This window comes from Aythya marila, assembly GCF_965140915.1.
Source record: "Aythya marila genome assembly, chromosome: 15".
Classification (NCBI taxonomy): Eukaryota; Metazoa; Chordata; class Aves; order Anseriformes; family Anatidae; genus Aythya; species Aythya marila.
Window position 1 is genome coordinate 15,054,169 of NC_139056.1, and position 121,896 is coordinate 15,176,064.

At 50.5% G+C, this 121,896-nt stretch overlaps 5 protein-coding genes across 11 annotated transcripts; 3 read left to right on the forward strand and 2 right to left on the reverse strand.

Annotated features, from left to right (window-relative positions):
• Positions 1-5,007: 5,007 nt before the first annotated feature.
• PRPSAP2 (phosphoribosyl pyrophosphate synthetase associated protein 2) lies at positions 5,008-20,085 on the forward strand. Of its 3 annotated transcripts, none has more exons than XM_082772858.1 (12): positions 5,008-5,282; positions 7,749-7,868; positions 8,440-8,590; positions 9,408-9,460; positions 9,578-9,644; positions 10,631-10,803; positions 11,735-11,850; positions 15,062-15,117; positions 17,353-17,501; positions 18,203-18,273; positions 18,698-18,844; positions 19,358-20,085. In XM_082772858.1, the coding sequence occupies exons 3-12, from the start codon at positions 8,472-8,474 to the stop codon at positions 19,514-19,516; spliced, it is 1,110 nt and encodes a 369-aa protein (XP_082628984.1). In that variant the 5' UTR covers positions 5,008-5,282; positions 7,749-7,868; positions 8,440-8,471; the 3' UTR covers positions 19,517-20,085. The 3 variants fall into 3 exon arrangements, with proteins under 3 accessions (XP_082628984.1, XP_082628986.1, XP_082628985.1); XM_082772859.1 differs by lacking the exon at positions 5,008-5,282 and adding an exon at positions 5,673-6,557; XM_082772860.1 differs by lacking the exon at positions 7,749-7,868.
• Positions 20,086-22,710: 2,625 nt separating this feature from the next.
• On the forward strand, positions 22,711-58,010 carry SLC5A10 (solute carrier family 5 member 10; the record flags this gene model as incomplete). 2 transcript variants are annotated; one of them, XM_082772257.1, is made up of 15 exons in its annotated part: positions 22,711-22,821; positions 23,263-23,334; positions 23,986-24,090; positions 24,622-24,681; positions 24,787-24,891; positions 29,364-29,469; positions 30,915-30,995; positions 33,732-33,937; positions 35,730-35,865; positions 53,427-53,534; positions 53,742-53,892; positions 56,867-57,035; positions 57,269-57,484; positions 57,631-57,712; positions 57,828-58,008. In XM_082772257.1, 15 exons carry the CDS (start codon positions 22,711-22,713, stop codon positions 57,950-57,952), a joined length of 1,833 nt encoding a protein of 610 aa, XP_082628383.1. In that variant the 3' UTR covers positions 57,953-58,008. The 2 variants fall into 2 exon arrangements, with proteins under 2 accessions (XP_082628383.1, XP_082628384.1); XM_082772258.1 differs by lacking the exon at positions 57,269-57,484 and having other exon boundaries at positions 57,828-58,010.
• FAM83G (family with sequence similarity 83 member G) lies at positions 33,944-49,856 on the reverse strand. Its single transcript, XM_082772256.1, has 5 exons — positions 49,111-49,856; positions 43,381-43,548; positions 39,525-39,649; positions 37,345-38,773; positions 33,944-34,415 (listed from the first exon to the last, which is right to left on the reverse strand). Exons 1-5 carry the CDS (start codon positions 49,603-49,605, stop codon positions 33,996-33,998), a joined length of 2,637 nt encoding a protein of 878 aa, XP_082628382.1. The 5' UTR covers positions 49,606-49,856; the 3' UTR covers positions 33,944-33,995.
• Positions 58,011-58,133: 123 nt separating the features above from the next.
• Positions 58,134-63,297, reverse strand: GRAP (GRB2 related adaptor protein). The gene is made up of 5 exons (XM_082772928.1): positions 63,023-63,297; positions 61,908-62,005; positions 60,678-60,800; positions 59,527-59,695; positions 58,134-59,041 (listed from the first exon to the last, which is right to left on the reverse strand). Exons 1-5 carry the CDS (start codon positions 63,098-63,100, stop codon positions 58,856-58,858), a joined length of 654 nt encoding a protein of 217 aa, XP_082629054.1. The 5' UTR covers positions 63,101-63,297; the 3' UTR covers positions 58,134-58,855.
• Positions 63,298-76,812: 13,515 nt separating this feature from the next.
• EPN2 (epsin 2) lies at positions 76,813-119,772 on the forward strand. Of its 4 annotated transcripts, none has more exons than XM_082772601.1 (9): positions 76,813-76,940; positions 95,307-96,081; positions 105,851-105,975; positions 107,495-107,587; positions 107,852-108,008; positions 111,107-111,280; positions 112,837-112,929; positions 113,820-114,035; positions 115,604-119,772. In XM_082772601.1, exons 2-9 carry the CDS (start codon positions 95,487-95,489, stop codon positions 115,939-115,941), a joined length of 1,791 nt encoding a protein of 596 aa, XP_082628727.1. In that variant the 5' UTR covers positions 76,813-76,940; positions 95,307-95,486; the 3' UTR covers positions 115,942-119,772. The 4 variants fall into 4 exon arrangements, with proteins under 4 accessions (XP_082628727.1, XP_082628728.1, XP_082628729.1 ...); XM_082772602.1 differs by having other exon boundaries at positions 105,851-105,963; XM_082772603.1 differs by lacking the exon at positions 112,837-112,929.
• Positions 119,773-121,896: the final 2,124 nt, after the last annotated feature.

The following is a 121,896-nucleotide window of genomic DNA, read 5'->3' on the forward strand; positions in this document are numbered from 1 at the left end:
GGTTGGGATGCCCAGGACTGGCTCCAAGATAAATCTGCCCCGTATCGAATTCCCTCGTGTTCAGTCTCATTATCACAGTGATAGTCATGGTAGTCCCTCATTCCTAACTAGAAGGCAGGCTGCCCATTCTCTCTGCTATTCGTGTTTGGCTTGTGTGTGTCTAGAAAAGCTTGAATGAAAAGAAATAAAAAAGAGGGAGAGAGAAATTTCCAAAGGCATGTAAAAAATCCCAAGAGGTTGAATATTTGGGCAGCTGTGCCGCCCTCTGACGCAGCTTTGCTCTCAAGGCTCTTTCAGATGCGATGGGATGGGTGGCGCTGGGCTCCAGGAACAGCCTGAACCCCGTGGTGTTTGCAGTTATTGGGAAAGGTGCAAATTGGCTGCCCTGCTGGCACGGGGCTGATTGGCCCTGCGGAGGGGCCGATCCGTGGGTGAGCAGACAGCCCTGCGTGTATAAAGAGGGCTGGGATGCACAGAGCCACTCGGGGCCGTGCACGGGGAGAGCAGAAAATAAGCGAGTTTTGGCAGTCAGGGTGTTTGGGGTGAATTAGCAGAGCAGGGTGAGCAGTCTGGTGAGGTCTTTAGTGCTTTGGAGTTGAGTGTGGTGGATACGGTACAGCCGAAACATCTTGGTGAAGAGCTGGGAAGGACTTGGCGGGTGATTTTTGGCTAGAGGCTTTGTCATGGTGAGCCCACGGGCAGAAAAACAAAGCCCGTGCCTTCTGAGTGCAGAAGATGCTCTGGACAGAGCTGTGGCCCAGAGCTATCCTCCAAGGAAGGGAGCAGGGGAAGGTGATACCTCGCTACCCAGTGCAGATGGAAGAATAACTAAATGGAAAGAGGGAGGGAAGAGTAGGAGCTGAGACAGCCTCGAAAACACCAGCAGCATGATGGTGGGTGTAGCAAATGGGAGGGTGATTGCAGCAGGTGAGGAAGGTCTCATTAAGGAGGACTTAATGAGATTTAGGAGGACTTAATGAGATGGTAAAAGCCTGTGTGAAAGCTGCTAGTTCCCTTGCATTTCCTCTGGTGAACCCTTCCTGGTGAGTAAAATTTTTAAGTGTCCCATTGTTGAGTTTGGGGAATGGACTTGTTAGATAAGGCTAAGCAAAAGACAGTGCTGGGAGGTCTGAGAGCAGAACCTCTTCCAGAGCTTGGTGAAGTTAGGCAGGAAAGAATACGACAAGTAAGAGGATTGATATTGTTAAAAAGCTTTTCTGTGAAGGAGAGGCATTGGTAATAGTGTTAGTAAATCACATGGGCTGAGCCTTTGCAGGGTCTCTCCATCTTTTCTTGGTGTAGCGGCTGGGTGAGGATCCCACCCTGTGCAGGAGTTAACCTGTTACTGCTGGCCCAGGGTCAGCACCAAGATGGGAAGGGAACAGGGTGTCTCTGCTGGTTGCACTTTGGTCCTTCCCTGCACATCTCCTGGTTTCTGCTTAGCTGCACGGGGCAGAGTTGGACACCAAACCTTTCTTCACTCTGTGCATCTGTGTATGTAAGGCACAGGATCTCTTCTTCTGTTCTGAATTCGGCTTTAATGAGCAAGCCTGCTGTACGCTGACCCATGACTAATTTGAACCCTTCCTTTATCTTCACTAACATGATGCGTGCTCGCTCCCTCCCTGTAGAGGAGCTGTAGCGTAGCGCAGTAATAGTGAATGGCAAGTCACACCAGGACCCAGTGGGCAGGACAGAGAGCAATGGGATGTTTGGCACTGTGTAGCCGGTCAATTTTCCTAAAATGACATTGCTTCATTGTTCAGCTCAATGGCTTTTGTCTAATGGAGAATCGAAGGGCAAACCACATCTGTAAGCAGGAGGCGATCGGGTGTTACGCGGGCTTTGCAGGACAGGCACAGCAAAGAGAAAATGCGAATGAAGCGAAGGATGCTGCTGCTGTTCTGTTTCAGGGCAGCGTTTGTTCAAATTCTTGCCTTTTCATCCAGCCTGAGACGTTTTTCTGTGCAGTGACCTGTTAAACACTGGCTATTCCAACAAGCCTCTCGCTCCTTTGTTTGAAGGCTGATAGGAGATAACCCTGTGCCCATGCTGAAGGCTGATGCAGCAGATCTCTGTTAATCATTTCAGACTGACCCGGAACTCAGAGCACTGCTAGAAACAGGAAAACAAACTAAACTCAGTGGCTTTTTTTTTCAGACAAAGCTTCATGACTCAGGAGGAATGTGACTGTAACAGAAAGAGCTGGTGCCTATTTCCTGCAGACAGACAAGCCACAGTTAGGCAGTAATGCTTGATAAAACAAAAAGAATGCTGTCTACCTACATAGCCCTTCACATAGACAAGATGTGTACTCTGCTCTGGGGCCTTTTTTAAGGCTCTTTGGTTCCCAGAAGCGGGGAATACTATTTTCCAGATCACTATCAAGTGTGGGGAAAAAATCATAAAATTACTCTTCCTTCCCTTGATTCAGAAATGTGTTTATAGCTGCTCCGAGTTCTGCCTCACTAGCTGGGCAATGTCCAAGCTGGCATCTTCTGGAAACCAGACACAGTCATTCCCGAGGCAGGGATGGGAGGTGGTGGCCTCCAGGCTGTGCTTGGTGCCCATGCGCTGCAGAACATCCCAGCAGGCTCACACGTAGGGCAGAGGATGTCTTCAGGATGCTTTGTAGGACTAACTGCTGGGAGAGACAAAACATGTTCACAGGGCCGTGTTAGGATCAAATCAAAATGTTTCTCCAGCATGCCAAGCTTAATAATTCTTACCATCACATAGATTGGCAGAGGAGTATAATATCCAATTTTATTTAAAACAAACAAACACCACTCACACAAACAAAAAACACCACTACAACCTGGCAGAGCAGTGATGGATGAAGCTTAGGAGACTGGATGATAGTAGCATTTGTCTTTTCTCAGGTGATGCATGCAGGCTGTCATCCAGCCAAGCACGAAAGGAGCAGCGCCCTTCACCTTGGCTGGACTAGGCGTGGATTTAGTTATTTATTTATTTATGAACATTTCTTCCTGCCAGAGTTGCATCTGGATTTAGAACAGCAAATCTCTCTGAGCCTCTATATTCACACCCTGCATTTTTTCAGAATTCCTTAGATGATTGCTAATTGGATCATTGTAAACGAAATAAAATCCAGGTGCTCATTTTGGAGGAACTATTTGTAAACTCTTGGATAGCATATTGTAAAATTAACAAATCCCTCTCCGTTGGGACTTGAGATTTAAATTTACATTCCTCTGATCAGGAAAAAAAAAAAAAAAAAAGAAACAGGAAAGAAATTGATTTGCTCTAAGAAAACAAAGGCATCAGAAGACAATCTTTTCAGTTCCTGGTTCTGTGGTTTGCTTAGGCAATGCCAGGAATTTGGGGCAGCATGAATCAAGTAGTCAGCAAATTCTGGGTGTCCCCAGGGTATTGAAAAATGCTTTTGGGGTAGGCTGCTAATTACATTATGGGTCATTGCTTCAATATGTGTTGTTTCTAGCTGTTCTGCCTTAAACTGCTCTGCCATGCCAGCCTGTAGTGAAATCCTGCGATGAAGACTGATGTTAAGAGAAATCTCTGCTGCTGTGAAGAGGCTAACAAAAAGCTCAAAGACTCCTTTTCCCCCAAACAAAATAAAACAAAGCAAAGATCTTTGAAATACAAAGATCAGTGAACCTAAATTGACAGTGGGAACACCAGCATGTAATCAGAAAAATGCAGACTGGAAATGGTGGGGAGGGTGAGGCCCATTTCCTTATGCTTAGCAGCGTGAGTCAAAGAGATGCTCCAGAAACACAGAATGACTGCAGCATTGTGTCTCTGAGGGCACAAACAAGCTTACGGTCTCCCTGCTCACATATTTCAGACAGATGTCTTTGCTTCTTGAGAGTGCTACGAGCGGAGAGCTCTGCACCTGGCAGCTGCTCCAGGTTAAATTGCTCTCCTGCCCGGCTTTGACTGCTGGAAGTGGAAAAAGAGACAACTGATGAAGTGTTAGAATGCAAGAAGCAAATGCTGTGAGCAATGGGGAAGCACTGGTGTGTGAATACTTAACGTGGAAAATACAGCTCATAATGGCAGAAACTGTTTTGAAATATTAAACCAAAAGTTGTTGGTTTTTCAGGTGCATCTGGTGAGAAGTCCTGGCAGCTGTGCCTTCCCTTCCTCTTTCATGGTATGTAAGTATCTGTCCAGGTGTTCCAGGCCTTGCTCAAATGCACCCTGTATGTTGCAGTCCAGGAATAAATAAATATAATTCAGTTATGAGAGACGCTGTGATGAGAAATACCTGATCTGTACCTTTACTCTAAATGCTAAAATTCTGATCCCTATGTAATAAAGTGCTGTTGATCTTGGGCACACTGAAAAGCACAACTTAAAACAGCTTCTAGCCACAGAGCTAGGGGAAAAAGGGTCAGAAAAGGAAAAAGCTTTGGTGCTTGAGTATTTACTTGGAGGGGAGGGAGGAAGAAGGGACAGATGGATAACCCTGGCAAGAGCCTTATCCTGAATTTATGCAGGATGACGCTAAAGTTTGTCCAAGGAGTGAAAGTACACACAGCTTTTGTCATGGATGCTGTCCTGTGATAAACCTGGGCTTTTAAAGAGTGACTTAACCCATCCTCTTGCTGCAAATGAGATAAAATGCACATTCATTCAATTTAACCCAAGTGTTATGGGGGGCGGGGGGGGGGGGGGAACATGGGACTCCAGACAAATTGTGCATGCTTTGGACAGTATTTATAAAGGAATTAAGGGACCACTTTTTGCTATTGTTTTTGACTTTACAGAACATCTTTATTGTCTGCAAGCACTGTTGGATAAGATAGCAAAGGCTGGGGATGGCAAAGCCCCTCCGTTGTGCTGGCCGAGCCCACAGCAGCGCATCCAGCCACCCCATGGGAGCAAAACCACGGACATCTGCCTCCTTACATCTTTCCGAGGGGACTCTCGCAACCCAGAGGGGGCCGCCGCCCACCTCGGGTGGCATTTAAAAGGAGAAAAAACGATTTAAAAAAAAAAAAAAGCAGCTTTATTAACGGGAACCCCCACACACTCCCCATCACCATCGCGGGGCCAAGATGGCGGCGGCGGGGAGCTCCCCTCAGCCTTAGGCGGGAAAGGCGGCGGGGGATGGGGGGCGGGGGGGGTGAGGGCGTCGCCTCGCGCCCGCCCCTCGCGCTCCCCCCCCGTGAGGCGCCGCCGCCATCTTGCGAGCGGCGCAACCGGAGGGGCCGAGCTCCGCCGCTGCCTCCGCCTCTCCCCGACCCCTCCGGCCGGGGCCGCTTCACCCGGGGCCGGGGGGCCGGAGCCGGCAGGTAAGGCATTAACCGAAGGGGCTCCTGGAGCTCCATCAGTCTCGCTTCAAGCGGCTGCGTGAGGGCAGGGTGCCCCCTTTCACAGCGCCCCCCCCCCAACCTCCCTTCCCTCACACAGGGTCCGCCGCCTGAGGAAGGGGCTGCGAGGGCCTCGCCTCAGGGGGCTCTGAGGGAGCGAGTCTCTTTTTTTTGCGCTTTTTTCCCCCTTTTTCCCCTTTTTTTCCTCTCTTTTCTCCTCCACAGGGCAGCCGGGGGCTCCTCGCTCCCTCAGGTGAAAGGGGGAGCAGCCCCCAGGCCCCCTGAGGGAGGGGAGGGGGATCCTGAGGTGCAGGGGGGCTGGGGGTGTGCAGCCCCCCACCAGGAGCAGCTGGGGGACACAGGGAGGTGTGGGGCTGAAGGGGCGACCCTCTTGCCATATAGTCCCGGGGGACACAGCCCTGGTTTTGGGGTATATTGCATCCCCTCGTGGGGAGTGGGGTGTGTGGGGGGGTCCGGTCTCCCCCCCCACAGCCCTTGGGGATCCCAGGAGTGGTGCTGTGGTGGTCCCAGGCAGTTTATCTTTGCCTCAGCGGCTGTTGGTGTGCTCATGCTGTGGAGGTGAAGCAGGTGGGAATAAAGCTCGTGGACATCCAGTCCTGTAACTGTGCCCATCCTCACGTGTTTGTGTAGCTGTGTGCAGCCCGAAAGAGAAGGTAGGAGTTTGTGGGCAGTGCCTGCATTGGATGCATGCATTCTCTTCCAGTCCATGTTGGCTTGGAAGACCTGCCCACCTCAAGCCAGAGAGGTTTGTGGTCCCACGTCCGTTTGTGGATTCATGTCTTTACACCCCTAATAAAGTTTTTGTGAGCGTGCTGTCATCCCAATACCCTTCTAAAGTTTGATACATCAGCGTTACTCTGCAAACAGGACTTCTCCCTGCCTCACACACAGTGTAGCCCACTTGTTGCTGCTGAAGTACATCCGCAAGCGAAGTCCTTGGCCTGTGGTTATAAGAAAAAACATCTTTGGTGTTGCTTGTGAATGTCAGCATCGTATTGTGGGGTAAAATACATCCTGAGTGATGAACAGGAAAAAACTTGTCTTTCAGCACATTTCTTAATTCCCCTCATTTTCTTAATCCATGCAGCAAAGAGGTAACAACTGGAAAGAAATCGTCATTAAAAACCACCATGTAAATATTTCCAGTACTATCTGAAAGCCATCTTTATGTTGCTCCCATCTGATCATACAAGAAGGGTACTTCAGGGGATGTTCCAAAACCTAAAAGCATTTCTAGTACGTGCCCAGTACGTGGTTTTAAGATGTCTTTAACGCCATTAGGGATGTTTGGCAGGCCACCTGGGAGCTGTGGAGATTAAGTGTGTAGTGGAACGAAGGAAGAAACATGAGCTAGGAAATGGAATTTGATTTTTATTTTCCCTTAAATTGTGGGGAGCCTGGTTTGGGATGGGTGTAGGTAAGCTTTAGACTGGATGTCTGTAACCACTGCCTTTTAGGAGTTGGGTGTTGGTTTTATTTATTTATTTTTTCACAAATGTCTGAAAGTACAGGCAGAAATGAATTATTATTTTTTTTTAATGGTATAGGATATGGGATTGTGGTATTCCAGGGTAAGGGTGTGTGTGTGTATATATATATATATATGTATATACACATACATACATACGTAAGATAAGGATGTACCAGGAAGCCAGGTATAGGGATCCTACTGGGTTTAATGGAGTCAACAACTGGGCATTCAAATTCCATTGCTGAGGTTGTCCCTGTTCGTGCTCTTTCTGCATGTTTGGGAAGTTTTGGCAAAGGGCAGGTTTTCGTTCACAGCAGCTGAGCATAGCGCGGCCTCTTTGTGAAGGGGTTGGCGTTAGGAAGTTCCTGACTTGACCCTGGATCCCGACAGAGGATGAATTGGGTACACTGCTGGGACTGGGCCAAGCCAAGCAAGTGTATGGCAGGTTGCAGAGGTGGGCTGGGGTAGTTTTATAACAGAGCTAGCCAGCTGTTCCCCTAAGCATGAAAATTAAATGCTGTTTGGGAGCACTTGGTAGTCAATAAGCCTTCAGTTTTTTTTGAACAGCTACAGGTGACTTGAAGAATTTAGGTTTCTCCATAGGGAGATGTTTGCCAGGGAAGTTATTGATTTATCTGAGCTCCCATTCATTTTGTTTTGAATTACACAGCTCCTATTTGATATTTTCAGCCCCCTACTTAATGCTAAAATGCTACACAAATGAGCTATTTATACATAAGTGAGGTGCTGCAGCCTTGGACTTTTTTGGCTGCTGGTAAGCATGATTGTTTCTTTTATTTGAACAAAACGTTATGTGAGAATAGGGCATGAAAATACGGTGTTTCAAAAAAGAATAACAAGTGTGAAGATGGAATCCCATCAAGTAGTGGTGTTTGCTTTTATTTTGGGGGAAAATGTATAGATTTCCTCTTGATGTTTTTCTCCTGTTTTCACAGGAGAAATACTAGTATCAAAGAATGACAACAGCTGCTTCATCAAGTGGATGCCTTGTGCAAGAGAGCATTATTTACAGCTACCAGCTTTACTGAGCTCTTCCTTACATTTCATCCTTATTTGTAAGTTTATAATTTATTGAAAAGAGGTGGAAAGATGCACAGCTATGGAAATAGACGCCTCTAGTCAATTTAGCAGAGAGTTAGGACCTAAGGGCTCTCTTGGCTCAGTTCTACCTCTGACTGGCTTTGTGATTTTGAAAGTCAGCATTGCTCAGTTCTAGAAAGGGTACTGGAAAAGAGAATCTATGCTGCTAGATGATAGCCTGAGGAAAGCATTTAATAAGCAAATAAATAAATAACCAACTGTTAAGATATTGTCAAGGAGAGATCCTTTGGCTTCAGCCTCTACTGAAGCGTTTTGCTGGTGGGTGTGTGAAGCTTGGGGACAGGAGAAGGAAGGCAAGAGAGGCACAAGTCTGTTCTTTGTGCCCCACTGCTGGGTGTGCTGAGCTAGCTTGTAAACAGTGTAACTTGAGGGCCACAAACCTCTATAAGGATATCTGTGTGGTGCTATTAAAATGTTGGTAAATTGTAAGAACGATGGAGAGTACAGGATTATGAGAAACCCTTCACTGTCTAAACAGATAAAATTTATCCGTTTTTGATTTTTAAAGCTTTTGCTCTCTTCCAGTCTTCTAGGAGTGGGAAGACAACTTAGGTTTGATGTTTTGTGTGCCATCAACTGAAATTGGGGCCAACATGAATATAACGAAGGGAGGACTGGTGCTGTTTTCAGCTAATTCCAATTCATCATGCATGGAACTATCGAAGAGGATTGCGGAGTAAGTAAAACCTGCCTCCAGGCCAGCTTGGGATCTTGGTGCCATTGTAAGGGGACTTCTTTTAGAGAAGACCGATTTCTCTGTTTTGTGGTAGTTACACGGGAAAGCTATCACAGCTGGGATGAACATCTGGTGTACGGTATTGCACAGCCTATTTCAACAGGTCGATAACAAAGAAAGTAACTTGTGATTAAGTTGTTCAGTGACAGGTTGTGGTTGTCTGCAGTATGTTGTGAATGCAGGAAAATGAATGTTTGGGTAGTGTTAAATACTCGGGGCATGAGTTTTCAGCATGTTCGCAATCTCCTTGTAACAGAGTTTTCATAGGGGCAAAGCTAGATCTGTCCTCACTATTTGTTTTAGATGGGGACATTTATTAGCTTTAAATACATGAATAGCTTCAGAACATATAGAAAGGCATCATGCCTCCGAAGAACTTGGGCATATGTACCTATCGTATTCCTTCCTACTTTTTTTTTTTTAGTGGTGATGGGCTGTGCTAATATTGAAATGGAATAAACACAGCAGACACTCAGATTTCCTATTCACTCCAGACTGACATTTGTCTATGGAAAAGGATGCTTTAAAAGTGGACTCTTAAGCATTGTGAATGTCCGTTGTCATCTGTCTATATAGATACAGAGAGAGTGCAACTGGTTTTAGTGTTTGGGGTTTCTTTTCCTGTTTTTCTCCTCATATATGGCATTTTCAGTAACTGTCACAACTGCTTTAATGGTTTTGCACTTTAATGGGCTTTGCATTCATTTAGCCCTTCATTTTCACTTACTGACTTCTGGTTTTAATTTTTCTCCTGCAGGCGATTAGGGGTTGAGATGGGGAAGGTTCAGGTTTATCAAGAGCCAAACAGAGGTGAGCATTTCATGGGCAGAACTGGAAACTTACCTACCTACGATCTGCCTTTATCACTGCCCCTTTCTTGATTCCGTTGCATCTTGCTCCTCACATCTCACCTACTTCTCTTAACAGAAACACGAGTGCAGATCCAGGAGTCTGTGAGAGGGAAGGATGTGTTCATCATCCAGACAGTTTCAAAGTGAGTAGTTGTTGAGAGACACTGTACAAGCGTTTTGATGTGGACCATCCATAGGAATGCTTCTGTTCTAACTTTTCTTTGCATATTATGTATGTGACACAGTATAATAAGCTTAGATTAATTATAGAGGCTTCTCTTTGTGTGCTTTTTTTTTTTGTTTTGATACATGCACAAAGAAGACTTCAATGTAAGCCAACTTCTATTTTCATTTTCAATGAAAATGTCAATGAAACTTTCCCCATGGTTTCTGTGTTCTTTCGCTAAGTGCATTCTTTTGCTCATGACATTCTCTTTAAATTCCTCCCTTTTCAGCTACCATGGCTCCAGCACCATCACAAAGCTCTGAATGTAGGAGGAGCATTTCCTAGGCAATGTGTCGTGTGACTCAGAAAACAGTTTTGTTGTTTTTGTGAAAAGAACTTTAAAAATACAGACTTTTTTTTTTGATTTCTAATCGCACCAAAGATAGTAGGTCCTTTAGTTGATGACTGGTTCTCATCTATAGATACCCTCTGTCTTCTCATTTAGATCAGAAAATAGATGACAGTTAGTAAATATTTAGCCTGCTGTTGGCTTGAACAAAATAGAACTATGTTGTAAATCTGATTTTTTTTTTTTTAAGGGTTATCGATACTGAAAAATACATCTATTTTGCTTTGTGAGCAATAGAAATAGATGTTGGAGATAAAAAATATGGTGTAGTTTGTCACAGCAACATGCTGTATTACCAAAAGCCTGAAAATGGAGTATGCTGAAAAGTGCTGAATTGACCAAAAAAAAAAAAAGTGAAAATAATAATGAAATGTAATTCTAGTAAAGAATTAAAATGCTGGGTACAGGACGCTTACATCCTTAGGTGTGCAGCTGGATTTACAATGAAGATCTCTCACACTCTAATACAGTGAAGTAATGGATGTAGATGTTGTATTGAATTCAGCTGCAGGATTTTTATGCCTGAATACAGAACTAGACGCTTCTCATTCCAGGGATGTGAATACTACGATCATGGAACTCCTGATCATGGTGTACGCTTGTAAAACATCCTGTGCCAAAAGCATTATTGGAGTGATTCCTTACTTCCCATACAGCAAGCAGTGCAAGATGAGAAAAAGGGGCTCCATTGTCTCTAAATTACTGGCTTCAATGATGTGCAAGGCTGGTAAGAATGCAGGTTGTTGTGGAATAATCAAGGAAATGGGGGGTCCCACGGGCAGCGCTCAGATCCAAAGAGGTCTGTGCACAAGGTGGGACTTTGTTGAAAAACTTTGCAGTTATTTTTAGTAAGTTTGAAGTACGCATAGAATATAACTAGAGATGTTTCTAGATGGTGAGTTCATTTAAAAACAAATACATCTCGCAACATCCATTTTACATCGCATCCTACTGTACTGGCAAGATGAGTCTGCTGCTTTGGGCTGTGCTATCCCTCCCTCATAATGCTGTTCTTGGCCTTTCTTACATTTTTGAGCAGTTGTACTTTGTCATTTCTAGTCTGTCTGTCTTAGCTGTTGAATATTTTGTTTGTCCTTTACATTTGAGTTGAGGTGGGAGAATGAGTTTGTGCATTTTCAGCCATTAAGACACTTTATTTCCTGCTTCTTTCCTTTTGCTTTCTTTCCCTGGCAAGAATTGGCAGTTAAAATGAACACTGTGATCGGGTTCTTATTGTGAGAGAAGAAATGTGGCAGTGATTAGAATTTGGGTCCCTTTCTGAGGAGTTCAGAACTCCAGTGTTTACTGTGTCCCACTATGTGGTAGAGGACCATTTATCTTGTTCATGGTTCCACGTTGTCAGGTGTAAACGGAGAAGGAGCATACCTGCCTCAGTGTGGCACTACTGCTTCAGTTATGGGGATTGTTCTCAGGTGCTTGTTGAAGACACAGTAGCGATTGGGAAGCAGGGATAACCCTTGTGTATTTAAAAGAGACATAGTTACTAGGCTTACTGAAAGCATGTAGCATAATGTTTTTGTTTTAATGTAGCTTAGAGAGTTTGTTCTGAACAAACTTGTTAAACTTACTAGAGAAATAAAGTGTATCTGTTATTGCTCACTTTTCCTGACCTGCTTCTTCATGCGTCTTTTTTTAAGGACTAACTCATCTCATTACCATGGATTTACATCAGAAGGAGATACAGGGCTTCTTCAATATTCCAGTTGATAACTTGAGAGCATCTCCATTTTTACTACAGTACATCCAGGAAGAGGTGAGGAAGGCCTACTTTACGCTGTTTTAATTATTTTTTGCAACGTCTCAAGGCTTGTGAAATTCCTGTGAAAAGATTAACAATTCAAACAGAATTTTAAAGGGGGGAGGGTCATGTTGGGGCAGGAAGTGGTGTGTTGGTTCTTTTCCTTCCCAGAGAGGCCTGATTTTGCTTTTCATGAAGAACTGGCATTTTATTTTCCATGTAAGGATGCTGTTCTGTCATCTTATACATATCCTGCTAAGTAATACATGTATATAAAAGAGCATTTTTCTATTCTGAGTATTCTCTTCCTTTTCTGTTTCCAATTTCCTTGCTATTTACAGGATGGAATGCTGGTGTAGGTGTAATTTATATAGCATTATGAAAATATTTTGCAGGCTAACTCGTAAACGATGAGAGCCTATCCATCCTAATCTGAAAATAAGAACAGATGACTTCTGTTGTGGGGAAATCTCCACCTGCTGTTTGTTCAAGCATGTCTTGACTTGAGGGAGCTTAACTTCTGATGTTCTGTGCAGCCATTTCTCCATCTTTGAAATGGATATTACTTTTATAAAGTGCTTTGAGAAGTGCTACTGATAGATTCATGTGGACAAATTGTGCAGTTGGTAATTGTAGGTGTAAGACGTGGATTATGTCTGCCTAATCATCATTTGGAAGAAAGCAAATCTTTTCCTCCTGCTGAGAAGAAAATGTATAGTTTGCTCTTACTTTTTGAACTCAAGCATTTTTGTTGTAAAGAGAGAGAAGTGCCTTAGTTTGAAAAAAGAAGGAAAAAAAAGTATTTTTTATGATACTTCTAAAAGTTTGTTGGGGAATCAGTTACCATTTGAATGTGTCATTACAATTTGTTTGGTAATTTGTCTGTCTGAGAAAGAGGGAAGATGATAGAACAAAATTCCTGGCTCTGGCTTTGCCACAGTCATTCATCTTGTGCACCAAGACAGAAGTATTGCATATTGTAATCAATATATAAGTTAAAAAAAAAAAAAAAAAAAAAGTGGAAAGCCAGATATGTAGACTGAAGACAAGTTGTGCTGTTGTATGTTACTTGAACCTGTGGACTATGGTAGGTAACAAGGCCACGTTCCCAGTTTAGTCTTTAAGCACATCTTGATACCCAAAGTCTTAACGTTTTAGGAAGATTTGCTGCAGCTTTGAGTCTGGCTCACCTGGTGCTTTCTAACAAATGAACATTCACAGAGCCCTGCTGAAGTTTGTGTAGAGAGGACTTAAAAGATCCTTTCAGCTTTTAATTTCTTGATTCCTCTGCTTGTTCATGAGATGACTTGCTAAAACAGAGGTTGACTGAACCTACCTGATCACACAGGATATGTGCTAGCAAGTACTTCACTAGCCAAGTGATGTGTAGTATCCCTTTTGTGAAAGATTCATTCCGTGCTGCTCCGGAAGAATTTAGTATTCATCTCAAGCTCCCGGTGACAGCAGCTTGCTGCAAATCTTGCACTGTCAATACTAAAGGATGAAAAATGTTTCAAGGGGGAGTTGTGATGGGATATGTTGAATAGCATGAAATAGAGTCAAGCTTGATAAGAACGGAGGTCACTTACAAAGCACTTAGCTGAAAGTTGAGAGGATGAGGCCGTACAGTCGTTCCCTGTCAGAAAATTATGTGTAGGTGTGAAGGGAGTTATTTGATTTTCTGGGATGAAGTCAGTCCAATCAGTGAAACTCATTTGTGTACGGATAATTTGGTGGTTTTCCTTTGTATGCCTAGCAAATATTTATAATTAGTGTCTTCTGTCTTCCTTATGTGTACACGTTAAGCTCAGAGTGACTCGTTAATCTCGGAGTGACATAGCTCTTTGTTACTAGGAGCTGTTGATGTCTTGCTGTCTCTCGGATGACATTTCTGGCTTTCTGACTTCATTTCGAACAAATTTGATAATTTGGCAGGGGAAAAATGAGGCAATGATGTCTGAACAAGATCAAAGCCTTTATTATGTCAAATGACAGGCCCTGCCTTGTCCATACCTTCCATCATGCTAATCTTCATAGCCTGTTGTTTAACTAAGCATTTGTAAAGGACAGAACATGCTGAATTCCCAGTATTGTAGGTGGAGTTGGTAGCACTGCGGATTATTAATGCTGCCTGACTCGTCCTCTGAAAAGCTCTCATTTTCAATTGGTTCGGCCCCTGCCAAAATTCAGAAGTTAAATCAGCATGGGAAAAAATTCTTTCAGATAGAATGCTTTTGGAAACGCTCAGCAAGTATGGTGTGCGTTTGAGGATGAGGCTGTGGAATAACTTATCTTGCTTGTAGTTTTAAAAACGAGTATTTCTGTGTTTTGGAGCTGCTATTTAATGTCTGGCAGCAAGATTGTGAGCTCCGTGTCAGGGTCCTGTCCCTCCAAATTTATCAGGTGACAGCTCTAACAGATCTAACAGCCAAGAGGCTTCAGGCCTGCAATAGTGGGGTTCCCTGGGACTGGATGTGCTCTGCAGGACTTGTGAGTGGCTGTGCATCATTGTTATGACAACTGCTGCAAGACCAGACAGGTTCTGTGTGTGCTGCACTCTGGCACAGATTGTCCCAGGGCAGTGCAGTGAGGGAAAGTGCTGAGTTTGCAAGGAAGGGGCTGCAGTGAGATACCAAAGTGAGCCCAGGCTGCTGGTGGAAGGTCTGGAAGTGCCAGCAGTGGAGTGACAGCTCATGGCTCCTGTATGGGTGCAGTGAATGTAGAATTTTTATTCCTTTTAATAGTCCCTGTAAGGAGTCATATGATGTGGAGAGGCTGGTCTTCTTTTTTGGTTTACTTTGAAAAACAACCCTGAAATGAGGAAATGGATTAAATGCTGTGTTTTCAAGTGATTCAAGACTGTTGTGTGCATGCACCAGACAACTTAAGTCGAACAGGAAGCTTTAGTTTTGATGGTTTCCTGTTTTTTAACATTTGCCTGCGTAGTCCATACGTTCTTCTAAGGTGGTTACTTTTGTGTGATCTGTATATAACGTGGTGTTTGGGAGAGGTACAACTTTAAGCTAAAATCTGAATTTGCTTAATATCTGTATTTCCTGAGATGTGAACTCTCAATATGTACCATGGATTCTTGAGATTGCTTTCTTACGTTAGGTAAAACATTAAATGCTTAAAATTCTTTTGGCAAAATGAAGTTTTGATTCTTACTGAGTTGAAATTTGTCTGAAGATACGAAGTAGACATTGCTATCTGTTATTTGCTACAGATACCAGACTACAGGAATGCCGTAATTGTGGCCAAATCACCTGCGTCTGCAAAGAGGTGGGTACGATCTGCTCTCTTGTGTTAGAGCAGGAAATCTCTATCCTCATTTTGTTCTTAGGGTCGAGTGAAGGACAAATATTTAACAGTTAAAAGATGCAGCCTGCAACCCCCTGCCACCTACACTTTCAGATGTGCAGTTTTTACATCATCACAAAATCGTAATAAATCTAAACAGAGGTTAAAAAAAACAAGCTGATGTGGTAAATCAGTGCAGTGCTTCTGATAAAGAAGCTATTTAATTACATGATGTAATACTCATGTACATTTACGTTATGAATTTCCTACCGTGAACGAAGAAAAATCACTAGAAGTGGTACACCACTAATCCAAAGTAATTGCTTAGCAAACAGCTCAGAACGTGGTTGATCAGATCCTAAGTGTGGCTGACTTACAGCCTAGCGTGGTGGAACAGGATTTGATGGTTGAGACTGCTTTCCTTGTGAAGTTCTTGTTGGCCAAACAATTGTTCTTAATTCCTGTAGCTTTTTGGTTCGCTTTACCTAATCTCTAGAATTATACCGCTCCGAGAAGGTGGTAAAGAGTTGGATGATGATTTAAGAGAGAATTTATTTGCTGTGGTGACAAACTAATAAATTGCTGAGACATTACCTAGTCTTTGATGCCAAGGAGTCATGATATTCTTTGTAAAAGCAAACAACCATTGTTTTATATAGTAAATCCAAAATGCTTTACTTTGTAGAAGTACAGTGAGGGGAACAAATTGCCATCTTTGTTTCGCAATGGTGGTACTTAAGTGATTTTTTTTCTCTTTTGGCCAATTACGTTACGTTTTCTTGTCTTTGTTTCCTTTATTTGGTGTCAGTATTGTCTCTTGGGTGTAGGCAGGCGTTTGCTGAAGCATTTTCATGCTTGTCAAGTAACTGTGTATGCCAGCAAATGACCTCACTTGAGTTGCACATGTATAGGAAAGGAGACTTTTGCAGGAGAGCATCCCAGAGCTGTGTTTGTACAGCTTCTTCACGTGTGCATGTGAGCATTTCAGAGTAGTCTGAGGGAGGTGCATTGTGTTTGGACAAGGGTGGCGGAACACCTCGGCCTAATTAAGGACAAGCTTCACAGACGAATGTCTGCTTGTGAAGGAGAACTTACTCCTGAAGGAGCTTCTGAGCTTATTGGAAAATGAATAAATCATTTTACTGTTGTTTTGAACTTTATTCAATGTAATATTGCATATTTAAATCATTATTGTAGTTTCACTGATACGATTACGCCTTCGAAGTCATAACTCTTAAATATGCATGGAATCATAATTTATCTGTATTTAACTTCTTGAAAAAAATAACTGTATGACAACCACAGGGCAGAAGATTCTCCAATTTTAATTAACTGAGCATCACAATGAGCAAATAACTCGGTGGAGTTGTTTGGATAGTGAAGCCAGGCTTAAGGTTAAAGGAAGTGATTCAGGCCACAGGTCCTAGATACTAAAGTTAGAACAAAGTGACGTGCTGGTCTCACTTTGACCACGAGGAGAGCAGGTCGCTGGTGCAGGCTAGATGCTGAGCTCCGGGGTATGCAAGGTAAGGTAGGGCGAATGTCACTGCTGCATTTTACTTGCTGCTTGCCATGTCCGGGTTACAAGTTCTGTCTGAATTTCCCATTTTCCTGACTCTGCTTTCCACACTCATCCAGCTAACCTTAAACTTAATTACCTAAATTCCTAACTTCAGTCAAATAAATGCTGCATGGCGAAGGAACTTTTTGTAAGTTTGTAGAAATCCGAGCTGTTTAAATTTCAAGAGTAGCTTGTCAGGCAAAATGATTTTGATTTCTTTTCTGTAGGATATCCAAGGTTACGTGTGAGAAGGTCTGGGATATTGTCTTACTTAGTCCACGTCTTGCTAAAAATAAATAGATGAATATTTGTTTTCTGTTTTCATTTGAATATTTTTTCCTATTTAATTAAATATAGGCAACCCAGACATCTAGGCTATTCTTGGTGACTGTTAGATGAGACCAGCTAAAGCATGGGATCTCAAGAATGCTGAAAGCCAGGAAATGTTTTTTGACTGCTGGGCAAAACAGAAAGGAATAATCAGATTTGTGTGACTTTGCGGCATTTGCCCTGATGCTTGCAAGGCCAGTGTGGATGCTTTCAAGGTTATTTCGACTCTCACAGGGCTGGTGAAAACAAGATGCTGTGGGATAGGTGATTTCTTCTAGGTATTTTCTTATGATTTTAGGATCATTTTTTTAACCCTTTCTCTACAGGGCACAGTCATTTGCTGAGCGCTTACGGTTGGGAATTGCTGTCATTCACGGGGAAGCTCAAGATGCTGAGTCTGACATGGTGGACGGCCGACACTCACCACCTACAGCCAAAAACGTAGCTGCTATTCATCCCAGTTTAGAGATACCCAGTAAGTAAGTTTGTGTGTGAGAGTATTCACCTATTGCTTTTTGTGCTTTTGGGAGAGGGGGACAGTGATGGCACCATCAAAGAGGAGCAATTCTTTATAAGAACATGAGGAAGGGGAACGGTTACTATTTGATGCTTTTTGTCCGTAGTTTTAGTGCTGGGATGGTCGTGAGATCTGTGCCCTGCGTGGGAGGAGCTGTGCCACCACAGTCAGTCAGAAGAGCCTGTGGCAGAGAGGCCACACTTTTGCCAGTTGGCTTTAATGTTTGAGTTTTGTTCTGGGACGCAGAGCTAATAAGCTGAGCTGAGCTGGCTTTGTGTGGAGCCGGATCAATGTCATAAGCCTTGACAAGGAATCCTTGCTGATCGTGGGTGTGACCTGTAGCTGTGCCAGCAAAACTTCATCGCATGAAAACCTAGCTTGGGTTTCAGTAGGCTGATTGAACTGGTTGTGCCTGCATGCCGCTCTCTGCATGTAGTTAATACTTCTTCACTAAGCTTAAAAAAAAAGTATTAAAATCTTGGTGCTTTTCCCAGCAACACTGTAATAGTTGGAACAGTTGTCACCTCACTTCTTGCTAAAACAGTGGTGACCCATGCAAAGGTGACATTTCCACACTTGAAGTAAATTGTATAAACCTTCTTTTTTCTTTTTTTTTTTCTACCTCTGTGAAAAAAAATAAAAAAATTGCCATTGATCAGTGCTGATTCCCAAGGAAAAACCACCCATCACAGTTGTTGGAGATGTAGGAGGAAGAATAGCTATCATCGTGGTAAGTAAGATTCCATAGCTTCTGATAAATGATACTGAATATGCTGAAGTTACAGAAATCAAGTATATTTTTGCTTTATCAGCAAATGAACTTTGATGGTGGGCTTTTGATACTGCATTTTTTATCTCATGAGGCAGTAGCCTGCACATTTACTGAAGCTGATTGTGTGAACTACGGAGTGATGTTCCAGTAGGTTTGGACACTCTGTTTTTCCACTCTAATGCTTGCCATCGAGCTCAGGTGTCTGAAGAACAACATGAGCGAAAATGCCCATTTTGCACTAGATGTAAACTGTTAACATTTGAAAAAGATTAAATGTCATTTTGGGTGCACTGCGTTCATTATCAGTAGGTAGTTTAAGACTACACGTTGGTCTGAGAGCGTGTTGAATCTTCACTGACTCAAGAATGTCTTGTTTTGACAGGATGACATTATAGATGACGTCGACAGCTTTCTTGCTGCAGCAGAGACCCTCAAGGAGAGGGGGGCTTACAAGATCTTCGTAATGGCCACGCATGGCCTGCTCTCGTCAGATGCTCCCAGGCTGATAGAGGAATCTGCAATCGACGAAGTAAGCATGAATTCTGAGTGGCTAATCAGATGGTCTAGTTGGTTGGTTTATTTTTTATAAGAGCAATTTTCTCCCGATAATTCTTAAAATATACTGGCATTAAGAACTTAGGTGGGATGTTGCTTGGTTTTGGCTTTCTTACCGTTGAATTGTACACTAGAATATCCCTAAACTACAGCAGTGGAAAACCAGGGAGAGCAGAGAGACGACAGACTGCTGGTATAAGCAGACTTTTCCCTTCAGTGTGGGGGATATTTTTGTACCTTCCTCTGACCTTAGGTGTCAGAATGAAAGGAGGGAAGGATATTGCCATTAGTATCCATGGATACGCAGTATAGCAATGCATAGCTCTTCCGAAGATTTGGATCCTGACAGTAATGTAAAATCTTGTTCTGTTATCAGCAAGGGTGGCTTCCTGGGGTCTGGAGGACAGACATTCCCTTTCGCAGTTCTGATATGGGAGGTGGAAAGCGTGAAGCTGTTAAGACTTTCTAAATTTTTTTCTTTCTGTAGGTGGTTGTTACAAACACGATTCCCCACGAAATACAGAAACTCCAGTGCCCTAAAATCAAGACTGTGGATATCAGCATGATCCTCTCAGAAGCCATTCGCAGGATCCATAACGGGGAGTCCATGTCGTACCTTTTCAGAAATATAGGACTGGATGATTAATGCTTTTTAGTCTAAAGAAACACCCGGGCCAAACTGGAAGCGAACAGATAAAGAGCTGTGAAGCATCATGCTTATCTGAATATTTCTATTGAGCCACTTTTTGTTTCCTCTCGGTTTAAGTATCAAGGTAGAACAGTTTTTAAGAGCAATTTTTTCTTTGCAGTTTTTTTTTTGGGGAGGGACGGGGAGGGAAGGGATAACATTTTACAAAAAAACTGTTCTAGTTGCTTTTAGGTTAGTTGCACTATATACATAGTGGGGGGAAGAAAAAAACAAAAAACAAACACAAAACACTTGAGGCAAGAATTTGGCTTCTAAATTAAGCATTCCTTTTCCAAAGCTGCTTGCTACAAGTGCTTTAAAAGATAATAAAATGAAGTGACTGTATAATATTTGCATTTTAAAAGCCAAAAAGGTTGTACTGTTGTATGCAGTTAAGTGATTTTGTAGGAGTGCTTTTATAGAAAAGCATATGAAATATGCACCTGTATTTATTTTCTGCGACAAAGAATAAAGATTTGTTTTGTGTGAGCTTTCTAAAAATGTTTATACAATAGTCACTTGTCTTCTGAAGTGTCCCCCCTTAAAAATGATTTGCAGATCCTGTGGTATTGAAAGAAATCAGGAGGTGAATTGATTCTTTTATGCTAATGTGCTACTTGGGAGTGTAAACAGGATTCGGGCTTCTCGGCAGCGAGGAAGATAACATCTGTTTTGCTTGTTGCTGTGCTGTAACACCTGCAGACAAGGAGAGGCTGCTTTTCCTTAATACCCTAATACCCTAATGCTCATCGTCGCATTTCAACCCGTCTTTCTGCCGAGCAGTCTTGTAAAATGCAAAATACACGCAACCTTTCAGCAGCCACCCGGTTTCTGGGGACTGTCACGAAGGTGTCGATAAGATTTGTTGTAATTTGTCAGGTTCAGTGCACCTGCAGCGTGCTGCTTCGCTTCAGGCTATGTGCAAGGAAATTAAACCTGTGGCTGGGTGGCAGGGGACAGCAGGGACTTGGGAGAATTTGGGAGTTGTTGGTTTTTTTTTTTGGAGGGGGACAATTATGGAATTGGGAGGGTATCATGCAGGGGGGAAGTGAAGGCTGGTTTTAATGGCCTGTGATTTCTGCTTGTGGAATTACTTGTTTACCTGAAGGATGGGGCTTCTTGGGATGGTTTGGGGATTTGGTTGGCAGGGAGAGGCAGTGGCTGCTCTGTAAGGATGAAATATCCGGAGGTTCCAGCTGATAAAACCAGCTCATCACAGGTAAATGGGTTTTCAGAGGTTTGTACTTGGGACCAAATTCGTGGGATGCGTGTTTAAAAAACAAACAAAACCAGCCACAGTGTGGAATTTAACCTGTTCAGGGGTGTTCTCCCAGGCTTCTCTGGGTGCCTGCTTGGGATGGCCTGCTCTGAGCTTCTCAGAGGCTGAACGTCCTGGCTTGTGGTGGGTTAGTGAGCGTTTTTGGGGGTTGGTGTCTGCTGGCACAGCACCTGGGCTGTGACTGAAAATCCTCTGCGCATTAATCAAAGATCTATGGACTTTTCTTGGTACATTCAGCAAGTGAGATGAAAATTTTATTCAAGCAACTGCTCGCCTCTGTCCAGATAACGCTATTTTCATTCTTTGAGCTTATTTTTCATCACAGCATTGTTTAATTTTTTACATTCTATCTCCGAAATGTCAAGATGCAAGGCTGTGCCTGGTTATACTTTACTTACAGTAGGTTACTGAACAGTTCCATGCTGTTAGGAGGTGCACCAGGCTGACACATTAACACTTGTGTGTACTTTGAAAGTGTTAATGCAGGCTGAATTTCAGCAGAGCAGTGAGGGAGAACTTTAATCCTTCCCACAAGGGTGCAAACCCACAGGTGGGGCCATCGGTGATGGTTTCAGAGAGGAGAAATCCCTCGATCCATCTCAGTGGTGTGCACGTTGACTGGTGTGTGCTTTCTGAATGAATCCTTGTGACATGTAGTTGGAGAGCTGGCGAGTGAGCCAAGCATCCAGTGCAGAAAACAGTCCGGTTGCTGAACACAGGAAAACTTTAAAGTATTATTTCATGCTTGTTTCAAGCTGAATTTTGGAGACTGGCTTCATCCCCACAAGCGTTTCTGCTGGTCAGCCTTGGCTGGCTTGCTCAGGCTCCACAACTCTGTGCTCGATCACCGATTTAGCACGTCACCCCCCCACCTTGGGCTAATTCAGCGCAGTAAAATTGTATTGATTAGGATTAAAGACTTTGAAACTGTCGTGGTCATAAGACGGGATCGCTGGACCTTTGGCTTTCCTAGCGGGGTGGCTGGAAGGGAGCGAAGCGCGTGTGACTTCACTCGTGTTTTTCTGGACTCTTGCAGTACAGCGTGGTCCTGCAGGGTTACCCAATCTGTGTGCTTTTCTCAGAGGCAAAAATGCCGGATCACCAGAAATGCGAGCTATTTTAGAGGTGTTTCACTGGGATCCTTCAAGGGAACATGAAAAAAACCTGCTTTTTGTACACTAATTGACTAGTCAGGAGATAATGCAAATTCTTTCCGGATCGGTAGCATCTGCAAGAAAAACATCGGGGTTTGGTTTGCAGCTTATAAAGGGCAATATTAACAAACGTTTACACTAAGGTAATTTGTAAAGCTGCAAACAACTTCTATTAAACTCAAAAAAAAATAATCTAAAATGTACAACACCTGTCCTAAAATTGATCCTAAAGCTTCCTTTACTAACGAGGCACAGGTTGTGCAGTCCCCGTGTGCCTGCTGGAACTTTTGATCAAGTCTTAACCACGAAAAGAGGAGCAGCTGCTAAGACTTGAAATTCCTACAGGTTTCATGACAATAATTGGCTAGAGGGGAAAGAAGCTGCGATAGTTTCTTGTCCAGCAATGTCTCGACACCAAGCGCTGCTGCAAAAGGGCTGCTGAAAGCCCTCAGAAACCGCACCAGAGAAGTGCAATAAATGCCCACTGTAGGAACAGCCTGCGGCTTCCTTAAGATATATGCAAAAACGGGAAAAAAGGGGAAAGAACTGAGGATCCCACACTGAGTGATGGCCCTCAAACATCTTTGGAAGTGTTGGAAGCGAAGCTCCCAGTGTCACTTGGATTAATGATAAATTCCCCCAAGCAGCTAACGAGTTACTGATTCAGTGATCGCCTTGGGGGAGGCTTTGCCAGGGATGAAGGAGGCAGCAGAGGAGGGATGGAGGGCAATTCCACCGCCGGATCCTTCGCCCCCTCGCAGCAGTTCAGCGTTGCTGATCTCGTCGTCATAGTGGTTTATTTTTCCTTAAACATTGCGGTGGGGATATGGGTAAGAGCGTTCTTGTTCGCTTTCTCCTGTAACCGTTTGGAAGTACCAATGTTCTTTTTCAAACCGTTTTTGAGGGCTGGCTTTTCTGCCTGGCATCTTTTTTGAAAGCCTCTTGTTACTTTCCAGCTGTAGTTTGCATTTGTTGTGTCTTTCGCCTCTTGTGCCGCGTTTGCTCGTGGCCAAGGCTGGGCCCCACAAAGCTTCCCCGTCTGGGGATGGAGGCAGGACGGGCACATCCTCTCGGGGGTGCCTCCTTTGCTCTTCGTGGCTCCAGGTATTTGGGGTGCAGCTGCCACTCGGTGTAATTAGCCTTGAGCTGCCGAGCTCCCATTAATTATCCAGTCTCCCGTCTCTCGGCTTCTCGTCTGGCAGACTTGGTTCTTGGTTTCTTGGTGTCTGGGTGCGCAGGGGAAGGGCTGTGCTGATCTCTTCTCCTCGCAGTCTTCGTGCAGGGTGAACAGGAACACCGTCAGTGGCTATTTCCTTGCTGGCCGGGACATGGCATGGTGGCCAGTAAGTAGAGCCCCCTGAGTCTTGTCCTGGGCACCGGGGATGTCCGGCACCGTTCCCCTTCCCACCAAATTCCCCCTTCATCACTCCTTGCTCCGCTGCCTGCCCCCACATCCCCAGCCCATGCACCTCCTCCTGCCAGGCTCTGTGTCCCTTGCTGAGCAGGATTCGTGCCTCCTGATCCCCATTTCCCTTCTGATTACACGAGGGGTTCAGGAGCCCACCCAGCTCGTTTTATTCTCCTTGGAGGCCACCCCGAGCCTGGGGAGGGCTTGCTGGGGTCTCAACCCTATCGCCGCCGCCTCTGGTGGCTCCAAGGGAGCCGTGGCCGCCTCAACTCCCCCATTTCTTTGTTTCCTGCTCTTATTTTAGCATCTCCTTGACAAACAGGTTGTAGGTCTTCCTGCATCGCTGGCTGGCAGCTTGCACAGGGCCACCTCCGGGCAGGGCACGGTGCCACCGCCATGCACGTGGCTGCTCCTCGTCCTCCCAAAACCGAGCGATTCCACCCCAAACCCAACCGGGGCTGCCGAGGGGAGCTGGGCACGAGGGAGGGCTGGTGGCAGGGACCTCCTTGTGGGTTTGCTGAGGGATTTTCCTGCCTGCTGTGCCCGTGTCCCCGTGGCTGCAGGGGAATCCTGCTCTCGCCCGCAGATCGGAGCCTCTCTGTTCGCCAGCAGCGAGGGCTCGGGGCTCTTCATCGGGCTGGCCGGGACCGGTGCTGCCGGGGGAATCGCTGTCACCGGCTTTGAGTGGAACGTAAGAAACGCGTTGTGGTACCCAAAACATGAATTTCTCGAGCCACAAAGCAGCACAGCCGATGTCACAGCAGCTTCGTGCCAAGACTGAAGGCCTGGGAGGAGTTGCGTAGGGGCTACGAGCACAATGCTGCTAATTTGGCTTCTCCGCATCATGCCCAGTGCATGCACACTGAATTTGGGGTCACCTCAAGTCCTTGTGCACAGGGGGAAGGCTGTTTCGGGGCAGAGCCTCCCCCTCCAGCCCCTGCCTGCCCCCCGATGAGGGGAATGCCCAAATGGGTCACCAATTCCCTGCTGTCCCATGTGCCACTTCCAAAGCCCTTGGTTCCCGCAGCAAAAGCGCGGCATTTGGGTTGCCTGGTGCTCGGGGAGCTAGCAGGGTGCTCGTGTTTGGGATGCTGCAGGCTCTGCCGTGGCCTTATATACCTGCTGTTTGAGGCCGTTTGGAGACAGAAAGGTGCCTCGGAGGGGAGCTGAGGCTGTTTCAGGTGTGTGCCTCCTGCCTGTGCCGCTGCTTCCTTCCCGACAGGCGACGTACGCCCTGCTGGCGCTGGCCTGGGTCTTCGTTCCCATCTACATCTCAGCTGGGGTACGTGGGACTGCGGTGCCACCGCCGTCCTCCCCAAAATCCGCCCTGGTGACGCTGCCCTGCGCCCATCAGGACAGGGCAGCCAGCGCTCCCTCCCCTCCGCAGATCGTCACGATGCCCGAGTACCTCCAGCGGAGGTTTGGAGGCGAGAGGATCCGCGTGTACCTCTCGGGCCTGTCGCTCCTGCTCTCCATCTTCACCAAAATCTCCGTAAGTCGTCCCCGCGATGAATTTCCACCCAGCAAAGAGTTTGGGGTTTGGAGCTGCTGCAGGAGGGGGGACCCTGAAGGATCTGTGGCTGGCTCTTGGGATCCCCAAAATTCGGGATTTCAGGCAGCAAGGAGCCTTTGTGCACCAACTGGATGGCCCGAGCATGTGTGGAAAGTGCCTGAGTCCCAGGGCTTGTTCCAGGAAAATACTCCCAGGAGTATTTTCACCCCATTTTGGCCTCATTCATGGTTCCCCATGTGCAGCCCCAGCTCCTCTCCTCCCTCTGCTATCCCCTTGGGAAGCAGGGGAATTTTCCACAAGGAAAGGGCAAAGCACCAGTGGCACCGGGCTTGCAGCAAGTGGGACAGAGCAGGGCACAGAGCCCTGGGGCTGGAGGTGCTCTGAGAGCAAATGACTCCCAAACAATCCCGATCCCGAGGAAAAAACTGCTGGAGGGAGCAACCCTGCACCGCCCCGAGCGGGCGAATCCAACCCTGGGGTGTCTGCAGGGGGACGGCTGTAAAAGGTGCTTTTTGCATGGGGTGGCTACAAAAACAAATAATAATAGTAATAAAAATTAAAAAAAAAGTCACCGTGCTCTTTGCATGGGGATGGTCGCAGGAAAAAAAAAAAAAAAAAAAAAAAAAAAAAAAGGTTATTTTTGCATGGGGATGGTTGCAGGAAAAAAAAAAAAAAAAAACGCTTTTTTGCATGGGGAAAGGTCGCAGAAAAAACTGCGCTTTTTGCATAGGTGTGGTTGCAAATGAAAACTAAACCAGCGCTGCTTTTGCATGGGGCTGGCTGCGGGAAGGAGGGCCGGGAGGGAGCGTGGCTCCCCACGCAGCGGCGCTCCCTGCCCGCAGCTCGGGGCTGCGCCCCGCCGTGCTGCCATTTCCCTTCATTTATTGCAACTTGTTTTATGCTCCACGCCTGTGGTGCGAGGGGCTGCACCCGCTGTGGCACTGCGTGGCCTGATGTCCCTGGCTTTTGGGGACCCGTGCGTCCCTCCCGAGAGCTGGGCAGCTCGGTATTGATTTTTAACAGGTGGGTTGCGGGGCTGGGAGCAGCCCTTGCTCTGTTCCTGCTGCTGCAGGGCTTTGAGCGTGGCCGCAGCCTGCGGAAGCGGTGCTGGTGACTCTGTCGGTGCGGCTGCCACCTGTATTTCCCCCTCCCCCCCAAAAAAAAATAAAAAAAAAATCTGGAGCTGGAGCTGCCCAGGTTTGGCTGCTGCTCCCCATGTGCGATGGGTGGCAGCTCCCGGAGCATCAGCCGGGTTTGGCAATGGCACGTTGATTATTCCCTGGTCATCCTGGTGCCCAGGAACGTGTTGTCACTTATTCATCCCCTGTGCTGCCCAGGAGAGGTCCGGTCCCTGCTCCTGTGGGCACAGGGAGGAGCTCGAGGGAGATGCTGCAGCACCTGCGTGAGGCTTGCCGGGCACTGGGAGCCAAGCGAATCCCTGCTGGTGCCTACAGGGAGAGGTTGGAGGCTGGGGTGGGTTTCCTGGTGTTTTTTTTTTTTTTGCCCTTGCTGCTCTGAATTTAAAGAAAGAAATCTAATTTGAGGGCTGCTCATCTTCTAGTCTCTCCGGGTGACCACAGCCAACCCTTCTTACCCAGGCATTGTGCTGCCACCAGCTCGTCCCATATGGGTACCAGCAGGGACAGGCATCCTACAGGTTCCTTCCTAGCCAGGAAACTACTGGGGATCTCATGGTGTGGCCCCTTTCCTAACACCAGGAGAACCTGCAGGTGAACTCTGCGTGGTGCCTGTGCTGCTGGCAACCTCTGCCTCCCTCCCGGCCTTTGTGCACGGAGCCAGGCTGGCGCTGCCGAGCGGCTCTGCCCCTGCCCTTTCTCAGCCTTTTCTGCGCCTTCTTTGGGCTGTTGGGTTTTCTGTCACCTCTGAGTCACGCAGGATCCAACAGAAGAGGAATCGGCCTTGTACGGGGATTATCGTGGCTTCCAGCTCGGCTCAGGGTGAATCTGCCCAAACACGGGGCGCTTCCAGCAGCGCGCGGGGCGTTGGCACCATGCGTGGCCAAACCAGCCCCAAATCCTCTCCCCAGGGAGCCTGGAAGGAAGATGCGAGACTCAGGGCAATGGGTCAGCGTGGCCACTTGGCTGGGGCTTCCTCTTGTCCCCTCTGGGGCCACCCTTCCCTGCGGGTGCTGGGTTTACTCACGGATCTCCTCTCCCCCTTCTTCTGGGCATCGCTGCTGCTCTGGTGGCTCTTCCATGGGCAGGGGATGCATCCATCTCTCCTCTGCGGGCATTTTACATTTGCTGGTCCCCAACCCTCAACATTTCATGGCAGGGCAGCCCAAAACCTTGCTGAAAGATCACATCCCCCATGGCTAGGAGCATGCAAGGATTTGACCGGGCAGCTCAAAACCCTGCAGAGATATCGTGTCCCCCCTAGCTAGGAACACGTGAGGATTTGCACAAATGTCCCAGCTTTGGCAGAGAGCCCCTGGAGACTTTTCTGGAGCCTGGGCAACTCGTTCTGCCCGGGTTCTGGCTTTGCCAGCTGTTAAAGCCAAGCTCCTTGGGAAGGCATCGATGGCCTTGGGTAAGAACGAATTCCCAAGTGAGGTCAGCGGTGGAGGCAGGGATCTCGCTGGATTACGAGGCCTGACTTCAAAGGCTTCTGCTCCCCTTTTACAGTTGAAAGGACTTGTTTTATGAATAGGTCATGCCTGGATTTAATTAGCTTGTTTTTGTATTCGGGGTGTCTTATTAACAACTCAGTCACATGCGCTTTTATTTTTCTCCCACCGTAGCAGAATTACGAGGAAGGGAGGTGGAGACACCTCCTGCTTCCTCATAGCGAAGGATTAGACTCATTTGCAGACGACTGCAAAAATGCTTAAGCGTTGAGAAAGCCCGGAGAAGGGGGTTATGAAATGCCTTTTCCCGGGCTGAGGCTCTGGGGAAGGAGCAGGCAGGCAGGGGATGGCGAGCTCCACGGGGCACCGAGGGTGCTGGCCTAGCACGGTGCTGGGGAGGCTCAAAAATTTTGGGATTCTCTCTTCTTGTTGTGCTGAGGGATGGCTGAGGGCATTCTCCTGGGGTTTTTGGGCCTCGTAGCTTCAGCATGGTGCTGACTTGGCTTGGTTGTTGCCTCGTAGGGCTGCTCGGTGGTGCCAGGCTGCGCTTGGGGGGTGTTTGCGGTGGCAAGGCAGCTATCGACGGGGAGCTGCTCTGTGGTTGCTGCTGAGCTGGTTCCTCTCCAGCAGGACCTTTATGGGGTGAATTGTCTTTTGGGAATGGTGAGGGCTCCCCCGAAGACGTGGCCAAGCTCGAGTGCAGCTGGGGCACGCAGCATCTCCCTTGGGATGTCTGTGCTGGTGTCAGGACCAGTCCCTGAACTGGGATCCTCAGGCTCAAGTGCTTTTCTGGCTGGCTCAGTTTGGGATTTATTCGACATTAAGCCTGCCCGCGTGGGCTCACCTGCTAGGGAAAAGGCTCTCATACCATGCTGAAGCTGGACATGTGCTACCTACTGACCTTCGTGTCCCTGTGCCCAGCTTTGGGAGCGTTTGGGAGAGGGCAGAGCTGGGGCAGGAGCTGCCGTGCGGGATGCACCACCAGGCCTGCACAGCACTCATCCTGCACGGCTGCTCCCGCGTGATGGGGCAGGAAAGCCTTGCTGCTCGGGGTGGTTTTTGGGACGTACGTGAAGACGGACGTCAGATCAGGGCTGAAGTGTTGGCTGCGGGGAGCAGGCACAGCTCCGGGCGAGGGTGTGGAGCTGCTGCAGTGTGCACTTAGCTCATCCTGCCTCTTCCTGCCCCATTTCCTCCTCCGAATGAGGTTTTTCTGACAATATCCCAGCCCAGTGCTGGAGACTGATGGGTCTTGGCCATGGATTGAGGTGTGGTGGTGGCTCGGGGTCCTCCTGTCCCACAGCAGTGATGGGGGAAATGATGTGGGCGCAGGAGCTGCTGTGGTGGTTTTTTGGGCACTACAGTTTGTCCTTTTTGGCCAAGCAGAAGCCCAGAGCCTCCTCTCGGGGCTTTGCAAGGGGAGCTGCAATGGGGAAGGCAAGCACAGGAGCACGTTCCTCGTGGCAGCACCCGTTGACGTGTTGGAGGATCCTTTTGCACTGGTCCATACTGGGGTGCAGGACCCCTGGGCTCTGGTCCTGGTCACTTGGGACCAAAATCAGCTTCTGCCATTGCCTGTGCCTCGGTTTCCCCAACTGAAAAACCAGGAGGCAAGGCTCAGGCAGTGCTGGGGTTCCTGCTCTCAGTTTTGGGGTTCCTGCTCTCCATGCTGGGGCTGCCCACGTGTGCACCCAAGGGCTGGTGGCAGCACCAATGCCCCGAGACGTTGCCGGTCCTTGTGTCCCTCTGTCCTCACCCAGCTGGGCCCAGTTGCAGACTGGGCTGCCTCCTGGTGCCCCCAGGAGGGAGCTGGCCGTGCGTGGCCGCGAGGATGCTGCCTGTTACAGCCTCTGTCCCCGCACAGACCGACCTGTACTCGGGGGCCCTGTTCGTGCACGTCTGCCTGGGCTGGAACCTCTACCTCTCCACCGTCCTGATGCTGCTGGTCACGGGGCTCTACACCATCGCAGGTAGGCTGCTCGGCCTCTGCTGCCCTCAGTCCATCATCTTTGGTTTTATTCTTATTTTTTTTCTGTAGTTCTTTGGGATTTATACAGCTTTAAGCTCAGACCATGGGGTTCCCATCCCCAGTCCTACCCAGCTGGTGTTTGTGCATCCCTCCTGAGCGTCAGCTCGGGCAGTGACTCAACGCGGGAGCTCTCCTTTGTCATTACAGCTTTTCTTTTGCAATAACTCGCTCCTCCTCCGTCTCATAGCTAAGTGCTTTCTTGTGTGTGCACCTATTTGTAATCAGTGCCTCTCCTATTACAGGGCCATTACTGCAGCATCTCAGATCTGCGAGCCCTTTACCTAACTCACTTCCTTCCCACCTGCCCTGCCTGCAGTGCAACTTGCTGCCCGAAATTCCTGCCTCCCCGTGGGGATCAGGATCATTTGGTACCTCTCCTCTGTGATCTAGGGTGATGACAGCTTGGAGATGGAGAAGGATACTGTGAATTTTCCTGGCTTGCAGTCCCACTCCTGGGCTGCGGGACCGTTTATCCTCGCCAGGAGATTATTTCATTCTTTATTGCAGCCGGGACGTTCCCTTCCCTGGTAGCTCCCGAGGAGACGCCTGGCGAGAAATTCTCCCTCGCTATCTCGTCCCAGCCATCAGAACGGGAAACAGCATAATAATTAGATCCGAAACGCGCTGCATTTTGCAAGACCTCGGTTTGAAGCAAATCCCACGTTGCCTTTTTCCTGCCCACGAGGCTCGTTGTGCAGCACGGCGCTCCGGTGTGAGCCCAGGCACAGGGTGTGCTCGCTGCCTCACCCCGCTCCCGAGCACATCCCCGAGGATCCCAGGCACGGCTGGGGCAGGGCAGAGCCCGGAGCTGCCTGGATGTGAATGAATCAGGGATTTGGGTTGAAACGGGTTCAGATTATGACCCATTTTCTGCAGGCCCGCTACTTCTTGGTGCCTTTTTTTTGGCCTGGTGATCGCTTGCTTTCTGGCTGGGTGAATGAGCCCCGGGTTTGCAGTGGGAACTGATGGGGAGCCTGGGATGGGAAGGGAGAAATACCATGGGCTGGGTGGAGAAGGGGACCCCAAAAAACATTACGTGCTGGAAAAATTAAATTAAAGGATTGGGGGAAAGAGCTGAGGGGCATGCCATGGAGGCAGCATTAAGGAGAAGTGGGATGAGTGATGGAGGGGTGTCCTGAGTGTGCCCTGCTGCCCTAACACCCAAAGGATGGGGGGGCTGGGGCTGTCCTGTGTCCTCCCAGCTGTGTGGGGACGTGGAGCCGTGTCCCCTGGCCGCCCTCCCCTGCTCCCCAGGGGCCACAGCCCCATCACTGCGGTGCTGGAGGGGCCAAGGCAGATCCAGGTGTGTGTGGGTGCCTTTATTGGGGCTGCACGGCTGAGCCGAGCCCAAGGGGTGCTGACAGAGCTGTGCCTTGCTCCTTGCAGGGGGGCTGGCGGCCGTCATCTACACCGACACGCTGCAGACCCTCATCATGGTCCTCGGAGCCATCGTGCTGGCCGTGAGAGGTAAGAGCTGGCTGGGTTAGGTCCCAGCTCGGTGTTTGAAGAGGACGATCCCCAGAGGTGCTCCTGAGATGGTTCTGACCCAGAGGAGTCTGTCCGGGCTGTGAAATGTCACCGTGGTGGGGACAGCAGCAGGGCACTGCCGCCAGCACGGCCACAGCTGCTGGCAGGGCGCTGTTCACGTACAAAAACCAAGTGAAAGGACAGTTATTTGGAGGCTTCTGCTTTCCCAAAGGGGAGGAAAGCGAGGGAAGGTTCTCCCCTTCCCAGAGAAGCACCGATAACAGCAACCACCCCAGCAGGAGCGGGGGCCCGTGCCAGGCAGGGGAGCTGCCCAAACAGCTCGGCACCGCGGCCGCAGCCCACGTCAGATGAGGTGCTTGGATGTTGCTGATCGTTGTCTGAAGCTCTCTAATTGCCCGGGAGCTTCTCCGAGGCTTTTGTCTTGTGCTCTTGGCTGGCTGCGAGGCGGCAGAGCGGGAGGAGGAGGGCAGGCAGGCAGGCATGGCCTGGAAAATGCCCCGCGGCCGCCGCACGGCTGAGCTGTTTCGAGATGCGCCAACCTGCTCGGCACGGCGAGGTGTGTGCGCAGGGGGGGTGGTGTTTGGGAGAGTCACTGATCCGGGGGATCAAACAGGCAGGCTGCTGGCCACGCAGCTCCTTCCTTGGTGTCGGGAGAGCCCACTCGAAGGTGGTCGGTCCATCAGGGATGCCAATAAAGGATGCTCTCCGTGATTTTGCCCTGTTTGAATCTTTAGGTCGTGACAACTGTGCCAGAGCTGCTGCTGCTCGCCTGTTAGCCTGTGACAGCTCTGGGTTGCTGCTGCCCAGGCTCACGTTTCCCCAGGGAGGACAGCACGGGGTGTGTGGATGCTCCTGGGTGTGCTTCACAGAACGTGTGGGCACGGACAGAGGGGGTCACAGACCACTGAGGGCCTGGGGACAGATGTGGCTGTCCTGGTGGTGGCTCTGCTCAGCTCCAGCACCATCCCGCAGCCCTCACCGTGTCCGCTTGGCACTGACCACAGGGCCCCTTCTCCTGGTGGAGCACACGGGCAGGATCCCTGCGTCTGCAGGCTGCCTTCTCGCTGCCCCGGCTTCCTCGCCCTGCTCCTTCCGTGTGAGCAGGCGTAGGTGTTGCGACTTGCCTCCTGACACCTTTTGGAAAGGGAGCAGGTCCGCACCCCCGGGCGCGAATCTCTGCTTTCAGCACTCAGCCTCTGCCTCTGGAGAGGCCTTTGTTGGTGCCCAACGCCCATGCAAAGCTTGGGAGTAGCCGGTGCCTGGATAAACCACGCGCTGGAGAGGCGCCAGGTCTGCTTGCACAAGAGCAGAAGCGGTTTGCAAATGCTCCCTCCTTGTGAGATACCGGGAGGGGTGGCTTGCAAAGGGGGCTGGGGGGTGTGATGCCCCTTTCCAAGCACCCCAAAAGTCTTGGGTCATGGGGAAGGGGTCAGGGCTGCGGGTCGGTGCTGGAAGCAAGAGTTCTGCAGGGGGTGCTGCCCTCGGACAGGGGAGCGGGGAGGGAATATTGGAAATGGGGAATTGCTGGGCACTGCCTGTGGCTGGGAGGGGTGTGGGGATGCTGGACCTGGGGGGAACCACCCAGGGATGCTCTGGGCCTTGCTTGGAGCCTGAGCTGTGTCTCCGAGTGGTAAAGCAAAGGGATTCCTCCTCCCAGCACCCAAACCAAGTCTGAGCGCAGAGCCTTGCTCTCCACAAGCAGCCCCCAGTTGGTGCTGGGACCTTCTGCAGCCCTTAGTGAAGCCCCTTCCTCGCCCCCCAGCCTGGCTCCTCACCAGAGGGAGCTGTACAATGCCCCCTCCATGAGCCCCACATGGTTCTGGGGTCCCCTCTCCTCTCCCAAGCATGAGCAGCCACCGTGGGTGCAGGGTGCCAGCGCGCCCACCCACTCGCTCGCCCCCTCCAGGGTGCTGCGTGGGTGGCAGGGGGAGCAAGGTGGGTGCCTCCCAACCCTCCCTCCTCCAAAAAGCGATGCTGCTGGCTCCCAAATCCTACTTCTGGCAGAGGGGGGTGAAGCAGGGCTCATCCTGTGCCCCCCAGAGTGGGGAGATGGTGGTGGGGGGAGCACGGAGAGCCCAGGGCAGGAGGAGCGCCAAGGCAGCTGCGCAGGGCTCGGGGGTGAGCTTGCTGGGGCTTGCTCCTGGCACGTAATCCTGAGCAGTGCTCAGGCTAAAGATCCTGTTTCCTAGGAAGAACGCAGTGAAAAGGGACTTTTCTGTTCTGTTGGACTTCAAGCTGAAGGCTTAAGGGTGGAGGGAGGAGCTGGGGAGTGCTCAGAGGGGAAGAAAGTGCTTGGCCAGACGCTTGTGCCAAGGCACCTTGAGCCGCAGCGAGTCAAAGCAAAGGCTAGCTAATTTTCAATTTTAATAGTCCTAGGTGAGTTTCCTGTGCTTCGGGACCGGGGTGCTTTAATAACAGGTTGCTTTTACAGTACGAAGTCAAAAGAGGTGGGTCCCTTGAGGAGCCTTTGTCCCGGGATGTGGGTCACCCTCGCGAGGGAGGGCAGCCCGCCGCGGGACCTGCTGTGCAAAATGGTAGAAGAGTCTCTTAAATAACTAGAATAAAATACGATTGCGAGCCTTCCCTCGGTGGGAAGGGGGCCAGGAGGGGCAGCAGTTCTCAACAACGAGTCCTCGAGCGTGTTTTGTCAGCTCAGCTCGGAGGCGAGCGGGTTTTGCCGGGCTCTAACCAGCCTCCCCCGATGATGCCTTCCAGCTTTTAATGAGATCGGAGGCTACCCCAACCTGGAAGAGGCCTACTTAAGAGCCGTGCCGTCCAAGATTGTGCCCAACACGACCTGCCACCTGCCCCGAGCGGATGCCATGCACCTCTTCCGAGACCCAGTCTCTGGAGATCTGCCGTGGACTGGGATGACGTTCGGGCTGTCTATCATGGCCGCGTGGTACTGGTGCACCGACCAGGTAAATGTAAACGCTATTCCCCCGCCCCGAGTCGCAGCGCGTCCACCCGTGGCTTCACCTACTGCTCCTTCTGGCTGGTGGGCTCGGGGGGCTTCTTTTTGGAGTCACTGGGAGCACCCGGCGCTGCCACGACCTTGTTCTTGAGGTGCTTGGACTGGGAGAGCTTGGAGAGCGGGATGCCGAGGGGCGTCCTCATCTCCTCGGCTGCCTTCTGGATTTCTGGCAGGGAGGTCAGGGGCTTGCCGGCCACCCTGGGCTTGCTGGGCGAGAGGTGGCTGGGCCGTGCCGGCTTGCTGGGGCTGAAGGCTTTGCTCTGCCAGTAGGGCTGGCTGCCCGCAATGGTCTTTTTGGGCTCGGCTCCGTCCCCTCTGTACTTGCCGGCCCCCAGGGGTTTCTCGCACGGTGGGGAGCAGGAGACCTCCTTGCCTTGCTCTCTGCCCGCAGGGTTCCTGGGTAGGTAGCGGTAGATGTGCGTCCCCTGTTTGTTAAAGGGCAGAAAAAGAGAAAAAAAAATGACCTGTGGTTGCTGTAAGGACACCGGTCCCCTGGATGGACACCCCTTTACGCTTGGGTGCCATGAAATTGGTCCTCATGGATGAGTCCCTTGGCTGCTGGCTGCCCAAGACCCGTGCCCAAATCCTCCTGAGGCTGGTGACAGCTCATTACTCCTGTGGTGTCCCACTGTCTGGGGAAGGTCTCCCCCCACGATTTAAGGTTTTGAGTGCCCAGTACATGGTAGGGCTAGGAGGTTCCTGCGCCCTGGTGGCGAGGCAGCATTTTAAGGACAGCTGCACTGCCCTGCTCGGACACCCTGGGGCTGTCCCCAACCACAGCAATGCCCCCAAGACCTGGGTCTCCATTCCCAGCAGAACCCGTGTTCATCACCAAAGTGCTGCCTTCATGCCCAGCAGCCCCCAAAACCCAGACCGAGGCGGCCACCGAGGTGAGAGGGAAATTTGGGGGGGCTGGGAGAGAGGGAGGTGGGCGAGGAGGCGAGGGTGCACAGCGTTGGGTGACCCTGGGCTGGGAGAGAGGCTCAGAAGGGCTCCCAGCACCGTTCATCCCAGTGCTGGTCTCAGCACACGGCTGTGGTCACCAGATCCTTGTCTCTGGGCATGTTGGTGCTGCAGTCCGGGGGTGGACCAGCGCCCTGTGCAGATGTACCGGGGCAAAATCCCATCCAGCAGGAGCCGATGGCCAGGCTGGAGCCGCAGAGCCGGCCGTGCAGGATGCCTTGTGCCCCCGTGGTGCTGCTGGCATCACCCCGGTGGTTGGGGTGGGCACCCCGGCGACCTCTGCACCCGCGCTGTGGTCGTTTTGGCCAGGAGGGTTGCACCGAAGCAGTTAGTGCTGGGTTGGAAGGGGTTTGTTACGTTAGACTGGTTAAAATCAATGCTTAGAACAAAGTGGGGTCCTCGTGTGGGCTGAGATGTTCGCAGGTGGGTAGGTTACAGGTGATCCAGCTCCTCTCCCTCCTCAAGCACCATGTGCCCAACGTGGTGCAAGTGTCTCCTGCAGCTCCTGGCATTCTCTGGCTCTCAGAGGCATTAAATGATGCCTTCACCAGCTCCCCAACCCGGTGCTGGTTCCTCCTGACTGCACAGGAGCAGCCAAATCCTGCTGGGTGCTGAGTTCATCCCTGGGGAGAGCCCGAGCCCTCTTATTATCAGCATTTCTATGGAGCTGAGCTGGGAGGAGAGCAGACGGGCACTTTTTTGGGGAGGCATTGGAGGGGTTTGGCAGGGAGGGGGACGCTTGGTGGGGGTTCAGCCGTGCCCCTGCCTCCCCGCAGGTCATCGTCCAGCGGTCGCTCTCTGCCAAGAGCCTGAGCCACGCCAAGGCTGGCTCCATCCTGGCCAGCTACCTGAAGATGCTGCCCCTGTTCATCATCATCATGCCGGGGATGATCAGCAGGGTCCTGTACCCAGGTAAGGACCCGGAGCTGCAGGAGCCGAGCAAACGTGTGCGTGAGGGATGGGAGCGGGGCGCTGGGGATTTTCTGGGGGTCTCTGGTGTGCCAGACCCAGGGGGCTGGAGAGGGGCATGGCGGGATGTGAGTGTGCCCGGTGCTGTGCTTGGGGTCACCGTGCACCAGCCTGTGCCACTCTCCTCAGCATCCAGGTGTGTATTTGGGCGCTGAAATGCTCCAGGGATAACCTGGTGCTGCCTTTTCAACGGGATGAAAAATGTGTTCATCCTGAGTGAGCCTGGTAGTGTCTGCATCGTGCTATAGGACAGCGCTTGAGAGCTGAATATGAGAAATATGGACCCAAAATAAGAAGCTTTGGTGGGGTTGATGGTGGGAGATACCTAACGCTGTCCAAAATGGGAGCAAAAAGAGCAATTTGCAGTGTGTTGTATGGTTTTACTCCAAGCTCTAGGGGAGGCCAGGAGCTGGAGAAGGATGATTTCAGGTGGAGAGCTGCAGAATTTTCTAGGAAAGCTCTTGTTGGGACCCATCTGTGGACCTTCTTGTGTTGTTGCTGTTCTGACCTCACCTCAGATTAGAGGTTTCTACAGCGTTAACCCAGGACTATTTGGGTTTTTGTCATTACACACGGGATAAACTACCCTCTGCACGCTTCCATCAGCTGAGCACTCGCTCTCCCAGCCATTACAAGACCTCAATTACCTTCCATAAGGAGCCCAGGACAAATTCCTGCAGGAGCCGTGCAGCGAGGGCTCAGCTCCGCGGGGAGGTCAGGCGCTGAAGCAAAGCCCTGCTCTGAGCCCAGGCTGGGGCAGGGAGTGGCGGGCGGACTCTGGACTAATTCGGTTAATTCCCCGTAAACACAGATTAGCTGGGACCTGGTGGCTCAGCTGGGGCCACACGGGTGGCATCAGTGCCTTGGGTGACACTTGCTGTGGGGGCTGTCCCTGTGCTCCCCCTGCCCGCCCGGCGGACACCGCGTGCCCAGCAGCTCAGGGAGCAGCTGGTGGCATTGCTCCGTGCTCAGATCACTCAGATGGCCCCTGCTGCACTGCTCCGCCTAATTACATGTCCGAGCGCCGTGCTTTGATGCTAATCACCTGTGCGAGGAGCCAGAAAACAAGACGGAGAGGGACACGCCTGCACGCACAGCCTGTCCCTGGTTGGGCACGGTGCCGCCGCTAGTGGGTGATAGGATGGGGCCGTGTGGCTCAGGGCACAGCCTGTGCCATGGGATTTCTTTTTAATCCCCAAAATCCTCCTCTCTGCACTCCTGGATACCCAGGGGGCTGTGGCATGGCCACCATCTCCCCGGCCACCAGCACCTCTTGGGTGGTGGTAAAAGGGGACGATGCTCCCCTGCACGGGGAGCGTGACCTCCGCACGCGGGATCTGGCACCAAAACCAGCCTCCCCCTGGACGAAGCAGCCTCTGGGATGGGGACACACAGCGAGAAGGTTGTGGCAGAGCATCCTACCTGTGCAGAGCTGGTCGGATAGGAGCTGTTGCCGTCCAGGATGGCGCGGGGCAGCACACACCTGATCTCCACCGCGTTGCTCCTCCGCTTGGCCGCGTCCTCCGCGCGGACGTGCTTCAGGGACGGGAGGCTCCCCAGCGGGCTGAGGAAGGTGCCCCGGCTGATGTGGGGGTCGCTGAGCTTCCTCTGCACGGGCAGGAACTCCCCGTTGTGGGTGACGTCCGAGTTGGTTCGCCGGAGGGGCCCGTAGCGGTCCCTCACCTCGAAGTACTCGTCGGAGATGGAGGAGGCGTTGGAGCGGCGGTAGCTGTGATCAGCAGAGCTGCTGGAGTAGCTCTCCTGGTCGCTCAGGGTTATGTACTCCTCCTCCTCCTCCTCTTCCTCTTCCCCCAGCCCATTGTGGGCACAGGGCGGCCCTCTGTCCTCTTGCCCCGCTGCCGGAGGGGGACGGCAGCTCTCTGGTGAGGCCCCGTTGGGGTTCTCCTTCGGTTCCTGCCTTGAAACCATGGGGTCGGCTGGTGGTGGCTGTGTGTCCCCATCGGGGACAGCACTGCTGTCACAGGGCACGATGGTTTTGGTCACCAGGTTTCCAGCAGGGATGGTCCTCGGCTTCGGAACTGGGGGCTTGGCTTCTTCGGGTGTCTCCTCGGGTGGCTTCAAGCGGTGGCTGAGCGGCGGAGCGGCCGATGTCCCCCCTTGATTCATCACCCAGCTGCTGCCTTCAATGGGGCTGGGCACCACAGGAGCTTCTGCAGGGACCTGCGGGGTCTGCCTGGGGCAGGGGGACACCGGGGGTGGCTCTTGGTCTGAGTTCCTCTTGGCCTCCAGCTCCCTGAACTTCAGCATCTGCCGGTGCTGCGCGCTGGCCTGGGAGACGTCACAGACTTTGATGCGGTTCATCTGCGAGAGCTTCACGTTCTTTATCTTGGGGTCGATGATGTTGATGTAACCCAAGACCTCGCTCCCGGGCTCGGGGTCGGGCTCCACCCAGGTGGGCAGGTAGTCGAACATGTTGGCTTTCTCCAGATTCAGGAGGCCGGGGTGGATGAGCAGGGAGAGGTCAGCCGCTTCGCCGTGCCGGTCTCCTGCCTGGCCCTCGGGCAGGGCTTTGCCCTTGTTGTCCGTCTTCTGGTTTTTGTCCTGGTTCTCGGAGGAAGTCTTGCTGATCTGGTCCGCGCTCTTGGCCTTCACCAAGGCGTATTTGGGGTTTATCAGCTTCTTCACCACGGCGTTGGCCGGGGTCACCGGCACGACGGAGGGCAGCGTTACGGGCTCGGGTTCGGGCTCCTGGCCCATGGAGATGGACTTGAGGCTCACGCCCTTGGACATGAGGTACAGCTCCTGGAACTGCTTGTCGAACGCCTCCACCACTTGGCCCGAGAGCACCGTGATGACGTTTCGGTCCGTCCGCGCTGCCGACCAGGTGAAGCTGGAAAGGAAAATGTTGGAAACTCTGAGCGCTCGCTGGTAAATAACACGGCTCTTCCCTGGGGGAGTTAACAGGGCGAGGAAGGACATGGTCTTGCTATAAAAATTAATATTGATGAGGTTGAAAAGAAGCTCCCATCCCAGATGGGAATGAAAGCCTGGAGTCTTGAGCTCACTGGGACTTGAAATGAAAATAGAAGGTAATTGGTGTGGGTCAGTTGCCTTCTTGCTTTAGGGTTGGCCACTTTTCCTTTTTCAAATTAGGTTAGTCAAGAAAAGGGATTTGTGTTTTTGTTTTGTTCTGGCCAGAAAGCAGCAAATGCCTCATTTTCACGTTTATGAAATTTGTCCCATAGAGCTGAAAACCGACCTATTTCTACCAAAACAAGATTTTGTTCAGACAAACTGTAAAAACGCTTCAGGTTGTAAATATTTAACAGGAAAATCTGAGGTCAGTGCGAGTGCTGGTGCTGGCTGTGGCTTGGAATTTGTCCCTCCCCATGCTCGGTGCCACGTGTTACCATCACTGTGTCTGCTGGCAGCAGCACTCGGTGCACCCACCGACCCCACGGGGTGCCCAAGTCCTGGCCACGGGCTGGTGGGGACCCTCGGGTCCTGCTCCAGCGCCGAGTGCCCTTGGTTAGGTGGGGGAACAAGCCTGGGACAGGGACTGGGGGTTGGACCACGCAGGTCCCTCTTGGTGCTCTGGCAATGCCTCTGCAGGGTGGGCAGGAGGAGACGCCGCCGGTTACCTGTAGGATCCGCACATGGCCCGGTCTCCATCCACGAACATGAACTTCTGGGCCAAAGCCCCCTTGAACTTGGTGGCCGAGCGCGTGAAGAACTCCGTCCCCCCCGTGCTGCGGACCCGCAGGTTCTGCAAAGCAAAAGGCAGGGCCGTGAGTGGGGCCGGGAGGTGGTGGGGTAAGACCAGAAGGGGTGTCCCCATGCTCGCTCCGGCCCCACACCGAGCCGACTTTCAGAGCAGCATTCGGCCCCCGCTTCCATTTCACAACCCCGCCGAGCAGTGGGAAATGCTCTTCACGGTCTGCTCACAGACCTCAGTGATGGAGAGATAAAATAACTTGCCCAGGGCCACGCGCTGAACCAGAGACCCGGCGTCAAGAATTTCCTGCTTTCCCCGTGCGCCCGACCGTGTTTTCTACCTCTTGAACCCAGCTCTGCCCACGACTGCGGGTAAGCAGCGTGTGATAATGCTGCCGAGCACTTTCCATCTGCCATCTATGCAAATGCCACCGTGGAAGAGGTGATTCCTGCCCTCCTCCCCCCCTGGGGCTTGCAGGTGTTTGCAGGGGATGGTGCCGGCCCTGGCACGGTGCACGTGGACCCGATGGCAGTGGGATCGCTGTCCTCTGCCTGGGGATTCCCCTTGGGTCTGCTCTGTGCCTAAATCCAAGCATCTCGCCCTGGTTTTTAGGGGTGAGTGGGAAAAAACAGTGGGGCAGCATCTTTATACCATTGGGAAAGGAAATGTAGGGACTTGCACCCACAGGGACCCCACGCAGGCAGCCGAGAGCTGGGTGTCCCCAGCTCTGCAAGCACCGTGCTGCTCTCCCATCCCTCTGCTGCCTCAGTGATTTTCCTTCAACACCGAGGGACAAGAAAACTTTTGCAGCTGAGCAGACAGCGTCATTCACAGCGAACAGCAGAGCGGGCTCCCTTGGGTGTGGAGAAAACATTTTTTTTAGGAAAGCGCCCTCATTCCTCCCGTTCTGCTGGGATGTTGCTAAGGCTGTTGCTAAAGGCACTGTGTCAGCATTAGGTCATGCCCTTAGATCTTCTGTTTTTTTAAAGACTAAAAACAAAAAAAGCAATGAAAGTATTTCTTCCCTCCCCCCCCCAAAAAAAATTCCTCCCCACCTGGAGCCTTCCTCAGCTGCTTCCCCGGGCTCTCCTCTCTCCTTTCTCCCAGCAGAAGGGACAGTGATTGGAAGCTGTTTGCAGCGTGGTGCAAAAGCTAAGGAGTTCCTGACCAGGTTTCAGGGAAATTGTGCATGCTGAGTGGCAAAGTTTGTTTTTTTTTGGTGATTTGATTTTTATTTTTGTTGTTGTTTTTGTTGTTGAGCTTTGGCATTTTTACCTGGTGGCTGGCAGCTGGTGCCCTTCGGATTGCTGTGCCCAGGGGATTCCCATGGCTTTTGTGGGGATGGGGATGGGGGGGACACGCCGAGGCAATGCCCATTCCTGCTCGTGGGGCTGCTGATAGCACTGCAGCGGTGACGCTGCACCCAAACAAGTGCTCGCTGGGACCTCTGCCCACCGCCAGCATCCCCGCGGCGCCGACCTCTCCCTCTCTCGCTCTCCGCCAAATCTGCGCACCAAGGCATGAAGCAGCCTGGGTTTTTCTTGGGTAACACCCAGGGGAACAAAGCTCCCTGGCAGCAGGGTGCCGGCTGCCTTCGCCTTCCCCTCGCCGCAGTTGGGTAAGATCTGTTTATTTAATCTCTTCCCCCCAAAAAAAGGGGGGGGAACAAGCGTGCGCCCGGCTGCCGAGCCGGAGAGGTGCTGCGCGGCGGGGCTGAATCACACCCCAAACACCTGCCCTTGCTCAACGAAGCGGTTGCCTTGCCCAAGCTGGCTCGCTAATTGCAAAGCGCAGAAGGCACCGAGATAACGACGTTCATCTCGTTAGCATCTCCTGGCTTACGCAGCAGCTCCCAGCCACTGCCCTAGTTTCCTCACAGCCTCCTTGCCCTGCCGAACGCCGTTCCAGCAAGCTGGCTGCAACGAGCGGTGTGTGGCGAGTCACAACTTTGAGACATTTGCCGAGCTCTGCAGATGTTCTCCTGCTTTTCCAGTCCTGCCAGCAGGCTGCGAATGCATGAACAGCCCGGCGTGCGTCAGCGCTGGCTTTTCTGGTCTGGGAGCGGAGGCAGGCTGGAGGAGACCGGCCTCTCCGGGGAGCCTGGACGTGGGTAAAAGCCCAGGGAAGCTCAGCTGTGGCTGCGTTAATTGTCCCGAGCAGCAATTAAGTGGAGCCACCAGGCCTGTTGGATGGGGACGGTGCGAGGCTGGGCCAGCCTGTGAGTGCCACCGCCGTGTCCCCTCCCTTGGGCACGGGTCCCCAAGCTCACGCAGCATCACGGCCCCGCTCCAGCCTAGCTCACGCTGGCATTACGTGGCTCCTGCATGTTCCTGCTCAGCCCGCTGTTTGCCTTCACCGTGGGGAAAATTTGGAGAGAGCTTGCCCAGGCAGGGGCCTCCCCGTGAGCCATTTGGCACCCTGATCCGTGCAGCCGGCTGACGTCAGGCGAGGAAGCACAACCTCCGTGCCCAGCTGCGGGCACGGCGCCCAGTGCCCGCGGGTGTTTGCCAGCCCCAAAGTGAAACTGTGGGGTGCTGCGGTGGGTGCCTGGGCACCCGGGGATGGGGACAACTGGGCCAGGCGTCCCCTCAGCACTGAAGGAACCGCTTCTCTGCCCCTTTCTCTGCCTCTGCTTTGGCAGAGCACGGTGCTGGGTTGTTTTCTTTACAGCACAGAGCATGCGTGCCATGCCGCGAGTTTTCCTGCAAGCTCTTGCAAGGTGCTACCCGTGATCTGGGTTAAAACGTAATCCCAATCTTGTCACATCTTGTGCACAGCATCACTGTCTTCTTGCTCTGCTCATTGAGCCCCAGCACGGTGTGTACAGGGGGAGTCTGTGCAAAGCTAAACCTCGTGCCTGAGCCATCGGTTCAGCTGTGCTTCATGTTGTGGCCCCATCCTGCTGCTGGGGCAGGAATTTGGGGCACTTGGGGCCAGGGGATGAGCCCTGCGCTTCCAGACGTTCCCTGCGCCGCTCCATCTTCCAAATTTCCCAACAGGACTCGTGCACAGGAGCAAAGTCAGGCGCTGGTGCCTCTGGGGCTGGGCGACCGCGGCGTGCGCGGTGCCGCTGCCAGCCGGGGCCGGCGTCGTGCCGCCCGCTGAGAGCATCCCGGGCAGGCGCCGGGGCGCGGGTGGCGTGGGCGCCTCCCTGCTCCGCTCCCGGCCCCGCGCTGGGGCGGAGGCCCCGGGAAAGGGGAAAGTCTCGTTTTTTAATTCCAGCCTCCGACTTGCGGGAAGGCCCGAAAGCGAGAGAACCAGCTGGTGGTTGCTCCTGCTGGTCCTGTCCCCAGGGCAGGAGCAGGATGGGGCTGGCGACGGCACGGATCCAGCCCTGGCGCGGCATCCTGCCTCTTGCTGGGTGATTTGGCAGCAGGAGCTGAGCTCGCGGGCTCGTCCCTGTGCTTTGCAACACCCTGTGTCTACCCTGCATGAGCAGGGCACCACGGGCACCCTGGGGATGTGCAGCCGTGGTGGTGGGACATGGATGGAAATCCACGTACTCATCTCTCCACCATTCCCCCCCATGCTGTTGTTGTTGGATTTGGGCATCGGCTATGGGATAAATGGACTTAGCTCGTCTGGCACTGCCTTGGAGCTGCAGCATGGGTCAAGAAGAGCTCTTTGGGAGCTCTTGGAGGGCTTTCAGCAGGAATCGCACAAATTCACCCCTTGCTTTTCAGCCCCACAAGCTGCAGCTGGAGGCGGGTTTGTCCCAGTCTCCTGCACATCACCCCGGAGCCCAGAGGTGGAGAGGCTCCTGAGACAAAGGCCCCCCTTACCTTCAAGTGTCCCGCGTGCATCTGCGCTCGCTCGCACATCTGCAGGAAGTGTTTGACGTTGGTCTCATCCAAAATGATGTAGACGCCGACCTTCCTCTTGAAACCCGCGTCCAGGAGGTCCTTGAAGATGTCTACGTCGGTGAACATGTCCATGACCACTGCGATGACCTGCAGAGAAGAGAAGAGAGATGAGTCCAGGCTGCACATCCAACCCCTCTATGAGAGCCAAAGCACCTCCCTCACTCCCTGGGAGCCTGGGATTAAGTCCTAATGTCTTTGGCACCGAAGCCAGGAGGTGCTACATCCCCATGCAGCCAGAGCTGTTTCTGCCCCAAAGCTGCTCCCACGGCAGTGGGGTTTTCCCCATGGGCTGTAAGGAGCTGAGCAGCGGCCAGCCCAGGATTGAAGAGCAAAAGGCCCAAATCCCATCCCTCTGCTGGCACCAAACACCTCTGGTAACAGCATGTAGTGTGAAGTGTTTGTGAGAATACATCAGGGGTAAGGGGTAAAGGTAATGTTCCTATTGACAAGGCTTTAACAAGCACCAGAGGCTTCAGCCCTATTTGCTGATAGAGAAGTTTCCCAGAGGTGAAAGCCCTGATGCAGCGAGCCTGTCTGTCTGTCTGTCTGTCCGAGGGCATGGTACATGGGGCAAGGTCCTGTGCGCTCCAGGGTGCCTGCTGTCTCTGGGGATCTGATATGTGCTTGTATGGAGAGAAAAGGGACAAAACCAGCTGAAAGTGGCTCTGAGACTGGTAGGAAGTATCCAGACACCCCTGGGGTACATTCAGGAGCTGAAGCAGCTTGTGGTACCCTTAGGACTGGCCTGTTTGCGCGCTGATGAGGTTGCTCAAAAGTCGCTGGCTGTGCGCAGCTCCCAGCTGCTGTTTCAGATCCTTGCTGTTGATTTTTGGGAGTGTGCTCTGGCCATTCCAGCCCCCCCCAAACCTCCCGGGCTGTGCAAAGGCAGAGCTGGGATGACAGCACCCGTCCAAGCCAGCAGCTTGGTTCAGCACAAGCAACGTCACCGTCCCCTGAAAGCCGGAGCTGCCTTTGTACCCTGGGCGTCTGCTGCCGTGGCCAGGGCGAGTCCCACACGTGATGTGGAGATGCATCAGTGGGACGCGCTGCGCTTCTTCTGGGAATGCCTCTGCGGGCACCAAAGTCCGCTCCACGCCCACGGGTCCTTTCTTCTTGACAATGGCATCGGATGTGACAGCACGGGGCGGCGCAGGGCAGGGTGGTGATGGCCCTGCAGCCGCGTGTGCCTCCTCCTGCTCGGAGTGGCTGTGACCATATGGGACACCCCCAGGAGGTGCCCTGTGTTGGGGCAGCCGGGGTTTGCTCCTGGAGGGCTCTGGTGGCACGGGAACAGGTACCCCGTGGGGTGACACGAGGGGACCCCGAGACGCTGCTTGCTCAGGAGGGAAGGGAGCGGGTGCTTGCGCACTCAGGCACGTCCAGTCTGGGCTTCTCAAAGCGCCGAGCTGCCTTTTAATTAGTTGTGTGCCACAGGAGGCGGAGAGCTCTAATTAGGAGGAGAATTGTGCGTTGTGACACTGCTGGCTCTTCCTTTCCTCTGCAGCAGGGCGAGCAGTGAGGCCGTGCACCCCGTCCCCAGTCTGGGCCACCAGCGGTGCCACCCTGGCCACCTCGGTTCCCTCTGCTGTGCTCAGGTGTTTTGGGAGGTGCCAGAGGGGACCTGGTGGCTCTGCCAGTCCTCACCCTGCTGTTAACTTCCCATTTTTAGCTGAATTCCCATTTATCCTCCCCAAGCACTTGACAGCTTTTGCCATGGAAGGACGCGTCCTCGTTCCTCAGCGCACCCGGAGTTCTGCACATCCTCTCTGTCCCAGTGGGGGAACTGAGGCAGAAGGCCAGGTGTCTCACCGATGTCATGAGCAGCTTTGATGGCACTCAGGCCCTGGCTCTCCTCATTGCCCCCAGCACCCCAGAGGAGCTGCTGAGCCCTGGGTGCAGGCACCCAACCCCACACATCGTGTCCCTGCCTGGGTGCTTTGGATGGGCCGGTTTGGGGGCAGATGCCGTGCTCCTGCCACTGACACCAGCACTCTTTGGCCATGTCGCTGTGCGCCTCGTTTTCTCCAGGAGAACTTGGGTCTGGCCCTTATTTTGGAGGAAAGTGCCATCTTCCTTTTGTGGTTGATGCCCTGCGGGCAGGACGGTGCTGTGCAGGGTGCGGTGATGTCCCCACATCCCATCGCTGCTCCTGCTGGGGATGGTGAGCAGGGACACCTGCCCTGGGCAGGCTCTTGGTGCGTGCCCACACGTTCAGCACAATTCCTCCTGCTGGGCTGGCGCGTCCCATCAGCGCTCGGTGCCTCTGCTGCCCTCAGCTGTGTCTTGCCTGCAGGACACGCTTGGCCTGGCTTTGTCACCAGGATGCCAGGCCAGCGTGCCAAGGCACTGCCTGGGCGCAAAATGGGCCAGCAGGACATGGCCAGCCCTGGCCACGCTCTCCGTGCTGTGACCATCCAGGGACCCCAAGGGTGAAATCTGCTCCTGGGCTGCCCGTGCTTGTTCCTTGCTTGGAATCGGCTGGGTCGGGGCCAAGCCCAGGCGCAGGATGTAACCTGCAGAGAACAGAGGTCTGCGTGCTCTGGAGCAGCACCATCCCGTGCCGTTCCCTTCGATCCCTGCATCCAGCTGCCCTCCTGTGCTCGCAGCCTGCCAGCCCTCATCCCGTGCCCTCTCCTGGTGCAGAGCCTGGTACCAATGCTGGGTACCAGGAGAAGGCGGCTGCGGGAAGCCCCGGCAGTGGAACAGCAGCACCTCTTCCCAAAGCCCTTACTGCATCATCCCAGGAAGATTTCCCATCCCTTTGCCATTCATCCAGACGAAGAAGAGGAGACAGGCCCCGGATCCATGGTTGGATGCTCTCCTTCCTGGGCTCCCAGAGCTGCCAAGATCTGCTGCTGGTACCCCGAGCACCGCATCGCCTGGGACGCAGGGAGGTGATGTTGGGTCCTTCTGAGCTGCTTTGATGAGCGCACAAACTGCAGGATCATGTTTTATAGAGGAAATTGCAGCTCTTTATTAAGTCACTCTGAATCATCAGATAATAACTTTTGGGGTGCCCCACGTGGGCATTTAATAAATTAGGCAGGCACCAACGCACAATTAGAGGAAGCGCGTTGGGAAGAGGGAGAGGTGGGACAAGTAACATTAATAATTGCTCTCCCCTGTCGACCCTTTCATCCAGGAATGGCAGAAGGTTTTGTAAACAGTAATTAATAGGGCCTCCCAACCTTCGCTGGAAGTTGCTGAGGGTAATTAAATCACCACAATCCCAACCGGGAACCTCCGGAGCGGAGAGGTCAGGCTCGCCGGTGTCTCCGGCGGTGTTTAGCCGAGGATGGTGTTTTCAGCCTGGTCTGGTTTCTGGTCAGAGCGAGCCAAAATCTAGCGAAGAAGAGGAGAGGAGGCAGACCTTTCTCCCCAGCAGTCCCGTGAGCTGTGCAGCCACCGGAGCCTTGTATTGAGGGCACTGGCCGTGCCGGGGCAGACCCAGGGGAGCTCTCCATCGGGGTGCTTGGTGCTGTGCTGCATCCCTGCCCACAGACCCGAGGATTTGCTGTGAGAGCGCGGCCGTGGCAGCAGGATCCTGCCTCTCTGCTCACCCTTTTCTTCCCACAGTGAGGAGGAGATCATTTGCATCCCCTGCTCCAGCTCGCCTGGATTTGCCTCTTTGCAGAATAAAGCCAAGGCTCTGAACTCGGCGGCGCTTGGCTTTGTTCCTGCACACAAATGGGCTCGTCCTCCCCATCAAAGCGGCCTTGCATCCCGGCTCCCTCAGCTGGGCTCTGAGCTGCCAGGAGGCTGCCCGGTGCCAGCGATGCTTGCGTGGGCTCTGGACTTTCCTTGGCTCTCCTGGCACCTTCTGCCTCTCTGCTGTGCGAGCGCAGCCTGCGTGGTGGCCAAACATCTCCACCAGCGGCCGGCACCAAGGGACCTCCTCGGGGAGGTGATACCCGACCCAAGAGGTGTGTGGCCAACCTCTGTGACAACTGCCAGGGTGGCAGCTGGACCCTCCCTGTGCCTGCTCCTGGCTTCCTCAGCCGAACCCTCTCACCTCCATGGCCCGCCAGCCTCAGCTGAAGTCTCGGGGTGCCCAGGAGTGCCTAAGCCAGTGGTCACCAGGGCTCAGCACCAAACCCGCAGGTTCAGCCACCCCATCCGTGGCTAGGAGGCTCAGAGGAGCCCCATCTGCCAAACCCCAGAGCTCCTGCTCTGCTCGGACCCTGCAGACAGCAGGCTCGAAGCTTGTGCTCATCCCTGCATCTCCTGGGGGGCTGTAGGCAAGGTGAGGACTTGCTCAAGCCTCTGAAGTTCAACCCATTTGTGGCAGGGCTATCTCTTGTGTTTCTTGGCTTTCCAGGCTCCTCTTTATCTGCTGTACCACATTTTCTGTCCTGGAGGATTCCTCCCCTGTCTGTGACCCCACATCTCCCCCCTGCCTACCCGGGCAGCCAGCACTGCTGAGGGAGCAGCCACCAGCTCCTGCGTGCCACCGCCGGTGTCCCCAGCTCCCATCCCACCGGGAGACAGAGCCTGGCGCCGTGGGGACGGTGCCAAGAGCAGCCACGGCCACGTCCCTGCAGCCTGGAGATGCTCCCAGGGGAGGTGGGGACGGTGCCGGGGGCAGAGCCTGACTCAGCCGTGCAGGAGGAGGGAGGCAGGCGTGACTCAGGAGGTGCTGCTGGCGTGGGGGAAGCAGTGAGCAAGCAAAACCGGGCAGGAGCTGGCAAAGCTGGGGCAGAGGCAGCTGGAAAGACCCGGAGATGAGACATTGTTTGTGATGGGGGAGGTCTCTTCCTCCTCCATCCTACACGCACGAGGCTTGACGAGGCTTCAGCCCTGCCCTTCCCATACAGACGGGATGCAGCTCACCGCAAAGTCCTTCCAGTGGGGAAAATGTCACCCAGCTGGGACCGGGTCATTGGGGGGCACCAGGATCCTCTGCCCAGCACTGCTGGCCTTCAAGGCACGCCACCACCTTCTTCTCTTGTCCTCCTGCCCGTGCCACCAGCCTGACCCCATTGCTCATCCACCCCAAATCTCTGCTCCTTGGTTTGCTGCCACGGGCAGGACAGGTCTCAACCAAAAGCCCACCCCGAAAAGGGGCTTTGCTTCCCTTCAGCATCTCCCGGGGCTTGTCCTGCACGCCAGCTTTTCTCCTAAAGCCCAGATGAGGCCACCATGGAGCAACGTGGCACTCGCCAGCCAGCCTCGACCCTCGCATACGTGCTGCTGTGAGACCGGTGCCTGTCGCTGCTTTGCCCCAGGGCTGAGCTCAGCTCCTCCAGATCCTGCGTGTTGCTGCGTGTGTTGGCACCGTGCTCTGGGAATAAGGATCGTGGGGTGGCCAGGACCGTGGGCTCGGAGCTGGGAACCACCTCAACCCTTTTTACCGCCCTGCGGTTCTCCCTGTGGGGACCCTGGGACGAGCAAAGCTGCCGCAGTGGCTATAGAAAGAATTATTTTGCTCCTGGGGTGCATCAGACCAGACCAACAGCATCGTCTTCAGCGAAACCTAATCCCTAAATATCAGTTATTCTGACCGAACGTGGAAAAAAAACCACAAAGACTGACCCCGATGCCTCGGCTTGGGCAGAGGACGGGACCGCCTGGCTGAGCAGGACCTGGGGATCCGGGCTCAAGCAGGACAGCCCGGGGCAGATCCCAACCCGGTCCCCGGGCGCACCTCACCTTCTGAGCCTGGCAGATCATCTTGCGCACCACCTCCTTGATGTGCGCCTGCCCCTCGATGGGCGGCTGCATGTAGACGGTGGCGCGGGTCACCCCGCGGTAGGCGATGGTCTCGGGCCAGCCGAGGTCCAGCTGGGGGATGGAGCGGTCGGACCTCTGCGGCCAGTACTCCAGGGACGGGGCCACCCCCTGCTCGTCCCCTTGGCTGTCGCCGTCGCCCTCGCTCTCCCCGGTGCTGCTGCCGTGGCGCGGGATGTACTCGGAGCCGGGGTCGTAGGTCTCGAGGGTGTCCAGGATCTTCTTGAGCTCCAGCTCGGAGAGGAAGTCCCTGATGTTCTCCTTCTTCAGGACCTCGTAGAAAGCGTCGGGGCCGCGGGAGGCCAGCGCCTCCAGGGCCAGGCGCTGCTCCTCGCTGTAGAAGAACTCAGGCTTGGACTCGCTGGACCTCCAGTTGACATGGCTGTCGTCCAGGCACTGCACCTGGGAGAAAGCCATGGTGCCCCGACACGCCGCTTCCTTCTCCGGAGGGAGCTCGGTCCGTTGGGCAAGTGCCGGGTGTCGGCAATAAAGAAGGAATTAATTACTCCCCAGTCTTTGCATAAGCGACTCTCTCTGCTTCGCCCTCCCCGCTTCAGCTCGCAGCCCTGGGGACGCTGCTCCCTTCTCGGCCGGCTCCTGCCCCGCTGAGGCTCTGTTCTCTCAGGGATTTGGGTTCTGGTTTGCTGCTGGGTCTGGGGGGAGCGGGATGAAGCCGGGGGGCACCGCGGTCCCCACCTGGGTGGATCTGTGCCCTGCGCACACGCGGCTCCGCAGCCTCGCCTACCTCCGGCTCCACGCGCCTCTCATCCTCCGAGAGAGCCAAAAAAAAAAAAAAGGAAAACAAAACAAACAAACAAACAAAACGGCCTCACAGGGGTCACCAGAAGGCTGGGATTCTTGGCCTGGCTTCTCTCTTTGGCTATCGGTGCTGGAGAAGTGGGTCGGTGGTGGGCTTGGTGGCAGCCGGCGTCTCCGCCAGCCTCCCGTGCATCTCCCCGGCCGGCAGCGGGGCTGTTCCGGCTCCTGCCCGCGCGCGGTGCCGGGTGGACGGCGGGACAGGTAAGAGCAAGAAGTGAAAAGAGGAAAAGCAAAGGAGTGATTCATCGCTCCGCCCTGCCCCACCTGCAGTCACATGCTGCTTCACACATTCCCAGCCTTGTTCGGGCATTAACTCTTTCGGATGGTGCTGTGCTCGCCTCTCCGCTCCATGCTGGGGTCCCCGAGTGGTTGTGGGGGGTCTGCTGGGGGGTGTCCCCAAAAATCAGCAGCTCTGCCCTGTGATAACCCCGTGCGTGTGTTGGAAGGGTGCTGCTTTCCAGCAAAGTGTCCCTGCCCTGTGTTTAACCCCTCCTGCCTCAGGCACGGCAGCCCCCAGAGCAGGGAGCAGCTCAGAGCCGCGGGGAAACCTCCTCAGCTCGGGGCAGGGTGTGCAGCAGGGACACGGTCACACACCAGACCTTGCTGCGGCAGCCAGCGACAAGAGCCATGAGGCAGATGATGAAACCACCCCTGCATTCGTCAGCCGCTGAGCACAAACCAGGAACGTGGAGCTTCTGACTCGGAAACCCGGGCAAAGATGAATTTCAGGAATCGGGGTCAGAGCCTCGCGCCGATGCGAGAAAGGAAAAACGCCACGGGCTGCGTCTCGCTCCGCCGCTTCGGTGCAGTTGATCTGGATTCGCAGCCGTGTAAATGAGAGCCCCGCTTGAGTCAGCATCCTAAGGCAAAGCCTCCTGCTCGCCCGTCACAGGGCTCCCCTCTGGAGCCCAGCGTCACCCCGGCTGCCCCGACCCCACGGCACCGCTGCCCCGATGCTGTGCCTGGCACGGAGCCTGGGGAGGGCCTGGAAAGGTGAAAGGGAAACACGCAGAAAGGGGGAAAATTCCAGCGTGGCTTCCTCAGAAATAGATCGTGGCAAGCTGTTCGTCTTCAGGCTGTAATAATGGACCTGGGGGAAATGGGGGATTTTGTCCCCTTACATGGGAAATGGGCAAAATCAGCCTTGTGCCTGTGGTAAGAAGCCACATGCTGGGTTTGTGGCTTGTTTGGGAAGGGGGAGTGGTGGCACAGGGCATTGATCCGGGGCGACACCATGGCCCTGTGTCAGGACAGGACATGAGGAGAAGGGAAACGTGGGTCCCACTGGGTTCTGGCTCAGGAGGCATCAGGAGGGAGCTGGGGGTTTATGGAGAGCCTCTGGATGCCGTGGGGAATTCCCTCTGGTGGGATGTGGGCTGGGGAACGAGGCGTGCAGGGTGCTGGGGACAAACCCGAGCCTTTTTTCCCATTCTGCCCATTCCTTGCTTCCTCTCCTGCTGTCCTGGGAGGGCACTTTCACCCCTAAACCCTTCTCGTTGCTGGGGTGCCCGGGCGGAGACACGCGATGGAGATGCTTGGACCGGGGCTGGGAGCGTGCTGGGGACGGACCCAGCTCCTCCACCCCGTCTGCCCCGTGCCTCATTGTATGGCAGCCATTGTGCAGGGAGATTTGCGGTCTCTTTAGCGGGGTGTGTGCGCGATTATGATTTATTGCACGGCAGAATTAATGCACGAGGGGAACGGCGTCGCATCGGTGCCGCGCCGTGATGGCTCATACGGTGCTGGCCGCGGGTTTGGGACCGCGGAGCCCCACGGCCTGGAGCTTCACCAGATCCAGCTCCTGCTTGGGGACACGATGTAGGGGGACAGCGGGAGCTCACAGGGGGGTGGGTAACAGCCTGAACTGGTGGCAGAGCTGCTTACGGGTGGGCGTCCCACAGCACATGGCCTGGCTGAGCTGCAGGGCCAAGGGACTGGCACCGCGGTGTGACGCCGTGGCTGCGCTTTCTCTCCTCTTTCCCTTAAAATCCCCTGCGGGCCACCCTTAATGACTGCGTCGCGCTGAGCTCAGCGCTAGCCGGGCTCGTTATTTTGGTGTTTTCCTGCATATCCTGATTTACCCTGGTGTGGGTAAGGAGCCTTCAGCTCCTTTTGAACCCCCTGCAGGGACAGGGCGCTGCGGCCGAACAGGTCGGTCCCCATCCTCACCCTGTCCCTGCTCCCCTGGCCGGGCAGCGCCTTCCCCGTGCCCCAGCTCCCCCAGCCTGGCTCTGCCCCGCAGCTGGCACCGTGCTCCTCCCAGCTGCAGAGGGAAGCGTTAATTACAAGCTCCTAATTAATTTCCCATCTCTAGCAGAGGGCCTCATGATGCAGCAGGGTGCGACGCTGGGCTCTGCCAGGCTGGGCTCCGCTGCCCGCGCTGTTGGGGCTCACCGAGGGGTTTTTGGCAGCAGCACCCAGCCCCGGCGGGTGTCTGCTCGGGGCTGCAGCACCCAGACGCTGCTTTGCCTTCGGGAGCAGCTTCCACCCGCAGCTCTGGCGGCATTTGCATGGAGCCGGGCGCAAGGTGGTGTTTTGGCGAGGGGGGAAACCGAGGCACGGAGCGGTGACGGCAGCTTTACTCACAGCTGCTGGATGACAGGGGCCCGGCGCTGATCTAAGCCCCGGGAAAGGTGGAAAACCAGCTTGCAGCCTGCTCCTGCTCTGCCGGGGTGAGTCCGTGCCCTGCTCAGCGTTGCAGAGCTTGGGGGAGAAGCCCGGGTCCTGCTCCCTTTGTAGGGTTTGCAGCTCAGACACCGCTGTGTGGTGCCCACAGGGTCTGCAAGGGTGTGAGTGCAGGAAGGGGGCACCCAAAGGAAAAGAGTGGGGAGAAACGGGGTGCACATATCCCCTTCTCCTTCCTATCACATCCTTCCTGCACACCCTCTCCTTCCTATGAACCCCGCAGCCAGGCTCGTGCCGGGGTTGCTCGTGCACGTCCCCGTGCTCCTCGGGGAGAGGAGGCTGACCCGAGAGCCAGCCGGGCCATTAATATTTATGCCCGACGTTCATTTCCATCCATTTCAATATTTTATGAGCCTAACAATAAAAAAAGGCCTCAACACCCACTGAGGCACATAAGTAATTGGGCGTTGACGGTCCTGGCGCGCTGCCGAGAGCGTTGCGGGGAGCTGTGGGTGCTGCCCAGCTGGAGGTAATTGCCCCAACGGTGCACAAACCCGCCTGCCCTGTGCTCCTCCAGCCACGGCCAAGGATCCCGGCAGGGTTTTGGGGCCACCCTAGGGTGCCTGTTATGGGATTCGATGCGGGCAGGGCTCTGCGTGGTGAGATCCAGCCTGGGCACTGTGCTCGGGGCTGGGATGGGCGCAGGAGGAGAGGGAGGTTGGGGGATGCTGGAGGGTGCTGGCTCGCTCTGGGAGCTTCACCTGCCTCCATCCTCACCTTTTTCTGTCCCCCAGATGCCGTGGCCTGCGTGGACCCCGAGGAATGCACCCGTGTGTGCGGGGCCGCCGTGGGCTGCTCCAACATCGCCTACCCCAAGCTGGTGGTGGAGCTGATGCCCAGCGGTAGGTCGTGACCTTGTTCCCAAGGGTTTTTGCCCACGCAGCCCCTTCCCCAGTGACCCCAACAGCAAAGCCAGGGGATGGGGGTGGTCCCGGTGCCGCTGGGTGTCCCCAAACCCCATCCGTGCCCCCGTGGATGCGCAGAGGGGATGGTTGGGGCCATCCATCCTGCTGTCCCCAGCCACAGGCTGATGTTCCCTCCTTCCACAGGGCTGCGGGGTCTGATGATCGCGGTGATGATGGCCGCGCTCATGTCCTCCCTCACCTCCATATTCAACAGCAGCAGCACCCTCTTCACCATGGACATCTGGAGGAGGCTGAGGCCGGGGGCCGGCGAGAAGGAGCTGCTCTTGGTGGGCAGGTAGGGACAGAGGGTTTTGGGGACACCAAGGGTTTTGGGGACACCGAAGGTTTCGGGGAGACCGGCAGGGCCAGTCCAGCCCTCTGTGATCTGCCTTTGTGTCTGGGAGGCTGCGCTCAGCCCGGCTGCGAGGCGCTGTGGCGGCGGAAGGGAAACAAAACCCTCACATTATTTTATGGATGGAAGCGCTGGAGACGCAGCTGGGGCTCAGGGAGCGTTTGGAAAGGCTGAGTTGTGCCCTCAAAACGAGCTCAGAGGGGCCAGGCTCAGCCACTGCCCCACGTCACCGGGTGGCACTGGGTGGCACAAGCCTGGGGTGCCCCTGGGGGGTGTCAGGTCCTGGCCCCCAGCCTGGTGCCAGGGGGTGCCCGGGGCCGTGCAGCCGCCCGCGGTGCCGTGCTCGGGGCAGCACACTCAGCGCCGGGGCATGCCCAGCACGGGGCCTGCTGAGCAGGAGGCAATGACAAGGAGGAAATCTGGGTCAGGGCTTCGGCTGGGCTGGGGCTTTGGGGAGGGTTTTCCGGCCCTGATTGTGCGGTGATGCGAGGCAGGAGGCTGTGGGAGGGTGATTTTTGGCGCCCCCCCCCCCCCAACATCTCCGGGGGTGGGAAGGTGTCAAGCTGCCTGCAGTGAGTGGGCACAGGAACTGGCGGTTGTGCCCATGAAGGTGGGTAAAATAAGGCGGGGGCTTTGGGGAGGGTGGCTGATGGATGTCTGCAATGGGCTTCGCCCACCCTGGGCAGGAGCCAAGGGTTCTCCCAGGATTGCTCCAAATTTCTCCAGCCGTTTTCTCAGGCTAATTCCCTGCAGTTTGGAACAACACGTCTATAAGCAGTGCCCGTACTTCCACAGGAGCCTGGAAATAATTTCACAGGTGCTCAAGAAACAGCTGAGCACTGGCTGTGGATACAGCAAACGAGAAATCTTCCGGGGAGGAAAAAATGCTGCTTGAGCTCCAAGGGCCAGCGCGGGGACACAAAGCTTGGGGTGGTTCCCGAGCAGCCCCGGTCCAACCCCTCAGCATCCTCATGCCGGGCATGTCCTGTCCAGCTCCACGCAGAAGAAAAAGGGATTTGCTCATCCTCTGCTTGCTCAGCAGCGAGGCGAGGCCGGGGAAACAATGCCCCGCGTCCTGCGAGCCGAGGGGCGGCCGCCCAGCACCACGCCGGGGCCGCTGCCTGCGCCGTGATTCATCGCGGGCATTCGGCTCTTTCACAACGGGTTTGCCGTAAGCACGGCACCCATGGGTGCCCTGTCACCTCCCCGGGGAAGAGCTGCCCCTGTTCAGGGCTGATCTTGAGCTCAAAGGGGCTTTTCTCAGCCGGGGAAGGCTCCGGTGCAGGGAGCAGGGTGCCTGTGGTGTTCCCAGCGGGGCAGGGAGCTCTGAGCCATCCCTCCCCTGCGGTGTGGCCTGAGGGGCTGGGAGGGCTCCCTGCTCCCTGGATCTGGGGATTTTTGCTCACACACAGCAGTGTCACCCGGCTGGAAATCCCCACTCACGTTTTCTGCTCGCTCTGTGGCTGGGAGATGGCACGGTGGCGAGGATGGAGATAAGGCAGGGGGAGGTGGGATGGAGAAACCCTACAAGGGCACCCTGCTGTGGGTCAGCCCTCGAGCTCCCACACCTGCATCTTTCCCATGACCTCCCAGCATCATCTGTGGGTTAGAGAAACCCCAAACACGATTTTTTTTTCTTCCACCCCGTGGGTCAGGGAGGGTGTTTTGCACTCGGGCTGCTTCCTCTTTCCGGAGAGGCAGATGGGCAGTAGCAGAGAGAGGCTGTGTCTAGAGAGATGCATTCATTGCTTTCTTTTTCTTTCTTTGTATTTTTATTTTTGAATACTTCTGCTTTTTGAGCTGAGCAGATGGAGCTTTAGGTAATGCCGTGAAGCTGTGCACCGTAAACAAGCGGGGCTGAGCTATAAATACAGCGGCACTGAGCTGTGCCACGGAGCTGCTCTCCAGCCTGCTCCGGGTACCAAGGGCTCGGTGCAGCTCCTGGCTCCCCCTGTCCTTTGCTGAGCTGCCTGAGCCGTGTATGGTTGGTTTTGGGGCTTTTTCCTGCTCAGACCAGGCCCAAAAATCTGGGGTTTGGCCAATGCCTCCGTGTTTCTGATTACAGCGAGGCAGCGGGGTGCAGCTGGGACCGGGGTGAGGATGGGGACGCTTGGGGACACCTCAGCTTTGCCTGGGTGTGGAGGTGATGAGAGCATCACCTGCAGAGCCCAAATCTGGCCAAAGCACCCACGGCTGGGGGCTTTTCAGAGCAAAAGTGCCTTTTACCTGGTGTTTCCCCACGGGGGGTGCAAATTACCAACCCCCCAGGCTTGGGGCGAGGGGCGTTGGGAGCAGTCGCCTGCCCGGTGCTGCGGGACGGAGCCGGCGCTGGTGCAATTACTGCGGCGCCTTGTGCAACTTTCATGAGCTTGGGGACTGCAGGATTAGGCTCTGCATTCGAGGTGACATTTCCAGAAGTGCCTGCGGGATGTGCAAGGCTCCATCCGGAGCCCCAGGGGCCAGCTGGCCCCGTGGCTGGGGTCGTCCCCAGCGGGACCGTGCCCAAATGGTGGCACCCTGCCCTCGTCCCCCCCCGCCTCCGGGGAAGGCTGCGGCACCCGGCTCCTCCTGCAGCCGGTGGGCAGGGAGGGAAGGAGTCGGGGAGGGCTCCAGGAGCACGGCAGTGACATGAAACAGCCTCAGCCCCGGGCACGTCTGACCTGAGCCCAGACAAAGCCTCGCAGCGTCTGGCAGCGGCGTTCTCGCCGCGACGGGTGAGAAACCACACGGGGCAGGAGCATCCTGGGGATGTCAGCGTGTGATGGGCATCCTCCCGCTGCCCTCGGGGGCGTAAAACCTGCCCGCATCCCCCAGCCAGCTCTTCTGCACCACCCTCTGCTGCGGGGCACCCCAAGGGAGATATCCCATTGCCTGGGGTGTCCGGTGGTGGCACGGGTGTCACCGCTGTCCCTCGCAGGGTGGTCACGGTGGTGCTGGTGGTCCTCAGCGTGGTCTGGCTCCCCATCCTGCAGAGCTCCAGCGGCGGCCAGCTCTACGTCTACATCCAGGCTGTCACCAGCTCCCTGGCCCCTCCTGTCACCGCGGTGTTCGTCCTGGCCGTCTTCTGGCCCCGCGCTAACGAGCAGGTTGGGGACAGCCTGGGGACAAGGGGGGGTGACATGGGGAAACGCCTCCCTGCCCGGGAACTGGGGAGGTGGTGCTGGAGGGGAGGGAGAGGAACGTGCAAAAGCCCCGAGGTGGCATTTCTGGGGGCTGTGGTGAGGAGGAGGAGGAGGAGGGTCATCCCCACCACGGTTTTTGTCCCCTGTTGGGGTGATTGTCCCCCTCCTGCTGTCCCCCTGTGACCTTCGCTTCGCAGGGAGCTTTCTGGGGCTTGATGGCGGGGCTGGCGCTGGGGCTGGCCAGGATGGGGCTGGAGCTGGCGTACCCCACACCCCGCTGTGGGGTCCCCGACCCCCGGCCCTGGCTGCTGGCCGACCTGCACTACCTGCACTTCGCCGTGCTGCTGTGTGCTGCCACGGGAGCCGTCGTGGTGGGGGGCAGCCTGCTGACCCCCCCGCCGCCCCCAAACAGGGTGAGCAGCGCGCGCGCGGGCACCCAGGACCCTTCACCCCAAACCCCCTTTGGCTGGAGACACCGGCGGCACCTGGGGCTGTGCCCTGAGCTCGCTTTGGGGGGGGTCCTGGGGTTTTTTTCTCACCGAATTTCCCCCGGTTCCAGCTGCGGGATCTCACCTGGTGGAGCCTGCCGTGGAAGCGCCCCCAGCCCTCTGTGGGTGGCACACCCCAGGGACCCCGGGATGGTGAGTTTGCCCTCGGGGGTATCCCACACGGGTGGCATCCCCGGTGCCCCCACGGCACCGTGCCTCAGTTTCCCCGTGGTCCCCTGTCCCCACGCTCCCCATCTCTCCGTGCCAGGCCCCTGCTCAGCCACCCCGGCCCTGAGGGACGCCACGGAGCCCCCCGTCTGGGCCCGGGTCTGCAACGTCAACGCCGTTGTCCTGATGTGCATCAATATTTTCTGCTACGCCTATTTCGCCTAGCAGCCCCCCAGGAGGGAGGGGAATGGGGGGAGAAAAGGGGGATTTGGGTGATATTTTTTGTCAGGGGTGGGATGTGGGAGGATTAAATCCACTGGTGCCACGAGCTGGGTGTTCTCAGCACCGTGTGTCCCAGGGGACCGTGAGGTTTGGGGGCAGGAGAGTGGGGGGCTGCTGTGCATGGGGGCAGAGAGACCCCGAGGAGAGGTTTTGGGGTGGGCAAATGGGCAGAAAAAAAAAAAAAAAGCAGGAGAAGCACAACCTCCACGAAGCAGCAGCTGCGAGAAGGAGGCCGCACAGGAGGGTTTCATCCAAACACACTTTACTAGCTCTAAATAAAATATTAAAAAGCCACACTTTGCAGCTACAAACGGCACCAGCAGGACTGAATTCCTCCGGGGCAGCCAGTCCTGGCACCCTGCACAGCGTTACCGAGCCTGGCCACATCCCGGGCATTTTTCAGCTGCCTGCAGCTCTCCGGGGAGCAGGGGCTTCGAAAGGTCCTGGCGAGGAGCTGCCAAACACCACGGCCCCAGCAAGAAACCAGCCCGGGCTGGGCCTGCCGTGGGGTTTCCCATTTACTGGGCACGGGACTGCGGTGGTGGAGGCTGCGAGCTGGGCTCCTGCTGCTCCCCTCGGCCGCTCCGGAGAAGTTTTTAAGCCCTTTTGATTTCAAAATGATTTTTTTTTTGGCCCTACACTTCCTCCCGCCGGGTTATTCATCGGCACCGGGAGCTGGGCAGCCTCGGGGTGGAAGCTTGGCCAGCCTGGCCTCCACCCCGGCACGGCCTCCGTGGGAGGACCCTCGCCGGGATCTGCAGTCCACGCGGCACGGGGACAGTGTGGGGACAACGTGGGGACATGGGGGGACCACGTGCACGGTGCAGAGCGGGGCTTTTGGGCAGCTCACTTGCGCAGGGGGTGGACGTAGTTGCGGGGGAAGAGGCCGACGCGCCCGTAAATCTTCCCCTGCCACCAGTTGGGGTCGGGGCAGTCCAGCACCTCGATGATGTCCCCGCGGTAGAAGGGCAGCTGGGAGCTGTCGTGGGCCGAGAAGTCGAACTGGGCTTGCACGAATTTGGGTCTCTTCACCTGGAGGGAAGGAAGTCCAAGGCAGGTCAGTGGTGGGGATGGGAGGCCCCCGGCTGCCGGCAGCTCCCCTGGCCCCAAAGCGGGGGGGACACCGCGGCACTGTGCAGTGAGGACTGGATTACGAGGGGGCTTGGGCACCTGCTTTGAAGATTAGGGTTGGGAACGGAGCAAATCCTGCCACAAGGAGAGGCAGGGAGACCCGGGGTGCAGAGGAGGACCCCAGGGTGCAGGGGAGGACCCCCGGGTGCAGTGCCCCTGTTCCCGCTGTCAGCAGAGCCCCCTGGGCACCCTGCCCCTCGGAGGCACCCATCTCCCCCCTAACCCAGCTCCCAGCACCTCATTTCATCTCCACAATCACTGCCCCAGGGCACGGCTTTGCGGGTACCGGGCTCTCCTGGGTGTCACCTCCATCCTGAGGGACTGTCCAGTGCCCCCTGCCCCGCTCCACGCCACCCCTCTTGGCCCCACGGCCCCCCCAGTGGCACCTCTGGGCTCTGGTCGTCGTCCCGCAGGAAGATCTGCTGCTTCTTGGCGATGGTGGTGGTCCTGTAGAAGTCCACCAGCTCGTTGAGGGAGTTGAACTTCTCCTCCCAGAGGAAATACTTGCCGTTGCGCTCCCGGAGCACCTTGAAATGCTGGACGTGCTGCCCGTAGCTGCGGATGGAGCACGGATGTGACCCCAGGCACCCAAAACCCTTCCAAAATGCAGAGCCCAGGGGCTGCCTGGGGGGCTTGCCACCCCCATCCTGTCCTGGCTGGGGGTGGCGGTGGTATTTGGGGCCTGAACACCCACAGAGGACAGGTAGGATAGTGGGGTGGCCATAGGTTTGGGTGCTGGTGAGCCTCGAGAGACCCCAAATCCCCGGAGGATGGAGCAGGCTGGATTTTCCCCCGTTGTCCCCATGTGCTGGCACCTCCTCGGGGTGTCCCTGGGGGTGGCAGCTTGGGGTCCCTGTGCTGTGGGGCTGGCACGGGGCTGCTCCATGTCCCCACTGCTGCCAGCGCCCCGGGCAGGGGCAGGGACTGGGCCACGCTGGTGACGCAGGGCAGAGCGCGGCTCCCTTTCATTATGGGCAAGAACCTCCTTAAATGCTTAATTAGAGATTAGCAGCGTGAGAAAGTGCCTGGCTGGCCTGGGGCCGGCTCCTGCACCCTGGCCCTGGGCAGGGAAGGGGCAGCAATGGGGCGAGAGCCCCCGGGGCAGGCTCTGCCTGTTGGCACACCTCCTTGCAGCCCTGGTTGCCGATGCCAAAAATCCTCGGCCCCGCGGCACCGGGATGCTGGGGCACTGGATGTGTCCCCTGGGTGATGCTCTGGGCGAGTTGTTCCCGCAGGCCGTGCGCTCGCAGCTTGGACCCAGCCCCATAGCTACCTGCCTGGCTGTTTTTGGGGGCACCCCAACCTGCAGACGGGGGCGAAGCAGCGCCGTGGCCCATCGCAGGAAACCGCAAGGGACGGAGGCGGAGCGGCGGCGCTGCGGGTGGGAGGAAGGGGAGGAAGGGGAGGAAGGCTTGTGCTCAGCACCCTGCTGCCTAACGCATCCCCTTCTGCACCAGGGCGGCCTCCCACCTTCAGCTCCTGGTCCCCAAAATGGGGCTGGGGGCTCCCCACACCCCTGCACCCCGCGGGCACTCACTTGACAGAGACGGAGAACTCCCCCGGGGCGCTCTCGCTCTCGCGGATGAGGAAGGCGCCCAGGTATTTGCGTTTGAGGAGCAGCTCCTCCGCCAGGTGCCGGGAGATCCTGCCCGCGTACCACCTGTAAAAAGCACCCGGCTCAGCACCACCGACCCCATAAATGCCCCGGGGCCGAATCCCCACCCCGCAGGATGGGGGCACCGAGAGCTTTGTGCCCCGGGGGGAGCTCAAGTGGGAGCTCCCCATCCCGTTCCTGGGCTCCCCGCGGGGCTGCACCCACCCGCTGAGGTTTTCCCCTTCCCTTTCACCACCCTGATGTGATCGGGGACCACGCTGCTTTGGCAGGGAGGACCTCAGGGTGCTGCAAGCACCAGAGTGCCCTCGTGTCCTGCATTGGCCTTGCAAGGACACCGCTGCAGCCACCACATCCTGTCCCTGCCTCGTCCCCCGCCGTGCCACGGGCCCCCCTTTCCCCCTCCACAACTCACAGCCCGGGGTAGGAACAGCCCTGCGGGGTGTTCAGGGGGGATCTGCAGAGCAGAAACCCCTACCTTGAGGGGTGAAGCCACCAAAACGAGCCGGAGGAGCAGGGGAGATGGGAGAATCCCCCGGCTCCATCACCGCCGAGGCTGCCCCCGAATATTCGGGGGCAGCAGGCAGCGGGCAGAGCCTCTGCTGCGTGTTAAAACCACCGGGGAGCTGACAGCCTTTGGGCTTTAGCACCAAGCATCACCCAGCCCCAGCCTGCAGGAGGCCAGGTCCCACCCAGCCCGGCTCGTTCCCCGAGCACCCAGCGCCCGCCCCGGGGTGCCCCCAGCCCACGCTCCTGCTCCCCAGCCGCAGCCCCGAGCAGATTTCGCTACGGCATTTAAATGTGATTTACCAGGGGATAATGATACATAAAACACAGGTTAAAACAGGGATAAATTATGCCGGGCTTTAATAAGACGGTAATAGGATTGTGTCTAATGCAGTTGTAATCCCATAATACTTTGTTGTTCCCCGATTATCATTTATTTAGCGGGCAGCCCGGCGCGAGGACGAATTTCTGTGTGTCTGGGGTACGGGGGTGTGCCACCACCTTTGGTGGCGAGGGCAAAAGGATCACCCAGCATTGCCACCCATCGCTCCGTGGCTCAGTTTCCCCACGTGCGGGGCTACCCCGGCTTGTGGCCAAAATTTGGGCACCGGGACCCACGGCTGGGATCGGTGCCGGGGTGGTACTTACGGGTGGGGCTTGATTTTGATGTAGTTTTTGGGGACAAAGCCCTCGCAGCCGTACAGCTCGGCCTTGTACCAGTTCTGGTCATCTTCCATGTTGAGGATCTGGGGAGGGAGAGGAGCAGAGAGGCATCAGCCTGGCCAAAATCCCTATATCCTGGCCCCCCCATGGGTCAGCTGACACCCCCAAAATCCGGGGCTCTGACCAAAGCTCAGATATTTTGCCCAAGACACGGCGTGGGGTTTGGGGTTTGGCTCATCCCTGGGCTGCCTGGCATCACCCCAAACCCCCGGCCAGGGAAAGGGGATAAAACCCACCCCCAGAGGAGCCGGGCTGCAGCCAGCCCCGTGTCCCCCGGGGGCTATGGCAGTGTGGGAGGACGCGTCCCGGTGCGAGCAGGAGGGCTGTGACACCCGTTTGAGCGCGACACCATTTTCCAGCCTCCCACGCAGGGGCCCGGGGCGGCTGCACAGCTGTGCAAACAGGATCCGAAACCCTACAGGGCTGCGGGGAAAACACGCCGGGGAGGCAGGGCCGGGGGATGCGTGCGGCAGCTTCGGGGCCCCGGGTGATGGCTGTGCCCTCGTTGTCCCCGAGGGTTGGTGCCACTGCGTGGCCAGGGGTGCTGCAGGGTGCTGGGGGCCAGGAGCAGCCCCCGGTGCTGTGGCATCAGCCCCGTGGAGAGGGGTCGGTGGTGTGGTGCGGGAATCCTTGTTCCCACAAGTGGGGCTGCGGTGTCTGGGGGTGTTTTGTGGCTCCCCGAAGGTTTTTTGGCAGCTGAGCCCACCCCAAAGAGAAGCACCCGAGTGTTTGGGGCTCTTGGTGTTGTTGTGGAGCAGGGGAAAAATGTGTTTCAGCCCCAAAACAGAGCTCGGATGGTGTGCCACCGATGCCCCAATGGCCGGGGAAGCCGTGTGCCACATCCCAGCCAGGATCTCTCTGGAGATGTCCCCGGTGGCACGGACGAGCAGTACCCTCCGCTGCTGGGGATGCTGCTCTGCACCCCAAAACCCCAAAGAACAGCTCCATCTCCCCATGTAAACCCCGAAAGAGGCGACAAAGCACCGGCGTTATCCTACGTACCCTCTCCTTTCCCCCCCCAGCCACCAAACCCCCGGTACCTTCAGCGTGTCCCCTTTCCGGAATGGCAGCTCATCCTTCTCCGTCGCCTGGAAGTTGTACAGGGCCACCGACTCCATCCCGCTGGCTGCCGTGGGGTGCGAGCGGGGGGCCCCCCGGGGCTGCGTGGGGCTCGCTGCCCCACGGCACGGGGCTGTGGGGCACGGGGCAGGCGCACGGCGCTGCCGGCGGGCAGGAAACCGCGCTGATGTCAGCGCCCCACCGGGGCGAAACGGCGAGCACCACGAGGGGTGCTGCCTGCCGGCGGGCACGGCCGCCCAGATGTGCCACCCAGAGGTGCTGCCCAGAGGTGGAGGGTCCTGCTCGGGCCGTTTATTGGCACCTGTGGGATTTTGGAAGGAAATCGGATGGCGACGGGCCGGGCGCGTGGGTCGAGGATGTGGGTGAAGCGTGTGAGAGCGGCTGGGGGAGGCTTTGATGTCTCGTAGGGGCTGAGCGCCCCGGGGCAGCCTGAGGAAGGTGGCTCAGTGGGAACGGTTCTGAGCAGACGTGGGGATGCAATCGCAGAGGGATGGGCAGAGGAGGAGATAAAGGGGGTGGATGCACACACCTGGTTTCTCTGGAAATCAGACCGAAAACAACGTGCCAGGTGCCAGCCTCCAAGCGGAGAGGTTTCCGCGTGGCTGTTCCTGGCTTTTTGGGGCTGTTTTGGGGGCTGTTTTTTTCCAGCTTCCCTTTTGCAGGAAAAAAAAAAAATAAATCTATCCCTTTTAGACCAAAATGACTTCCTGCCACTCTCGTGGGCTGCAGACACCGTGTGTGCAGGGCTCACACTCAGGGCACCGCCGGCGAGGTCGCCGCAACCACAAAAACTTCCCGGCGCATGCGTGGGCCGTGGCACGAAGCACACAGAAAATCCACCGGGCTCTGGCTTTGCTGTGCAGGGAGGAATTAACCCGGGGACAGCTGTGGCTCAGTCCCTCCTGACGGGTTTGGGCATTTTCCAGCAGGAAGCTGCTGCCATCTGCTCGGGGAGGGACGCGCCGTGGTGCTCGGTGTCCATGGGAAGGGGACAGGGATGAGCGGGGTGGCCCTGGGTGTCCCCGCAGCCGGTGGTGCCCCGGTCCCTGGCCATTATCCCCAGCATGGTCCCAGGGGAAGAGGAGAGGCTGGAAAGGCTGGGGGGGCCGTGGGAACTGTGTGTGTGTGCTCGCTGTCACGAGGAGGACGGGATGTGGCGAGGCCCCGCGGTCACCGCAGCCCAGCCGGACCCAGGGGACGGGGCTGGGGCTCAGCTGTGGGGCGAGAGTCCCGACCCTACAGCCCCGAGGGAGCAGGGCTGGGTGGTGTCTGGAGAAACCGCCCCATAGAGGCAGCCAGAGGGGCTTTGAGCCCACGTGCAGGAGGATTTGGACCTTGCCCCTTCTGCCTCTGCTCGCAAAGGGCACGGGATGGAGGGGTCAGGGAGAGGTGGGCGCGGAGGCGTTGGAGAGTTGGGTGGGTTCCCAGTGGGTTTGGGGGCAGAGCGGAGCAGGATGATGGCCCCGATGTGGACATTTTGGGGCCCGGCTTCCTTGGGGTCATGGCTTGGGGCGCTTTGGGGTGTTGGGCACGGGGCTGCGCCACTCTGCGGGGTGACAGAGGGCACCCATGGCCTCGGCGCAGCAGGGACCTCAGGACCGGAGCAGGATTGGGTCCTGCCAGCAGATGGCAGCAATATCCAGGGTGACACTGGGGACACTGGGGACACTGGGGACACTGGGGAGCATCCCGGTACAGCAGAATTGGAGGTGCCTGCTGCCTCCCAGCCTCCAGCTGCCTCCTTCCCTGGGGAAACCCTTCTGCCTTGCCATGGGCACCCCCAAACCTCCCCCACCCCACTCTTGCCCCATCCCAGAGCCCCCCTGGAGGGATCCTGGACCCCGCAGCACCCTGAGCCCCACAGCGCTCAGCTCCCGGAGCCAACATCTGACTAACCACGGGCCTGAGCCATCCAAAAAACCTCAAACCAAGTTTTTTTTTTTTTTATATATATATTTTTTCCCTCCCTCTAGTGTTTTGCCAAGGATCCATACCAGTACAGCACACGCCGTGCTGGCACAGGGAGGAGCCCGTCCCTGCGGCTCCATCCGCAGGCGGTGGGTGCTGAGCCCTGGGTCTGCACCCCCCTGGGGCTTGGGGGGGTCCCAGGGGTGCTGGGTGGTCACTGTAGGTGGGTGTCAGGGTCTGCAGCATGGAGCAAGGGGCTGCGAGCATCAGCCTGGCTTGTGAGGAGACCCCGAGGGCTGAGGATGAGCTCCATGGGTGCCACCTCTGCCTGCAAATGGGGGAATTTTGTGGCCCTGGGGACAGGCAGAGGAGGGTGCTGTGGGTGCTGGCATTGCCCCTTCCCCTTGGCATGAGGTTTGGGAGTTGGCTTTTCCCACAGAGCGCATCCCGGTGTAAGTGGGATGGGAAACGGGAACCCCACGGGTGGGCGCCTGGGTGTGGGGTCTCATTTTTGGGACTGGTTTTGGGCTGATGGGTGCAAGCAGTGCCCGTGCCTGGCTCTGGGGACAGGCAATGCCTCGTTTTGTTTTAGGGACATGGCTGCGGTGGACACTCGGTGATGATCACTTGTGGAGAGGGTAGATGTTAACGAGTTAACCAGCAGCAGCTGGGGGCTGGGCACCCCCTGCGCCCTACAAAAGGAGGTGGAGAGCCCCCAACTGGGTTTGGGCTGGTCAATGGGGGGTGCTCTGCACCATGGGGGCAACTTTGGGACCTGCTGCTTTCTTTCTCCTTCACAACCAACCCCGCTCTGCTTTTGGCTGCCTGAGCAGTGTCTCGTCGTGCCAGCTCCAAAAGCTTAAAAAAAGCTTTCTGCTGAACCTGCTGGGTGCTGCTCTGCAAATATCTGATGGAGGCTTCTGAGGTGAGAAACCACCGCAGCACCCAGCCCTCCTGCTTGGTGAGCTTCCCATAACCATGCTTACTGGTTAGACTGGTGCCACGGTGTGTGCAGGGGCTGGAGTTTCTCTGCTGTGTTTCTGTGGCTCTCCTTGGGAGCACCCCTGGGTTTTGGGGGTTGAGAGCCCAGGATGCTGCTCACTGGGCCAGCACGGTGATGGAGGGCTCCTGCTGCTCAATTCTAGGGGAGAGAAATCAGAAGGATCCCTTTAGTGTGGGGCTGGGTGTGGGGGGTGTTTGCCCTGGAGGAAGGCTCCTGGAGGGGGCAGGAGGGCTCCGCGGCACGTGAAGGGCTTGTGCCAGGGAAGCTGTGTGCGTGCTCGCATCCTGACACAACCCGCTGCAGGAACAGCTTCTGAGAAGCTCCCCCTCAACGGTGACATCTGTTATTTTTCTGGGATTTAAAAGGATTAAAAAAAAAAAAAAAGCATAAAAAAATGAGAAGCCTTGTGCGTAGGTGAGGGGATGCTGCTGCTGCGGTGACTCAGTGGGGACGTCTGGGCAGCTCTTGTGAATGATGGCTGGCAGAGGGGTGGCTGCGCTCTCGCTGGGAGAAGCAGCCCAATTTTGGTTCCTCCTTAGGGCTGGCTTGTTAACAAAGAAGTTATTAATAACCAATTAAGCCCGAGCTCGCGTCACGCCTTCCTCTGGAAGCACGGCAAGAGCCTCTGCGGTTCCTCCTTCGGCACCGTACCCACTGCACGCGTGGGGGCTGGATTTGGGGGGGTTCCCGTGGGGCTGTGCAGGGGGAACAGGTTCAGGGGGTGTCCTCTGGGTGCAGGAGGCAGGGGTGGGGGTGACCTCTGCTGCTGGGGTGGCTCGGGGATCATTTTGGGTGGGTGCTTTCTGAGGACATCCTGCAGAGGGTAGTGCTGCTTGGAGAGGGGTTTGGTCAACCCCAGGGGCAAAAATGGGGGTGCTGGGGCCATTTGGGATGCCCTGAGGGAGGAGGATGTGTGTGTGGCCGTGTCCCTGGGCAGCGGGGAGGCTGCTGGAGCGGCGCCCACCGGGATAATTCACCGGGTGCCGGATGCGCCGTAAAAACCAGAGAATCCAGGCTCTGTGCTCCTCCTGAAACCGGCTATTCAGGAGAGGGATGAGGAAGACAAGAGGGAGGAAGCGGAGGGGAGATGCAGCACTGAGGCCTTCTGTCTGGCCGGGGCGGATGCAGGTGCAGCTGCGGATTCCCTGGATGCTCCGGCTGCTCCGCGCCGCCCTTTCCTGCAGGGACAGAGGAGATGCAGGCAGGAGTTGTCGTCCCCCCCCTCTGGCTCGCATTTTCCTCTGATTTATTTTCGCTGCTGCGGCGTCTGGGGCAGCTCCTCCTGTAGTCTGGGCCTCGAGGTGGCAGGTTTGTGGGGGCTCTCTGGGGTCTGATGAAGGGGTGAGCTGTCTCAGGAGGGTTTGTGACCTCTCTCCCCTCGCCAGCTGCCTCTCTTCAGGAAATGTTGAGAGATGAAGTAGTTCTGAAATCTCTGCCCAGCCCATCAGCAGCTTGCTCTGAGATGAGCCAACAGCATCGGAGGCTGTGAGGAGGAGTCCACGCACATGGCAGTGTCAGTCCCCAGCCACACAGGGCCACATAACCACCTTCATTTTTGTAGCAAATCCAGCTAAATAAGGACACCATCGCTGCCTCGTGCCATTTTCCCAAGCGGTGTTTTCTCCTGTACAAGGCGGGAGGAAAGAGTGAGCAAAGACTGGAGGAGGCCACAATAAAACTGATGGATCCTTCCCTGGGGCTGTGTCAGATGGTGATTTCTGACACATCGGCTGTGGAAATCCAGGGTAATTTCACTGAAGCCTCGCCAGATAGCTGCCTGTGTAAATGAGGCAGGATCTGGCCTGTTTTAAAGGAACACTGCCCAGTGGTTAGCCCTGGGATGCATGCTTTTGCTGTCTGCTTCTTAGCAAAAGCCATGTGCAGTGCTCACACAGGGCAATGCCTCACTTTTAATGGGAAGTTGGGGCACTGTTCTCCCTAAAAATGCTCCTGCAGTGCTGCAAATGACAGCGTTTGCTCCAAAGGAAGAGTTGGTGGGATATCCAGGGTGCTGGACCACCCCCAGTGAAGGCGATGGCCCAGGAGCGGTGCAGCTCCAGGGCTTCAGCTCGAGTGCCGTAAGGCATGAGCATCAGCACAGCTGTAAAAACCTTTCCCATGTAGGTGTACGTACAGCATGTGCATACATTGAGATGCGCCTGCAGTACCCAGCAAAGTATATGCAAAATAATCTGAGTCTGTGTTTATATAAAGCATTCCCTCCAGCTGGGTGTTCCTTCCAGCTCACCAGGCAGCAAGCTTCTGAAACGCAGCTTTGCTATCTTCCTTCCTTTCTTTTCCCCTCTCGGTCTGAAAGAGGAACTGGTTTTGCTTTCTGCTGGCTTTGGGGTTTTGCTGGGGAGCCCTGGCTCGCTGACAGTCCTGGTCCTCGTGGGCTTTGTGTGTCCTGTTGGCTCGGAGCTTGCCATGAGGCAGCGGAGGATGTGGCGGGCATTGTGTCTGCACGTTATCTCGGTGCATTAGTGTTGCATGCCGCTCTCCCGCTGTGCTGGAGGAAGGTTTGGGAGGTTTCTGGCGAGTGCATCACACCAGGCAGCCCTGTTGGTCCCACCAGCTGCAGGACTGGGATTTCAGCTGCTCCAGACTTCCTTGGAGGAACTGCGGAAGGTCAGGACCAAGCGCACCAGGCACAGAGCTGGTGTCTCTCCTGGGAGACCCTCAAAACCAGCCCAGGCAAGGACTCCAGCCCCAGTGCCTGCTTTTTTTTTCCCCTCTGGGGATTAACCCAAGGTCTGCAGCTCAAGCTGGTGTTTGTTTGCTGCTCCCTCAGCCAGGCTCAGCAATGCAGCCTCCAGTGGCTTGCAGCTGCACTATTCCCGGCTCCCCAGGGCAGTGACATTTACTGCTTCACTAAATCATTTTAGCATGTGTTTAAATCTACCGTGTAGGACAGGCTCTGAACACCCCGGGTGCTGAAGGCTGGAAAAGCATGCCACCTGCCTACAAGGCTTAGATGGCCTTGAGGATGTAAAACATGCCAGTTAATGGAGAGTCTGGGGAAAGGCATATGGAGACGGAGCTTTTGGGAGCAGCCCAGGACAGCCCTGCTCAGGAGAGCTGAGAGACAGCATGTGAAAACTGTGCTTTATCCCTGCTTTCAAGCAGGACATATGGGCAGGTCTGATGTGCAGAGCTGTGGGGCAGCATATGGGAAGGTAGGAACATCTCTCCTGCTTGCAATTAATGATGTCCAGCACTGGTAGTGATCATTAGTTGAATGATGGAGGAAAAATATTGGAAATGGGTGAACAAATATTTCCTTCTGTTCTCCTAAGACCCAGTGGTGTGGAGCTTGGATGTGTCTGAACCAGCTGTGACTTTGTGTATAAGATGAATCTTGAAAGAGGCACCCGAGAACGGCAGCCTCTCAGTCTTTCACCTCCCCCAGGCTCTGATTGTGGTGCAAAATGGGATGTGGTGCCCTGCCCAGAGGGAAGATGCGAGTCTCATATTTCTGTCTCGTGATAACGGAGTGCAAGCAGGAAAAGCTGATGCAGACCCACTCCTTGCAAATGTCTGTAATGAAAAATTGCAAGTGGAACAATAGAGAGCAATGCACAAGCAGTGCTCACAGGGAAGCATCTGCCCATTTTTCTCTTGGGAGCCAGACTGGTGGCTTCAGCAGAGGAAATCATTTGTAAAACACAGCCCTTCCTTTCCAAGTGGTTAAGACCCTTCCAAGTATAAGTCGCTTTTAGGCCTTGCTGTGCAGGTGTCAGAGTTGTTCTTCCAGCCCACTGGTGACCCACGGGGGATTTTCAGTAGTGAGGCAGTTCAGGCTTATTTGGCTTTCACTCTTACCAAGCAGGTTATTCAGTTCACGCATCTCTACAAAGGCCATTTTCAGTATTGCTAAAATCTGCTGTGGTTGTAACAGCTTGCACCCCCCTCCAGGCTCATGAAGTGACATGCAAGCGCTGAAAGAGGCTTCTTGAAGGACAGAGGAAGCCCATGGTCTGTAGCAACTTGCTTTGCAGTTATTTTTGCTTGAGGTTGAGCTTGTGGTTTGTGCCCCAGAAGAAACGGGGCTGTGCACAGCCAGTTCCCAGCAGCGCTGGTACTTGCTTCATCCCTTCTCTGATAAGAAATGCTTGACTTCAGAAGGGAGCGGGGTTCCTTTGACTTCCCCTACTGTTCACAAAGTCAGGGAGCACTCTTGTATTTTCTCCACCTCACTCAGGCCTTAAGAATGTGGAAGCTCGTAGGAGTGTTAATTACAGACAATTATAACCTGCTTGGCCAGCTGTCATGCTCAAATGGCTACTGAAACTATCGTAGAAGATGCAGGTTGTACTTACAGGCTCGTCTCAACCAAAGGAGCCTTCTGGTTCAGGGGCTGGCAGAGCAGTTGTCCAGCACGACTGATCCATGGAGCAGCTCAGCCAAATAGTGTTAGGATTGAGTGTGCTCGGAGCATTTCTTGCCTGCAGTATTTGTGCTATGAAGCCCTCATGGCTTGTCACGAATCTCTCCCAGCCCAGCTGGTGGATTTTTAATCTGCTTGTTGATTACACAGGGACCATGTATTTACAGATCTGCGCTGGTGTTTATTTTTTGCGTTAGGAAATCACCTGGGAAGACCTGTTGGGGATGAGATGCTCTGTGACCGGCTGACAGTGACAAGCCAGGAGTTGTGACTGTGAATGCAGATGTGAAAGTGGCAACTGGATTTGTGAGCATGGGAACTGAGGAAGTTCAGTTGCAGAAGTGGGAATCAGAAACCTCGAAATGGGGCCAAGTAATTAAGCAACTGCCGGGGTGCTGGGCAAACACAAACCCAAGGGACAGCCCTCAGTTTTCATCTGTCAAGGGAAAAGCCACCAGCTTTTCAGCTGTGATAATTGGTGATGGGCATCCAGCTACTGTAATCCAGAGGCTCAGTAGCTCCATGTTACCAATCCCCTGGTTTAAAAGAGGAAGCTCAAAATGCCTGTGGCTTCCAGTATTCAGCCTGCTCCAGGGGTCCTGTCTTCGCTACTGAGAGCGATGGCATGAAATTTCTGCACTACAAATGGCTGTAGATATAAAGCTTATTTCTCAGGGCTATAGGCAGATGTGGCTTGCCAGATGTGATTTACAGGACAAGAGCACACATGCAGGAAGCTCCCTGGACCAGCCGATGCCTCAGGTCCATGTCTGAGCACCCCCTTGGTGTGATAACACCGATTTCAATCTTTTTTCCCCCTGATTCACCCCAGGTAAGTGGCAGATGAATCACTGTGCTTGTCCTCTGGTGGGCAGGACAGTGCTTTGCTCACAGGCCCTGAATTTTTGTGCTTGAATATGAAACTTTTGGACTCCAGTCTTTCTGCCATGGCTATGGTAGCTGCTGAGAGCTGACACCGCTCTCACGGGCCGCCTGCTTGGTTGTATGTTTTATTTGTCAGAGAAATGCTCTTCTCCCCACTTCCCTTGTAGCATATGAAGCTTTTTTTCCTATCCATCGAGGTAGGAGCAGCCTAGCTCGCTGTCCCAGCCCACCAGGAGAGGAGACCACCGCCAGGGAAGCGCTGGGAGCCAGCAGCACAGCTCCTGGCAGGGTGTTTTCCCTCAAGGTGAGGAAGATCTGGGAGGAGGGAGGGTAATCTCTTGCCACGTGAGGTCCTTGCACAACACCACCACTCATCCTGCAGTCGGCCTGCTATTACGAGGCCCAGATGGGTCTGAGGATGGGCCTGGGGCGAAAGGGAGGGCCCGACTCTTCGGGTGACATTCTTTGGGTGGCTGCTGCGGTGATAAAGAGGAACTCTGGCGGGTGACGTTGCCGATCAGGCCCTTCCTGGCAGGAAGTCCTCTCGTCACGACGAGGAGGAAACCAAAAGAGGGACAGCACGGGCTGTACTGACCGCAAGCAAATCCTTGTCCTCCAGCACGGGGCTAAAGGCTCGTGGTGACCCGCTCTGTGGAAACACTCGGTAGCAAAATGAGGCCGTCTTCATGGAAAAATGCTCTGGAAAAATGCAGAATTGTGCAGGCAGCCCCAGATGTACCAGTGCTCCCAGTCTGGGAACAGGCAGCAAAGCCACGCTGGCTGTATCCGACTGAAGAAACACACGTCCTCTATGGACAGAGTCCTGGCCCCGGCTTTCTGCTGACACGAGCACTCATCTGACCTTCTGCTGAGCTGGTTCAGGGAGCTAAACTGGCTGAAATGTGACCCTCCCCCCCAAAAAAGTGATTAGTTCTGACCACAGCTGGTGTTAACCAGCGCTGGTGGTAGGGAGGGAATGGACTGGGTGCTGGGGGTGGTGGAGGAAGGGCAGAAACCACAGCAGCCTGACTTGGGTCAATTAAAACTTGTGGAATTTCACCCTAAGGCTCCAGTGGGTTTTAGTGTAAGCAGTGCAGTGGCCTTGGCTTCTCGATGTGGCACGGGGAGAAATTGCACCTACGGAGCAGTAAGGGGAAAGGAATGAGGGAAGGTGCCCGCAGATGAGAAGGGCCTAAACTTCTAAAGAAACACACCACTTGGTAATTACTAGAACTAAGCACATTTCAAATGTCACTGCCTCTTGCACTGTCACTGTGTATTCATTTTGAGAAAAAACAATGTGCTGGGCTTGCATTCTCTCCCCTCTTTTCATGAATCTGCTAACGTATTCAGAAAAGGTCTGTTTTGAAAGCCCATATTAGAGGTGTATTAATTTTGAACATGTCAGAATGAATGCTTAGTAGTGGAAACAGTTCTACAAGTTTGTCTGCGTCACAAATGAAACTAAAACCATCATGCTGGCCGTAAATGTGCTCTATTTTGATTAAACTTGGGTTGTTTCCAGCTGAACTCAGGCATGGGTTTATTGGGGCACACTCTTCCCTATTCATCTTCCTGATTTCGCTCTTTGTAACTATACATTTTTAAAATGTAGATGATGTTTAAAGAAAATAATCTAATCCAGACTATACCTGATATGAAATAAATTTATTTTGGTCTTCCTCAGCTTCAGACAAACCCTATAGATGTGGTCTGGCTGCCGACCCTGTGGATCCCTGCATCCATTTAAAGCAGACACCCCTATCACTCAGAGTTTGCATATTTCAGCTAAAGATTCATGACTCCAGGAGGGAATAATCTGAGGTGAACATCATTTCGTATAAATCTGAATATATTCCATATCACTGTCAGCAATATGCAGATGGCTCAGAAAATTTAGAAGAGAGACTGTGCTTGCTGAGAAATGTCTTGCTTCTTTGGCTCTGAGGCCAATAATGACTGCATTTGCCCATATTCTCATTTAGTTAGATTTCCAAAATTGGGTCCTCAAGGATTCGAGTCCTTATTTTACCCCATGCAGGAGCCTTTGACTTCCTATGGATGCTGAGAAATGCAGGCTCCCACTGGAATCTGTGTGAGCAGAGGGTGCCCAACCTCCTGATACATCAAGCAGGTTCTTGCTTGGCTGCTTAATAACGAGTTAAATGCCGAGCATTAAACACCTTCATTAGATGATGCTAGTCTATTTTTGAATTGATTCCTTTGAAGACCTATAGGTTAGGAGTGGGAAGGGAAATTGGTAATGGAGCAAAAATGACTGTGATTTAGAGATTGAATTGCATGCAGCTAGAGCCATGCATCAGGATAATGAGATTCAGTCTTGTTTGGTTACAAGCACTGGAGACAGAAGCAGAAAATGTGATCCTCCAAGCCAGCTCTCAGGAAATGAGAAACAATAGAGTGAGGAAATCAAATTTCAAACTGCAGGGATATATTTATCGAGTTTTCCTTAGAATTTTTTTTGCAGAGCTTTTTGGCATTCTCCGTGCAGCTTTTTTTTTCTGTATTTTTTTTTTCGGTCAGCCGACATATGGCTGGAGGATTAGATCACTGTAAAGCACTGTTGTTTGTGACCTATTTGTTAATGCGGGGCTGGGGTCACCGAGAAGAGACGAATGTACTTGTCATTGTTCAGTGCTTCTCAAGTGCTGTTCCTGTTGTCAGTCACACTGTGGCCAGACATTTGGAACAAACTCATTAGCTAATTAGTGGTGTGCTCAGCCCCACGTGGCGGCAGTTGCTGTGTGGGCGATATTCACATTATGGCTGTGGAACAGGCCCTCCTGGGGCTTCCTGGCAGCCGCTTTTTGCTAGGTTAGCTAGGAGGGCAGCTGTGGCCGGGCAGAGCTGGGAGAGGCTGTGCCTGTCTCGTCTCTGCTTGAAGAGTCTCCTGCATACCGGGCATCACACTGCAGCCCCTCACATTATCCTTGTGCTCCTTGTGGTGTGGAGGCCCCTTTACTCCCACTTGTTGGGTTCGCTGCCTCCATCTGCCTTCTCCACGTGGGCTGCTCTGCTGCCAAAGCAGTTACTGGGGAGAAGCCATGGTTATCAGCTTCTGATGCTGAAGTCATGTTGCAATAATGGCCTTGAACTCTGGCTCTGCCAACACAACTGAAATGTGCTGTGAACAACCTGATAGAGTGTCATGGGTCAACATCCAAGGCGTGGTACAGCCTGTTCGGAGGACAAAACTGGGGAGGAAAGTTTGCTACACTAGCACCTGGGTTTAAACTCACAGGACAAGTGGCAGTGACCTGCTGTGGCTGATATGCAAGAAGGGCCCCATATCCACTGCAGCAAGTCTGTGCCCGCTGTGGGTGTCCTCAGGAGACCGCCAGAAGGGATGGTCCTATTGCAGCCTGGGCAAATCTCTCCTGGTGCAGCTGTATTGATTTGGGCAACATGGCCAGCCTAGCACAAACACTGTGATTTAAGGTGTTAACACAAGTGTAATAAAAAAGAGCTTAGTTTTACTTGGGTGGCTTGTTTTGCCCATGCTGAGTGACTTGATCTGGTTGATAGAAAATAGTTTTGTTGATACAGGTGTGCCAGCTGTAGGAGTTCTTTGCTGGGTTCGTTTATTTGTACACTTGCTCTGTAGACAGAACACAAGAAATGTCTGGGATGGAGCTGGAAGCGGAGAAGAAACTCCCACCTGTTTTTGAGAGTTGTCTGTCCACAGGAGAGCAGGTAGGCAGGAGAGAAGGCAGCAGGAATACTTTTATTCTGCACATGTTATTTTAAACAAGAGCTTTTTTCTTGTTCTTTAGAGCTGTCAGCACCTAATCATTAGGATTAATGAACATGCACTGAAACATTAGTTTTCCACCATTGCCATTTCTTCTAAAGACAAAAAGAGGGAAGTATTCTTTCAGCTCCTGCTGATAGTGTCAGATGCTTGCAGATGCTTTATTTTTTCACCCAGAATCTCATTCTGCTTAGCTCTCCTAGCTCAAGGTTAACAGCTAAGCCACTATTGCAGCTAGCTGCAGAAGACTTGGCTTCCCAGCTACCAGATGGTATTCAAAGCACTTGGACTCGCAGCATTTCTAAAACAAGTTCCTTTTAATGCAGCTTACTCTGCTTTGCTGCAGTCCATGTTCTTCAGTATTTAAACCTCGATCCTTCTCAGATTGAGGTCAGGGGGAATTTTGCTACCAGCTCTGAGGACAGAAGGGCTGGGCTCTAAGTTTGGAGTGTGCGGCCTGGCTTTTTTTCATTTGAAAAGCACAGCCTTACACACTGGGTTTTGCTCTGATTCCCTTTGTTTTATTGTGTTTTAATAAGGCAAGATTCCTCAGGAATTTGGGTTTTAAATGACCCGTAGTGCTACCTGGAGCCAGCTGTGCTAATATGAGCCGAGCCCTGCTAGCCAGCTTCCCTCCTGACCCGCACTGACCCTCGCTGTCTCCAGAACAGCCACGTCCCGTTTCCTCGAATTGTCTCACGGTTTTATGATGGGAACAAACACTCAGAACCGCGAGGAGACCTCTCCCAACCTATGATCTGGGGCACTGCTTTGGTCATTGCTCCGAAAACAGAAGAACGCAAGCTGCAGACTGCCCGGCTCCTCCTGCCACACTCCCACTGCCGCAGCGCAGGTCCCCTTGGCGTGACCACCAAGGTCTGCCTGCAGCTCCCTTAACACATGCTCCCCACTGCCACCCAGAATCATCCCTAAATGCCAAAATGCAATTTTATTTTGCAATTTTATTTTGCATGTGAGGGGGACAACCCAGAAGTGTCCCTAAATGCCGAAGTGCCATCCTTTTGCATCCCATGAGGGGGGATGACCCAGAAGCGTCCCTAAATGCCAAATTGCCATCCTTTTGCATCCCAAGCTGAGGGGGGATGACCCAGAAGTGTCCCTAAATGCCAAAGTGCCATCCTTTTGCATCCCATGAGGGGGGTCGACCCAGAAGTGCCCCTAAATGCCATAATACCATCATTTTGCATCCCATTGTGAGGGGGGATTGTGAGGGGGGATGACCCAGGAGTGCCCCTAAATGCCAAAACGCCATCCTTTTGCACCTCATCGTGAGGGGGGAACGACCCTGAACCATCCCTAAACGCCCAAATGCCATCACACTGCACCCCATCCTGAGGGGGCACGAGGGGAAGGGGGTGCCCCAGGGGCTGCTTGTGGGCAGCAGTGACGGTCCTTTGGGGGCTCGGCCGCCTCCTGAGGAGAAGGAAATGTCCGCCCTCGGGGCAGGGGGGTCGCGGCCTGAGGGCGGGCCGGGCCGTGAGGAGAGGGCCGTGAGGCGAGCCCGCCATGGCCGGCTGAGGGGGCGAGGAGGAAGAGGAGGGCGAGGAGGAAGAGGAGAGCGAGGAAAGAGAGGGGCGTGCGGAAGGAGAGCGCCTTTTTGATTTTCACTTCATTTTTGATTTTTATTTTTCCTCCTTTTCTCCTTCCCGAACTCCACTCCCCGCCGCGCCCGACGACCGGGGGCCGCGCCTCGGGGCCGCGCTCGGCCGCCGGTTCCGCCTCCTCCTCCCCCCCCCTCCCTCCCTCCCTCCCGGCCGCCGCCATGTTGGATGGTGCGTGTGGGTGTCAAACCCAGCCAGAGGCGGCGGCGGCGGCTGGGCACCGGGACATCGCGACACCGCCACATCGCGACACCCCCCCCCGCAGCCCCTTCCCCGCTCCCCCCTCAGCACGCAGCGCCAGGTGAGTGCGGGAAAAGCGGGTTGTTCTCGGGGTGGAGGGGGGTGGTGGTGGTGGTGAAGGAAGCCGCTTTATTTTCTTTCCCTTTCTCCCTCCGGTGCTCCCCCCCCCCCCCCCTTCACCCATCCCCGGGGCCTGCTCCCCCCCTTCAGGGGGTCGGGGTACGGGCAAGGCCCCTCCGTGAGGGGCTGCGAGGCCTCCCCGTGGTGGGGAGCGGGGCCCGGTGGTGGGGTTAGGGCCGGGCCGGGCCTTGGAGGGGGGGGTGGGCGGCTGGGGAGGGGCCCGTCTGTCTGTCCGTCCGTCCTGGGGTCCCCTGTGAGGGGGTGGTGGCGACGGTGGAAGCCCCCAGCGGGGTCTGGGCGGCCTTTTGTTGTCTCCCATTAGGTCGCTAGCAACAGTTCCTGGCCATCATGGCAGCCCCGGCTGCGAGCAGGAGGCACTGCCAGGAGCTGCCGGGAAAGGTGACTGCGCCCCGGGGCCGCCCCCGGGCTGGGAACGGTGGGGGGAAACCGGCCCTAAAATCCTCACACCCCAAAACCCTCAGACCCTAAAACCCCCAGACCCCCAAACCTTCGACCTCAAGACCCTTCAGACCCAACCCTCGGCCCCGCATCCCCCTGAGGGGCGCGGAGCCCGGGTTCCCCAACGCATGCGGAATGCTGCTCTCATCTATTTATTTTTTTAAATCCATTTGAGATCTTCCTTTTTTATTTTATTTTCTTCCCTTTCTTAACGCCCTGCCCGCGCTAGATCTGATGCTACGGATCGGTCTCGAGCAGTTAGCGTTGCCGTATTAATCGGTATCACAGCTGTGAATTGTGTTTGCACGGGGATTATTACGGGCTGCCAACAATGAGCCTTGCCGATTTTCAAGCTGCGGGGCGTATCGATAGCAGATATTTGGTCTCGATTTTATTTGGCTAAGGGGCGTGTAACGCTTCCTTCCCCCCTTCCCCTTCCTTATCGCCGATCTGGAAAGCTGAGTTGTGTTTTAAATCCCCGCAAATTGGACATGCTGCTTTTTGGTAATTTTTCTAAGCAAATTCCCCGAATCCTGCGTTTTCACCGGGAGATACAGACTGGTTCTGATTGCTAAGCCGTGTTGCGGGTGTTGCAGACTGTGGAGACTGACTTTAGGAGTTCAAAATGCAAATCAGGCCACAAGGTTCAGTTTTATTATTCTCTCCACTGTAATACATATTTTATGGTAATATGGAACTCTTGCATAATTCGATATTGCTGTGTTTTATGCAAGACAAGGTCAGAGAAAACTGGATTGCTGAGGTTTGAAATATAAGATGTTAGAATGATTTTTAATTAAAATACAAATATATCTTGACAATATCTTCAGCAAAATAGGGCCTGTTTAGGAAGTGCTTCTAAATCTGTTTGTCTTGGCAGATTCCCAGATACATTATTTCCAAACAGGCTCACGTATAGTGTTTCATTGTGAAGAATCAAAACTTCTGATAAATTTTCTCTTGCAAACTTGGGGTCACGGTAAACCAGCTAGACAGAGTTTTAAAGATAATCTGCCGTATATTAAATATTTAACCGCGTTATCGAAAATTACCGAGTACAAATTAACCATGAGTATGCATTCCTGAAGACGGATTCTGATAAGGCTGAGCTGACGGCGAGTTATACTTCAGGAAGTTTGACTTGCTGCTGCTGATTGCAACTTCCTTGATGTCATAAAACAACTATGCGGCATCATCCTGCCGTGACGATGGTTCTCCTACGCGGCAGCCTAGGGTAGCAGACTTCTCCCTGTGCTGACAGCTGAAAAATAACGCCCGCTGTTAAGAAATGAAGATTCTTGCAGGTTGGACCTCTCTGTTTAGGAAGAAGAAAAAAAAAAGAGGAAAAAAAAAAGACCTGTTCCTTAGGTAGGAGGTAGATAGCTTTGGGTGATGATTGGGGAAGAAAAGGGTTATTTAGAAGTTGCCTTGTTGTTCCGTGCTAGTAGGAGAGCCCTGATCTGAGCCCTGGGCTGTCAGGTGCCGTGGCTGGTAGTGCTCGTGGTGTTTTTCACGTCCATTATTCTTACCGTCACTTTTAATGAATAGTTGACAAACATCTGATGTCCAGTGCAAGCTGTATAATGCAATGAGCATAAATGAATTGTGCTTGTACCGACCGCATCATTATTTACATAACTGGTTAATCATGCTAATTTCATTCCAGCTGTCAGACATTTGATTGCTTTAAAACTTGGAGCTTTTGAGAAGCCTCAAATCTTGGATCGCTGCTGCAAAACGCCAAAGGCCTAATTTGTTACTTCATAAAAATGCTGATAGTCTTGCTGGGTAGAGAAATTGGTGCTTCTTTTTTTTAAGGAACCATTAAATTTTAATCTGTCTTAGGAGAAATCTGTTACCGAATAGCTATGATACTCGTGATGTTGCTCTTCATGGGTCTCATGTGTAGGAAGGGGGAAGTGGCTGTTGGTTTTGCCTGGCCCTGAAGACTGTGAGTTCTTCTGAAATCTTTGTGTAATGACTGGTGCTCAGGAAGCAACTTCCCAGTCTTCCAGTGCCATATTTGCAGAGTGCTAAATTGTCTCTTGGGATTCTTGCTAATAGAAAATGAAAGGTGTCTGGTTTGTATGAATGCCTGTAATGTGCTTTTTTCCCCCTCTGCCTTGCTCTGATCTGTGCAGGGAAAGTATCGAAACGTACCAGTATCCTGCTGTCTTAAGTGCTTCAAAGAGCAGCGGTTTTTTGTGTATTTCAGTAGCCTAGCTGCTCATTAAACAAGCATGAGACACCGTGGAGGAGAACAACATGTGAGCTGTCCTTTAGAATAAAACCTCCTAGTTCTAATTGTAGGTCCGCTAGCACTGCCATACGCCAGTTCGGTTGCATACTGCTACGTGCTGAATAGCAGACCTTACAGAAAATCGCAGCATTAATCACTCTTGATGGCTGGGATAGGATTGCTTTCCTATTCTATGGGGTGAAAAATAAATTTAGAATGCTTGTATAACAGAATAGGTGGACTCCGAGGCTGTAGGCTTTAGGATGAATCTAGAACTACATGGCTGTAGCAGTTCAGCCTCTTGGGGAGTGGTGCAGGAGGCAGAAAGTTGTAGAAAGTTGGTACTGGCTTATTTGACATCTTGCAAAGAACGTTTTGGCTCGGGTTTTCAAATGTGGGGTTTGATTTTATGAAGGTGGTCTAAACTGTTGATGAGGGAAAATAGTTTGCAAGTGCTTGGAAGTTGTAGGTAGTTGCTAAGGAGAGGGAAAATGAAATTACTGAGGCTGAGTTCCCTCAAACTGTGCTGCACAGGTTCAGAGTTAGCACGTGAAGTTAAATGCCTGCAAATATCTCAGACTGGAGTTTGTGTGAATGATTATACTAATCAGAAAACTAATATTAAAGTATTTTTGTGTTTTCTAACCCCAATACCATTGCATTTTTATATGGAAATGTTAAATTTTTTTTCATTTTGGTAAGACTATATTTAGTGCAATGCTTTTCTTCAGCATAGGTAATTATGAGCCCAAATATTTTGGTGTAGCTGCCAAAACCGAACTTAAAAATGGATCCTAGCCCCAACACCCTGCATGGCATTAATTGTTAATAGTGTGTCTATCTGTTCTCATGTCACCCAGGGCTGTTAACATAAATGCCTCTATCTCAGTCCTCGCCTAGCTCACATTCAAGGTCAGACGTGGTCCGTTCACGCTGCTTATGCCTTGGCTGCACAGCGACTTGAAAAAGCCGGCTCTGTCCAGGTGGGGAAACATGAGCAGGGCACGGAGCAGAGCCCAGCACCAGCAGGTCCCCGCTGGCAGCACGAGCACAGCTGGCTCCGGCCAGGGGGAGACCAGTCCCGGCCCAGGGCTGGCGGCATCTCGGCCTCGCAGGCTCTCCTTATCTTGGCTTTATGGTGGAGGTGGCTGGGTAAAGTTCTCAAAAACCTCAGACTCAGGAGTTTTGTTGTCCTGATGCGTGCGGTTTGTTTTCATTTCATTTCATAATTTTCCTTCCACGGCCAGGAACATAGCTCCCTGAACTGCCTCAAGTAATTAGTGGAAATTCTTGCCTGAGCCCTCTTCTGATATATGCGCTTCTCTTCCACGGCGTTGGCTGCTCCTGTCGTTCCTCCAAGTGCTGTTTTATTAATGTAGTCTACAGTTGCTGAGTCTTCAGTCATGTAACTGGGTAATAAATACCAAATTTACAAGGCATGAAAAGCGGAATGGTTTCGGAGGGTGGCCTAGACAGGAGAACGCTTGAATGCAATCTGCTTCTCTAGAAATGGTACAAACCTGTCTTTTGTCTTCCAGACCTCTCTCTATCTCCACATGCTTCCTTGCCACCATAATTACCTTGCACTTTGCACACATATGCATCTATTTTAGTGCCTGTTTAAATAGCAGTCCCAGTTCCTGTCTCCAGTAGGGTCATATACACGTTTCCCATGGCTCAGATTTGATCACCTTTAGACCCAGCGTTTTCGTGTGTGTTTCTTTTCCAATGGAAATTTCTGTTCTTATTCCTTACGGTAAAACATTAATCTGTGAATCACTTGCTTTTTTTGGTTTTACAATGCATCATTTAACATTTTTTTTAAATTCAACAATACCAATCCTTTTTTTTGAATCTTCAAGCTGCTTAAAAATGTGCTGGGAACCTTACCTGGAGATGTTTCACATCTGTTCCACAAGACAACTCAGAAGACCAGCCTGGTGGTTGTTCCTTGTAGCCATAGCTAAACTCACAGCCACTTTCTTGGCCTGTTTTTTCCTGAAGTGACTACTTAGGACAGGCAGTGCAGGCTGAGGGTCGTGCACAAAATGCCACATCTGCTTCCTTGGAGAAATTCAACAGCCAAACTTTGAGTTCACCTCGCTTGTGGAGATGTTCCCGCAGTTTTGAAGATGTCACTTCTGTAACGTAACACCTCCTAAAATCAGGCTGGTGGCTTCCATTATTTAAGAAGCAGAGACACTAGTAGAGCGAGCTCTCTACTCTCTGTGCTGGTCTCTTTGGTCTGGTTGAGTTCTGCCACAGTGAAATCCCCCAACGTACGTCGTGCCCATGCTACTTAGAACTAAGAGCATGGACGACAGAGGTGCTAATGATGCTAGAGATGCTCTTTTTTTTTCCTTTTTCTCCTTTACTTGGTTTGAAATCACATTCATTTCTAGCTTTAACATCAATTTGATAGTTTCTGAACCTTTACAAGGGCAACCGTCTTTTCATAGCTTTGCTAGAACAAAGACATTTTAAGAATCTTAATAGAGAATCGTATAAGCTTATTACAACTGCTCCTGACTGTTTAAATCACTTCCTTGTACTTAAATAACAATCTGTCACCAGCTATTTCTTGATTGTATTTTTTGTCAGATGCAATTTATCCCCCTCTGTGTTTTTGTTATATTTTTTTTTTCTTCTGATTGTGCAACCCTTAGGTTGGCAAGCAATTTCTTTCTCAAACAGTTCTTCTGACTTCATTGGGACTAATCGCATGAGTAATTGCTCACTGGTGTAAGGGCTGTGCAGTTCACAAACAAGACCTTTGTTTGTTGGACCTCTCGGACAACAAAAACACTAAAATAATTGGTATATGGTTCTGATATTCCTTAGGGAAAGGCAAAACAAAGTATTTTTAAAAGCAACTTCCTCCCCTGAGACAGAGGCACGAAAGATTCCCTTAAACGTCCCTGCTTGCAGATGGGAAATCTGTACTCGAGTGGCCAGTTGTGTGCTGCTAACTGGGTGAACTGACCCAAGTCATGGTTTGGCCATTCTCCTGATGATTGTTACCTTTTTTTTTTTTTTTTTTTTTTTTTTTTGAGCAGAGCAGTGAGGATTTTGTCAGCCAATTCTGTTGACCCAGTTGCTGGTGCTCCTTTCTGTTAAGATTCAGCTCTGGACAAGGGAGGAGGCTTGTGACAATAGCTTTTAGACATAGATTTTCGATCAAGCCTAATCCCTAACCCTATAAAATCAGCAAAAAAATAAAATCTTTAATGAATCCTCATCTCTCACTTCTAAGCAGAACTGTTGTAACGTGCCTGCCCATCCTCTGATTGATGGCCAAGCAGAACGTACTCTGTCATGTGCTATATGTAAAGGAAGGCACTCAAATTATTATTTGAAAAACAGAACTTCAATGTTTTTAATTATTCAGTTAGTTAATTAATCAACGAAACACTTTTCCATTTTGGGACATTGCTGGAGAGTGACCAGTAACATCAGTTTAGAGAGAAATCCTGAATCATGCGTTTCCAGCAGCATGCAGATCCAGGGAAGATCTGGTCACTCTTTAAAACACTTGTACCCAATTATTTATTTTATCATTTGATAAAAACCTTTTTGTATAGTAACCATTTGAAAGCATAAGACTTGCATCTGTTATCTCATGAAATATTTGCTTTCCAAGCAAATACTGGCATATTGCATGGTTTTATTGTAGTGATTGTTTCTTGCAGTGTTTTTATTTTTAATTTTAAAGGGCTTGAAATGATTGTTAGCGATGAGCAGTGTTACTATTCTCTTGCTGCTGTTGCTGAGCAGACTTTGTGCAAGTTAAACTTTGTCTACTGATTTGGGAGAGCGTTTCTCAGAAAGTAAAGATAATGCCTCGGCTGGAATGCTTTTAGATAAACAGCGTAGGTAACACCAAGTACTTTTCTTGTTCGAAATATGCAAATAGAGTTCAGAAATCAATATTTAATATTGCAGTTGTTGTTTTTGAGAATCTCTACAATATTCCCCTGTATATTCCTAAAGCTGAAATTTTTATGTGCTACTCAGAAGAACAGGAAGATTGTTATTGCATTGGATTATAATGATGCAGCCCATTTCTTAGTACATTTTCAGCAAGACGACTGCTTTCTGGAGATTTTTTTTTTGTAAAGATTGTTAGCTGGGTGACCCGTCTGAAAAATATTTGTGTTTGTATGTTTACTGGCTCTCTGGGGAAGATTTAATAAGAAAGTAAAGTACAGGAGTGTTTATAAAAGTTTTGTTGTTGTTGTTGTTTTCAAAATCCTTAAATTTCAGGGAAACCGAAGAATGGATGCTTTTGTGACAGCAAAATCACTTCAAACTTTTCTTGCAGAGAAGCGCTGAGGTGTATCCTCAAAGGATGTGAGGGTTTTTTTTTAGTCTGCAGAACTGCTTAAGTGTTGCATTTAAGATTTACAAATCGCTGACCCCTTTGTGAAACACGGAGACAGTCTGCAACAGTCTGGCTTTGGTACGTTTGACTACCTAGTGAGTAATCTCCTGTTGCCTGGCCTGCTGGTTTGAGCACCCTGCATAGTATAATTGACATTTCTTTGTCTATCTTCCAATTAATAGAGTGCATATATTTAATTTCACAATAACACGAATATGTGATGCCTCCGAGAGGGTACGTACGTGTGCTTTAAGAGGCACAACGTGGCCCGTGTCTACCTGCAGCTGCGTAACGCTGAGAGGTGCTCGTGGTGGTAATTCTGCGCTTACGTTGCAGGCTGCTGAGCTGCTGAAGATGTGAGGAATGGCAGGACAGTTCTGTGGGCTGTCCTCAGCAGCCTGGTTTTAGTACGCTTCCCGAGGGTTTTTTTTTCTGCAGTTTATGGCTCAGAGCAAGCAGAGGATGTAAGCGTGTGCTTTGCTTGGAACATACGAGGGGGCTCTTGATGTGGGGTTGGTCGCTTACTGGCTGACTGTGGCCCGTTGGTTTTTCATAGGGTGAGCTTTCCAGGTGTACATGAAAGAAGCAGGCTTGCACATCCTGAATTCAGAAGTTTCTTTGCTACGTACGTGCCAGCATGAAATTGTGTCTGGGTGCCTTGGGACAGAGCCAAATTTTTTTCATGGCTTGGGTTGTTGTTGTTTTTTTTTTTCGTTCAGCTTGGATAGCGTATATCATACAGTGCCTTTCCTGTCTCTGGGAATGCTGATTTTTAGCTTTACTTTACAAAGGGATTTCTTTTTTTTCCAATTCAGAAGAAGAATTAACTGTAACAGAGGAGGGCCGGTGCTTGATTGTCCTTTCCCTTAGCTTGTGCTTTATAGAGAGGCTTAAATTCACCACCAGGACTGACTTTGTTGTCCCTTCGGTGGCAGGCAGGTGGGACCAGGAGGCAGGGCTGTGACCCTGGGGATGCTGCGCTCCGGGTAAGGGCAGGAGGGAAGCACGCTGCTGTCACCTGCCTCCGGGTTAGCTCACGGGGAGCTTTCACCACGTAGCAAACTGGTAAATTCCATCTATTTCTATATAGGTGTGCATCTGCAGACTTGTGTATAGACCAGACCTCTCGCTGGTCGAATTTATAATGGTGATGCTGCTGCACAAGCAAAGCCTTACAATTAAGAACACCTCCAGTGCCCATCAGATGTGCTATATGGACCTGTCTTTAAATGCCTTGAGCCTCGTGCTCGCTGAAACCCGGCTTGTGTTTTGTCACAACTGCTGTTTTAGCTGTTTTAATAAAATCCGGTGACTTTCCCGTTTTCCCCTTTCATGGGAAACCAGAGTAAAAGAGAATTAAGCACCGCCTGCTGCTTGCATGCTAAACAGATGCAAATGAGAGTCCCCTCCCTCGCCATTACGCCCTCCCTCCTTACGGGTTGCCACATTGTTTTGATGAACGCAGTCCCATTGCCAACTCCCAGCCCAGAGGGCAGGTGAGAGAAAAAAATCCCTGATTGCAGCGCCGTGATTAACATATCTTTTGGAGTTTGTAATGTCATCATTTTGCAGAAAACAAGGTTCCAGGAGCTTCAGAGAGCGGAGGGTTGTCAGAAAGGCAAACATCAAAGTGGAAAGAAGAGAGTTTATTTAAAATACAGTAGAAAGACTTAGAGCATTCATGCTAACCTATGAGAGCTATTAAAAATTTAAAAAAAAAAAAAAAGCCTTTGAAGCTAAGCATTAAAGATTTAATAGTATTAATTGAATTAAGCCGTGGGAGTTAAGGATATGTAGACACATGTGTGAGTGTATGTATTCGAAGACAGTATCTATGTTAAGGAAGCTGAGTTACTGAGTGTTGAATTAACTGTACTTGGTTTATAAAGGCTACCTTAACAAAACACTTTTTATTCTTGGGCTTAATTAGAGTAGATACCATTATAACTGAAAGTGTAAACAACAGTGCAATGTACTCACTATCATTTTAAAACCTGCTGTGAGGCAGAGGCGACCAGACTTGGCATACCTGAACAAGGCAAAACAAGCAAGGTAGTTTCTAATCCACAGCTTGAATGTCATTTTGTTCCTTTATATTATTAAGTCTGTTTTTTTTTTGTTTTTTTTTTTTTTTTTTTTTTTTTTCCTTTTTTAAAACAGAATAAATATCTTTTATTTTTCAATGAGAAATAATAATAGGGTTCCTCGTACCCCCATGATACCCTACCTGTAGTCCCAGCCACAGGAATGGGCTTTTTGTTGGTGGTAGTTGTGCTTTCATGTGTGTCAGTAATGCATTTTCTCCAAAGATTAACTGATCCTGGGACCTGGTACCTGTCTGATGTTCAGAACTTACCACTGTTGGGAAAAGTTCTTGCTGCAGGGAGAAGGTGATCCCTCCATGGCTTTGTAAACAGATAAAGAAAAACCTGAGTCAAGTCTGGCACTCTAACAATTGCAGTAGCCTGGTGTTGAGGGAACAATACATGTTTTGGTTTTAATTATTATTTTTTTATTTACAAACTGAAAACTCAGTTTCAGACTTCTGACTTCAGTGTTAACGAGCAGGGGAAAGCCAGGTCTGCGTGTCGTTTGCAGAAAAATTAGCACTGAAAGCTTCTCCCAAGAGTACAGGTGGCCTGGCCGAGGAAGCTGATGTCTGGAGGGGAACACCAGCAGCAGCAGCAGACAGGATTTGATTGGCACGCAAATACCGTTGTGTAGAGACACTACCAACCTCGTCAAGAGGGGTAACGAAATCGAGGGTGATCTTAATACATTCATTTTGCCTCCTTCAGGAAGATGGTTGCTGACAGTGTAAGGCGGGTTGTTTGAGCTCTTCTTGCTGCAGATGTAGTTACTAAATGATTCAGCATGATGCTGTACCCACGCCTTTTAGCAGTATTGATGAATTCATTACCCTTCTGTTAGCTGATGGATGTTAATGGGCTAGAATTTCTGTGCATTTGGACTAGATGGAATGCGCTTGGAAAAAAAAAAAAAAAAAGAGAAAATGGAGTGGGTGAGTTTTTAAGTCGCTTTCTTGTTCTGTTTATAAATCTAAAGGGAGAGAATGCTTTTAATAATTTGCATTAAAACAGTGGGTAAAAGAATAATCCACAGGGTGATGCAGGCACTGTGGGCTATACAGCCAGTAGTATTACACAGATTTGCTTTACAAAAAAAGTCTCAGGCTATAATCAGCTGTGTCAGAAGTATCAGAGGCTTGACTTTTGGATTACACGCTATAGGTGTTGTCCTCTGCCTTTTGGACTCCTTGCAGGGTCTGCGGAGTCCTGCTGACACGTACAGAATTGCTGGATGCAGACTATCAAAGCTAAGAGCCTTTAACATGTTCTCTGCAAGAGCTAACGGCAAGAAAGTGACCTTTAATAATGAAACAGGCACAGATGCTTTTTAGTAACAAGTCTTTGTCATCCTCTTTGAGAAGAGCAAGCTAATTCCCACTCAAATAATTTTCCATCTAAATGTCCAGAGCAGAGAGGAGAGTAGGTAGAATATTGATGCTGAAGGATGGATTCAGAAACCTAGAGCAGTCGTTACAGCAACAGCTGAAAATTGGGACATGTCTGCATGGGAGAATGTGGGATTCACATCTTCAAGCCAGATTATTTTTTCCTAATTCCACAATAATAATATAAAAATAATAATGAAGGTAATATTTGCATTTGGGAATAGGATGATCCTTAATAATGTATGAACGAAGCAAGTAGGAAGTAGCATACCAAGGAAAATTCAAGTGAGTTGATTTTATTTTTTGCCTTTAAGTGATTCACTTCCATCAAAGATGCACTTAGAGCTCAAAGTCAGGAACAGGGGTAGCACAAAAGTAGAGCAGAGTGACCAGCAGTGCTTGTGAGTGCTGTTTCCTGGAAAACCCAGCCCAGCTAAACCCAGGCTGCTGCTGCTGGGCTCGCTGTGCCGCTCTCTGGCTGCACGTGCTCTCTGCCAGGCAGGGCTCCTTGGGGTGGGATTGCTTTTCCTGCTCTGGTGGTGATGCTAGGAACGTTAGTCAGCTCCGGGAGGAAGACAGGGAGGAGGCAGGGTTATTTGAAACGTATTTTGGCAACTTGAGTGGTGAGTACAGCATGAAAATATAAGGGGAATAATAGGGAATTAATAGGGAATAATAGGGAAAGATGGACTAGTGTTATGGGACAGATAGCTGAAATCAGTCTGTAAGAAGGGTAGGACCCAGATTTTAAGATCTTAACCAGTTTTGAAAAACTAGAGGACAATTTTCTGTGGCTGTCTTCAGCTCTAAGCAAAATGAGTCTCGCTGTTAGGAGCAGCTGGGTGGTAAAGGAGATTTCCCAGAAAACCCACTCCTTGCAGTTCTTACGGTTGTTACCTGTTGAAGGCAAGTCCCAGGATTAAACTCGTTGCTGCCAGCAATTTGGGCTTCAAGGCGCAGCTTTACATTTTGCCTCGTGAAATGTGACCATAGATTGCTGTCGAAATTAATGTTACTTCCCTTATTTGTACTTCAAAGGCATTAGAGCGACCTTGGCATTAATCGGTTGGGTGACCTGATCTGCCAGAAAGCCCAGCTGGGCCGATGCGCTCCCTGAGCCCATTCACACTGTCCCCAGAAGTGCTGCGAGGGGCAGAGGTGGCTTGGGGCAGGACAGCAGCTTCCAGGAGCCGTGCTCAGCCTGCACCACGTCCTCAGTTCTCCGTGAGCACGGCTGCTGACAGCAGAGCCCAACCCAAACCCCCAGTTTTGACCAGGAAGCTCCTACAGCAGCACGCACGGAGGATTTTAGGATGCAAGTTTCCCACTTCAGAATTTTCTACCAGCTTGGTTAGTGGTGAGCATACACCTGCGTTAAGATATTAAAGATATTTAAGAAATTAAATCCGCCACCTGTTTCTTTACAGGCTTGTAGTTTGTGTTAGCAGCCCGTGCAGTTAACAATCTGAACTGAAAAAGAATAAGAGTGTCTTGGCCATACAGACAGTTAGGGCTTTGCATCTTTTGCTCTTCTTTGAACAGTTTTTTCCATTAGAAATTCATGTTGCAAGGTAAAAGTACTAATTAGTCTCTCGGCTTTGAGCAGTGGTAAGATGGGGAGTTAAACCGATGTTTTTCCCTGCTCTGTGTCATGATGAGCGTTTGCCTTTGGCCTATTGAATTTATTAATGTGGTTGCATGGCTGTGGTGTGTGGGTGGATAGGAGAAACTGCTCATGGTGACGTCTGCTTCGTAGTAATAAAGTGCAAGCTGAATTGAGTTAATGAAATCTTGGTGTAATTGTAAGCAGCAAGTACCTTCTGAAAATACCAGGGCTGCTGGATGAGCACGGATACGTAAGATCGTAGTTGTTCTTGTCAGTTGAATCCTAAAATTGCACGACTACAAAATGTTGGCTGCGTGCTCAGTTCTCAAACACCTGCGAGCGTTCAGATTGGAGCTGATCTGTCAGGGCCCTGAGCTGCTGGAGGAGAAGATAGGATGGCTTCCCTTTGGCAGTCCCCTGTCACCCACTAAGCAGCCTAAGAGTCGAGGCTGGACTTTTCTAATCAGTAATAGTCTACGCACAGCCTCTGGCAAGAATATCAGATTTCTTACTCCTCTGTTCCAAAAGGAAAATGTGAAAAGAGAGAAACGTCTCCCACCGTCTTTAATCCAGTTGAAAATGTGACTCGACGTACCTGGTGGTGCACTGAATTTATTTCAAATCGTTACTTTTTATTTTAAGGCAGGCATTGGGTGATTTTTATTTTTTCTCCTCTATTAGCGAGAATAAAAGATGAAGTGCTTTCATTCAAGTAGGTAATCCCCAGAGAACAAATTCCTTTGGAGAGTTCGGGGAGGTATTTTCGCTGCTGTGTTGGATTAATTTGCATTTAGAATTTCTGGTTCAGCGCGCAGTGGCTTGACCTTGTGCTGTTCTGTAATTCCGCAATATTCTCGTACTGATTACACACCCGGCGCTTGCTGTATCACTACCGAAAAATAAACTGCGATGTGCTGCATAAAATGCAGCTAGCACTGTCGGTGACACTTGACCTAGCCGGAGAAGGAGGAATGTGTTATTTTTAAAGAGCTGTTGTCGAAGCTTGTAATCCTAAAATTAGACCTCCAGCGCAGGTCGGATTTGGATCGTTTGCCCGGATTTGCACAACTCTCGCCGAGGCTCTCCCTGCTTGCAGCACTTTGGAGTATCTCCCACGCTGCCAGCAATTCCAGCTGTGGTAATTCCAGCTGTGCCACGGGCTGCCAAGGCACCTGGAGCTGCCAGAGTCACAGCACCGGCAGCCACCTGGGTACCAGCTTCTGGTAGTGCTGCTGTGCTCAGCTAGGTGGTGAGTCGCTGGATTTCTGCCCTGTGCCCCCTTTCTGTAGGCTGGGTAAGGAGCTGAGCTCCCCGCTGAGCTCTAATACTGCCCTCCTGGTTTAAATAGAAAGGTGTTAGGGAGAAAAGGCAAATTTGTGTCTGTAAATCTGCTGTATGGCCGTGCAGGCAGGACTGAGTTTCTCCATGGGACTGAGGCACGGCTGTAAAACCAGCGCAGAATCGAACCTTGGCGTTCATGGCTGTGCCCAGATTTGAAGGAGGGCATCTCTCAGCATTAACTCTTCATCTAAAGGAATCATTGGGCCACCTGCTGTCTGTGAAAGCTGACCTTGTTCTCTCATTTGTAAAAGAGGGTGGAAAGCTTCCAAAACTTTTAATTTTGAGCCATTTCCTCTTCTCAGAAATTAACCGAGGAGGACAAACCATTAAACTGTGTAAAATGGAAATTAAACCTTTCTTCTGGAGTTAACCCCGTTCTCCAAACCCTTTGCCAGTCTGTGTTTGTAATTCATTTCCTAAATAATTTTGAAGGTTAAGGAAGGGCATTGATGGTAATTTCAGCGTCTTCATTTTACTGTCTTATTCACATGAATTGCTGTTTTCTCTGCTGCACAATAGCAAGAGGGAGCTAATAAGTGTGCTGCTTGTTGGCTTTTCTGCGTAGTGCCAAGCTCCTTTGCTTCTCCTCGCGCTCTTCTCCAAGGCATCACAAAATCCAGTCGCCTCTCTTCCTGTCTGGTGCGGGGAACAATGTTTGCACTACAGTAGGATATTATACCGCAGGCAGTGTAACGATAGCCCTGTGGTCTGCAGCTCTTCTGTAAGAATTATTTATGACTAAGGAAAAAAAAAAAAAGGCGTGTGAAAGAATTAACTGAATTTGAAAATTTCTCGAGCACTGCGGGATCCGGCATAGAAAAAGTGCCAGCGAAGACATTTTTCCTGTTGTTGTATTCCTGAATTTTAAATAAAGCCTTACGCTTCGTTTGTCAAAATTCCTGGTTCCTCTTTGTGGAAAATATGGCTTTGTAAAAGCATTTGGGATCTGTACGTGTAACAAGCTCCCGTAAGAAACCTGGGGTAGGAATTCAGAGCGCCAGGCGGTGCGAACCCTTTCTCCTTGCCAGAAGTAGAAGTTGACTTAGTGTGACGGTTGGGGATGTGTTTGCGTGCGTGCTGTTTGCTCTTTGCAGGTGTGGTGTGAGTTTCTGTCTGTCTGGGGGAACTTCTCCCTGAGTCAGCACTTTCCTTTAGCCCAGTTCCTTGCAGGCTGGCAAGAAGCACTCTCCAGGCCCTGGCTTCTCCGACTAACCCGAGACCACAGGAGCGGGCTGGATCTTGGAGATAAAGCATCAAGAGCACAAAGTGTAGAGGTAGAGCTTGAAATACATTGGAGCTTCAAAATACGTTGGAGCTTCCCTTAGCTGCTTCAGCACATCTTGGGCAGCAGAGGCTCTTGGTGGCTTTGTGGGATTCCTGTTTCACGTGCAGTCCCTTGAAATTGTAGGTGGATGTGGATATCCCATGCGGTGCTTGCCTCCTGCAGACCTGTTGGCACAGGGGGCTTGAGATAATTAAAATTTTCAACAAATTTCTGGCAAGCTTCTTACATCTAGTGTCAATTTTCACCCTTTCTCTTGCCCACTTGATGTGAAAGGCTTTTCATGTGTTTCTGGTCCATATCTAGCTGGCCTGTGTGTATACTTACCTTCAGGCTTGAAGTGAAGGGCATTTTATCAGTGCAGACAAACCCCGGGTTGAGTTTTGCATTCCTGAGATCGGAATGGGTTCTGCTGGAAGTCTGTATATAGGTGGATTTGTACGGCTGCAGCTTTGAACTAAGTTTATTAAGGACTTTGTGGCTTGGCCTCATTTCTGAGTTAGTCTCAGCAAATTAAATATGGTTTCCTCATGTAGATTGCGTTTAGTGAATTTAATCTCTTGTGAGAGAGCTGTTGAGAAGAAGTTCAGTCAAGAATTCCTCCTGTCTGTGCACCGAATCTAAAAGAGCACCGCGAGAATTCACTGGGATTATTCATGGAGGGCAAAGGAAATTAGGTATTCCCTTCCAGATAACCCTTGATAGCACGGGGAAGCTTCGGCTTGTGGTCTAGAGTGTTGTGCATTTCCTTTTCTATCTATTTAAAGATGACAAGTTATAAAACAGAGAAAACATCTGACCAGGGACCGGGAAGAGATGGCTTGGAAGGCTTGCCAAAGCTGAGCAGAAGAGATCTCCACCTTCCCCTCTCTGCTTCATCTTTCAAAGAAACCTCCCCGAGCTGATGGGGCTTTTCCTGCCGTCGGCCAGGGATGGTGGTGACAATCAGCGGGTCTTGCTTTCTGCTGTCTTTGCAACTCCAGCGTTAAAACTGCAAACCCAGCTTTCTGCTGAAGCTGCAGGAGCATTGTGCTTCCTTGTGGTTTGTTGTGAGATGGTAATGCACCGAGGTCTCTGAAAAAGCCCCGACTTTCTGTGGATGGTTTTGATCGTGCATTCAGAATGGTTTCTCGCTTTTATGTCGTGAGGGGTAGTTGGCTTTTTGATCTCTTCAACCATAATATGGGCTGGCGGACCTGATTGTGTGAGGGTTTGTGTTGTGATTGTGATGGTTCTTTGGTTGTATTTATTCCCTTGGCTGAAGTTGGTGTCATTTAGGACTGGCACGTGTTCCCATGTACTGTAAAATTCACCTTTCCTATATGGTTTCTGGTATTAAAGTGATATTTTCAAAAGCTTATGAAGTTACAGCAAGTAATGAGGCACACTTTGCTTTTTCTCTGGTCACGGGTGCACACATAGCTGAGGCACTTGACAGCATAGTGCACTTTTAAAGGTATTTTGTAAGGCCTCTCATCCCTGGCCTTTAAAGAAAAATAATTCTCGTAAGATAAAAGCGTTTTTCATAAATTCACAGTTGGTTAAAAGACAGGAAGCAGGGTGAGAGATGAACACTCAGTTCTCCCAGCAAAGGGCTATTTCCAGTGACGTGTCCTGCCAGAGCTCAGTGCCCTTGCAAGTGCTCCCTTTTCCAGTTAATTTCTAAATACTGACGTGACCAAATCAAAGCCAAGCAGCTACATTTCAGAAGAATCCTGAATCACTGGAAAGAAGGAAGAAAGACCGAGATCTGTTTGAGTGATAAAATACACGAATGGAAGTGTAAGGGAGACATGGGAAGGTGGCAGGGTTGGTTGGAGACCTGCAACAGCTTCCAAAAATTAAACTCAGAGCTCAGGAGATGTCCAGTTTCCATAAAACCACGAGTGGCATAAAGAAACGGAAGGTGACTTGTTCTTAAAAAGCGTGCCCCCTGTCTACAACACGGGGAACAAATATCCAGGTTCACAGCAAGGTGATGGGAGCTCTGCTTTGGGCTGGCTGAGTGTGCTGGGGGATTTAAAGCAACTCCAAGAGGGCTTGGCAGGGCCTTGTAGGTTAGTTACAAGTCCAGGCAACATTGATATTCTTTTCTCGTACTCTTTACATGAGGATTTGTGTCTGAGGGCCTGATAAGACTTTATTTTATTTTATTTATTTGCCTGGTTCAGGAGGTACCCTAACTTCAGTAGAAGAATGAACTCCCATAGCTCAGCTCGCTCGGTCGCTTTCCAGGAAAGATGCGTGCGTGCCTTTGGACCGAAAAAGCCTTTGTAGAGCTGCGTGTTGTCCAACACTTCTGCTTTCATTTTAAATGGCATGTTAATAATCTGAGGAATGATAACAGTGGTGGAATGAAATCCGTGCTTTAATGCTCCCCGTGTCTGTTGTCAGTGATCGGGTTGTGTCTTTGGGGCATTGGGAGAAGTTGTTAGAGGACGTGTTACGCATGCCATCTATTAATGGGGCAAATACTGTTAGAGTTCAAACAAGTGGTGAATGTCAAAGACGTCTGATGATGTTAATGTAATACCAAAATCTGCTGGTTTGCTCGAGTAATGTATTCTAAAGCTTAATAGGCCTCTGTTTACTCAAAACAGTGACCTTACATAAATAACTGAAGCAAGTTTCCAGCTTCAGAGCTCGTCCTTGGGTTTTCTTGCCAGTCATTTCAATTTTACAATTCCATTTTCATATAATTAAAAATTCTTCCGTGCTGCCTGAAAGACATACAGCGCAGAAATTGGGGATCTGGTGAGCGCTGTCAAATGCACAAAGGAAATGCATTTGGAAAAAAAAAACAAAATTCCCCTCTAATCTGCTTAGCATTAAAGGTCACCTTGAGCCGGAGTGCATCGTTCTGGTGCTCCTTTCTCCTCTCTGGGCCTCGGGTTAAGGCACGGCAGGGTTCAAGTTAAGGGCCTCAAGTTAAGGCACGGCAGGGTTCAAACTGAGTGCTCGTTGCCTTTATCTGGGGCCTCGGAAATGCCTTGGTCAACGTGGAGGAAATCCACTTGGTGTCGGTACGCAGACTCCTGCAGCAACGGTAGCAGACCGCAGCTGCCAGCTGTAATGCAGCTTCCTATAAACTCTGCAAGCTAGCGCCGAGCTTTCTGTAATTAAAACTTCTAGATGGGTTTTACCTTGTCGGAAATTAAATCCGTAACTTGTTTCTCGGACTTCGTTTCTGGTTTGCTTTTCAAGTTTTCCATTTGCATCAGCGCAGATAATTTCTTGCTTTCTGTCTTTTTTGGCAGCTCAGGTATTTCTAAGCTTTGACATTTGACGTTACCTGTTTATAGCTGGCACTTCCCAGCAGTTGGTCTATCCATTCTTCTTGAGGTGAGAAGAGTAAGGGTTTTTTGTCTTTTTTTTCAAACTCGAATCTTCTGAAGAAATTTAGAGAGCAAACGCATCACTACCAGAATTTCTCAAAAGCGTACGTAATTGCTTTCCGTGTAGGGATAACGAAAGACTCCACTAACGTGCTTTGTTTTGTTTTTTTTTTTTTCTTTCTTACTTAGGTCATGATTTTCATTTTCTCGTGTCGTTTTCTTGAAGAGAGGAAATGATTGTAGTGGAACTTCTTGCAAATAAGCCACAGATACGGAGTCTTCGTAGCTCAGAAACGTTCATAGAAGAGCAGATATAGCCCTTTTTTTGTTTGTGTCCTAGCACCGCGCTGACTAAAAAGGGAAATAAAAATGACGACTTCGTCTATTAGACGGCAGATGAAGAACATTGTGAACAATTACTCAGAGGCCGAAATAAAAGTTCGGGAAGCGACCTCTAACGACCCGTGGGGCCCCTCCAGCTCGCTGATGACTGAGATAGCAGATCTGACTTACAACGTTGTGGCCTTCTCTGAAATTATGAGCATGATCTGGAAGCGACTCAACGACCACGGCAAGAACTGGCGACACGTGTACAAGGCCCTTACGCTCTTAGATTACCTGATCAAAACTGGCTCGGAGAGAGTGGCGCAGCAGTGTAAAGAGAATATTTTTGCTATCCAGACGTTGAAAGATTTTCAGTATATCGATCGCGATGGGAAAGACCAGGGCATCAACGTCAGGGAGAAATCCAAGCAGCTGGTGTCTCTGCTGAAGGACGACGAGCGACTTAAGACAGAGAGGGCCCAGGCCCTGAAGACCAAAGAACGCATGGCTCAGGTGGCCACCGGGGTGGGCAGCAACCAGATCACCTTCGGTCGAGGTTCCAGTCAGCCAAACCTCTCCACCAGCTACTCGGAGCAAGAATACGGAAAGTCTGGAGGCTCCCCGGCATCCTACCATGGCTGTAAGTACAAGCAAACACACACAAGATTTTTTTTCCCCACCCTTTTTTCTTTCTTTCCCACTCTTCTGAGGTATTTCGCGTTCTGATTTGCCATTAGAAGTGAGAGGAAATGGTGCCCTCCAGGACCACAAGGGGCTTTTTGCAGTGGCTGCATCTGTGCAGGTCTGCTCTCTTGAAATGACTGGCTGCATGTTTGCTTTGGAGAGGATGTGAGCGGTGACGTAAATCAATTTAAAAAGCACTTGTTTACTGTCAGCTCCCAGAGGTAGCATTGTGGAGCTGCTTTTGTGAACATGTTCCAACGTTTGATGTGATATGTCCTCGGTCTAGGAGGGAGACAGTTAATAATTTCTTTTTTATTTCTAGTTTTAAAAGGATTGCTTGAAATTTTCTTTTGTGTTGAGATTTTTTGTTTTTTTCTTAAAGTATAATTGAAGCAGAAACTAGGAATAAAGAGTAATTCCTGGATCATTTTGCTAGATACTTTATGTTGCTGCTCTCATGTTTTAGGAAGAGTATTGGTAATTAACTTCCTTTATTGCTTACTCAGCAGTTCTTAGACTAGTAACACTTGGATTATGTCAGTGATTAAATATTTACACAATCAGCGTTTGGTGTGCAAATATCAGTACCAAATCCTGCATTTCATTCTAAGGAAAAAAAAAGTACAATGTGTGGGAAGAATGGATTCTTTATAGCAGTGCTTGGGGGAACTCCCTGTCATGTTAGGAGGAGGCCTGAGCTGGCACTAAATCCTTCTTAATATAAGTAATGATCTGATGAAAGCTGCTTTGGCTGAAATGTCAGTGGTTGTGGTCTAATTCTGAAGGAAAATCTTTTCTTTAACTGAATGCTTATAGTGTGTGGAGGACTGTAACAGAGCCAGTGTGGTGAATTGATTGAGCACCAGTTTTCAGAATCTCAAGTTTGTCATGTCCTGTATCCCAAAGCGCCTCTCAGATTATAAATATGGGAGTGGTGTCAGTACCCCTGTCATACGCCGATGTTTTTTGTGGAAGGCAGTAGGAAGCCAGCAGGATGAATCAAGCTAGCATGAAGAAAATCACAGTGAAAATAAAAGCTAGAGAGAAAAGCAGGATTATTTTTCCCCCAAATGAAATGCTTTTAGGATGCACGATTTAAAAAAAAAAAGTACATGAAGGTTTCCAGGTATGAGAATTTGTTATTTTAACAGTGGATTAACAAACATTTTAGTTGTTTAATAACCATATTTGGATTGATTCAATATGAATTTTTAATTGATAAGTAGACTTTTATCACTGCAATAACATTATTTTTCTTCTGAGGTCTGTAGGGCTCATTTGTTTATCTTAAAAATCCCCTAATTAAGGAGATAGCTTGAAATATTGTTTTGTCATCAGCCGATGGACTGCAGTAATAGCCACCGAAGCATGCCGAGCACACCTTTGGTTTGTTGCACCCTGATTTCTTCACCAGCTCTTGCCTGACTTGGTGCGTGTAACTGCTGTTTGCCGTGTTAAATGCTGCCAGAGGCCTCCAACTCTTTCTCACAGCCAGGATTGAGCAATGCAGGGCGTGTTTCTGAGTCGTTATTCCTTGGACATTTTAGGAATTTTGATGGGGGACTAGATGTCAAGAAGCGAGTTTGGTCATCCCGTCAGTGCGGAGGGTTAGGTTACTTGGAATTCGCACTTGTGTCCTGCTTTGCTGCCTATCTCTGTAGGATTGTCTCTGAGGTAATGGTTTCTTAACCTTTTTTTCCTCTTCCCCCTTAAGCATGTGCCTAAGAAGCTTTAGAAATCTCAGGCTTTTCTTCCTGTAGGTGGTTCTTCTGTTACAGACTCGTATTTAATTATCTGTTAGCGAAAACACAGATGGCTGTTAATTGTTCAGACCTGTATCTTCTGAAATTTGAATGCATTTCTGGTACAGATGGTTTATTTGAGTGTAGCAAAGCAAACCAGCACCTTGCAAAAGGTGTGCAGAGCTTTGTCCTTTGTTGTAGGACGAGGAGTTTCATCTAAACCAGACATTTAATCTGTTACATAAATGTAGGGGTTCCTTACACCTTTTAATGGAAAAGTCGCTTTTCAGAAGTTAGAGATTGTATCCATCGTGATTTCTTTTATTCTCCAATGATATCCTTGTTTTGTTCTGAAGGCAGGGACTCAGCAGGCTGTATAGAAGGAATTACATTATGGTTGGTTCCTGGGAAGTCCTCTCCTTATTGCGATTTCAGATGCAGTTGCTGTACTGTGTGTTCTGGTAGAATTGTGCTGTAGGAGAGGAGATCAGAGGCATCTAGACTTACGTCTTTTGCAATCTATAGGAGGAGATTTGCCTCTAAGAAAATGTATACCCAGTCTACTCCTAAAAGTATTTAGTGTGTTTTGTTGGCATTTGAACATAAATGAAGTTGGGGCGAGCGTAACAACCTTCCCACCAACAAAGCTAGAGGAAATGTTTCATCTCTGTGCTTTGGTATGAGCAGACTACGTTTGATTCTTGTTGGGCACAATGCATGGGGAGTGCAGATTTTGAGGATTCGTAGCTGATTGCATTCTCCTTGTTTGAAGAGATTGTTTGTGGCTACTAAAACCTCCTAATGTTTAGTACTGTCTTGCAGAAGAAGAAAAAAAAATATCTGAGCTGTCTGAATGTGCTTAATAGCTTCTCCAGGACAGATCTTGAGGGGAACAAGTGACTTCTACTGGATAAAGTGTCAGATTTGAGCAAGGGACATCTTCCCCCCTGTCAGTTACTAAATGAGCAGTGTCAGATAAGTCCATGGACCACTTTTCATTTGCTTTCTTCAAAAATATTGAGTTAGCTGCAGCACACAGCATTGGCTGTAAATATTGCAGTGCTGTAGCAGCTCTTCTTCTCCAGCTTCTCCCAGCATACGTGTAGGCTTGTATCTACAGTGCGTATATGATTGGTTTTGTATTTGATGTTGAGCTAGAGGGTTTTGTCTTGGTGGGGTTGCTTGTCTTTGTATTCCAAACGATCCTTTCTGGAAAAATAAAAGCAGCACTGATAGCCTGAACAGCGTGAGAGAATTCAAGGTGGAAAAAGGTCTCGAGTGATTTACCGTCGGCCTGTACTGCTCTGACAAATAGGGATGTTTTCCTTGCAAATAATTTCATCTCACCTCTAACAGTCCTGTGGAAAGTGAAATGGTGAAGCGTGAGAGTTTTTAATAAAATCCTTCCCCCCAAAGCTTCATCTTTAATGACTCTGTTGGCCCTGCAGATATCTGCGCTGTAAAGCTTGTGAGATTCTGGGAATACATCATGGCATGTGATCATTACTGACTATTGATGTTGTCATTTGTAAAAATATTGGTATGTTTTAGCTACGATCTGTAGCTTTACGATCTGTAAATGGAAGCCAAGAGAGATACTGTACAGCTAAAAGCAAAAAGCTTCCTCCTCCCAACCTCATCTTGGCAGCACTTTGTGATGTGCTGGGGACTGTTGGTTGTCTTCTGGTCCATAGCTAGGGGCAATTAATGCTCGGGTTAAGATTTATTAGATATCCAATGACAAAATTTGTTAAAGTTTTGTATATTATTTTGGAAAAAGTGCAAACTCTGTGGAGTTTCCTTTCAAGTTAAAGGAATACATTTGTGTGGTGCCGAAACTAACTTCACTGGGGAGGGGAAGGAACAGAAGGTCAATATTTGAAATGTTTGGGAGCAGTAGTGCCCCACCTCTGATCTGGCTTTGTGTCTAAATATTGTCTTTATGCTCAGCGTTAGTCACCCAGGTTGGAAATCTGCAGCCTCTTGCTTCCAGCCCTCTTCCACCCGTGGCTGCCGAGATCACTTAAATAGGATTCAGCTTCTTAATATAGAGCTCTATGTCTGCGCCGCGAGGCTGTGGCAGTCCTGGGAGCACCTCTGTGAGATCTGCTGCTCGTGATCCAGTCCTCCAGCCAGTAACTCCTGCTTTTTGGTGCTCTTTCAGCAGAAGCTCACTGCCAAGGTGCTGGAGTCAGCAGTGTGGCAGGAGCATCGCCTGCGGTCACATCTGAGGGGGATTGGTTTGGGTACTGGGCTTCAACACCTGCAGAAGCCCCTAGATATGAGCACCTGGACTTTGATCACCCTGTCTTTTTCAAGCATCCTTGGAGCAGTTGGGTTGTGCTGCCTGTAGGAGGCTGCAGCAGCTCCTCGTGGCTGGGGGCTGCTTAGGGGAGGCAGCAAAATGTCAGCAAAGTCCTCTACCGGGGGGGAAGAGCCTGACACAGCCAGTTCCTCAGCACCCCTTCCCCCAGAATGAGTTTGTGTGGATGTGTTTAAACTTCGAAGGATCCCTGGAAACCGCTGGTCCTCTCCTTACACCGTTTTTTGTGCTTTAAAACCACGTTTTAAAAGCCCTGCTGCTCTTTTGAGAGGTTCTGTCCCTCCAGGCCCAGCTGTGTTACTTCAGGCTGTGCACATCCTTTCCTCAAGGCCGTCTGCTGCTCTGGGTTTGGGCTGCATCTAGAAATGGGTATCGGGGCAAGATGGGTGCATGTTCTCCTGTCCTGGTCTCCTGCACACAGACGTGGCAGCCGGAGCCAGGCACAGCTCGGTGTGACCCAATTTTATGGGAGCACTTTGCCTGGAGGTAGGCTGCTTGCCCGAGAAATCGGGTTCATTGTACAGACAGCTGATTTGATAAAAGGTTGCTTAAAGACGCACTGAAAGGGGCTTTTACGGACCTTGTGAAGTGCCAAGTCTGTTAACCTTGCGTGTAAAGATTTTGGGAGCAGTCTTTTAACTGAAATGATGAGTTTTAATATTTCCAGTGATGGCTCGCATGAAGTTGACTCGTTATTTAAAAGCAGCTCTGTGAAGCATCACCGAGTTCCTGTTCGCTCGACTGTTTCGGCTCTGTCTCCCTTTTTGTTCGGAGTAGAAAATAATTGAGAGGAGTTGGTAATTCAGGTGTGACATTACAGAAAGCTCGGAGCGCTGGGCTCTTCGTTCCCTTGCAATCCATTCTGCAGCTCTACAGGTTGGGATCTGCCTCTGGCCTTCCATCCGAGACGGGGAACATCTGGCATAACATGGAGCAACCAACCTGGGTGAGCTGCTTGGCCGATTTCTGCAGTTTGAGGTGTTGCAGGAGGCTGGCAGACTCCTGTGTTTGCTGCCAGGTGTCGCCTGACAACTTGATTTAATCCTCTCATTGTACTTCACTTTTCTTGGTGCTCTGAGTAAAGGTGGGAGGTGGCCTTGGCGTAACCAGGCTCCGGTAGTTGGAATAAATGACCTGGATTTATTTAGATGAGTCTATTAAGATACGTGTAGCGATCATCTGAGAGAAGAAATAGTCCTCAACTAAAAGAAGCCCCAAGGATCTGTTCAGTATTAAATGAAATGTGAAAGTGCTCCGCCTGCCTCAGTGCAACTGGAAATGGTGCAGCAAGGCTGGTCAGCTCCACCGTGACACGTTGATGGGTGCTGTTAATTCCCAGCCTGTACTGGAAGGATCTCTTTAATTTCCAGTGGGAACCTGGAAATTCACACAACTCCTTCTAGATCAGGCAGTTTGCAGGTGCCAGTTCATAATTTGCGAGCTAAGACTGCCTTTTGGAAAATAGCCCATCAATATTTGAACAGGCTTTCATTTGAAGACCGACACGTGGGATCTCTGCTTGGATCCAGAGTGGGTTCCTCTTGGTTTCTAAGATCTTACCCAGGTGGTATTCTGATTTTTCAAGTCACACTTTGTTTTTTTCTACCTGTTTAGAAGGACCAGTGGTGTGATGAAGCCGAATAAATGTGACTAAGAACACCCTCCTGCAGGTGGTAAAGCTGGGGCTTGCTTTCTGTGGCATCACTTGGTGTGGAGTGGCAACAAAAAACCCACAACCAACAAGCACGGGCTTCTGAACAGAAATACCTGCTCTCATCTTCATGCTGGGACCGACTTTATCACTAATACAGACAATGACTCTGCTTTTTAGCTGCATACTGTATACATCCTTTAATTAACCGAACCTTCGGGCGTCTCCAGAGGGCTTTTAATATAGCCAAAATACAGCAAATTACCAATAAATACGTACGAAAGACGTCATAGCCCGTGCTGGAGACAGATGGTGGAGCAGAATCCTGCCTCGGTGATTATCTGGGGTTGGAAATGACTTCCCTGTGCCTCCGCTCGATCCAGGCAGGGAAGCAGCCCGGTGGCAGCCCCTGGCAGAAGCAGACGCCTCTGGGCAGCCTCGGGGGGAGCCCGGACCTCCAAAATCCCCAAGCAGCAACAAAGCGGGGCTTAGCAGGTCAGAATTGATCTATTGAGTCCCATCTTACATAAACATCTGAGTTAACTGTCATGTGCTGGGGGATAAGGGGTTCTTTGTGTGGCAGCGGTGCTGTTACTACGGCAATAACCTTTATGCCAGATCCTCCGAAACGGTAAGGCCGGGACGTGGCCACTACGGAGGGGCAGTGACAGCACCGAGGGACTCGAGAGGTGGCCTTGCTGGATAAAACGTGCCAGATTGCTGCCAAGAACAGCACGCTGAATGTCCTTTAATCCTATTTTCGAAAAAAACCATGCTGTCTGCTAATGCAGACGGCTTTACAACCTCTGCGGAATTTTTAGTGTAAAATGACAACGCTTTTATCGATGTTTTTCTTTTTATTAATGTAAGGCCCAAGGATGAATTTCAACCAACAATTTTTGCCCTCGTTTTTTTTTTTTTTTTTGCATGAAGAACTCCAGAGTGCCACAGTGGAGTTAATAAAACCAAGCAGAATTGCTGAAAAGCCTGAAAGTGAAAAGAAACAAGCGATGCCTGCGAGCCCCCTTATTACCTGTGCTCAGCCCCTGGATGCTGGTCTCTGCTGGGAGCCCAGAGGTCGCACAGTGCCCTGCCAGGCCAGGCAGCTGAGGACACACCAGGGAGGACGAGTGCAGGGCTTCGAGTGGGCTGCAGCCGCCCGTTCTTGCAGCTACCTGGCACAAAATGGTGTGTGCTGCTGCAGGCTGGAGCTGCTGAGCGCTTCCAGCCCTTCATGTGGGCTTGGGTGGGAAAACAAAGGGCTGAAGTGAAGGAATCCATCTCGCATGCTTTTAAAGTCATCCTACCATCAGCTGCTTAGTTGTTATGGAGTTTAATTAGCATCAACAGAGATGAAAAACCCCTGTGCAGAAGGTCCAGGAAATCACCATCTCGCCCCCAGCTGCGGTTCAAGAAGCAGGAGGCACCTTCCTCATCATGCTCCAGATGCTGTCTGCTCTCAGGTGACCCTGGTGGTGTCCTTTCAGTGTGTCCAGCCTTGTTTTGAAACCATTATGAATCTGGCCTTCTGTAATTCCTGCTGGAAAGCTGCTGCTTGGAGGTGATCCGCTTGTAATTCTCTCTCAGTTTTATTCAGTTATTTTTTATCGTTAGTTTTTGTCCCTTTATCTTAAATAGCTTTTCTCATTCTGTAGTATTTGCAAACCTGATGTATTTAGCATCTGTAATCTGCTCGATCTTCTTTTTATGAAGATAAACGTATAAAATATCCCCTGTGCTCAGAAGGGAAGCATCTTCACATCCACTCTGTTCTCAAAATCATTTGTTGAGGGTTTGTATGACTGGAACTGCATTTGGTGTGTCAGATTAATTCTGAGTACTGCTTTGATGCACGGGGCTGCTGTCAGTGACAGCCGTAGGAAGCCAGTGGCTGGCAGATCCTGCCTGGGTTGGTACCAAACAAAGTTCTTTAAACCTGTTGTTTCCAGTCGATGCCCCCAGTTTGCGGAAGGTTGTCATCAAATCCTTTTTCTTTCCCCATGTCTTCCCATTTCTCTTGTTCCCTTCTCAGCCAGCAGCTTTATATGTTCTGGCTCCTCCTTGTAGTGCGACAGTGTTTCATAGCATTGTCTTGGCATTTTCCTGTAAGCTGCATTTTTTTGTTAACAAACAAAAGGTTCTTAAGGTTGGTCTTCAAGCTAGTTGTTGAGAAGCTGCTGGTAAGCTTCCTTGGCGATGGGCTTCTTCGCCTGTTTTGGTTCTCACACTGAGCTCTGTTTCACAGCACCATCCCGTTGAGCATCACGAAAAGCTCTGCTTTTCCTTTTGGTAGAAAAACTTAGAAAAAGATCTTGTTTTTTCTGTCGTGTGCTACTGTTGGTAACCTCCTGTTGAGTTCTATCCTCTTCCCTCTTGAATTCGGTTTATTTTTGTATTTAAGAACATCCAAGCTTTTTACAAACACTTTAAGGTCGTGCTATGCCTTACTGCCAGACATCCTGTTCTCTGATGTCCTTTTTATTCCTGTAATCATCCAAATAATGGATTGGAGAGCCTGTCTGTGACTGCTGGAGCAAGAAGTACTCGCGAAGCAGGCTAAATATAGATACTTCATGTGAGAGAGAGTTTGGAGAAGTGATCGGATTGATGGATGAGTAACACCTTCCTAAACGTGCAGCGAGGAGCGAGTCTGCTTGGCCTGAAAGCTTTGGGACCAGCACAACGTGGATGGCTTGGGGTGATAAAGTTGTCCCTGTAGGAACAGAACAGGATGGGGTGGCACAGCGAGTGTAGGGTGGGAAGGAGCAGGCATACCCATCAGCTGGAGCCAGCTTTTCGGATGAAAGAGGAACGGGCAGTTTTTATTTCATAGTGCCATTTTGGCCTAGAAGGTAAGGGGAGACAAGATTGGGAAATGTTTGGGGTATTAAAGCAGGAACTGAAAAAGTGCTTCTAAAATTACTGTTTGGCAATCAAATTTCTATCTACCCAACTTCGTAAAGGACTGATTTCTTGAGCTTGACATTCTAGTTCAGAAACATGGTTCCTGTTTGTTAAATCTTAACATGTATTTTGCACAACTGTAATTACCATTCCAGCCATTGCATCCAAACTTCCTTGTCCACCAAGATAAAATTTCAGTTTAAATAATCTGGGTGCTAGAGAATTACCCCAAAAGTTGCTTAATGACTCTGTAGTGATAACTAGAGTTGTCCCATTGGGATGGGAGTTTCTGTATGCTACTGCAGTGAAAACATCACTAACAGATGATTTATGCATTGAGAAATTGTATATTTTAGCTGCCCAGCTTGATTGTTTTTCTGAGGGGCGGGGAGACGTTGCCAGCAGTTATTAGCTAACAGAGACCTCATCCGAAGAAAGAGCAGCCAGCAACAAAAAATAAACAATGCCCCCAACATATATACCGAACCTTTTTTTTTTAGCAGAGAATGATAAAGTATTTTTGTGAATTTGGAGTCTGAATAGCTGGTTTGTTTGCCTCTGAGCCTGCTTAGCAGTTAAGAATAGTTCTTTATCTGTCCCGTTTAAGACTGTATTATTTTACAGAAAAGTGGGTGGTGTCCAGTTTTACCCTGGCATTGGCCAGCTCCCAGCAAATTCTTACTGACGTTAGATGTAAGAAATATTGACAAACGTTTAAGTGATTTAATTCCGAGCTTCAAGGCAGCGACCTGTCTCCCCGAAGCTCTGCTGAGCAGGGTCTGCAGCCTTTGTCGGGGCCGGCTTGTTGACATGTCGTGATACTACAAAAAGCCTTTGTTCCCCGGAAACATGTCTCCTTTAAAGCAAGCAGAGAGCCTTGCAAATTTCTCCCTTCTAAATTTCTCTGGCTCGCTGCCCTGGGCCGAGAGCTGGAGGTTCAGCTCTCGGAAGGAGCTTTACCCCGACGGCTCAGGGCATGGCCACTGGCCCTGCGCCCCTCAAGACACCCACTGCTGCCTTCAGGACCTCGGGCCTGGCACGGGAAGGCATCAGACCTCTTCTGTCTTTTTGGTATATTTATAATCTGCTGCTTTGTTTCTGACAGCTACATCCCCTCGAGTTTCCTCTGAGCTGGAGCAGGCCCGGCCTCAGACGAGCGGAGAAGAAGAGCTCCAGCTGCAGCTGGCGCTGGCGATGAGCAGGGAGGTGGCGGAGCAGGTCAGTGCCCGTGTAGGTTTTCCAACCTGTCCAATTTCCTAGCCGGGGTCTGTCTGCTCTCTGCGGTGTTAGCTTGGCTTTGCTCCAGGTGGAGATGGGGGGGAGAGGCCATTCTGGGAGATGTTGCTCTTTCTTTTTTTTTTTTTTAAATCTCTTTTTAAAGTAGCTATGGGCTTCGTGCTGTTGAGACTAGCGGGAGATGACAGTCGCTTTGCGAGAAGACTTGGTTGTGTGGGAGGATGTTAATCATCGCACTGCTGAAGGTGCTTTCTGTAAGGAAGAACTGGAAACATGACTAGTCCTGAAAGCTTTCATTAATGGGGCCAGCGTATGAAATGTCACTGAATTCCGGTTATAATGAAATTTTGAGTGATTGGCCCATTTGGCGAGCTTGTCTGGAACACAAGGGCGATGTAACACAAAGTGCTTCAATAGCTAAGTAACCTTTTTTGAAATAACGTAGCTCTTAAACCATCACTTTGGGTATGTTACTATGTTAATTCTTAAGAGGTTCATTCTGATTTGGGAGTAAATGCTGTAATTGTGGATAAAGCCTGCTGCATGTCAACATAACATGTAACAAAGGTGTTGAATCTCAGCTAGGAGTGAAAATTCAAGTCAGCCATGCAGAGTGTCCATAATATTCTTAAAGGCTTCCTGGGACAAGTGTAGCATCCTGCCGTATGTTAAGCGTTAGAATCTCTGTGCTTTGAAAGGGCAACTGTCACCCAGTAAACCCTGTCGTTATTAAGCAATCAAGTTAAAGAAAATAAGTATCAGAATATATCAGTTGAAATAGCTTGAAAATTGCAGGGGAGATGCCAGTTGGGGAATTAGTCAACTTCTGAAAGACCTGGTGCAAGCAAAATATTTTCAAGAGTCAAATCTGCCACAAACATGGTAGTTGACAGATGCTAAAACCTACAAAATACTCATGGAGTTGGCTAGGTTAATTCATTGAGATTTCTTCATAGATGCAACAGTTGCCCCAGATGTGGAAGGAAGCTGACAAAAGCCAGGAAAAGTAGAGTTTAAATCACCAAGTCCTTCAGTGCAGATTTGACTAACCAAAACCCACGATAACTTAAAGATGGAATATTTACTTTGTCTTTAAATTCAGCGGGGTTTCTAGCAATGTAAGTGAATTGTTGGAAATGAAGTTTTGTGTGTAGCTTTCCCATCAGGCGTAAAACAACAGGAGGGGAAATTTCAGTCGGCAAAATGGATGTTGTAAGGATTGCTCTGTTGGCTGGTGTTACGGGGTCGGCTTGCTCCTGACCTCTGCCCGAGCGAGGTGAGAATCCCAGGAGGAATTTGTTCTCCCTGGTGTGTTAAGTACAAGTCACAGCAAATAATCCCGGCCATCCCACCGCGCCTGCCTGCGGCGCACACCGCTCCCGGGGGGCCGGCGGTGCTGCTCGGTGCTGCTTGGGCTTCCCCTGGCAGCGTCCTGCGGGGTTGGACACCCGAGGGAGCAGGCAGCACAGTCTAGGCTCGTGGTCTATATCAACAGTGTTGATTTCCTTTGCAGGAGGAGCGCCTCAGACGCGGAGATGATCTGAGATTACAGATGGCTCTGGAGGAGAGTCGCAGAGACACAATTAAAATTCCCAAAAAGAAGGAGGTAGTGCCTTCAACTAAGAAATTCCCGGTTACGCTGCCAAAAGCTGAAATACAGTAACACGAAATAGCTTAATTCTGAGCTCTTTTATGCTTTTGGGATTGCTTTGTTGTATAGCTTAAAGCTTCTTCCATGCGGGTTAAATTTCAAAGTACTAGTTGATGCAGGTGTGTAAAAGGAAAAAAAAAAATGCTTCTTCACTCTCATGGGTTTGTACTTCAGACTGGTAATGCTCTTGATTAAAGCTCAGATTGTTCCTGCCCTCAGCATACAACTCTCTTGGACCTAATGGATGCCCTGCCCTCATCGGCACCGGCCCCACAGAAAACAGAGCCTTGGGGACCTCCTGCTGTTGCAAACCAAACAGATCCCTGGGGAGGATCCACAGCTGCAGCTACTGCCTCTGACCCATGGCAATCATTTGGTAAGATTAAACTCTGCCAGAAGGGAATGCTTATCTTAAAAGGGCTCGCTTTTTAACGTTGAGCTTTTCCAGGTTTCTCAATAGCAGTGCACAATGTCACGCTTGATAACAACAGCGTATTAGTCCCTTTTGGTTGTTTCCTGTGCTCCAGAATTAACATTCCCTTAACATTTTCAAGCAGAAACAAATGGAAGTTGTGATCCTTTCCTGCTTTTTAAGCAGCTGAGATTTTTGTGTGCGCGTTTTGAATCTTAAAAAAGAGGAGTAGAGTGAAGCTTCTGTCTTCTCCTTAGGCTGCAAAAACAACTTGTCTCATCCTGGGGGGATGCTCCTGCTTTGACTGCTAGCTGTGTCCAGTGGCATGGGCTTAGACTCTTGCCAATATTTAATTAATGTAGTACTCGAGCAGGATGCTGTGGGTAGGAAGGCCGCAGCTCTGAATTGCTGTGTCTCGCTCCTAGCGAGATGGGCTGTGTATGCCATCAGAATGAGAAGGATGAAATTGCTTCGATGGAGATTTTTTTTATACTAAACAAAAATTGAAGTTACTATTTTAAATAGTCTCAGCGTTTCATAAGCATTTGGCGCTAAATTCATGGAATTTCTTTCTGAAGTCAAAGATCTGGTGCTTCACATGTTCAAGGGTAATAGTTGAAGTTTTTTTGCATGATTATTTTTATATGTGCTCATTTTACCACCCGTGCAGCGTGCTGTTTTGTAGGCTAGCCAAAATCTGCCCAAGGCTTTACTCCTTTCCTTCAGAAAGCTGATAGCTCCTCACAGTAGATGTTAAACTCTCTGTGCCTGTGGAATCAGCGTTAGATCTATTTTTTTGTTGGCTTTACATTTGGTTTGTTTGTTTTATTTTTGAGGATTCAGCATGTTCTGTGCAGGGGGCCCTTTCTTCCTGAAGACCAGCAGCTTAGCTCTGTCAGTTTTGCTGCCGGCTGGTGTTTCTAGGCTGACCTCTGCTGTAACGTGCTGCGGAGTTGTCTCATTAGGAGTCAGCGTGCTACCCTCTGGAAACCTGATGACAATTTTGAAGTTTAATACTAAAGTGCATTATTATTTTTATTTATTTTTTCCTTTTGGTGGCATTAAAAGCACCCACTTAGCTGCTGGGACAGCTGCAGTTCATTGTTTAACTGTAACCTGTGGCTTTTTTGGGTGGTAAACTTCAAGCACAAAATTAGAACAATTCAAAGTTTTAGGCCCTAGTGCAGTGGACATTCAATGTACTTTTTACCCTGGTTAAAAAACAAACAAAACCCACCTCCTTCAAATCTCCTGCTTGATATATCATCCACTGACAACCTTTTCCATGCATCAGCTGCAGCTGTAGCGTTTCCTCCCAGTGGCTCCAAACTTTATTAATGCCATATAACAACCCCTTGTTCCAGCTTGCTGGTTACTTGGCTCCCAAGGGTAGGCTCGAAGATGTGAGATTTATGAATTTGACTGCTGCTAAAAGAGTGACTCATTAAACTGTAATTCTCAAATCCTGCTCGTGCTTTGGCATTTCAGGAGAGATAATGGAAGCTAAGGGAAGGTATCTTCCTGAGTGCTCTTAATTTTGTGAGCTCTCTTTATGAAAGAAAAGACTTTTTTTGAAAGCTTCCGTTTCTGGGAAGCTCTGTCATTAGCATTTCTTGTGTGGCGTTGCTTGTAACTCAGCACTAAGGACAGATAAAGGGAATCTAAGTGCTGGAGTGGGAACGGTTGGATTTATTTGGAGCATTTCAGCATTTCCTGGTCTGAAGCTGCTGCAAGACCGTGCCACCTGTTGATGAAACAAAGGCCAACACTGCAAATGGGAATCAGTGCCAGGGTGTGTAGTGCTGAATTGTTTTTTCAAGAATATCGGGCTGCCAAGAGGTTTTGTGTGTACCTTTAAAAAATAGAACACTGTTCAGTTGTAATTTGAAGCCCACAAAGTGGTTAAAGGTTTTAGCTGTGCACTGCGTAGGTAATCCTGTGCTACCATTGCTTACACTGTCTGATTTGATCACCTGAGAGTGGCACAAGAAGTGCATCTGAAGTACTAGCTTTGCCTTCCCTTGTTTCAGTGGCCGGGGAGGGGCAATGGGGCTGGACAACATTGGGAACAAAGCCCCAGTGATGCCTTCCAGCCGCTTCCTGGCCCGCTACAGATATGAAATGTGATTTGCTTTGGTGGTTTTAGGGTTTGATAAATCCAAATAGTGTCATGTAGTGAAAGGTGAGGTCACCTAAACTGAAGAGCAATAAATTATTAGGCTTAAAAGGAAGAATAAAAGGAAATAGGCAGGAAATTACATGTAGTGAGGCAAGTTTTTTTTTTTTTTTTCCCCCCTCCCTCTTTCATTCTACTGTTACTGCCTTCATTTTTCATTTTACACAAGGAAGCCCCTTCACTTACAGACAGTTTGGTGATCGGAATTTGTGCAAGCGAAAAGTTAGAACCTTCAAATAAAAACGGGCATCCTGAACGTACAGGCATTGAGTTTACAAAAAAAAAAAAAGGTAGAAAGGGATGTCACAGGACATCTTAAATTTATGTCAGGAGGCATGCTTACAAATGAGGATAAAACAAACAAACAAACAAAACAACCAGCTAGGGAAGCTGATTATATTTTTATGAAATACCAGTATGGTGGAAAAGAATTGGAAAACTGTTCTTTCTCCATATCTTGCAGATTCCTTTGTCTGAGTCCTACTGTTGTATATTTCATCTGTTTTACATAAAGGCTTTTTAGACACCTTCTGTGAGTTCATAAATATACCATACCCTGTGTTTGAGATCACCTTGAGTCAGATACCATGAAGTCATTGGCAGGGTCTGTAGCGAAACCATATTTATTTTCATGTTGGAACTGCTGATTTTTTAAAATTCAGTTTCAAACAGGAACTTAGTATTATTCATTCATCTTCCACAGAATTTAGCTGTTCTTGTTTTTCTGCCCGTATAACGTAAATCAGCGTTCCTAATACTGAACTGCTTCACCTTTTTATGTTTAGTGTTAATAGGCAGTAATGGCTCATAACAGAGCTTCACCTCCTGTGAGAGCTTTCCAAAGTGAAACTGTACTGACTTGAGTTCCTGCTGGCTCTTCTTGCAGGTGCCAAACCAGCTGCTTCCGTTGACCCTTGGGCAGCACCAGCAGGATCTGCAACTCAGTCTCTGTCCAAAAATGTTGACCCTTGGGCTCCTGCTCAGCCATCTTCTACTGCAGCGAAGTCTTCTGTGGATCCATGGGGACCAGCACCTGCAAACAAACCTCTCTCTACATCTGGTGAGAAATCATCTAATTCCATATCCATTTCATTTGAGTAATTTAAGGTGAAATTTGATTATTATTTTTTTTTCATTGCTTGGTTAAAAGAAATGTGCTGGACAATTAGCAGAATTGGTCAGTTGAGATAAATGGGAGATGCAATAGCTAGCAGCAAGAAGAACTTAATATGTGATTACTCAGAGTTCTGAATTTGTGCTGCTCCTTTCTTTGTGCTCTTTCTTCTGCATTATTCTATTAGTATGTGTGGATGCATGCCGAGCTCTTATGGCTGCTGCTGCTCTTGCATTTTTAACTGAGTTTTATTTTTAATTAGATGAGGACTTAATTTCTGGAAATGAATGTTGCTATAATTTTACCTTTCATCATGATAAATAGCTGTGCAGACGGATGCCTCTGCAGACATAGATTGACAGGTTATGCAGCTTCACATTCTGAAGAAATAAGGGTTTGTTATTTGAAATTGAGGGTGCCGAATCTATCCCTAAACTTCATTGTAGCAAGATGCAGAAGATGCTGATGTGATTGTCTATTCATCCTCTGTAACTAATGCAGCCTTAGTACCTGGCATTTTCATACTGGCACCACGGCTAAATGCATCCTAAATGCATTTTCTGCTGGTCATTCATCACAGCGTGTAATAAACAAAGGAGTCACAAAGTGGGTACTGCAAGCTGTGGTCTAATCTACTTTTCTCCGAGCAAAAGGCAATAACTGGATTGTTCTGAGAATGGTTGTTAAGCTGTGGTGGTCTTTGTTCTTGATAAGTATTATTATTATACAGAATCTTCACTCATTCTCTTCTTTTTATGGAGCTACGTCTGTACCTTTGCTTGCTTGGAATGCGTTGAAGCTTAAAACTAAATTAGAAAAAAAAAAAAAGCATTTCTGTACATACAAAAAAAACCTTCAAAGCTTTTCAATATTGTGATTGCTGTTCATGTAGGTGTGGTTTTTCTTCCTCCATTTTGAGGCAAGGGTGTGTCCACGTTTTCAAAATGTTTTGTTTTCATTCGTTGCAAGCTATGGCCAAGTTTTGGGTTTTCAGCCAGCAGAGCCTTCCCATCTCTACGTGGGGTAGATAACATTTTCTACTGCATTCCTATGCCTTTTAACTTAGGAAGCATAAGTCAAATCTTTAGTTAAGTTACAGTGGTGCTACTTTAGGAGCATATTCAGAAGAATATGGAGAAGTCCCTGGTTAAGGCTGTAAAATTGTTGCTGCTCTCTTTTTCCGTGGCAATGTATGCCTGCCTGGGCCTCTCTAGTGCAGGCACTCCATAAAATCCCAGCATGCTGAGGTGTGCCTTACATTGTGATTTACAAGCACGTCGCTCTGAATCACTCAGCTAATGCTGTAAGGACAGTTCTGTGGCATTATCCTTCTCGCTCCTGTGCAAGAGTAGGAGCTCTCAAGCTGATCTGCACTGCCCTCCTGGGACCTGACAGTGGCTTCCTGGTAATGTGCAGGGGTTAGAAATTGCTTTCAGTAGGATCAGGTGTGTGATGCAACCAAAGATCTGCTAATGACAGGGCTCTCTTGTTGTTTTGAACAGGAAGTACATCTTTTGACCTCTTCAGTAATTTGAATGGTACAGTTAAAGATGATTTTTCTGAATTTGACACACTTCGAACTTCCAAAAAGCCAGGTATGAATCCAATTTTTAGCACGTTTCTTTAAAAAGAAATCAAAACCACCACCACCAAATGTCTTCACAAAGGAAAAAGTTAAAGATGATGATAATGCAGCAATAAAAATTTGTTAACATTTTGGCCTGTGTATGAACTCATGGGGAACTGGCTTCTGGCGTGGTGAGCCACAGAATTTTACTCTGCAACCTTTTGCTGTGTTGACCCAGAAATTTATTTGACCTCTATTCATGACATCCAGCATGTGTTCGGAGTATAGCTCATGCTTGGAGAGTCAAACCGAAAGATGTTGGCTGAATTTCTCAGGTATGTCAGTTTTAGTGGGTAACAATAGTAGGAAAATGTGAAAATAGGCCCCTGTGAATGCTTTAACTTATTTTTTATGTGGTCGTTACTCACAAAACAAAAGCTGACAGACCATAACATAGGAGTGCTTTGGTACCATATACTTTCAGGACAATTCTGCCTGGAAGGTTGGTGACTAATTCAAGGCTGGGTAGGCTTCTTGAATACAAAATAGAAAATCTGGGTGGAATCTAGTTAGGGAGGGCACAACAATGGTGCAGTGCAAGGGCAGAAGCCAAGGCTTTTGAATTTCTTTCTCTTGGAAACTCTTAGTCAGTTGCAACAATATTAACCAACGCAAATCAGGTGGTGCCTTCTGAAGAGCTCTGCAACTCTTGCTGCAGCTTCTTGATACTTTCTTCTAAGCAATATTCGAGGTGTATGCTTGCATGTGGAGGGTGTCATGTGTACTGGGACATTGGAATGTGACTTATACAAACATTAGATTTTAAAATATTTCCTTTGCCAGAGATGGAGGGACTTTCTTTGCTTGCTTGTATGGACCAATGAGTTAAGTTTTGTTTTTCTCTTTGTGTTGTTACAGCTGAATCAGGTTCCACTTTGCCATCCCAGCATAGCGGTACCACAAGCCCTGATCTCTTTGATTCCCAGCACTCGAGCATGACATCAGGCAAACAAAGTGCAGCTCGGAAAACCCCCGAGTCTTTTCTGGGCCCCAATGCTGCTCTGGTGAACCTGGATTCACTGGTGTCTAAGCCACCGCAACCCGTAACTTCACTGAATCCATTCTTAGCACCAGGTCTGTTCTTTCACATTCCTTCAGTTTTTTTATTTTACCTTTCCCTTCCTATAGGAAAACTCTGCATTAACTCAATCCCATTTGATTTAACATTAGCCGGTTTTGGCTTGTTTTTCTGGATTACTTCAGCCAGCAGATCATGACTGAGAGCAGGAGAGTGAGACAGCATGGTTTCTAGGCATGCTGCCGGACCTTGAAAGCCTGGAGTTTCTACTCTTGTGTCTGCAGCTGATCTGCTGGGTTAGCTTTGGTCAAGCAGTTTTCCTTCCACTTTTGCACTTGCTTGCTCAGAAGGATCTGGGTTAGAAGGTGGCTTTTGGTTATTAAGGATGATTGAACTAAAACTGATTTATTGTCAGAACAGGTAAGGGGTGAACACGTGCCACCAGGGAATCCCTTGGGAGGGTGTAATAGGTTCTTGTGGCAAGCATGTAGGGAATAGCCCTTTCCCTTGTGCTACTGCAGGCAAATTAGCAACTCTGGCTCCAACCTGAGGTTCCAAGTAGCAAACTCTGCAGTATATTTTAATGGCTTGCTGGTCAGGCTATCTTTAGGCTAGCATGATAACCCAGTTTTGATTGAAACACACACACTCAGTGTATTTGGGGAAAAAATACTGTCACAGTTCTCCTGTAAATTGGCTCCTGTTATAAATGAGCCTGTACTTAGAGCAGACTTAGGAGGTGGCGGTAAACACTTGGAAGATGTATGCATCTTTAAAAGCTATTCATATGCACTGAAATTACTGTGTGACACCGGTCCAGTGAAATACTTCAGTGGTATTTCAGTATTTATTTTCTTCGCTTTTCCAATGAGGAAAAAAGAAAAGAGTTTAAACTCCTTGGGTAGGAGAAAAGCAGTGATTGTGAAGAGCCTTGGCAGTGCTTAACCAGAGGAAATCTGTGTATCTGCCATTACCGGTTACTACAAAAAGTTTATAAGGGGTCACTGGGCCATCCAAATAGCACTATGCATATACGGCAAAAGGAATTTGTAGTGTTGGCAGCAGCCCAAAAAACCTCAAACGCTGGGAAAGTTATTCTCTGCTTTTTCTAGCACCGCTGTAATTCGGAAACAACTTGTTTACTTTATGAATTCTTGTCAAAACTCGGTGCCAGAATCATGTACAGCTTCTAAATGGAGTTGACTGGAAGAGATCCTGAAGAAAATGCACGCATCTGCAGTAGCTAGATTGCAGTAAGGGAGTGCGAATAGCCTTTTTCAGGGAAGTTTTTAGTAGTATTAAATAAAAATAAAAATCAGATGTTGTAGGTAGGCATGTTCTAGGTTATCAAATTTAGAAGTCGTCATTCCCGTAGCTGTCAACAAAAGTGGAAGATGTTGGTCAGTGAGTGAATACTTCCAACAAAATGGACTGTAGTTGTGCACCAGTGCAGCCCCAGTCTGCTGAATGGCACCCACACTGGTTTCCCCACAGGGTGATTTGGGGTTGGGAGCATGCGGGGATGTACAGACGGTGCTTTCTTTGCTGGAAAGGATGATTTCCAAAACCTCAACGTTTATAGAGGTGCGATCTCCTTCCCTCTTCCCCCTTCTCTCAAAACTAGGCGCAGCTACAGCACCAACTCCAATCAACCCCTTCCAAGTGAATCAGCCTCAGCCACTCACTCTAAATCAGATGAGAGCGAGTCCTGTGATGGGAACCAGCCCTTCTTTCAGTGCTGTGCCACCAATAAGCATGGAGCCAATACCTCTGTCTTCCATGGCCCCAGTGCCTGTGGGAATGGCACCGATACCAGCTATGGGCACTGTGGCTTCTCTAACAAGGATGGGCCAGGGGCTGAACGTGAGCATTGCAGGATCAATGACCCAACCTCTTCACAGTACAGGAATCCCGCCGTCAGCGTCCCAGTCTACAAATACAACTAACCCTTTTCTCCTATAAAGACCCAATTAAAGGAACTTTCTTTTCATAGTGTTTCCAGGCTGAAGTCTTTACAGCGAAATGAACGTGGCCTGTGTGGACTGAACGGTGTGTAAGAGACTTGGAAGTAGATTTGCAGTTTACAGTTATGATCTTTGAAGAGTTGTCTCTACTTACCAGTTAATCTAAATCTAGTCTTTGCTACAGATGGTACCTTACTTTGGCTTGTTGAGCATTATGTGAAATGTTCAGACTTTTCACCAAAGTTAGATTCTGCCCATTTTGTTACTTTGTTAATCATTTCAATACACTTTCTAGGGAGAACCTGCCATTTTAAACTCCGTTGGCTATTTTGTAGATGTCAGATGATGTGCTGGATCCTGAAATTACTATTTACCTGCATCTGTCACTTCCTATGCCCATACGATAGACCTGAGATTCAGAGTGCTAGTGAATGTTTTGCACATAACTATACACAGTTCTAGACTGTTGGTTCACCCATAGTCCTTACTCTTAGAGGAGAACGATTCGGAGGGCCCAGGTGGCTGGTTTTTATGCATTAAACATTGCAACGCAAAATCGCACTGCTTTCGTATCAGAGGTTTGACCGAGAAAGCAAGCTTGTCTCGAAAGGAAAAAGCAGACAAAAAAAAAACAAAACAAGAACATTCTCAAGTTGTCAAGTATAACGTGTGCTGTTGTATGCAGTGTTGAATTTGTACACTACTCTAAGGACTCCTGAGGAACTCTCTGTGAGTGGCATGCTGCACTCGTGCTGAGTGAGTGTCCTGCTCTGTGCTTGTCCAGTACCAGCTTCGTTTGGAAGTTATCATGTGTATTTTGTTTTTATTTGACTTACAATGTGAGTTGAAAGAAAAAAAAAGAAATACAGTGGGACAACTTTGAATTCAATTTCACCGGGGCAAGCTTTAAAACTAATTCAGGCTTAACCTTGCTATATGCAGTTACTCTTGTATACTTTTGCACATATTTTGTTTAGTACAGTTTCATATTTGAGTTTGCAGAGTTACCTGATAGTCCTTTTTTTGCTAATTTTTATAATGTGGTTCTTATTTAACTGTCTGGTTTTGATAGATTTATCAAGTCTGGCTGAAAAATTAAGATATTGGCAAATGTCATTTTTATGGTTTTAATGCCCTCTTATTTATGGTTTTAGCTCTTTGTTTCTGTAAAGAGAGTTTAAAAGGGAAGATTAACACTAAAATATTTTACTTTTAAATGAAGTATTCATAATGCGAATCAAAACAAATTCTCGTGACTAATTATTTTTAGATGAATTGAATTTGAACATAACGTGATTTAAGACTACATTAAAAAGAAAAAACACTAAAGTCGCCTTTCCCTTGATTTGTTCCCGTTTTCCGATTACCAGAACGGACAGACGTTTAGCCTTTTTGAGGATCGGAAGAGAGGCTATTTTTTCTTGTAATACTTCTTGAGATGTTAAAAAATCCTAACGTACAAACGTGACTCATTAATTTTATCGACTAATATTTCTTAATGAAAGGTGCACTCCATCTTAATAACCGGTTCCATTTGCAGTTATTAATTGTAAGCTGAACTATCCGTTTTTAACTTGCATGTCTGGACTCATCGGCACTAAACCACGCTCAGGTTTCAGCCAGTGCTACTGGTGCAAACCTGGCCTTCTCAGAGCCGGCAGCGTTTCTGAGCTCTGCTTTCACAAATGTGCGCGGAGTACGTGGAAAGGGATGTCCCAGCGCTTGCTACTGCCTCGAGGGCATCTCTGAATGAACTGATGCATCTTGGTGGCCTTTCCCTAATAAGAAGGAGAAAAAAAAAGAAAAAGAAAAAAAAAAAAAAGAAAAAGAAAAAAAAAAAAAGCTGAAAGAAATTGCCAGAGTTCTGTGTCTTGGTGTAATGATGCTGTGTGGGACCGTGCCAGTCTAGGGCCGCGTGCCGCAGGAGGGAAGGGCTGGCTAACATGAAAGGGACTGGGTTGTATCTTCTGGTGGGTAGGGGAGGCTGAACGACTATCAAATCTAGGGTACAATCACAGATTTTAGCTGTGTAGGTCAGTGTAGCTCTATTAGTATATGGAATGCTAAATGTGTGGATGTTTCTATGCAGATTGTTCTATCCTCTTGATACTATTGAATTGCAAGTAGGATTCAGAATATTCATCTGCTTTTGTTTTTATATAGGAGGAAAAAAGAATTACTGTCCACACCCAGTATGTCTTTTAAAAAAAAGAAAAGAAAACAAAAAACCATTCATGTTGCCTTTCAGAATAAGGAAAAAATACTTTACTTTTTTGTTGTTGTTGAAGTTATTGAAAAGTGTAGACCAGGAAGGGTGTGATTCTTGCAGATGGGGGGGGGAAAGTGCTTTCCAATTGATCTGTGGCAAGATTTATCCTGTATTATTTTTCCAATTTAATTTTATCAACGGTGGAATTGAGGTCACTCAATGTTTTTTCCCTTAGTCACTTGAATGCATTTGCAACAGTTAGATGGGGCATTATCTATTCAGCCAAGCAGTTCTAATCACATCCTCTCGTCAAACACTCGGTTGCTGTTTTCCAAGGCACGACGGGGTTGATAGTAAGCATTTAAAATTATCAAGTCATCTCTAGCTCAGAGTAATGATCTGTCACCGTGAATTGGGAAAAACGCGATGGTCTGGTAGGGAGCCCTGGCTTCAGGAAACTGCTGACTGGCAAATTGGTGCTTTTACCAAGCCGCTTCTGCAGGAGCCGTCTACGTTACGTAGACAGATGCGTATCGCGCAATAAACCATGGCAGGACACTGAACGGCCATCAGCGCTGCGAAGCCTTAGGCTGAGGACTCCAGCTGTGCCCACCTTCCCAGCCCGACCTGGGCGTTGTAGGGCAGGGGGATGAGCGGCTGCGGTGCTAAATCTGCTGGGCTGGAGCCGTGCCCGGACCGCGCGGGCGCCGGGCAGGCGCGGGGTGCGCCGCCGGGGACGCTGCAAGGCGGCTTCTGCCCTAGCCAGGTGAAGCTTCAGCTGTGCCCAGAATGGTAACTCTATTTCACGGCGATTTAACTGCTATCCGGAATAATTCTCCCCCCTCCCCGCCCTCCCACCTCTTCTTGCATGGGGGACGTACGCGTATCCGATCGCGTCTGCTCTGGCGTCTCTCTCTCTCCAAATGCATTTCCCTCTTCCCCTTCTTTTTCTCACTTGCGGATATTAAAAAAGTGCTTTTGATTTTTAAAAATGTTAGTATCCCAAAATAGCCTTACTGGTCAAATTGACCAAAGAGAAAGTGTTAATTATTTTGTAAAAAATAAAAATAAACAAAAATATCTTGGCATAATTTTAAACCCAAAATAAGCTCAGTTATTTATTCAGTTTTATACTATATAGAAACTAAACTACATTGAGGGGACAGGGAAGGAAAACCATGGTGGGTTGTGGTGTTTACAGTCTTTTTGAAGTCCCGTAGCTAAGACAACTATTGTTATCCATCTTCCCTTTTGCTGTTACAGTTTCTAATGTGTACTGTATGTATTAATATTGCACAAATTGTGGAGAAATATATGGTTTATTTTTCACAGCAGAATCTCACAAGACTCGCTTCCTTTACAAGTGTTACAATTTAAATATTTACCAAACTGTTTTCATAATACTGGGAGCCGGCTGCTTTTTATGAATTTGTGCTGACTATTGACATTATTTACTGTATAAATAATTTATCATTTGTACTATTGTATCATAATGTCTGTATCTTTGTGTCATTTTTCCCGAGCGATGTCACAAATGTGATATTTAATAATGCCATCAGAACAGTGGAAAGACAAGGGGTTTGTAGGTGACTGGTCAGAATTAAAATTGTATTGCTTATATTCCAGACGTGTTGCTTTTTCGAGACTCTGCGTAGTGTTTATATCCTGTTCAAAACTGTTGCTCTCATGCTTGATTTAGTTCTCAAGAAAGCTGATGGATTGGTTGAGATTATTAAGGTGTGTGCTAAAAGTCCTAGGCTCTAGGAGAAATCTAACGGTTATTGAGAGTAATGCTTCTTGTACGTTGTCAATGTGATTTCTACGATGAATTCATCACTTTCCTGGGGCAGGCCTGCTCTTACTATGAGAAAGAAGGGTTTCTTATAGATCACTTAAATCAGAATCAGTTGAGACCTTACTAACTCAATAAAAATGAAGACTTGTGTTGCAGGTGGCTGGATTGCTTCTTTAAACCACGTTATTGTTCAAACAGTGTTTTTGGAGGGATGATCAACTACCTTTCTCTGCAGAGGCTTCAGTATCTCTGTCAAGACGGAATCTGGGGAGCACTTGACTTTTAAAGCCAGGCAGTCGTGGAATAAGGGTTGGGGGAACTGTGACAAAACTGAATTTTTGGACTCCGTGTTTCCTGTTGTTGCAGTCGTTGCCGTACCGCTCCTGCAGCCTTGGCTCTGCCCCATCCATCGAGTGGCCCTGCAGGTTGGGTAGCAGCGAGCCTGCCTCCAGCTGGGAGGTGATTTCGGCTTCTCATTCAGGCTGGTTTAAATGGAAGGTACTTCATTATCGGGCTATTTCAAGAGCTGCCTCTCCAGAGCCCCTCCAGGTTTCCTGGAGCTGCGCTTTGCTGCCAATCAGACCGATCAGTAATCAAACACTTCATTTTCTAGTGCTGCGACTGCAGTGGGGCTAGAGACCTGATGATCGGGAAGGCAGGCATGGAAAAAAAAGCATCAGTTCTGTCTTTAATGGTTTGATTTCAGATTTGTGGCACAGAGCTTGCTGTGGGTGTTACACAAACCCACCGCTTCAGGAACGCTCCAGGTTCCCTGGGGAGCGAGTTCGCCTCTGGTCAGGTCTTTAATTCATTTTGCTTCTGTGTCGGGGCATGAAAGGAAAAAAGAAAAACCTCTGTTGCCACAGATGACTGCCCAGACACCTTTTTGTTTTTTGTACCTCTCCTTTTTACAGAAGGATGTTCTGTGACTCACGTTCTGCTCCTCTGCAGGACGGCTCTTCTCTGCCGGTGTGGTTTTTATTGCTCCTCTGGGCCTTCTCTCTTCTCGTGATCAGTGCTGCTTCGCTCTTGTACTCTGTTTTCCTCTGGCCTCTCAAAATTGCATGTTTTTTTGGAATAAAGGTGCTTGTTACAGGAAAGGTTTAGGAAAAGCTTGAAGTGGAAATTTTTGTGATGAGTGTAGTCCCTTAAAAAGGAACTTAATACCACAGGCTTGCAAACCAGAGGGGCTACTGAAGCTGTTGGGAGAGATTCTTGCTGTGCCTGCGCCTTCCTCTGACCTTGGGCAAGCGCCTTTCTCCCTGCCCCGGGTTTCCTCTTCCTTTCTGCGAAGCGAGATGGTATTTGCCTGCTTCGGGGGAGGAAGAGAGCTATCTGGATAAAGTATTATCTAGAGGCTTGCCCTCATCCAGTGTTGCCAAGTATTTTTGCTGAGTACGAACATTGCTGCTACCTCTTGTTTGTCCTGGGTTGTGAGCGGTGCAAGCTGTGGTCTTCCGCTCGTTTTCATCGAGCTGGGGGGAAATGCTTTGAGCCAGTTTGTGCTCTGGCTTTGGCAAGATTTCTGCAACTGCCTGCAGTCCGCTTTCCGGAGAAGCAAGCTTGATTTACACAGACCCCCACACTAAAAACTTCCGCTTTTTTTCTTTTTTAAAGCTGTCATCTGCCTTCCAGGTAATCAGCTCCCCTCCGTACTGTGAAGTGGACACAAAATGAACATTGATTTTGTAAGGACGGCAGTTTGTTTGGGAGCTCAGGATTATAAATAGCTAAGAGCCAGTGTTGTACAGCGCGGTAGCGATCCTGCCTCTCAGTGTCTTGCTGTCAATCGATTTTACCCTCTAATTGGTGAAGACTTTGGGTTTCAATGATTGGAAATGCCCCCTCCCTGTTCCCTTCGGTGCCTTAAACATCCCTGCCAATTCCCCATTAGGGTGGTTAATTGGTAGCAGCGTGGCGATCGATAGGGGATTGGCAGCCTCCCAGCA

Coding starts and splice junctions, on each gene's coding strand:
- PRPSAP2 (XM_082772858.1), top strand. CDS start 8,472: ATGTTTTGTGTGCCATCAACTGAAATTGGGGCCAACATGAATATAACG. Junction 11,851..15,061: donor TACAGTACATCCAGGAAGAG/GTGAGGAAGGCC, acceptor TATTTGCTACAG/ATACCAGACTACAGGAATGC. Junction 15,118..17,352: donor TCACCTGCGTCTGCAAAGAG/GTGGGTACGATC, acceptor CTTTCTCTACAG/GGCACAGTCATTTGCTGAGC.
- FAM83G (XM_082772256.1), bottom strand. CDS start 49,605: ATGGCTTTCTCCCAGGTGCAGTGCCTGGACGACAGCCATGTCAACTGG. Junction 39,650..43,380: donor TGCACGCGGGACACTTGAAG/GTAAGGGGGGCC, acceptor TTTGCTTTGCAG/AACCTGCGGGTCCGCAGCAC. Junction 38,774..39,524: donor GCCATGTGCGGATCCTACAG/GTAACCGGCGGC, acceptor TTTCCTTTCCAG/CTTCACCTGGTCGGCAGCGC.
- GRAP (XM_082772928.1), bottom strand. CDS start 63,100: ATGGAGTCGGTGGCCCTGTACAACTTCCAGGCGACGGAGAAGGATGAG. Junction 60,801..61,907: donor ATCAAAATCAAGCCCCACCC/GTAAGTACCACC, acceptor TGCTTTTTACAG/GTGGTACGCGGGCAGGATCT. Junction 59,042..59,526: donor ACGACGACCAGAGCCCAGAG/GTGCCACTGGGG, acceptor CCTTCCCTCCAG/GTGAAGAGACCCAAATTCGT.
- EPN2 (XM_082772601.1), top strand. CDS start 95,487: ATGACGACTTCGTCTATTAGACGGCAGATGAAGAACATTGTGAACAAT. Junction 108,009..111,106: donor TGACCCATGGCAATCATTTG/GTAAGATTAAAC, acceptor CTCTTCTTGCAG/GTGCCAAACCAGCTGCTTCC. Junction 112,930..113,819: donor TCGAACTTCCAAAAAGCCAG/GTATGAATCCAA, acceptor GTGTTGTTACAG/CTGAATCAGGTTCCACTTTG.